The sequence below is a fragment of the Gobius niger genome, assembly GCF_951799975.1.
Source record: "Gobius niger genome assembly, chromosome: 5".
In the NCBI taxonomy this organism is placed as follows: Eukaryota; Metazoa; Chordata; class Actinopteri; order Gobiiformes; family Gobiidae; genus Gobius; species Gobius niger.
Window position 1 is genome coordinate 37,619,059 of NC_136856.1, and position 118,058 is coordinate 37,737,116.

At 44.0% G+C, this 118,058-nt stretch overlaps 4 protein-coding genes across 10 annotated transcripts; 2 read left to right on the plus strand and 2 right to left on the minus strand.

Annotated features, from left to right (window-relative positions):
• Window positions 1-1,272: 1,272 nt before the first annotated feature.
• On the minus strand, window positions 1,273-80,211 carry LOC306962736 (copine-1-like). Of its 5 annotated transcripts, none has more exons than XM_079556001.1 (15): window positions 80,155-80,211; window positions 60,255-60,383; window positions 59,588-59,767; window positions 58,135-58,209; window positions 58,001-58,072; window positions 55,348-55,431; window positions 55,017-55,106; window positions 53,894-54,067; window positions 52,306-52,365; window positions 52,015-52,148; window positions 50,966-51,020; window positions 50,837-50,891; window positions 47,650-47,783; window positions 46,698-46,931; window positions 1,273-1,543 (listed from the first exon to the last, which is right to left on the minus strand). In XM_079556001.1, the coding sequence occupies exons 2-15, from the start codon at window positions 60,381-60,383 to the stop codon at window positions 1,433-1,435; spliced, it is 1,587 nt and encodes a 528-aa protein (XP_079412127.1). In that variant the 5' UTR covers window positions 80,155-80,211; the 3' UTR covers window positions 1,273-1,432. The 5 variants fall into 5 exon arrangements, with proteins under 5 accessions (XP_079412127.1, XP_079412124.1, XP_079412126.1 ...); XM_079555998.1 differs by having other exon boundaries at window positions 46,698-46,934; XM_079556000.1 differs by lacking the exon at window positions 80,155-80,211 and adding an exon at window positions 63,587-63,668 and having other exon boundaries at window positions 46,698-46,934.
• Window positions 6,128-20,794, plus strand: LOC306963143 (RNA-binding protein 39-like). 2 transcript variants are annotated; one of them, XM_079556619.1, is made up of 12 exons: window positions 6,220-6,292; window positions 6,362-6,424; window positions 6,670-6,787; window positions 12,911-13,063; window positions 14,098-14,241; window positions 14,314-14,379; window positions 15,156-15,360; window positions 16,805-16,885; window positions 16,961-17,078; window positions 17,417-17,522; window positions 17,683-17,761; window positions 20,511-20,794. In XM_079556619.1, the coding sequence occupies exons 3-12, from the start codon at window positions 6,725-6,727 to the stop codon at window positions 20,612-20,614; spliced, it is 1,119 nt and encodes a 372-aa protein (XP_079412745.1). In that variant the 5' UTR covers window positions 6,220-6,292; window positions 6,362-6,424; window positions 6,670-6,724; the 3' UTR covers window positions 20,615-20,794. The 2 variants fall into 2 exon arrangements, with proteins under 2 accessions (XP_079412746.1, XP_079412745.1); XM_079556620.1 differs by having other exon boundaries at window positions 6,128-6,292; window positions 16,805-17,078.
• LOC306962982 (uncharacterized protein) lies at window positions 35,467-42,374 on the plus strand. 2 transcript variants are annotated; one of them, XM_079556400.1, is made up of 3 exons: window positions 35,467-35,581; window positions 37,303-40,590; window positions 42,349-42,374. In XM_079556400.1, the coding sequence occupies exons 1-2, from the start codon at window positions 35,482-35,484 to the stop codon at window positions 40,587-40,589; spliced, it is 3,387 nt and encodes a 1,128-aa protein (XP_079412526.1). In that variant the 5' UTR covers window positions 35,467-35,481; the 3' UTR covers window position 40,590; window positions 42,349-42,374. The 2 variants fall into 2 exon arrangements, with proteins under 2 accessions (XP_079412526.1, XP_079412525.1); XM_079556399.1 differs by lacking the exon at window positions 42,349-42,374 and having other exon boundaries at window positions 37,303-40,702.
• A 3,891-nt stretch (window positions 80,212-84,102) lies between the features above and the next one.
• On the minus strand, window positions 84,103-98,699 carry nfs1 (NFS1 cysteine desulfurase). Its single transcript, XM_079556589.1, has 14 exons — window positions 98,435-98,699; window positions 95,727-95,803; window positions 94,405-94,521; window positions 94,249-94,332; window positions 93,054-93,206; window positions 92,803-92,896; window positions 92,270-92,404; window positions 92,046-92,203; window positions 89,007-89,112; window positions 86,270-86,351; window positions 85,117-85,200; window positions 84,943-85,032; window positions 84,504-84,603; window positions 84,103-84,460 (listed from the first exon to the last, which is right to left on the minus strand). Exons 1-13 carry the CDS (start codon window positions 98,523-98,525, stop codon window positions 84,540-84,542), a joined length of 1,335 nt encoding a protein of 444 aa, XP_079412715.1. The 5' UTR covers window positions 98,526-98,699; the 3' UTR covers window positions 84,103-84,460; window positions 84,504-84,539.
• Between the last annotated feature and the right edge of the window lie 19,359 nt (window positions 98,700-118,058).

Below are 118,058 nucleotides of genomic sequence, written 5' to 3' on the forward strand. Positions count from 1 at the left end.
CAGTTACATTAATCATGTGCTTTTGTTTAACATGACGTCACATGGGAAAAACATGTATTAAAAGTCCTGGTCTTAGTTTTGTTTTATTGCTTCTCATAGATAATGTCCCATCAAGTGTTAAACCTCTTTGCTAAAAAGTAGCTTTGTTGCATGTGCGTAAAGTAAACAACATGGCTGCCACTGTGACACTAACACTGAAGCTGTCCAGACTAAATCTTTGTTTGGAAGATTTGCAGGACAAGGAAACATGTGCAAAAGCCATTTTTTATCTTTACTTGTTTGTTGCCAAGCTATAACTTTGGTCCCGGAGGCTAGAGGGACGAGCTCAAACTGAAGGGTGGAACGCCGTACAAAAAGAACTAAAAAGAAGTTTCCGTCTGATTGAAATAAACATAGTTCATGCGTCACACACGGCCCTTGGATCGGTTTAAGGGTTTTTTGAATCGATATCAGGCTATACAAAGGAATCGATTAATGAAACACAGCCCTAGTGATAAAGTGATCGGCCAAAATCGATATTGTAAAATGCCCAAATATCGGCTCGATATATCGGTCGACCTCTTCTAATAATCCAGCATCAGGTGGTTCATGATACAAAACAAGTACAATGTTTAAATGTGGCGTTAACATGGTACTGCTATAAAGGCACAAACACAATTAAAAAGGTCCCTTTGCTAAAGCTAGTAAAGCTAATGCTAATGCTAAGGCTAACGCTAAGGCAGCAGTGGTTTAATGTGGCATAGAGTTAAAGGCGTCTTGTGTTAAAGCTGTCAGGCGGAAAGTGCAGTTAGTGGCGAGCGCCAAAGCTAACAGAAGTGCTAACGCTGTCCTGGCGTCTGATTGGCCGCCAGACTTCAGCTGCTCTGTGATTGGTCGATATGAAAAGGTGAAGTCAAAGGAATGATTGGCATTTTTCCCACAGACAAGAGGTGTTTCAGTGTTTCTGTTGGACGTAATTAAGACTTAGATCAATGTTGTTCACTTTATATTTGTATGATTCAGATTTCATTAATATCTAATCAAGGCCCAGAGTTCTTCTTTGTGCAGTGAAAGTTCATGTTTTTAGTCCCTTTTTGACTTTTTCTTTAGTCTTTAGGAGTTGACCCAAATATGTGCAGGTTTAACTCACAGTAACAACTTTGACTTTAGTTTGAGCCTCGTTTCAGTCACAGAGACCTGACTGATTAAAATAATAAAGATAATTAAGAGTATTAGAGGAGAATAATTAGGTTTTTGAACTGGTCGTCTCTGGGACTGGATCCACCGTTATTTCTGATGTTCATAACTGGGAGGTCTGTGGGAAACTGAATGTGAAAGTGGAACAGCCAGAGCTGGAGGAGAGGAGGGAGTGGTAGTTCTTCATGTGCAGCTGTTGTCGTCTGCGTCGGGCGCCGTGTTGGACCCAACGCCACTGCAGGGGCTGATGGGAGTTTCACTTGGGGCTCGGCGGCTTCTGCGGCTCCAGGCCTCTCATCTTAAAGTAGGAGACGAGCTGTGTGGGAACTTCAGCCAGAACGGCCTGAGCCAGCGCCGCCGTGGGAGCCTGGAGGTCAGAGGTCACATGTGGGTCAGTGTTGGTTTGAGTCATTAGAACCGAGCGCCATCAGAGCTGGCGAAGGAACAGCACGACACGCTCGCCTGCCCCTAAACACACACCAACACACTCCCTCTCGACGTGCACATCACGTGCACATTCATACAGGGAGGAAAAAGTGAGTACACCTCCACACATGACGTTATGTGTTCCTCCCAAACAATCCAACTTGGGTTCGCTCCACAGCACTGGAACAATAAACTGTCAGGGCTTCAAATTGTGACCATTGTAGTCGCATATGCTCCCAAATGTATGCCTTTGTGATCTAAAAATAGAATTACTCGCAGGTTATCGACTGCCAGTGTAATGTGACCACTGGTGACGGACACTATAGCCTCACACCAGTGTGTTCCTCCTTTCGTCTGTGACAGTGTCTGTGTCGAGTGTTGATGCTGTGGTTGTGTGTTCTGCAGGAACCTGCTGAAAATCAGTTTGCACTGAGCCAGGCCCCATTTAATCCTCCCTGCCTAATACCAATACCTGCTTTGGCTGTCACTGCTTTAAAAACACTATTCACTCCAGCCTCAGTGAGTGTGGACATGCTGTATGTCATTTTGAAGCTGAGAACCTGGAGAAACAACATGCCGTGTTGAGCATTAGCATGCTAAAGGTCATGGCAGCATGCTAACACTAACGAGAACTCATCAAGGCTGGGTCAAAAACTAAGATAGAAATACCTAAATAATATCCTAATGAAACAACATAACTACTGCTCGAGTGGCCAAGTGTTTGTATTTTAGCTCATGAAGCTGATATAACATATTTGTAATGCACAAGTTTATATTAATGTAAACTAAAGACATGTCTTGTAGCCAAGGATATAAAAAGTCCAGCGATCCTTGTTAAATGTTTTCCATTAGTTTAGAAATGGATTTAACTAATAATTAGTCTGTAACACCAAAAGAAAAGATGAGACTTTATTGATATTAAAATGGAGAAATGGGGCTCCTACACTTTTTCACTCAGAGAAACCACTTTTGAGAAAGTCTCTTGGTATTGGTTAAAATTGAATATTGGCAGATACTCAAGCCCCCAGTATCGGTATCTGAAGCAAAACAGCTGGATCGCTGCATCTCTAGAAAAATGTCTTTTCTCTCTTTTTATCACTACTTTAGTGGAAATTCTGCTCTAAACATGAAGTTACAGGTGACTCTGCTGAGGCCTGTGTTCTTTCTGTGCCGTTTTAGGACTTACTAAAACTACTTTTTTTATACATAGCTATTGAAAGTACTGTTTAGGCACCGGTACTGAAAAGCAGAGTTAATATTTGAGCAAATGGATGTTGGTCCCACGGTTATCGATGTGCGGGTTTTTGACCGAAAAGCTCCGTAAGGGGGTGGAATTGACAACAAAAAAATATATACACTGCTCACAAAAACTTAGGGCACACTCAAAAAACACAATGTAACTCCAAGTCAGTCAACTTTCTGGGATATCAGACTGTCCAGTTAGGAAGCCACGCTTATTGTGAATCAGTTTCACTTGGTGTTGTGGAAATGAAACAGACACAGGTGGAAATGAGAGGCAATTAGCAAGATCACTCCAAAAGAGGAATGGTTTTGCAGGTGGTGACCACAGACCATTTCCCTGCCTTCATCCTTTGTACCGTATTTTTGGAACACTTTTGCATTTGTCCAGTGTTCTCACCACTAGAGGTATCATGAGGAGCATCTACAGCCCACAGAAGTCGCTCAGGGAGTGATGCTCATCCAAAATGGCACGTCCATTCGTGCTGTGGCAAGAAGGTTTGCTGTGTCTCCCAGTGCAGTGTCCAGAGCATGGAGGAGAAACCAGGAGACAGGCCAGTAAACCAGGAGACCTGGGGGGGGGCGACCGAGGTCAACAACCCAGCAGCAGGACCGCTATCTGCTTATTTGTGCACAGAGAAACAGGAGAAGCACTGCCCGAGCCCTACAAAATGACCTCCAGAGGACCACAAATGTGCATGTTGGTGCTCAAACGGTCAGAAACCGACTCCATGAGGGTGATATGAGGGTGGTATGAGGGCGTTGGGCCGGTGCTTACTGCCCAACACCGTGGAGCACGATTGGCATTTGCCCGAGAACACAGCGATTGGCAGATTGGCCAATGGTGCCCTGTGCTCTTCACGGATGAGCCCTCCATGTGCGAGCCAGAGGTTCCCTGACTGGCATTGGGGACCGGGATGAGATCCTCAGACCTATTGTAAGACCATATGCTGGTGCTGTGGGCCCTGGGTTACTTCTGATGCCTGATAATGCCAGGCCACATGTGGCAAGAGTGTGTCAGCAGGTCCTGCATGATGAAGGTATTGATGTTATGGACTGGCCTGCCCGTTCCCCAGACTTAAATCCAATAGATACATCTGGGACATCATGTCTCGGTCCATCCATCAACGCCACGTCGCACCACAGACTGTCCAGGAGCTGACTGATGCTCTAATCCAGGTCTGGGAGGAGATCCCTCAGGAGGACATCCGTGGTCTCATCAGGAGCTGCCCAGGCGTTGTAGGGAGTGCATTCAGGCACGTGGAGGCCACACACACGACTGAGGATGATACAGACTCGTTTGGAGGATTTTCTACAGAATCTGGATCAACCAGTGACCTGATTTGTCACTTTGATTTTGACTATAATTTTGGATCCAGACCTCCAGGGGCTGAGAATTTGTTATTTTGTTCTCAACACATTGCCCTGCACTATGAATAAAGATTTTCATCCGAAAAATCGAATTGATTGACATCGAGGATGTGTTTTTTGAGTGTGCCCTAAGTTTTTGTGAGCAGTGTATATGTAACCTCTCTAACGTGCTGTGGACAAGGGCGGGGCAACGAGCCCCCTGGTCTGCACTATGCTTGTATGTTAAGTTAGCAGAGGGTTTCCCTATGAAAATAGGCAGGTAGGTCTGGCACAAAAAATGAGCAAAGTCAGAAGTAGTACAAAATGTATATCTCTTTATTTTACAATTATTAAAAATAGGTTATTTCTTTAAAATGTATTTTCAAGCACCCACACTCAAGAAAGTAAACATGGACTAGTTTAACAGAAATAATAGAATAATAAACAAAACTGCAAATAAACCCAAACCAAAGGCAAAGCAACAAAAATGAAAAGCTAAATCCACATTCACAGCCTAAAGTGCTTGGTTTCAAAGTGCTAATGTTTACGTGGAAAAGTGCATTGCTATGTTAAGGGGCAGGGCTATGGTTAATCTCTGAGGCAACTTTGTTTCGGCGACCCGTCAGTAACCCACCCAGTAACTGACAAACTTCACGTACTCTACCAAAAAAACTGGAGAGCACCAATTGAGAGCATTAACTTGAGAGCATAAATTGAGAGCATAAATTGAGAGCATAAATTGAGAGCATAAACTTGAGAGCATAAATTGAGAGCATTAACTTGAGAGCATAAATTGAGAGCATAAATTGAGAGCATAAATTGAGAGCATTAACTTGAGAGCATAAATTGAGAGCATAAATTGAGCAACAGAGGCCAACTGTTGAAGCAACCATATGCATGTTAGTTCCACTGTGCGTTAGGAAACAAAAAAACAAACAAATCTGAACCGCATTTACCTTGCAAACACCAGACTATGGCCAAACCGGGGCTTCTGGCGCCCTTACAGGAGAGGCCAGTACCCGTAACCTCCTAAAACACCCGGGCCAGAAGTACATTGTGTTAGCGACAGTATTGATGTGCATTAATAGGCCTAAAACGCACCAAAAGCGAGCTACTTACATGCGCCACTCGAACCCACGGCCCCGAGACTGAATGCTGCACGGCGTCCACAGCTTTAATGCATTACTAATCAGGGCAAGCGGAAGTAAACACGCACCTTGGATGGTGCGTTCACTGCAGCACCCCAGTTGGACAAACGACTGCCCCATACCTTTACCCACAGTGACCCGGTCACATATATATATTTTGGTGCCTTGTTTAAAAAAACGGCTAAACCGGTTATAAACCAAGACTAAACCAGGACTGAATGTGGAACTTGAGTGATGACAAGAAGACAGGCGTGCGCACAGTAAAGGAGCAGACCTGCTGCAGCGTGTGAGGGGAAGCAAAGAGCGTCTGTGCAAAAGTGTATCAGACACCATTATAGGTTTATAGAGCTAATACACAGGTTTGAATGTTTTTTATCATGAGTTTAATTTACTTTGAAGGACATTTGTACCAAATATCAGATCAGAGACTGAGTGAGCGCTCTCTGCTCAAAACATGACATGTCACATGACACTGCTGAGGCCTGTGTTCTTTCTTTTGTGCTGTTTTCTCTTGAACCATATATTTTTATATAACTGTTTTAATTTAATTAAGATAACATGAATATCAAAAAAAGAACTTTTCAGGTCCCGGCATTGGTATAATAGTGGTATCTGTGATACGCGCCCACTGCCCAGACTCCCGTTTTCATCCACAAATACTGACATGAGGTTTTCATTCCACTTTAACATCATCTCTTTTTAGAAAACCTACATTTATGTCAGTATCTCCAGCAGACGTTTCACTCTATCACGTCCATGTTTCTCTGTTTCGCTGCACAGTCTCACCTTAACCCTCCGTTTTCCCGCAGCAGTAAGAAGCGCAGCCGCAGCAGAGAGAGGAAGAAGAGTCGCGACAGGAAGAGGAGCCGCAGTCGCAGCCGCAAACGGAAGAGCAGCCGCGAGCGACACCGCAGCAAGAGCCGCGACAAGGGCCGCTACAGAGACCACCGCCCGTGAGTACAGGCCACTGAGAGGGCAGCGCCTCCACAGAGTCTCTGTACTGATGTTTGTGACCGTTACAGGCCCAAGAAACACCGCTCCCGCAGCAAGAGTCCGCCCGTCCACAAGGAGAAGAGCCCCGTGAGGTAGGACTGGCCTCTGCGTCCGTTATTTTTCAACATCTATCTCATCGTTTCTATTCAATTCCCATATTGATCGAGATTGATATATAGTTTGAAGCCCTACTACAAATCATTCATTCACTCTATTTACAAATGGGTTCAGCTCTGTTTTGAGCTCAGTGGGCAGTGAGTTCCACAGCTTTGCACTTTTATACATAAAGGGCAGGGTGAGGACAGTTACTGACACAGTAACTGACTGTGTTCTGCAGGGCGCCCATCGATAACCTGAGCCCCGAGGAGAGAGACGCCCGCACTGTGTTCTGTATGCAGCTGGCAGCGCGCATCCGCCCCCGAGACCTGGAGGACTTCTTCTCCGCTGTGGGCAAGGTCTGTCTCTCTCTGCTCCTCTCTGCTCCTCTCTGCTCCTCTCTGCTCCTCTCTGATCCTCTCTGCTCCTCTCTGCTCCTCTCTGCCCCTCTCTGCTCCTCTCTGCTCCTCTCTGCTCCTCCCTGATCCTCTCTGATCCTCTCTGATCCTCTATGCCCCTCTCTGCTCCTCTCTGATCCTCTCTGCTCCTCTCTGATCCTCTCTGCCCCTCTCTGATCCTCTCTGATCCTTTCTGATCCTCTCTGCTCCTCTCTGCTCCTCTCTGATCCTCTCTGCTCCTCTCTGCTCCTCTCTGCCCCTCTCTGATCCTTTCTGATCCTCTCTGCTCCTCTCTGCTCCTCTCTGCCTCTCTCTGCTCCTCTCTGATCCTCTCTGATCCTCTCTGCTCCTCTCTGCTCCTCTCTGCTCCTCTCTGCTCCTCTCTGCTCCTCTCTGATCCTCTCTGCTCCTCTCTGCTCCTCTCTGATCCTCTCTGCTCCTCTCTGCTCCTCTCTGCCCCTCTCTGCCCCTCTCTGATCCTCTCTGATCCTCTCTGATCCTCTCTGATCCTCTCTGCTCCTCTCTGCCCCTCTCTGATCCTCTCTGCTCCTCTCTGCTCCTCTCTGATCCTCTCTGCTCCTCTCTGATCCTCTCTGATCCTCTCTGATCCTCTCTGATCCTCTCTGATCCTCTCTGCTCCTCTCTGCTCCTCTCTGATCCTCTCTGCTCCTCTCTGATCCTCTCTGCCCCTCTCTGCCCCTCTCTGATCCTCTCTGATCCTCTCTGATCCTCTCTGATCCTCTCTGCTCCTCTCTGCCCCTCTCTGATCCTCTCTGCCCCTCTCTGCTCCTCTCTGATCCGCTCTGATCCTCTCTGCCCCTCTCTGCCCCTCTCTGCTCCTCTCTGCTCCTCTCTGATCCTCTCTGCTCCTCTCTGATCCTCTCTGCCCCTCTCTGCTCCTCTCTGCCCCTCTCTGCTCCTCTCTGATCCTCTCTGCTCCTCTCTGATCCTCTCTGCTCCTCTCTGATCCTCTCTGATCCTCTCTGATCCTCTCTGATCCTTTCTGATCCTCTCTGATCATCTCTGATCCTCTCTGCCCCTCTCTGCTCCTCTCTGATCCTCTCTGATCCTCTCTGCCCCTCTCTGATCCTCTCTGATCCTCTCTGATCCTCTCTGATCCTCTCTGCTCCTCTCTGCTCCTCTCTGCTCCTCTCTGATCCTCTCTGATCCTCTCTGATCCTTTCTGATCCTCTCTGCTCCTCTCTGCTCCTCTCTGCCCCTCTCTGCCCCTCTCTGATCATCTCTGATCCTCTCTGCCCCTCTCTGCCCCTCTCTGCTCCTCTCTGCTCCTCTCTGATCCTTTCTGATCCTCTCTGCTCCTCTCTGCCCCTCCCTGATCCTCTCTGATCCTCTCTGATCCTTTCTGATCCTCTCTGCTCCTCTCTGCTCCTCTCTGATCCTCTCTGATCCTCTCTGATCCTTTCTGATCCTCTCTGATCCTTTCTGATCCTCTCTGATCCTCTCTGCTCCTCTCTGCTCCTCTCTGATCCTCTCTGCCCCTCTCTGATCCTCTCTGCTCCTCTCTGATCCTCTCTGATCCTCTCTGATCCTTTCTGATCCTCTCTGCTCCTCTCTGCTCCTCTCTGCTCCTCTCTGATCCTCTCTGATCCTCTCTGATCCTCTCTGATCCTCTCTGATCCTCTCTGATCCTCTCTGATCCTTTCTGATCCTCTCTGCTCCTCTCTGATCCTCTCTGCTCCTCTCTGATCCTCTCTGATCCTCTCTGATCCTTTCTGATCCTCTCTGCTCCTCTCTGATCCTCTCTGCTCCTCTCTGCCCCTCTCTGATCCTCTCTGCCCCTCTCTGCTCCTCTCTGCTCCTCTCTGATCCTCTCTGATCCTCTCTGATCCTTTCTGATCCTCTCTGCTCCTCTCTGCTCCTCTCTGCTCCTCTCTGATCCTCTCTGATCCTCTCTGATCCTTTCTGATCCTCTCTGATCCTTTCTGATCCTCTCTGATCCTCTCTGCTCCTCTCTGCTCCTCTCTGATCCTCTCTGCCCCTCTCTGCTCCTCTCTGCTCCTCTCTGATCCTCTCTGATCCTCTCTGATCCTTTCTGATCCTCTCTGCTCCTCTCTGCTCCTCTCTGCTCCTCTCTGATCCTCTCTGCTCCTCTCTGCTCCTCTCTGCTCCTCTCTGATCCTCTCTGATCCTCTCTGATCCTTTCTGATCCTCTCTGATCCTTTCTGATCCTCTCTGCCCCTCTCTGATCCTCTCTGCTCCTCTCTGCTCCTCTCTGCTCCTCTCTGATCCTCTCTGATCCTCTCTGCCCCTCTCTGCTCCTCTCTGCTCCTCTCTGATCCTCTCTGATCCTCTCTGCTCCTCTCTGCTCCTCTCTGATCCTCTCTGCTCCTCTCTGCTCCTCTCTGATCCTCTCTGATCCTCTCTGATCCTCTCTGCCCCTCTCTGCTCCTCTCTGATCCTCTCTGATCCTCTCTGATCCTCTCTGATCCTCTCTGATCCTCTCTGATCCTCTCTGCTCCTCTCTGATCCTCTCTGCTCCTCTCTGATCCTCTCTGATCCTCTCTGCCCCTCTCTGCCCCTCTCTGATCCTCTCTGCCCCTCTCTGCCCCTCTCTGATCATCTCTGATCCTCTCTGCCCCTCTCTGCTCCTCTCTGATCCTCTCTGATCCTCTCTGCCCCTCTCTGCCCCTCTCTGATCCTCTCTGCTCCTCTCTGCCCCTCTCTGCTCCTCTCTGCCCCTCTCTGCTCCTCTCTGATCCTCTCTGATCCTCTCTGATCCTCTCTGCTCCTCTCTGATCCTCTCTGCTCCTCTCTGATCCTCTCTGCCCCTCTCTGCTCCTCTCTGATCCTCTCTGCTCCTCTCTGCTCCTCTCTGCTCCTCTCTGCTCCTCTCTGATCCTCTCTGCTCCTCTCTGATCCTCTCTGATCCTCTCTGATCCTCTCTGCTCCTCTCTGATCCTCTCTGCCCCTCTCTGATCCTCTCTGCTCCTCTCTGATCCTCTCTGCTCCTCTCTGCCCCTCTCTGCTCCTCTCTGATCCTCTCTGATCCTCTCTGATCCTCTCTGCTCCTCTCTGATCCTCTCTGCTCCTCTCTGATCCTCTCTGCCCCTCTCTGCTCCTCTCTGATCCTCTCTGCTCCTCTCTGCTCCTCTCTGCTCCTCTCTGCTCCTCTCTGATCCTCTCTGCTCCTCTCTGATCCTCTCTGATCCTCTCTGATCCTCTCTGCTCCTCTCTGATCCTCTCTGCCCCTCTCTGCTCCTCTCTGATCCTCTCTGCTCCTCTCTGCTCCTCTCTGCTCCTCTCTGATCCTCTCTGATCCTCTGATCCTCTCTGCTCCTCTCTGATCCTCTCTGCTCCTCTCTGATCCTCTCTGATCCTCTCTGATCCTCTGATCCTTTCTGCTCCTCTCTGCTCCTCTCTGATCCTCTCTGCTCCTCTCTGATCCTCTCTGCTCCTCTCTGATCCTCTCTGATCCTCTCTGATCCTCTCTGCTCCTCTCTGCCTCTCTGCCCCTCTCTGATCCTCTGCTCCTCTCTGATCCTCTCTGCTCCTCTCTGATCCTCTCTGCTCCTCTCTGCACCTCTCTGCTCCTCTCTGATCCTCTCTGATCCTCTGATCCTCTCTGATCCTCTCTGATCCTCTCTGATCCTCTCTGATCCTCTCTGCCCCTCTCTGATCCTCTCTGATCCTCTGATCCTCTCTGATCCTCTCTGCTCCTCTCTGATCCTCTGATCCTCTCTGATCCTCTCTGCCCCTCTCTGATCCTCTCTGATCCTCTCTGATCCTCTCTGATCCTCTCTGATCCTCTCTGCCCCTCTCTGATCCTCTCTGATCCTCTGATCCTCTCTGATCCTCTCTGCTCCTCTCTGATCCTTTCTGATCCTCTCTGCTCCTCTCTGATCCTTTCTGCTCCTCTCTGCTCCTCTCTGATCCTCTCTGATCCTCTCTGCTCCTCTCTGATCCTCTCTGATCCTCTCTGATCCTCTCTGCTCCTCTCTGCCCCTCTCTGATCCTCTGATCCTCTTTGATCCTCTCTGATCCTTTCTGATCCTCTCTGATCCTCTCTGATCCTCTCTGCTCCTCTCTGATCCTCTCTGATCCTTTCTGATCCTCTCTGATCCTCTCTGATCCTCTCTGATCCTCTCTGATCCTCTCTGCTCCTCTCTGATCCTCTCTGCTCCTCTCTGCCTCTCTGATCCTCTCTGATCCTCTCTGATCCTCTCTGCTCCTCTCTGCCTCTCTGCCCCTCTCTGATCCTCTCTGCTCCTCTCTGATCCTCTCTGCTCCTCTCTGCCTCTCTGCCCCTCTCTGATCCTCTCTGCTCCTCTCTGATCCTCTCTGCTCCTCTCTGCCTCTCTGCCCCTCTCTGATCCTCTCTGCTCCTCTCTGCCTCTCTGCTCCTCTCTGATCCTCTCTGCTCCTCTCTGATCCTCTCTGCCTCTCTGCCCCTCTCTGATCCTCTCTGCCTCTCTGCCCCTCTCTGATCCTCTCTGATCCTCTCTGATCCTCTCTGATCCTCTCTGATCCTCTCTGATCCTCTCTGCTCCTCTCTGCCTCTCTGCCCCTCTCTGCCCCTCTCTGATCCTCTCTGCTCCTCTCTGCCTCTCTGCCCCTCTGCCCCTCTCTGCTCCTCTGATCCTCTCTGATCCTCTCTGCTCCTCTCTGCTCCTCTCTGATCCTCTCTGATCCTTTCTGATCCTCTCTGATCCTCTCTGCCCCTCTCTGATCCTCTCTGATCCTTTCTGATCCTCTCTGATCCTCTCTGCTCCTCTCTGCTCCTCTCTGATCCTCTCTGCTCCTCTCTGCTCCTCTCTGATCCTCTCTGATCCTACCTGCCCCTCTCTGCTCCTCTCTGATCCTCTCTGATCATCTCTGATCCTCTCTGATCCTCTCTGCTCCTCTCTGCCCCTCTCTGCTCCTCTCTGCTCCTCTCTGCTCCTCTCTGCTCCTCTCTGCTCCTCTCTGCCCCTCTCTGCTCCTCTCTGCTCCTCTCTGCCCCTCTCTGCTCCTCTCTGCTCCTCCCTGATCCTCTCTGCCCCTCTCTGCTCCTCTCTGCTCCTCCCTGATCCTCTCTGCTCCTCTCTGCTCCTCTCTGATCCTCTCTGATCCTCTCTGATCCTCTCTGCTCCTCTCTGCTCCTCTCTGATCCTCTCTGCTCCTCTCTGCTCCTCTCTGCTCCTCTCTGATCCTACCTGCCCCTCTCTGCCCCTCTCTGATCCTCTCTGATCATCTCTGATCCTCTCTGCCCCTCTCTGCCCCTCTCTGATCCTCTCTGATCATCTCTGATCCTCTCTGATCCTCTCTGCCCCTCTCTGCTCCTCTCTGCTCCTCCCTGATCCTCTCTGCTCCTCTCTGCTCCTCTCTGATCCTCTCTGCCCCTCTCTGCCCCTCTCTGATCCTCTCTGATCATCTCTGATCCTCTCTGATCCTCTCTGCCCCTCTCTGCTCCTCTCTGCTCCTCCCTGATCCTCTCTGCTCCTCTCTGCTCCTCTCTGATCCTCTCTGATCCTCTCTGATCCTCTCTGATCCTCTCTGCTCCTCTCTGATCCTCTCTGCTCCTCTCTGCTCCTCTCTGATCCTCTCTGCTCCTCTCTGCTCCTCTCTGCTCCTCTCTGATCCTCTCTGCTCCTCTCTGCTCCTCTCTGCCCCTCTCTGATCCTCTCTGATCCTCTCTGCCCCTCTCTGATCCTCTCTGCCCCTCTCTGATCCTCTCTGATCCTCTCTGATCCTCTCTGATCCTCTCTGCTCCTCTCTGATCCTCTCTGATCCTCTCTGATCCTCTCTGATCCTCTCTGATCCTCTCTGATCCTCTCTGCCCCTCTCTGATCCTCTCTGCCCCTCTCTGATCCTCTCTGCTCCTCTCTGATCCTCTCTGCTCCTCCCTGATCCTCTCTGATCCTCTCTGCTCCTCTCTGATCCTCTCTGATCCTCTCTGATCCTCTCTGCTCCTCTCTGCCCCTCTCTGATCCTCTCTGCTCCTCTCTGATCCTCTCTGCTCCTCTCTGCCCCTCTCTGATCCTCTCTGATCCTCTCTGCTCCTCTCTGATCCTCTCTGATCCTCTCTGATCCTCTCTGATCCTCTCTGCTCCTCTCTGATCCTCGCGATCCTCTCGTGTGTCTCAGGTGCGTGACGTGAGGATCATCTCGGACAGGAACTCGCGTCGCTCCAAAGGAATCGCTTACATCGAGTTTGTAGACACCAGTTCAGTTCCTCTGGCCATCGGTCTGACGGGACAGAGGCTGCTGGGAGTGCCCATCATCGTGCAGGCCTCACAGGTATGTACTCCGAATACAGGCCTCACAGGTCCTGCTTACTACAAATACTTCAAATACTGTGCATACTTCAAATACTCCAAATACTGTGGCGTCTTGTAGACAGAATTAGGAAGCCCCGTGGGAGAGTAATGTTGTTTCTTCTTAATCCTCATTAATATAAATATATTATAGAATGACCTCTGGGAGCCGAGTCGGTTCCTGCGCATATTACTTTATTGTACTTTTAAATGAAGTGAGTGTAACTAAATATCTCCTGTAGTAACATTGGAACCTTTGTGCAGGATCATCGTGCGTTTTCACACAGACTCTAGTTAGGTCGACCTAAAGTGTCTTGATGCGAGGTCAGTGTGAATCCAACCGCAGCACTTTAAGCCGGTCTAAACAGGCTTCACTCGCCTCTGGGTCGGAGCCAAACCTCTCTCACTCTCACGCCTCTTTTTTGCGTGAAGAAAGAATGAAAACACGTTGCATGTGGACGTCTGGATTACTGCTCTGACGAGGCAAAATGGATCAGCTGTAAACCATCAAGGGACGTCTCTTTCCCTCATGCTGCAGGGGCACTTTCCTCTCCATGTGCCGATTAAAGTGCACTTCTCCTCACTTCGTGTATATCAGTCTCGCTGTATTTCACCACGACGTGATGCAACGTTTGGTACGAGCGCGTGTGAACACGGACTGAACTAACAATTGAACATGTGTGAAAATGCCCTTAAATGCCCCAGAATTGTTGTGTTGTTGCACATGTGGCTAATGCTCTGCTCACGAGAGGCTTTTAAGGACATTGTAAGCCTGAAATAAAACCGTCCTTTCTACGCCCGAACTAGCTGGTGCATTTCTCCTTCTTTTGTTTATGGAACAGGTTTCAAAACACTTCACCTGTTTATTCTGATATTACATCATTTGAAATCGTAATTATATCAAATCTTTGCAAGAAGATAAAATACCTTTTGTAAATGGGACACGTGTTGGTCTTTTAAAGAGTTCTTAAGGTGGGTTATGTTCTAGTATTAAACATGTGTATAAATGTGTTGTAGGCGGAGAAGAACCGCGCTGCGGCGGCTGCAGCGGCATGTTCCCTCCACAGGGGGAGCGTGGGGCCCATGAGGCTGTACGTGGGCTCTCTGCACTTCAACATCACTGAGGACATGCTGCGAGGGATCTTTGAGCCCTTCGGACGGGTCAGTACTGTCGTAAACATGATTTGTACCATGGTCCTGTCTCCTGACCTTTGCTCTGCCGTCGTGTTTCAGATCGAGAGCATTCAGCTGATGATGGACAACGAGACGGGCCGCTCGCGAGGATACGGCTTCATCACCGTGAGTTCCTCACTTTTATTCATTCACACGGCTCTAACAGACGAGTGGCATTAGCATTATCTGTCACAGAGAAACAAAGACGAGTGAGACCTTTTTAGAGCCGTCAGAACAGTTAAAAAATACAATACTCTTCTTTGAGAAATAAAGCCATTTTCAAAACATACACAGCTTTCCAGTATTAACTCTCTTTACCATGTGTATTTATGACCCGCGCTTATTCATTCACAAACACTGGGCTGGGTAAAAATGAATATCTGCCAACAAACTTACATCGGTTTGTCAGTCAAGAAGAGAACAGACTACAAAAGAGTGGAAAAAACATTTCCCAACAATTTCCCCCCCATTTCTTTCCTTCATTAATCCACCGATTTGGTCCCTATTAATTCCCTCTTTATCCCTAATTTTTGCCCTATTTATTCCAATTTTTCCCATGTCTGTTCATTTTTCCCCCCCAATTATTATTTTTTTTCCCATTTTATTTTCCCCCCATTTTCCCCCCTGTTTATTCCTGATTTCTGTCTTCCTTTTCGCACAAATTGGTGCCTATTTATTAATTTATTTCTCCCAATATATTTATATTTTTTCATTTTATTTCCCCCCATTTTTCCCTATTATTTTGCAATTTTTCCCCTGATCTTTTTCTGTGTTTTTTCCGTATTTTGCCCCTAATTCTTCCCTATATTTCCATTTAAACTCAATGTTCTATCTTGCCATATGCAAGTGTTCGCAAACACACGGAGCTTCAGCTGTGATTGTGACGTGTCTGTGTGGGACAGTTCGCAGACAGCGAGTGTGCGAAGAAGGCCATGGAGCAGCTGAACGGCTTCGAGCTGGCGGGACGTCCCATGAAGGTGGGCCACGTCACGGAGAGGACCGACCCCATGCTCGCCTCGTCCTTCCTCGATAACGACGAGCTGGAGCGCACCGGCATCGACCTGGGCCCCACGGGACGCCTGCAGCTCATGGCCCGCCTGGCGGAGGGTGAGGAAACCTTAGATTCTAACGTAGGAACGTAGTCTGGTCTTCCTCCAGAGGTCTCATTTAACCTCTTAACCCCCACCTTCACCCTGCACGTTTCCTCCACTTCAGCTTCACCCAAATCTAAAAGCTTAGACTTAGAAAAAAGCAACAAAAGCGATGAAAGTGCAACAAAAAGGTGATGCAAATGAGATGATAAAGAAAGTCAAAAAAGCTTTCAAATGAGGCGTTATCCTGGCCCTTTTCACCTTATTCTAACAGGAAGGCAGCTTTGTGTAGTTTTGTTTTTATTTTTCGAACTATCAAATCCACGTCAACTCCAACAAACGAGAATGGGATTTTACTTGGATTTATATTTATGTTTTAAAGGCACCACTTTCGCCCAAATCTTAAAGAGACTAGATGCAAGTTGGTCATTTTATACTCTCTACTGCCACCTCAGGTCTTAGGTGTAACGGCAGCTTCTATATTAAAGGGGGGGTATTATGCAAAATCGACTTTTTCAAGCTTTCCATCATGTTATTATGTCATTCCCTCATTAAAAACATGGCTGAAGTGTTGCCTTGGCACATTCACGTATTTCTGAGTAATCTGTAAAAACTCTGATGGCGGCCATTTTAGGGATAGCTTTGCCTGAGTCCTCCTAGGAACGCCCCCACCTCCTGGAGACGCCTCCGAGCTTTCGTCACCAGCCGAGTAACCAACCACTGCTCCTCAGCAGAACCCCCTCCCCACTGACGCCACAGACAGCGTGTGGAGGGGGCGTGTCTAAAGGCTCAGAGGTTCTTAAAGAGACAGAGGCCTATTTCAAGACATTCACTACAGCCATTTTGAGAGAGCAATTTTATACAAGGCAGTTATTCTAATTTACTGCATTTACAGACCAACAGAAGGTTTGGTCATCATTGTAGTGTGATATAGACTGGTGCTATGGGACTGAAAAAAGCATAATACCTCCTCTTTAAAGAGACTAGATGCAAGTTGGTCATTTTATACTCGCTACTGCCACCTCAGGTCTTACGCGTAACTGCAGCTTCTATGATAAGCTTGTGCGTGATCGGACCCTTCAACTGATTCCTGACAGTGGCCTGTAGAAGCTCGTAGCAGTGCAGGACAATATTTGCGTAATAATTTTCCCTCCAATCATCAAACTCCATCCACATTCGTGATCCTCGGTCATGAACGTGGATTAGCGGTGTTTGTGTAAACCGATCGTAAGGTTTTTTATCCTTTCACTTGCAGCGTCTCGCCATAGAATGCGGCAGTACATGCATGAATGATCTGGAAGAATAGGTCCATTTACATTAGACCACTGTGGTGTGACCAGTGTGTCCTGGTGTGACCAGTGTGTCCTGGTGTGACCAGTGTGTCCTGGTGTGACCAGTGTGTCCTGGTGTGACCAGTGTGTCCTGGTGTGACCAGTGTGTCCTGTGTGCTCTGTTCTCAGGGACCGGGCTGCAGATTCCGCCGGCTGCCAAACAGGCGCTGCAGATGAGCGGCGCCATCAGCGTGGGCGCCATGGCAGCAGGTACCTCCCCCCTCACTTTGACTCCTCCCCCGCTCCTCTCCAATCGGTCACTGAACACCTGTTTCCCGGTTTCAGGGCTGACCTCGGGTTTGACTCCAGGAATGACTCCAGGACTCGCCCCCAACATCAACATCGCCGCTCCGGCCCTGGCCACCAACTGCTTCCAGCTGTCCAACATGTTCAACCCGAGAAGGTAACGCCTACGCTTGGTGATAGTGACAAAATAACTATGTTTATATTGTGGGACTTTCTCAAACACGATAATGAAGCCATATATTTCAAACATCAGAAATCTGTAATAATGAGCTTCAAACGGCTACATTTCCATGGATTTGTTGCTCAAAAAGGCAATGGAGAAAATGTGCCTGGTTCATGTGCAGGAAACAACAGGAAACTTGATCATGTTTGTTTAAATTGGAATAATGTAATGTGTTCTACCTGCTTCCTAAAGACTGATTGATATATTTGTTCTGTAGTCAGGAGACCCCTGGTGGATGCTTTTGTTAATAACAATCATATTAAATATTACAGCGAGGATAATCCGGGTTGGGAGCTGGAGATTCAGGCCGACGTTATTGAAGAATGCAACAAACACGGAGGAGTAGTTCATATCTACGTGGACCGCAACTCCACAGAGGTACTACACTACCCACAATCCCCTGCTCCTACTACATGACCCACAATCCCTCAGGACAAGCACAAGCACCAACGAACAACAACACATCCTCAAATAGCCAAGCGATGAACAGAATGAAGTCTGTGATGTGGCCTGGAGCTGATCATCTGCTGTTTTTCAGGGAAATGTTTATGTGAAGTGTCCTTCGATTCCGGCGGCGATGGCGGCCGTCGCTGCTCTGCACGGACGCTACTTCGGAGGTGAGGACTAAACGCGTGTCAGACGCGGTCGAACTTTTTATACCTTGCCTTGCGTGTGAACACACTGTAAGAGACAAACAGAAACATACAATACAAGTAGCTGCTAAATGTTAATACACTGCTGAAATATTCCGTCATAATTTTAGTCAGTTGTATTTTTACCGACTGAAACTAAATCAAACTACTAAAATGTCCAGATATTTTTTTGACTAAAATATGACTAAATAAAAATGAAAAGAGACTAAAATCATCCAAAACTTCCAGTGACAGTTTGAAAGAGCCTCGTGTCATGTAAATTCTCTGCCAAAGGAGCAGCTCTGAGCTTTGTTCATGTGGACGAAGCTCCATAAACCAGAAGACCTTGATTAAATTAGCAATGCCAGTTGAAATACAGTAGATAATATTCCCAATAGCATGTGGAGACCGAGATCAGCAAGACTGAAATACATCAAGTACTTCCAAAGTTCTAAGCATTTCAGTTTTCATCTTCGGCCACGTCTGGTGAAAACAATGGGACGTGGTCTGTACCAACTTATCCCATAAAGTGCTGCCATTTTCAGCAGCTTTGTTCTGTAAGATCATTCTCAAAATTGACTTCCAAGAAGATAGATAATCAATTCAGATATGATGTCAGAGTGTAATTGTGGGCTAAGACAATGTAACTAATTTGCATATTTTAACAAATAATGAAGGGTCAAAAAGGAAAACATTTAAAGTGGGTGATATCGATTTGAAACTTTTGCTGTATAGTACTTACAAAAACCTGAACAAAAATGTATCGCTGTATTTTTGTAATATGTTTATATATAAATATAGAGCTCATTTGTTCAAAAACTTTGCTTTATGCAAATGAGTGCGCACTAGGGCTGAACGATATGGACAAAATTTCATATCTCCATATTTATTCCAGATATTTCGATATCGATAAGATATAACTATAGCTTAGGTTAAAACCAAGCGTTTTTTAGAAAAATAAAAACATAATACAAAAGAATGCAGTTTCATTGATGAAAATCTGTATTGTTTATATCCTGCTATTTCGATTTGAATGTTTTTACTTTATTTTATTTATTTTATTAGTTTATTTGAACAGGGACAATGCACATTAATTAACATCACTGTAAATGTGCCAGTTTTAGCTCCAAAGCTAGTTTTCAACTGTCGTCCCCGGGCAAGATGTAAGTTGCCAACAGTTTTGAATGTTCATATCTCGATATCAATACAATAACGATATATCTTTCAGCCGTAGTGCGCACCGAGGAGCAGCGTCAAACACTATACAAGGGGCGTGTGCGCCGGGGCGCGTGCCGGGGCGCGTGCACAGTCAGGCCGTTTGCGCAGCAGTGAAGGGGAGCTAGCGTTAGCTACACCCTTTCCCGACGTTAGAGCGGCCGCTGGTACAGTCTGATGTTGCTGCAAGGTTTTCTCATTTCATTCACAAAGCCGCAGTCTAAAATCACAGATATATCCCGCACCAAAGCGCAAATATGGAAAAATACTGCGGTCATTTAAAAAAAAAATCCTCACTTTCGGCCACAATTGCGGAGACTTTCCTCCACCATATCTCAGGTACAGCAGCAGCTGTGAAGATGCCACTTGCACCACTGGACTCACTACTGGCATTCTGACTGACTGGGAAGTCTCACAGTGCAGTAACATGGTTTAGTGCTGCGGGAAACCAGAGCACTAAAGTGTTTTGTTCGAGCGAGGTCCAGATGATTGGAGATTTTGACGCTGCAGGTGGACTTGATTCATTCATAACTGAAAAACTTGGCCCTGGAAGAACTAAACACACCTGTGGCTTGTTGATTCAATCATGTAATGATAGAAATGTCCACCAAATATAGTTGCCATTAGATGGCGCTGAAGCAGAGGCTCATTCAGGTCATTTTTCATCACTCAGTGACGCACTTATAATAAATATTATAAATGCAAAGGTCACTAAATTCGTCTTAACTTTAGTCGACTAAATTTGAAGATCATTTTTTTACTAAAAATTAAATGACATTTTTGTCAAAAGACTCAAACTAAATGATGTCGTCAAACTGAACACGGTTTAACATTTGACCTTTTCCTCTTTATGTTTTTATCAATGTTCCATGAATTGCTTTACATTATTACCTTTTTAACCTCTTACCCTCGCCTTAACCGTGCACGTTTTCTCCAGTTCAGTTTTACCCACATCTAAAACTTTACAGGCTCTAGGCCAAAGTAGCGCCTCATTTGAAAGCTAAGACCTACAAAACTAATGGTGACTTTTGGTCGCGTTATGTTTGTGTCATATTTTAAGCGTTTTTGTCTTGCTTTTGTTTTTTTTTGGTCATGTTTCTGTGCAATTCTTCATTGCTTTTTCCCCGGCGTTGTCGTCTTGCTTTTGATTATATTGTTGCTTTTCTGTCACATTTTTGTGCCTCTTTTTTGCCTTTTCATCACTTTTTATTTGTTATTTGTGTGTTCGTTTTCGTCACTGTTTTGAGGCTTTGATCAAGAAGTTTTAGATTTGGTTAAAGTCGCAGTGGAGAAAATGTGTGTAATGTTTTCTCTGTAAATAGGAAAAATCCATTTAAAAAATAATAGAGAGAGACTGAAATGACCCCGTACATTTGTGTACATCTAAACATTTGCCAATTTCAAAAATATTAAGAAAAATCCTTTTTAAAAAGCTTTGTTTGTGGGCGGGGTTTTTGGAGCTGAGCTGGAGCAGCAGACAGAAAGTCCAGAGAATAATAATGTTTTGTCTTTGTTTCAGGTAAAATGATCAGCGCGGCGTTCGTGCCGCTGCCGACCTATCACGGCCTGTTCCCAGACTCAGTGTCCGCCTCCACGCTGCTGCCCCCGCCCATCCGCCGCTGACCCGCCCACACAGCACTCTGATTGGACAATAGACTCTGTACTGGGCTCTGATTGGACGCGGAGGTCTGCGCTGCGCTCTGATTGGTTGGTTTAAGTTGATGACGGTCCAATGGTTGAGCTCCATGAGCTGTTTTTTCTAATTCTTCATTTTGTACAAGTTTCAATTAAATTTTATTTTCAAACCTCTGTTTGCCTCAGTCTGTCACATGACCCCGTCACGACCCCACATGACCCCGTCACGACCCCACATGACCCCGTCACGACCCCACATGACCCCGTCACGACCCCACATGACCCGTCACGACCCCACATGACCCGTCACGACCCCACGTGACCCCGTCACGACCCCACATGACCCCGTCACGACCCCACATGACCCCGTCACGACCCCACGTGACCCGTCATGATCCTGTACAGACCGACTTATGACGAACCTCTTACCCTCGTGTGAACCTCAATAACGTAACATTGAGGAGAAAACAAGCTCAGCTTCACATAAAATGAAAGTTGTTACTGATCTTTGGAACTGATCACATTTTCTCCAGTTTGGCTTTAACCAAATCTAAAAACAAGACTTGAAAGCGACAAAAACGCAATGCGAGGAAAAAGATTTGTTTAGACTCATTTTGTAGGTCTTAGCTTTCAAATGAGGTGCTACTCTGGCCTATAGGCTGTAAGCTCCATTTGAGCTTAGATTTGGGGAAAGCCGAACTGGAGAAAATGCACTCGGTTAAAGTAAGAGGTTAAAATGTAAATCAGTTTCTGCCAAAGCTCCCTTTTTATATGGAAAACAAGCTATTTTGTGAGGGCTTTTTTCTTCTTTAAATTGGCTCAAAAATACCTTCATACTTTGATAAAGTACTATATACTTATATACTTATATACTTATACTATAAGTGGTTTTATTGCGGAACAGAAGTGGATCAACAATTATGTGATATGTTTTTAAAATGTTCATCTATGAGATTTTAACAGCCGTGAAAAAGTGACACAAACGGAACATAACTGTTTATGGCTCAGGTCTGTCATGACGGAACCGTCCACAGGAAACAAAAACTGTCACAAAGTTAATCATCTTTGTTTTGTTGAACTTGTGCTGCACAAGAGCCACTGCCAGGGCCCGGTGAAGAGGAGCGGCGTCGGGGAGAGTGGGGAAGTTGAACCACCCTTATATTTTATGTGAGATTATGGATTTGATCTTTACATGATTTGATTTTACAGACAAAAAATGTCTAAAATAACCCACTTTTATGAAAAAGGTGTTTTTCACGACTCAAAGTGAATTTTTGGCCTGAAACAAAAACAAATACAATCAATGTCTATGTTTTTTATGTTGGTTTGTCATTTTGTTTGGTATAAAATTATACTTCTTCTTAAATGTATGTTGGTATTTTCCAAGAAGAAAAATGGGGTAAATTGACTCGGGGCAAATGAAGCCTCTGGTTCATAAGAAACAACGAATAACAAACTGAAACTGTAAACGTACAATTCTTAAGTGTTTGCTTTGGTGGTTCTGGGTCTAGTAGAGACCAGCAAATCTAAATGTGATATAGTATTACATTCATTTGAGGGTTTTAGAGACAAAATGTCATAATCTGCAGAAGGAGCTTATGAAAAGAAACTCTTTTTTTTGCGTAAAATTGCTAATGGGAAACACTGAAATGTAAAAAATAAGACTTCATGTTTAATGCAAATCCCCGACTCTGGGGGTAAAATGAGACCAATGTCTTTAAAACCATATTTTCCAGACTTTTGAAAATGCAAACTAGAAAACTAAATAGTAAAATGTTGTATCTACTTTACAGTGACAGAAAGTAACAAAGTAAACAGTACAAGTAAAAAGTACAAATTATAGGTACTTTTACTTGATGATGAATGGTTTTTACTTTTACTTCATTATATTTTAGAGCATGTGTCTGTACTTTCTGCTCCACTACATTTTTAAATTGGGTTAAATACTTCTACTTTTTACTCATGAGGGACAGTTTACAATGCATACCTTTATACTTTTACTTAAAGGGACTATACAGAGTTTAAAAATGCAAATATTCTGTATTTTCCTCCCCCACATGTTCCTCCATGTCCTAATGTGTAGAATGAGCTCAGACCTGTTCACCACAACTGCCTCTAAAATCCTGCACTGTCACTCAGAAAGGTGCTACTTCATCATGCACAAGCTTAATATAGAAGCTGCAGTTACGCGTAAGACCTGAGGTGGCGGTAGTGAGTATAAAATGGACAACTTGCATCTAGTCTCTTTAAGTAAAAATGTATCATCTTTACTGTTGATCTCGGTGGTCTTTACAACGCTGCAGGATCAGTTGTTTTGTAGGTTTTCTGGTGTGTGGGTCCGTCTGGAGTGAAAACCTTCATAAAAAGTTGCATAATACACCTTTAAGTTAGAATATTGAGTAGCCTACTTCTTCCACCAGTGCTACTTTCTTGTGTTTTTACACAACCACCACCAAAGCAAAAAGCGTTTTATATTAGGCCACCCCACTCTAATCTGAATAGAAATGATTTACAGGAAAACCCCCCTCTGCACTCAAGTCAAACTGAAAGAGAAACGGTTTTTGTTTTCTCTCTGATAACGATCTCAGTCCAACCGTTCAGTTTCACTTTCCATTTCCAGTAAATGGTGCGTCTGACAAGAAGGGCCCATTTTCACCCCTCCTTCCTCCGGACAAGCCTCCTCTCTGTCCCTGATGGACCTGGATGTAACTCATCATCATAAATCATAAATGAATTGGGTTTTTCTTTTTCATACGACAAAACGAAACAATCTAACGTTTCTCTGAATAAAACAAAGGGCCGTCGTTGGTTTGTCGGTGTAAAGGTCAGAGGTCAGAGGTGAACTCTCCAGGTCACGGACAAACACAGCGGTGTGAATGAACGCCGTGACGTCAGGAAGTGCAGGCGTGCTCAGTGCAACAAAAAGGAAATCAAATCAAAACTTTTAAAAATCTGTTCAACCGACTGTGGGCACGCGGATAATAGTCGCAAGTCATGAGAGTGAAACGTCATACATATATCAACTAATCAGCTTAAGCCTGACCCTGTGGGCGGGCACCCCTGAATGTCCACCCTCATCCTGGCCCAGCTCGGAGGGGAGTGACGGGGCGAGGAGGGAGCGGTGCCTGTCGGTCTGAGGGCGGGTCTTCATCACATCACGTACAGTCTCTGCTCCGTCTGCAGCAGAGGACCACAGGACCAGAGGACCACAGGACCAGAGGACCAGAGGACCACAGGACCACAGGACCACAGGACCACAGGACCACAGGACCACAGGACCACAGGACCTGCTCATCTGCGGTGAGTAAACTCTTTGTTTTGGACGTGCACAATTTTAATTTCATGATGCAAAGCTTTAGAGAGTGAAAATACAGATGTGAAATGAGCTCTGGGGATTGTTCGGGTCTAAAGTTTAAAATGTCCTTGTTTGTGGGAGAAAAGCACTGTTTTTGTTTTAATGAGGATAACATTAAATTGATCCGAAATGCAGTGAGGACATTGTTCATGTGGTAAATGCTCCAGCGAGAAAAGGTGGGTGGACAGAGGCACATTTCCAGCAGCCATCACTCTTCTATTGATGGTCAGAAAACTCTCATGCAATTACATTAGCATAGCTGAGAACTGTTATACTGAACAGAGAAGTTAAAAACTCTCCTTCCTTTAAGCTAGTCGAGCATCTAGAGCAGAAGTGTTTGTGAGTTTGAATATACTCTCAAAATGGCACTGAAACTTGACTTTAATTCTTGCTCTGAGAAATGAAGGCTCGTACATACAAGAATTCATGGATCACATAAAATTGTGTGGGTGACCCCAAACTTTTGAACGGTAGTGCACATACAGTGAGAACCAGATGTTTACAGACACTTCATAACAAGACACATTTGCATTTGGTCCTCCTAATTGTCAATCATTCTGGTGATATGCCTACGTAAGGCCATCGTGCGCGCTCGCCCCTTGTTCATTTCTGTGCATGCGCACTTTCAAGCCTATGTGACTTACGCTGTTAGCCATTCATTTTTTTTAATTTTTTTTTTATTATTTTTTATTTACAAAAAACTCTTGTTGGGAAATAAAAGTGCAGAACATATACAATTTAAATAAAACAACATTTCTATAAGAAAATAGAAAACAATTATTAAAATAAATAAAATAAATTAAGCGAAGGCACTTCAGACCATTAGGCAGGTCAAGGCAATTCACACACATATATTATTCTCTTGTAAGACAGAGTCACATGGAAGCCCCACAAATTAGAACGACAAATATTCAGAGACATCTTCACATAGAGAGTAAATGTTATCGCTTGAGTCTTTCAGATGATTCAAAGAAGCAAAGAACTCCCTCAATTCAATTTTAAAAATCAATAGGGATGGATTCTTGTTTTGCCATTTACTTTTATGTATGTGGTATAAGTTCCTTCGGCAGGTCGTCATTCCCAGAAAGAATTTGTTCTAACTTTAATTGTGTGATTTTCTTCATTTTTGTTTTCAGCCAATTCATGACGTCTTGCCAGAAACTGTTTATGACTGGACAAAAGAAAAACAAATGTTCAATAGTTTCATCTTCCTGGGAGCAGAACACACATGGCTCCACCTCAAAACCAAACCTCTTTTTCAGCATTGCAGCTGCTGGATAACATCCATTTATCATTTTGAATTGCATTTCTTTGGTTTTAGGAGGAGTTTTTGGCCATTTCATGAATTTGATGTATTTATTTGTTGTTTTGTCGTCATAGTGCCTTATTTTTGCATTTTGCTCAAAATCATGAAATAGTTTGCATTTGAATATTTTACTAATAAAATTATTGTTACACTTTTTGCTATTTAAAGGAGTCTGGTTTATTTGCAATTTAGGCAAATTTATTTGACTTTTAGAATAATGTAAATAGTTTTGTATCATATTTAATAAGGCTATTGGTATTGCTTTACACACCTTATTAAACTCTCCTATTGAACTTTGTATATTGAATTTTGTTTTAAAATCCTTAAATCTAAAAAAAAATCCTTGTTCATCTAATATAATCCTTTATTATACGAACCGGACCCCTCCGCTTCGCGTCGGGGTCCGGTTTGCCCTGTCGGTGCTTATTTTCCCGATAATGACCAGCGTTCTATACATTATCCCTTACTTACAAGTTGTGATTTTTTTAGTAATACGTTTTATTGCGCCATATGAATTGGTAAATTATAGTATTTGCTTTTCTTATGTTTTGTGGACTAATATAAAGAGAGTAACTTGGATAAATCAATTTAGAAATCCCTTCTGATTTTGACAAGAGGTTAGTCAACCAGTGATTTAGGTTTCTTTTTATTTCTTCAAATCTCCCTTTGATATTTTCGGACTCGGAAGTTTTTAGATAGATGAATGCCCAAGTATTTCACATAATTTTTTACTGGAATCATCACCAAAATCTCAGTGCAATTATACAACGGTAATATTTCACATTTTTTTAGATTGAGGCAAAGGCCTGATGCCCTGGAAAAAACAGAAATTACATTTAAAGCTTTCTGAAGAATTGATTTGTCTTTTAGAAATATCACTGTATCGTCAGCAAATTGGCTTATTTTCAATTCTATGTCACAAACTTTTATTCCTTCAAGGTCTTTATTATTTACTACAAAATAGGCCAAAAGCTGCGTACAAAGAATGAATAATTTAGGTGAAATTGGGCACCCTTGTCTTATTCCACAAGAGACATTGATTCTTGGAGTGATGCCTGATTGAAGTGAAATATAACTGTATATTTGGTCAAAAACAAAAGTTACAAAAGTTGTTGCCAAACCCAAAAAGTTGTAGTGATTTCAATAAAAAGTCATGTTCGACAGAGTCAAATGCCTTAATAAATCAATAAACAGTATTAGGCTTTCTGTGTTAATAAGGCTCTGATAATCTAAGATGTCCATAATTAGTCTCACATTGTTATGAATATGTCTACCTTTAATAAAGGCTGACTGAAATTCGTCTATTAACTTAATCAAGACATTTTTTACTATATACTATATACCAAAGCCAGTAATTTATAATCATTACAAAGTAGAGTTGTAGGTCTCCAATTATCTAATAGTAATGTCTTTATTGGGTTTGGGCAACAAGGTTATCAGACCAGTTTTCATTGTTGGGGATAATTGACCATTTTTTATGCAATCGAGATAAGCGTTAAATAATAAATTCTTTATATCTGTTCAAAAGTCTTCTATCTAAATTCTATCGATAAACCGTCAATGCCTGGTGATTTACCGTTTTTCATTTGTTTTAAAGCTGTTTCAATTTCTATTAAAGTTACATCTCTTTCTAGTAGTAATTTATCTTCATCTGAAAGTATTTTGACATTTTTGTCTATATTTTTCATAAAAGCATCACAACTGTCACTCTGAAACTTTTTCTTGTATAGATTGCTGTAGAATTGACATACTTCTTCTGTTATTTGATTTGTATCCTGAATTATATTTCCATTTTGGTTCAATTTCTGGTGGCCGGGTCTCTGCCCACGGGGCCCGGCCGGGCACAGCCCGAAGGGACGACGTGGGCCCGCCCTCCTGTGGACCCACCACCCGCAGAGGGATCCGTAGGGGTCGGGTGCGAAGAGGACTGGGTGGCAGTCAGAGGCAGGTGCCTCGACGACCTGGTCCACGTGCACAGCTTCTGGCGTTCGGGACATGGAACGTCACCTCGCTGGGGGGGAAGGAGCCTGAGCTTGTGCGGGAGGTTGAGAGATACCGACTAGATATAGTCGGGCTCACCTCCACGCACAGCTTGGGTTCCGGATCCCAACTCCTGGAGAGAGGCTGGACTCTCCATTTTTCTGGAGTTGCCCGCGGGGAGAGGCGGCGGGCTGGGGTGGGTTTGCTCGTGTCCCCCCAGCTCAGCCGTCACGTGTTGGAGTTCACCCCGGTGGACGAGAGGGTCGCGTCCCTACGCCTTCGGGTCGGGGACAGGTCTCTCACCGTTGTTTCGGCCTACGGGCCCAACATCGGTGCAGAGTACCCGGCCTTCTTGGAGTCCCTGGGAGGGGTACTAGATAGTGCTCCGACTGGGGACTCCATTGTTCTGCTGGGGGACTTCAACGCCCACGTGGGTAACGACAGTGAGACCTGGGAGGGGGTGATTGGGAGGAACGGCCTCCCCGATCTGAACCCGAGTGGTGTTCTGTTATTGGACTTCTGTGCTAGTCGCAGTTTGTCCATAACGAACACCATGTTCGAGCACAAGGGTGTCCATAAGTGCACGTGGCACCAGGACACCCTAGGCAGGAGGTCGATGATCGACTTTGTAGTTGTGTCGTCTGACCTCCGGCCGCGTGTCTCGGACACTCGGGTAAAGAGAGGGGCTGAGCTGTCAACCGATCACCACCTGGTGGTGAGCTGGATCCGCTGGCAGGGGAGGAAGCCGGTCAGACCTGGCAGGCCCAAGCGTGTTGTGAGGGTCTGCTGGGAACGTCTGGCGGATCCTTCTGTCAGTGGGGTCTTCAACTCCCACCTCCGGAAGAGCTTCACCCAGATTTCGGGGGAGGCGGGGGACATGGAGTCAGAGTGGACTCTGTTCTCCTCCTCCATTGTCGATGCGGCTGCTCGTAGTTGTGGCCGTAAGGTCTCTGGTGCCTGTCGCGGCGGCAATCCCCGAACCCGGTGGTGGCGCCCGGAAGTAAGGGATGCCGTCAAGCTGAAGAAGGAGTCCTACCTGGCCTTGTTGGCATGTGGGACTCCTGAGGCAGCTGAGAGGTACCGGCAGGCCAAGCGTGCTGCAGCTCGAGCGGTCGCAGAGGCAAAAACTCGTGTCTGGGAGGAGTTCGGGGAGGCCATGGAGGAAGACTATCGGTCGGCCTCGAAGAAATTCTGGCAAACCATCCGGCGCCTCAGGAGGGGGAAGCAGTGCTTCACCAACACTGTTTACAGTGCGGGTGGGGGGCTGCTGACCTCGACTGGGGATGTCGTCGGTCGGTGGAAGGAGTACTTCGAGGACCTCCTCAATCCCGTCGTCACGTCTTCCAATGAGGAAGCAGAGGCTGGGGACTCGGAGGTGGGCTCGCCCATTACCGTGGCTGAAGTCACCGAGGTGGTGAGAAAGCTCCTCGGTGGCAAGGCTCCGGGGGTGGATGAGATTCGCCCTGAGTACCTTAAGTCTCTGGATGTTGTAGGACTGTCTTGGCTGACACGTCTCTGCAACATCGCGTGGCGGTCGGGGACAGTGCCCCTGGATTGGCAGACCGGGGTGGTGGTCCCTCTCTTTAAGAAGGGGGATCGGAGGGTGTGTTCCAATTACAGAGGAATCACCCTCCTTAGCCTCCCCGGTAAGGTCTACTCCAGGGTGCTGGAGAGGAGGATCCGGCCGATAGTTGAACCTCAGACCCAGGAGGAACAATGCGGTTTTCGTCCTGGTCGTGGCACACTGGACCAGCTCTATACCCTCCGTCGGGTACTCGAGGGTTCGTGGGAGTTCGCCCAACCAGTCCACATGTGTTTTGTGGATCTGGAGAAGGCGTTCGACCGCGTCCCTCGTGGTGCCCTGTGGGGGGTGCTCCGGGAGTATGGGGTCCGGGGCCCTCTGCTAAGGGCTGTCCGTTCCCTGTATGACCGCAGCAGGAGCTTGGTTCGCATTGCCGGCAGTAAGTCAGACCTGTTCCCGGTGCGTGTTGGTCTCCGCCAGGGCTGCCCTTTGTCACCGGTTCTGTTCATTACCTTTATGGACAGAATTTCTAGGCGCAGCCAGGGGCCGGAGGGTGTCCGGTTTGGGAGCCTCAGGATCTCATCTCTGCTGTTTGCGGACGATGTTGTTCTGATGGCTCCAACGAACCAGGACCTTCAGCACGCACTGGGGCGGTTTGCAGCCGAGTGTGTAGCGGCCGGGATGAGGATCAGCACCTCCAAATCCGAGGCCATGGTTCTCCACCGGAAAAAGGTGGCTTCCCCTCTACAGGTCGGTGGTGAGTCCTTGCCTCAAGTGGAGGAGTTCAAGTATCTCGGGGTCTTGTTCACGAGTGAGGGACGGATGGAGCGTGAGATCGACAGACGGATCTGAGGTGTCAGCAGTGATGCGGTCGCTGTATCGGTCTGTCGTGGTGAAGAGGGAGCTGAGTCGGAGGGCAAAGCTCTCGATTTACCGATCGATCTACGTTCCCACCCTCACCTATGGTCATGAGATTTGGGTCATGACCGAAAGGACAAGATCGCGAATACAAGCGGCCGAAATGAGTTTCCTTCGCAGGGTGGCTGGGCGCACCCTTCGAGATCGGGTGAGGAGCTCAGTTACCCGGGAGGAGCTCGGAGTAGAGTCGCTGCTCCTCCACGTCGAAAGGAGCCAGCTGAGGTGGCTCGGGCATCTGTTCCGGATGCCTCCTGGTCGCCTCCCGCGGGAGGTGTTCCAGGCATGTCCTAGTGGGACAAGGCCTCGTGGAAGGCCCAGGACACGGTGGTGGGACTATGTCTCCGAGCTGGCCTGGTGTCGCCTCGGGGTCCCCCCAGAACAGCTGGAGGAGGTGTGTGTGGATCGGGAAGTTTGGGCATCTCTGCTGAGACTGCTGCCCCCGCGACCCGGCCCCGGATAAAGCGGAAGAAAATGGATGGATGGATGGATGGATGGATGGTTCAATTTTGTTATACATTTTTTAGTCTGTCTCCGTTTTTCAAAGGCTGTAAAAATATGATGAGTTTTTTCCCCCTGCTCAATCCACTTAGCTTTTGATCTTACAAAGGCTCCTTTTGCCTTCTCCAGGTAAATATCATCTAATCGTTTCTGGAGCATGTGTAACTCTTCTACCGTTGTATTAGGTTTACCACATAATAAACTTAGCTTTTCGACTATTTCCTTTTGTTTAAACTTACGATTGTTGGCTATTTTCTTGCCAGTTTCAATGGCTTGTTGCTTTACTCGAAATTTAAACCACTCCCATTTACTTATATCTGCCAAATCCATGTCATGGGTTTCTAGACATATTGTTCTAGTCTGTCTACAGAATTCTTCATTCAGCAATAAAGGATTGTTAAATGTCCAGATACTGTATGATTTCTGTTTTTGTTTGATTATTGAGAGTGACAGGCCAATAAGACAATGATGAGTCGTGAGAGGAGATGATTGAATATCACATTTTGGAGAAAGATTAGTAATATTTGGAGACAATAGCCAATAATCTAACCTTGAGCATAGATTAGAATCTGCTGGGCTTATCCATGTAAATTGCATTGTGTTAGGGTTTGTCACTCTCCAATAATCTACCAAGTTATTGGATAAACAAAAATTGTTAAACATGCCATTATATTCTGGTTGTAAGCCCTTGGGAGGTTTTCTGTCGAGCCAGGAATTAGGTGCTATGTTAAAATCACCTCCTGTTATTATGTTATCCGTGCCATAAATTGCACTCCATTCCCTATAGCTTGGGTTAATTTTGCCATCATATTTCAATTGAGAGACCTGTTGTTGTACCCGTAAACATTAATCAAAATCATTTTAAAATCAAATATCTCCACCACAACCATTAGCCAGTTACCCGCTTCATCGCTTTTAAAATCAATAATTTTCCCTGTAAACCTAAAAAATAAAATCATCCATCAAGTTCGATGCGAATACAAAATATTGTCTCCCCATTGTTGCTTCCAGAATTTTTCATCGTCCTTGTTTGAATGTGTCTCTTGTAACAAAATGAGGTTGGCTTTGACTTGCTTACAAAATAAAAAAAATGGCCTTACGCTCAATGTTATTTTTTAAACCTCGAACATTTAAAGAACTAAAAACAATAGACATGAAACAAAATACACGCTCTTAAATGCGCTTACGAAATAGGATTTTGGGCAGGAATGAACAATCTGTCCTGGATTGCAACTTTGATATCAACAGTAACAGTCCCCTTAATCAAAATAACTGTATCAAGGAAATGAACAGATACATGACATTACTTAACCTGTGTAAGGTGCCTCTACTCTTTTACCGTCTATAATAGCATACCCTTCCTTCAAGTAAGCTTTCTTCCCGTTGCGTCTGGCCTCCTGCACCGTCGGATACAGCTTTGCCCGGGCTTCACGATCTTCTTTTGACCAGTCCTGTCTGAATTGGATGTGCAGCTCCTTGCAGACTCTGGCCTCCCTCGATCTCCTCCAGATCTCGTCCCTCGTCGTCCGCATGCCAAACTGCATGATGATCGCTCACGGTCTCATGTTGAAGGCGGGATCATCCTTCTTGCCCAGACGATGGACAGTATCAACCTTGTCTCGAATTTTTTCCACTGACATCGGAATCGCTCTTGTGAGAACACCGATCACCGTTTCTCTTGTATCTTCGTCTTCCTTCTCCGGCACAGTCCAATCAATTTAAGATTCCACCGTCTTCCGTAGCGCTCGATTTCCCGGCGTCTTTCCTTCAGCTCCTTGTTCTCTTTTGCCAGCCTATTCACTTGCGCTTTGATTTGAATTATTTCATTTTTATTTTCTGTCACCTCTTTTTCGTTTTTTCTGAATGCGCTGCTCAAAGTTTTCAAACTTTCTTTCGAGCCCATCCAGTCTTTCCTCAAATCTTTGTGACAGAGAGTGAATAGCGTCGTATAAACTTTCCATGCTCACTCCTCCTGAGTCATCTCTCCTCTTCAGTTTCTTTGGATTTGGACTCTGTAACGGAGTGTGGTCGTTCAGAGGTTTTGCCATCCGCATCTCTTCTTCAACATAATCGTCAAAACATGCCTCACGTATTCCGTCCACGCTGTAGTCATGTTCATTTAGGCTAGCTTGATCCTGGTTGTTAGCCATTTTTTCCGAGTGTATCACTTTAGCGCTCCTTTCTCAAAGAAAATGTCTCACAATAGTCTCTTAAGAGTGTTATCAACCTCACCGTGGCTTTTGGGGCGACTGTTCTTCAAAATTGACTGTTTCGGATGTCAAAATAACTTTTGCAATAACTTGTGCAATAATCTCTGTACCAGCTGCACTTTATTAACTCTGAGTGATCTTCTTGAACGCCGACTGTAACAAGTGAATTTCTCCTTTGTGAGATCAATAAAAAAAGGATTATCTTATCTTATCTTATTCTTTCGGCCCTGCTACACTTGCGACTGTTCACTCCGCCATCTTGCTCCTCCCACCCTGTTAGCCATTCATTGCTGCTCGCAGAACGCACCGAGTCGTTTGAAAATGGCAGAGGGTCGCAAGAGAAAAAGTGTCTTTGAAGTGTATGAGACGAAGAGAAAGGCTTCAGAAGAGAGAAACAAGACCAGAGTGTTTTTGGGAGATTCTTCCTCCTCGGAGGCAGGTAGAGCGTTGCGCATGCGCATTTTTTTTTAAAAGTTGAGAAGGCGATTCTTTCCTAAAATTCGTGAAAATCCTCCTGTATACCTTTAAAATGTAAAATATATACAGTGGGGAAAAAAAGTATTTGGTCAGTTTCACATAGACATTCTATTGGATTTTGGCCAAATACTTTTTTTCCCCACTGTATATATTTGTCAAAATCGAGAAGAATGAGATAGAATTTTCTACTCTTTTTGACAAAACCAAACGTTTACATACATTTCATTCATATTTGGTAGCTTTGCCTTTGTTTTGGATTTCCTTCCACAAGCTTCTCACAATAGTTGGATGAGTTTTGGTTCATTCGTCCAAGCAGAACTGGTGTAACTGAGACACTTTTGTAGCCTCCTTGTGCACTTGCCTTTTCAGCTCTGCCCATACATTTTCAACTGGACTGAGATCAGGACTTTGTAATGACCACTTCAAAACATGGACTTTGTTTTCCCTAAGCCACTTTGTAACCAGCATTGGCCATAGGCTTGGGGAACTGTCCGTTTGGAAAACCCATGTGCCCCAAGCTTTAACTTCCTGGCTGATGTCTTGAGATGTTACTCCAATATGTCCACATAGTGTTCTTTCTTCATGATGTCGTCTGTTTTGTGAAGTGCACCAGTCCCTCCCACAGCAAAACAACCCCACAGCATGATGCTGCCCCCCGGATTTCACAGTTGGGATGATGTTCTCAGGCTTTTTCCTCCAAACGTGACGATGGTCATTATGGACCAAAAAAATATTCTTTTTTTCCGTCAGACCACAGGATATGTCTCCAAATATTGAAGTCAAACTGTTTTTTGATGTTTCTTTTGGAGTCAGAGCTTCTTCCTGGCAGAGTTCCCTCTCAGCTCATGTCGGTACAGGACTTGTTTCACTCTGGATAATGACAAACTCTGACCAGGTTCAGCATCTTCACCAGGTCTTTTGCATTTGTTCTTATTCACATTTCAGACACAGCACGTTCATCTCTGGGACACAGAACCCGCCTTCTTTTCCATTTCCATCTAATACTTCATACTTACTTCCATCAATCATCTTTAATACTTGTGTATAATTGTTTGAACCAAAGTGTCTTGAAATTGCAGCCAAGGATGAACCAGACTTGTGCTTCCAAGGTCATGACATCGTCATCTGGGCTTTCCCAAATTGTTCAAAGGTATCTTAGTGTATGTAAACTTTTGGTTTTGTAAAAAGTCATTTAAAAAAAAAATGTGTAGAACATTCTCTCTCATTCTTCTGGCATTTGACTAAAATAAATTATTTTAAAGTTCTAATTGACCTAAGAAAAATAGAAGTTCATTCTGGTTTCATGTCAGACTGTGAGACAAAAATGCAAATGTCTCTTTTTATGAAGTGTTTGTAAATGTGTTTCTCACTGAATATGTTTCCTTTGGGAGGTGGTGGAAGTCTTTCACACATCGAGTGCCTTGTAGGACGGCCCGAGTCTGCCATTGTTCCAACTGCATTTACTCCAAAGTTCAATCAGCCAAGTAACAATGATCAGGCATCGCTTATCAACCTGTCAATGCGCCAACACGCACGTACGTACGTGCACGTGTTACATGGTCACTCCTCTCCCTCGTGGTTAAGTAAAATGAGGCCTCTTTCAGACTGAAGGCCTCGCGGCGAGAGGTGTTTAGTCACAGCGACAGATGATGTGTTTTTATCAGTCTGTTTTCACTTGTCGCAGCCAATGGCCGCTGGCTGCTCTGCTTTTTGGCCACAACACCAGAGTCCACCATTGCTCTGTGCCATTGCTGTAGTACCTCCATATCGCCGCTGGTCCCCATTGAAAAGCATTGGACTTTAGACACGTTAAAAAAATTTTAAAGCCTGGTCCCAATATATTGGAACTTTCTGAGATAACGCTGGGTTAGTCACAATTAAAGAAACCAGGCTGGTTTTCGTACAAAGAATTTTCAAAATCTCGTCAGACTGTTAGCGTTGGAGCAGCACGAGCTACACGTCACGCAAGGGCCGAGTCTACGGTGAAGATCCCGCCCTTATGCCCTTTTTAGGAACATGCTTCGTCAGAGCTGGGGAGGAGGAGTCTGTAAACCCGCCATGACTTCCCCCATGAGCGTGGTCATTATGGTAAACGGGGAGGAGTGAGGAGAAGCTGTTCATTTATATATACAGTCTATGGTCATTTGCATCGTACCATGACGGTGGCCCAGACAGTAAAGCGGGTCGTTTTATGACCCGAAAGGTTGCCGGTTCTAATCCCTGCCACTGTGTCCTTTGGCAAGGCACTCCCCCCTCACCTGTGTGTGAAGGTGGAGCATGTGAGAGTGATTGGTCGGTGGTTGGTCCAAGCGGCTGATGGGACTAACAGGAAGTTCCTCCTGTTTCTGAGACTTTGCCCTTTGCCAACCAAAACACAGTTTGGTTCAATGGTAAGAGGATAGTGATGAAAAACAACTATATTTCTGCTACAGATGACGATTGTAGCCACAGCTGCCCTGGGTAGGCTGCTAAATTGTGCCATTGGCCTCTCACCCACTCATGCCCCACATTCACACGTAATTTAATGATAAAATTGTTCATAAATCTTATTGAGACAAATGTACCAGCATAATGTTTCTGTTTGTGCAGATGGAAGGTGTGGGGAGTGAAACCTTGGAGATGCCGGCTCTCGGCCGTCCCTTTAACCTGGGGATGTTGTACGACTGCAGAGCGGACAAACTGGTGCCCGGTAAGAACCTGTCCCTGCACTCCCTGATCCATTTTTCTTTGGCGTTGTCCAGGGCCGGTTGCAGAGACAGCAGTGTTTCTGATGTCAAAAAAGTCAATCTCACCCATGCCATATTTTACACAGTGTTGCCGTAGCGATGACCTCAGTAAGGTTCATATAAATTAACAAACTGCAATGTATAAGGTCAATTAAAACTGGGCGCAGAGAAATTGTCAAAAAACACTTTACATTTTGTCAGGTTCAGAGAGGGCATGTGAGCGTGAAAGTCCTTGAAACGGTTGAAATCCTTGAGTTTAATTTAGTTTATTGGTTTATTTGACAGGGACAGAGCATGTTAATGAACAAGCCACACCGGATTGTAGCCTTGGGCTAATCATCCATCGTCCCCCATGCACACTCTCAAAGACACGGGGAGAACATGCAAACTGTTGCAATCCTTGAAACTGATGATGTCCTTTAAACTGGGCTAAAATACAATTGTAAAACAGCGATGGCACTTCATTTCTATACAAATACTCTGAAGGTTAACTGACAATATAACAGTATAGCTGAAGAAATTGTGTGATGGTAAGCGCATACAAGACAGGATTTACTACGGCACTGAAACTGCTGAAGTCCTTGAAAAGGCTGAAATCCTTGAAGTCCTTGAAAAGGCTGAAATCCTTGAAGTCCTTGAAAAGGCTGAAATCCTTGAAGTCCTTGAACCTGGAAATCCTTGAAATTGTTGATAACCTTGAAAAGGCTGAAATCTTTGAAACTGTTGAAGTCCTTGAACCTGGTGAAGTCCTTGAAAATTATAAATTCCTTGAAATGGCTGTAGTCCTTGAAAATGATGGAATCCTTGAAACTGCTGAAGTCTGAAACTGCTGAAATTGCAGAAGCTGCAGAAATGGCTGAAAGACCTGAATGTACCTGGAGTCCTATTAAAATGAATGGGCAGAATTCCCAATCCAGTAGAAAAAAGCTGGAAAACTGCTGATTTTTTCTGATCATGCACAAATTGCATTGAAACTGTAAATTTGCAGAAGCCCCATTGTAAGTAAATGGGAAAAATTAGGGGAATACCGGCCAATTACAGAAAAAACGAAATTGCAGAATTCCCAAAAGTTATAGCAGGATTCTCCCTTTTTGAAGTATAACTTGCAGTAATCGCTGAAACTATGAAGGCTGTGAAACGCGCAGAAAATCCGGAAAAACATGTTATAAAGAACATTAAAACCAATAGTTGACTGTGGAATCAGTAATAGTGTAATCCAAGATTGAGGGCGACAAAGGGCGTGACACCACCCCCTTGCTTTGGGCAGGGCAGTTGGAGGACCAATAATCGCCGCTTTGTGGCTACATTTGTCCAATAGTTATGGATAATAGTCAAAACCATCCATCTTCTTTCACTTGTTCGTTGTCGGGTCGTGGGGGCAGCCCACTATAGCGCCTCCTGCAGGTGGTTGATGAAGGACGGCCTCACGATTCTAACCGGGCCTGTTGTCTCTCATAATGAACCGCTCTTTGTCTGACCTCGGTCTCTGGGAAGCCCCTACAGGAGAACGAAGCCCCCGACAACAGAGCTCCCAGGATCAAACCCCCTCACCATGTTAAGGCGACGGTTTGAGGAGGGGAATAGTCAATAGATTTGTAAATTTACCATCATCAAGTTTATATGCAAATTTTAAAAATGTGACTGTTGGGACTAATGTTAATATTTATGATCCTTTCTCTTTCAGGGTTAACGCTTTGGGATTATGAGGCGCTGGAGAAGGACATGACAGAGAGGCCTAAACCCAACAGTGAATTTGAGATCGTTGCATCTGAATCCATCTCTAATAAGTTCTCGTCACTGGGAGTGGAAGCTTCTCTTAAAGCTAGTTTCTGTAGTGGACTCATCTCTGTCGATGGCTCGGCAAAATACCTGAATGATGAGAAGACTTCGAAAAACCAGGCCAGGGTCACTCTGCAGTACAAAACCACAACCAAGTTCAAAGAACTTACAATGAATCAACTCGGGAGAGGAAACATCAAGCATCCGTACGTCTTTGAGAAAGGCTTAGCCACACACGTGGTGACGGCCGTCCTCTACGGAGCTCAGGCCTTCTTCGTCTTTGACCAACAAGTGTCTGATACTGAAAACCTCCTGGACATTCAGGGAAACATCCATGCAGTGATCAATAAGATTCCCACTATATCCATCGAGGGAAAAGGAGATCTGAAAATGGAAGATAAGGATAAAGAAAAAGTCAACAAATTCTCCTGTAAATTTCATGGAGATTTCAATCTGAGCCAGAGCCCGGTGACGTTTGAAGATGCAGTGAAAGTTTATAAAGACCTGCCCTCACTCCTGGGCCCCAACGGAGAGAAGGCCGTCCCAGTGAAAGTGTGGCTGCTGCCGCTCACGTCTCTGGACTCTGCGGCCGCTAAACTGGTGAGACAGATCAGTGTAGGCCTCGTGTTTGAGGTGGAGAGAACTCTGGAACTTTTTGGAGACCTACAAATGAGATGTCACGATGTGATGAAAAGCACTACTGTGCGTCAGTTTCCCCAAATCGCCACAAAGATCACAACATTTATGCAATTCTGCTCCGAGTTCAAGCTGGGATTCCAAAGAATATTGGCCAGAAAGCTTCCGTCGATCCGTGGAGGAGGAGAGGAGGAGGCAGAACTTGCAGAGATACTGAAGAAACGAGCTGCATCTCCATTCAGTAACGACTGTCTGAACCAGTGGCTCAGCTGTAAAGTCAAAGAGGCCAACTTTATCAAATCGTTCACAAATATGATGAAAAAAGCTGAAATCATCTCTTCACAAACAGAACTGGATGAAAGGTCATGTGACATCAAGAATGCCGTTTGTTTTGTCTTCACCTCTCTGGAAAATGAAGAGCCATATTTCGCTGCTTTAGACAAGTATCTAAAAGGCGGCGAATCAAGTGAGCCGAGTCCACGAGCCAAGGACATCGAGAAAGAGCAGTGGTACAGTTCCAAATCCATCCGAGAGGCAGTCGCACAGAGAGCTAGGCTGTTTGGGGATTTCGCCGAAGCCAACCAGGACAATGAGGAGGTGAAGTTCTTCATTGTTGGTTTTAAAGATGAAACCTATGAAGGTTCAACCATCTGCCATTACGAAGATGGATGTGAAACCACGGACAACTTTGAACCCCCAACAAAGCCAGAGGAAGTGAAGGTGGCAGAAGTTACACACAACAGCGTGATCCTGAGTTTCTATGCCCCCAGACGTGGAGCACAGGCAGTCACTGGCTACAGGCTGGAGTACTGTGAGAGTGGAGGACAGTGGAAGCAGCAGACTGATGCTAAGGCCGGGACGGTCGTAGTAACTGGACTGACTCCAGACACAGAGTACAGCTTCAGAGTGAGCGCTGTCACTGATGTGGGGCTGGGACCTCTTGCCGAAGTCAAGTCTAAAACTTGCCCTGAACCCGAGGGGCCCATGCGCCTCGCGGAAGAGCTCCAGAAAAAGTGCAAAGTAATAGAAACCAAAGGATCTCTGGAGATCTTAAAGGTGCCACTGAAGAAAGACAAGCTGGATATCAAAGGCTGTGCCAGGTTAATCTACGGGAAAGACTCAGTCAAGAAGAACCGTACCATCATGGTGATGGGAGCCACCGGCGCGGGAAAGTCCACTCTCATCAATGGGATGATCAACTACATCCTGGGCGTCCAGTGGACCGACCCATACCGCTTTAAACTGGTGGTTGAGAAAGCCAAATCTCAGGCAGAGAGTCAGACGTCTGAGGTGACCGTGTACAAAGTCAACTTTGATGATGGATTCATGATCGACTACTCTCTCACCATCATCGACACGCCAGGCTTTGGGGACACCAGAGGCATCAAGAGAGACCAAGAGATCACCGAGCAAATCCGGAACCTCTTCTCCAATAACTTTGGGGTCAATGACATCCACGCCGTCTGCTTTGTGGTCCAGTCTGCTCTCGCTCGTCTGAGCGCAACACAGCGCTATGTGTTTGACTCGGTTCTCTCCATTTTTGGTAGCGACGTGGCAGAGAACATCAGGATTCTGGTGACTTTCGCAGATGGTGAGATTCCTCCCGTTCTAGAAGCGATAACAAAGGCAGAGGTCCCATGTCCCAAAACCAAAGATGGCCTGCCGGCTCATTATAAGTTCAACAACTCGGCAGTGTTTGCTGAAAACCAAACCTCTGGGGGCTTTAATGAGATGTTCTGGAACATGGGCAAAGCAAGTATGAGGAGTTTCTTTGACGCTTTAGAAAAGATCGAGCCCAAGAGTCTGACTTTGACAAAAGAGGTGCTCCAAGAAAGAAAGCGGCTCGAGGAATCTGTGGATGATTTAGAAAGGAAAGTAAAGGAAGGATTGGCCAAGCTTGATGAGATAGAGCAGACAGAAGATCAGATCAAGAAGCACGAGGCAGAGATTGAGAGAAATAAGGACTTTGTGATCACTCTCAAGGTCACCAAGCCTTTTCAGGAGGACATTTCTGGAACGGGGAACTACATCACCAACTGCCAGGTCTGTCATTACACCTGCCATTATCCGTGCCTCATAGCAGACGATGCGGCTAAAGCAGGGTGCTGGGCAATAGGTCCAGATGGAAACTGCAGAAAGTGCAAAGACAAATGTCACTGGAGTAAACACTACAACCAGAAATACAGATTTGAGTACAAAGAAGTCACGGAGGAGAAGACAGTTGACGAGTTAAAGAAGAACTATCTTAAAGGGGCCGAAGAGAAGAAAACAACTGAGAATTTAGTGTCAAAACTGAAGAAAGACTACCAGTGGTTTAAGGACAAAGTCAGCGCGATGGTGCGTGAGGCCATGGGCTTCATAAATCGACTGAATGCGATCGCCCTGAAGCCAAACCCCCTCTCAGCTCCAGAGTACATCGACATGCTCATCGAGACAGAGAGGAACAAGCATGACGCTGGATGGCAAAAACGAGTGGAGTATCTTGAAGAAGAGAGGAAGAAGGCGGAATTACTGGCAAAAGTTGGCAAAGGAGGGGAAATTCTGTTCACTCGCTGAAGTAAGTCTAAGTGTTTACTAAAGCATTGTGGGAAATAAGCAATAAATGTGAAATTAATTGGGATCATGGGCTTGAAACTAGAGATGCACCGATCCAGTTTTTTGCTTCCGATGCCGATACTGGGGGTTTGAGTATCTGCCGATATCCGATGCCAAGAGACGTTTCTTAAAGTGACAGCTGTGAGGGAAAAAGTCTTGTCTTTTCTTTCAAACAAAATGTTACAGATCCATTACCAAATATAGCTATCAACAAATCACTGGACTTTTCTGCACTAAATGTCTTCGGCTACATGACTGTAATGAAAAGTTTTTTTTATGTAGTGAGTTTATATGAATGTAACTTAACAATCATTACAATTATATCCGTTATTCTCTAACAGCGTTTCATAAACTAAAATACAGACATGTGTTCACTCCAGCAGAGGATAATATTATTTTGTTATTTTAAATAGTTTTGTTTTAATTTGTTTTTTAAGTTTAAGTTGCATTAATCAACTTTTTATGTGGAAAGAGTATATATTATATATACATTTGTGCGTATTTGACCATGTAGTGATCCAGCGGCTGTATGAGTGGTCAGCATGGCGCCTTTACTTTCCATCACAGAGGTCTCCAGGACGCTCCAGGACCAACTGTTTGGGAGGTTTTCACTGCGGACCAGAAAACCTACAAAACAAATGATCGTGGAGAGTTGTAGAGGCCACCATGATGGAAAGTAAAGACACCATGACAAAGCAGACAGTTCAGTTCAGTATTTAAAATCGATCACTGATATCGTATTTTTCAAGATCAGCTCTGATGTTTGATACCAGGACCTGATCTCCCTACTGAGTAACAGCCACTGTTTCTAGTTTCAAAGTATTTGCCCGAGCAAAGATTTACAGTGTTACATAGAAGTTGAGACGCCTCAGATTAAAGGAACAGGCCACCGTTTTTCACAGCAAAAAGGAAATATCTAGCATTGTCTTAAATGACTTGAATTGAGGAAATATTTCTTGTTTTAAGCGTTTTTCGCTAATTTAGACATTTTTCCTGATCGGACCAAGTTTACTTTGCTTGTTTGAGGACGTTTAGACTGGCTCGAAGGTAAATCTCGCTTGAAATAAGAAAGTAAAATTGCCAATGAGATAAGACTGTTTTTCCTACCCCATTGGCAAAGAAAATGACCTGAAATAAGAACGAAATGTATCGAAACGAGTCAGAAACATCTCAGAACAAGTGAAATAATCTAGGAAAAATGCCCAAGAACAACTTACCTAGTCAAAACAACTAAAATTTGGATTATTATGCTCAAATTGAGATGTTTATACTAATCTAGTTAATGACTTTTTGCAGTGTTCCATACTAAGATATGTTCTTACCTGAGCTTTGCCGAGTCAGTCACGCAAAACGACCAAAGATGTTGTTAGTATTTAACCTCTCCTCCTCTCCTCTATGGGGCCAAACGGGGGTGACGTTAGAAGCGACCAAGCTCTTCCACGTTTCCCCTATTTAAATACGGTTACGTGAGTAGTTAAAGTGAAGATATTACTGCGTAGACATCAAAGTGCTCCTAAGGTGTCATTACGCATTACAATATAGTACCTCTTTTTATCCACTTAGAAAATCGACATGTTTAGTTTTGTGTAACTATATTTGAATCATGTGAACGCAACCGTATTAAGATTGGTGGCTTCTAACTCCACCCCCGTTTTGCCCCATAGAGGACATTCATTTTCTTTTTCACTTGTCTCTAAACCTGTTCTTTTATCCGTTGCAGTGCAGTCACTGAAAGTGGAAGAAATGCATGGACTGAAGAGCAACGGAGAGAAACTGCATTTTTAATACTATATAAACCTGAAGGCGCATTGAGTTGCCTTGTGTACGAAATGCGCGGTATAAGTAAACTTGCCTTGCCTTGATCTGCATCAGTGTATTGTATGTATCTAGACTCATGGTGGGACTCGAATAAAATGTTTCACCGTGTAGTGCTAATTATAGCCTTTGTAATTAATCAATCACAGTTAAGCATGATTTATCTCGGGGCTGAGGTCCGTCTCCTTTTCTTGTTAAATCCACTGGAAATACGTCCCACTAATTCTACACATTGGGACATTGCCAGAACAAGTAGGGGGTAGAAAATACGTAATTTGAACATTTTGTCTAGTCCCTTTAAGGCTAGGCCCAATTGCCGGTGCTATTGGTGCTACAGTGCCCTCTGGTGAAAAATTACAAGTAGCAAAAGCATCCCCAACAGAAATATGTTTCCATGGCAATGAGCTATTTTGTAGTAGATGGTCTCCTTAAAGGTATTCTACGGCTCCACTATTACCATTGGACGTCAAAACACAACAAATGATCATCCCGTTAGTTTATTGGATTCATATTTTTTTCATAACATTGCATCCTTTGATTCAGTTTGGCATTTACTCCTATTTTTGTTGTTCAGATCTGTCTTCTGAGCTTTAAAAAAAAAATGTTACTGTAATTTGTTTTTTAAGTGTAGAACTTTCTTTTCCATAGTGTGCCTTTCGTTTAATTTGTTATTGTATCTATGCCCCAAATTGATAGTCAGGCTTATGCAGTTCATGTACATAGTTACAGGTAACAACTTTTGTAACTTTGAAGGCTGTGGAGTTGCTCTTCTTCTTCCTCCTATCGGCTCGTACCGTCTGTCATAGTCTCAGTAGTTAATACAAAGTTTTTTATTGTCTCTCATACTTAAACTTAATATTCTATTCAAGTATCTCTGCTATGTTGGTTTATACTTTGTTGTGGCTATGCATAATATTCTTGTCAACCAGTGATCAGTGGATAAAGAATCATTATGAATGTATTTACCTGTACTGAAATAATAAAGAAGTGAATTAAAAGAAAAAAAGTTTCATTTAACAAGGTACAGCACCATAAGTTTACACACACTTTATAAAAGACACATTCACATTTTTTCTCACTGTCTGACATGAAACCAGAATGAACTTTTACTTCTTTTGTTTTTAAGTCAAGTGGAATTTTTAAAATTATTTCTTTTTGCTAAATTCCAGAAGAAAGAGATGAATTTTGAAGCAAACAGCTGAGGAGGAAGAGGCGGTTACTGTCAGTGCCATGATCTGAGGTCACACACAGCGGGAGTCTTTGTGAGAAATGTCTTTATCCACAGGTGAACAGCAGCATAGAAGTGACTCAGACTGATCAATAGCAGTAATGTAGTGCCTCCTAGTGGTCAGACACCCAAACTACAGTAGATGTCACTATAGTAAAAATACTACACTAAAATAACAAGTAATATAACTAAGTTACTTTTTAAAGGGGTAATCAGTAGTCTGATTACTTTTCGAGTAATATGTGGCAACACTGCTGACGACGAGGGGAATAAACCGAGCAGAAACATTGGTGAAACTGTAAAGGCAACTGTATAAACACATGAATAAAAAGACATTACTTTGCATAAATATGACACGACAGGCTTCAGTTTCATTTCAGTTTTATTTATTTCCTGCTTTAGAAACAGCTCAAATATAAAAATAAACAAAGTGCAACGTCTTGGACTCACATCAAACTCCTCGGTCCCGAGTGCGGCTTTTGGCAAAAGTTTAGAAGCAGCAAAAACAGCAAGAATCCAGAATAATTAGGTCGACCGATATCAGTTTCTCTAAAGACGCCGTGGACATTTTTGGCAGATTTTGTATGAAGCTTCTAAAGTGTAAACTGTGACAGCAGGGGGCGCTGTATTAGAGGCATAGGCTGATTTATTAAAAACATTCTTCTACAGTCGATACTAGAGATGCACCGATCAGGTTTTCTGCTTCCGATACAGATACTGGGGCTTCAGTATCTGCACATACTGACCCACAGAGAGTCTTTCTCTGGGTGATAATTAGGGCTGGGATCCATTTGATTCTCTTCGCAACGGCCCGATTGGATTCACGATTCAATGTGATTGATTTTGGATTCAGTTAAGGACATCACACAGATCCAATTTGACTTGGATACGGACATATTCTCAGAAGAACTAATGCTGCAAATAGAAACTAACTTGGTAAATGAGTAAAAATATGAACCCAGTGCAGTAACATTAATCATGTGCTTTTGTTGAACATGACGTCACATGGGAAAAACATGTATTAAAAGTCCTGGTCTTATTTTTGTTTTATTGCTTCTCATTGATAATGTCCCATCAAGTGTTAAACCTCTTTGCTAAAAAGTAGCTTTGTTGCATGTGCGTAAAGTAAACAACATGGCTGCCACTGTGACACTAACACTGAAGCTGTCCAGACTAAACCTTTGTTTGGAAGATTTGCAGGACAAGGAAACATGTGCAAAAGCCGTTTTTTATCTTTACTTGTTTGTTGCCAAGCTATAACTTTGGTCCCGGAGGCTAGAGGGACGAGCTCAAACTGAACGGTGGAAGAAGTTTCTGTCTCATTTAGCTCCAAAGTTCTTGTCGATTGAAATAAACATAGTTCATGCGTCACACACGGCCCTTGGATCGGTTTAGGGTTTTTTTGAATCGATATCAGGCTATACAAAGGAATCGATTAATGAAACCCAGCCCTTGTAATAAAGTGATCGGCCAAAATCGATATTGTAAAATGCCCAAATATCGGCTCGATATATCGGTCGACCTCTACTAATAATCCAGCATCAGGTGGTTCATGATACAAAACAAGTACAATGTTTAAATGTGGCGTTAACATGGTACAGTTATAAAGGCACAAACACAATAAAAAAGGTCCCTTTGCTAAAGCTAGTAAAGCTAATGCTAATGCTAAGGCTAACGCTAAGGCAGCAGTGGTTTAATGTGGCATAGAGTTAAAGGCGTCTTGTGTTAAAGCTGTCAGGCGGAAAGTGCAGTTAGTGGCGAGCGCCAAAGCTAACAGAAGTGCCAACGCTGTCCTGGCGTCTGATTGGCCGCCAGACTTCAGCTGCTCTGTGATTGGTCGATATGAAAAGGTGAAGTCAAAGGAATGATTGGCATTTTTCCCACAGACAGAGGTGTTTCAGTGTTTCTGTTGGACGTAATTAAGACTTAGATCACTCTTTAGTTTCAGAATCAATGTTGTTTACTTTATATTTGTATGATTCAGATTTCATTAATATCTAATCAAGGCCCAGAGTTCTTCTTTGTGCAGTGAAAGTCCATGTTTTTAGTCCCTTTTTGACTTTTTCTTTAGTCTTTAGGAGTTGACCCAAATATGTGCAGGTTTAACTCTCAGTAACAACTTTGACTTTAGTTTGAGCCTCGTTTCAGTCACAGAAACATGACTGACTAAAATAATAAAGATAATTAAGAGTATTAGTTAAGAATAATTAGGTTTTTGAACTGGTCGTCTCTGGGACTGGATCCACCGTTATTTCTGATGTTCATAACTGGGAGGTCTGTGGGAAACTGAATGTGAAAGTGGAACAGCCAGAGCTGGAGGAGAGGAGGGAGTGGTAGTTCTTCACGTGCAGCTGTTGTCGTCTGCGTCGGGCGCCGTGTTGGACCCAACGCCACTGCAGGGGCTGATGGGAGTTTCACTTGGGGCTCGGCGGCTTCTGCGGCTCCAGGCCTCTCATCTTAAAGTAGGAGACGAGCTGTGTGGGAACTTCAGCCAGAACGGCCTGAGCCAGTGCTGCTGTGGGAGCCTGGAGGTCAGAGGTCACATGTGGGTCAGTGTTGGTTTGAGTCATTAGAACCGAGCGCCATCAGAGCTGGCGAAGGAACAGCACGACACGCTCGCCTGCCCCTAAACACACACCAACACACTCCCTCTCGCCGTGCACGTCACGTGCACATTCATACAGAGGGAGGAAAGAGTGAGTACACCTCCACACATGACGTTATGTGTTCCTCCCAAACAATTCAACTTGGGTTCGCTCCACAGCACTGGAACAATAAACTGTCAGGGCTTCAAACTGTGACCATTTTAGTCGCATATGCTCCCAGATGTATGCCTTTGTGATCTAAAAATAGAATGACTTGCAGGTTATCGATACCCTGGGGGTCTCGGTTTGCTAACTGAGACCCCCAAAAAACATTAAGGCAGTAACAATAATACTGTAATCCAAGATGGAGGGGCCGATAATCGCTGCTTTGTTTATATTTTACTATTGTTTCCCAATTTCCAGTAAGATAAACCTCCTCACCTCCTTGTACTCCCTGAAAGGCACGAACTGCACGATGTCCCTCTGGACTCGGTCTCCGGTCGTGGAGCGCAGGACGCCGTCGTCTCCGTCCAATAGCGTCATGGCGGCGAAGTCCGCAGGCCCCACCCCCACGATGATGATTGACAGCGGCAGAGACGACGCCCGGACGATCGAGTCCCGCGTCTGGTCCAGGTCCGTGATCTCTCCGTCCGTGAGGATCAGGAGGACAAAGTACTGCTGTGAGGACAAAGTACTGCTGTGAGGACAAAGTACTGCTGTGAGGACAAAGTACTGCAGTGAGGACAAAGTACTGCAGTAAGGAAAAAGTACTGCAGTAAAGTCAAAGTACTGCAGTAAAGTCAAAGTACTGCATAGGACAAAGTACTGCAGTAAGGAAAAAGTACTGCAGTAAAGTCAAAGTACTGCAGTAAAGTCAAAATACTGCTGTAAGTAGTGAAAAAAAATGCCCAAAAAATAGATTTAAAAAAAGATAGATTTGAAAAAATATATACATTTTGAAATAAAAAAGGGGGAAAAAAGTGAAAAACAATGAACAAAATGGAAAAAGTAAAGGAATTATAGAAAATGTGATTTAAAAAAAAAAAATGTAAGTGCATTGAAAAATGCAATAAAACTACAAAAACAAACCATCTTTTTTCATTTTTGTTGTTAACGCAAAAAGGACAGAAGTCAAAGTACTGCTGTGAGAGAAAAACATCTTTTTCATGGGAACCCTCGTATTTGTAGTACTCACAGATGCAATAGTATTTGTAGTATTAGAAGTAGTTTAGTTTAGTTTATTTGTTTATTTGAGCAGTTGGAATTTTGCTCAAAAGGAGTGGGCCGAAGCAAAAGCTTATAAACGCCCCCCCACGAAATCAGTATTTGGAGTATTTGCAGTATTTGTAGCACACACAGATGCAGCAGTATTAGCAGTATTTGCAGTACTCACAGACGGGCTGTTGCTGGAGGCGGCGCTGGCGGCGAGAGACGACACGTGGTTAATGATGGGACTGAAGTTGGTGGGTCCCGACAGTCTGATCGTCGGCAGGACACGGCGGTACGCCTCTACAATCCCCTCGATACCTACAAGTACACACAATACTCTTATTACAAGTACACACAATACTCTCATTACTACTGCCTCTACAATCCCCTCGATACCTACAAGTACACACAATACTCTTACTACTACTGCCTCTACAATCCCCTCGATACAAGTACACACAATACTCTTATTACTACTGCCTCTACAATCCCCTCGATACCTACAAGTACACACAATACTCTTATTACTACTGCCTCTACAATCCCCTCGATACCTACAAGTACACACAATACTCTTACTACTACTGCCTCTACAATCCCCTCGATACCTACAAGTACACACAATACTCTTACTACTACTGCCTCTACAATCCCCTCGATACCTACAAGTACACACAATACTCTTATTACTACTGCCTCTACAATCCCCTCGATACCTACAAGTACACACAATACTCTTACTACTACTGCCTCTACAATCCCCTCGATACCTACAAGTACACACAATACTCTTATTACTACTGCCTCTACAATCCCCTCGATACCTACAAGTACACACAATACTCTCATTACTACTGCCTCTACAATCCCCTCGATACCTACAAGTACACACAATACTCTTATTACTACTGCCTCTACAATCCCCTCGATACCTACAAGTACACACAATACTCTTATTACTACTGCCTCTACAATCCCCTCGATACCTACAAGTACACACAATACTCTTACTACTACTGCCTCTACAATCCCCTCGATACCTACAAGTACACACAATACTCTTACTACTACTGCCTCTACAATCCCCTCGATACCTACAAGTACACACAATACTCTTATTACTACTGCCTCTACAATCCCCTCGATACCTACAAGTACACACAATACTCTCATTACTACTGCCTCTACAATCCCCTCGATACCTACAAGTACACACAATACTCTTATTACTACTGCCTCTACAATCCCCTCGATACCTACAAGTACACACAATACTCTTATTACTACTGCCTCTACAATCCCCTCGATACCTACAAGTACACACAATACTCTTATTACTACTGCCTCTACAATCCCCTCGATACCTACAAGTACACACAATACTCTTATTACTACTGCCTCTACAATCCCCTCGATACCTACAAGTACACACAATACTCTCATTACTACTGCCTCTACAATCCCCTCGATACCTACAAGTACACACAATACTCTTATTACTACTGCCTCTACAATCCCCTCGATACCTACAAGTACACACAATACTCTTACTACTACTGCCTCTACAATCCCCTCGATACCTACAAGTACACACAATACTCTTATTACTACTGCCTCTACAATCCCCTCGACACCTACAAGTACACACAATACTCTTACTACTACTGCCTCTACAATCCCCTCGATACCTACAAGTACACACAATACTCTTATTACTACTGCCTCTACAATCCCCTTGATACAAGTACACACAATACTCTTACTACTACTGCCTCTACAATCCCCTCGATACCTACAAGTACACACAATACTCTTATTACTACTGCCTCTACAATCCCCTCGATACAAGTACACACAATACTCTTACTACTACTGCCTCTACAATCCCCTCGATACCTACAAGTACACACAATACTCTTACTACTACTGCCTCTACAATCCCCTCGATACCTACAAGTACACACAATACTCTTACTACTACTGCCTCTACAATCCCCTCGATACCTACAAGTACACACAATACTCTTATTACTACTGCCTCTACAATCCCCTCGATACCTACAAGTACACACAATACTCTTACTACTACTGCCTCTACAATCCCCTCGATACCTACAAGTACACACAATACTCTTACTACTACTGCCTCTACAATCCCCTCGATACCTACAAGTACACACAATACTCTTATTACTACTGCCTCTACAATCCCCTCGATACCTACAAGTACACACAATACTCTTACTACTACTGCCTCTACAATCCCCTCGATACCTACAAGTACACACAATACTCTCATAACTACTGCCTCTACAATCCCCTCGATACCTACAAGTACACACAATACTCTTACTACTACTGCCTCTACAATCCCCTCGATACCTACTGCCTCTACAATCCCCTCGATACCTACAAGTACACACAATACTCTTACTACTACTGCCTCTACAATCCCCTCGATAAAAGTACACACAATACTCTCATTACTACTGCCTCTACAATCCCCTCGATAAAAGTACACACAATACTCTTACTACTACTGCCTCTACAATCCCCTCGATACCTACAAGTACACACAATACTCTCATTACTACTGCCTCTACAATCCCCTCGATACCTACAAGTACACACAATACTCTTACTACTACTGCCTCTACAATCCCCTCGATACAAGTACACACAATACTCTCATTACTACTGCCTCTACAATCCCCTCGATACCTACAAGTACACACAATACTCTTATTACTACTGCCTCTACAATCCCCTCGATACCTACAAGTACACACAATACTCTCATTACTACTGCCTCTACAATCCCCTCGATACCTACAAGTACACACAATACTCTTATTACTACTGCCTCTACAATCCCCTCGATACCTACAAGTACACACAATACTCTTATTACTACTGCCTCTACAATCCCCTCGATACCTACAAGTACACACAATACTCTTACTACTACTGCCTCTACAATCCCCTCGATACCTACAAGTACACACAATACTCTTAATACTACTGCCTCTACAATCCCCTCGATACCTACAAGTACACACAATACTCTTATTACTACTGCCTCTACAATCCCCTCGATACCTACAAGTACACACAATACTATCATTACTACTGCCTCTACAATCCCCTCGATACCTACAAGTACACACAATACTCTTATTACTACTGCCTCTACAATCCCCTCGATACCTACAAGTACACACAATACTCTTAATACTACTGCCTCTACAATCCCCTCGATACCTACAAGTACACACAATACTCTTAATACTACTGCCTCTACAATCCCCTCGATACCTACAAGTACACACAATACTCATAGTACTACTGCCAGATGACAGATGAATATAAACCTTGGCAGAACGGGTTGGTCGGGTTGAAGTTCAGGGCGAAGTCGTGATGCGCCGCCTGGAAAACAAAAAACAAGAGTCAGACCGAGATCAGATCAGTCCAGTCCAATCCGGGTCCGGTCCGGGTTTTACCTGAAAGTCCGGGGGAAGTTTGGCTCCGAATCCAAATGCCGGGAACAGTTTGTCGCTGAAACAGGAGACGGGAAAATCCTCCGTCAGAGTTATGTGATTTGCAAACGTTCCATCAAACTGAGGAACGAGCGACATTTTGTTATTCAAAAGCAAATTTGAAACAACGGGAACTTTGGAGTTAAATATTGTGTTCAGTTTCAGCAAAAACAAGTGCTTTAGACCATTTTTTAAAGAGATGTTTTTCTCGATTTAATCTTTTTTGTTGCAACTTAAAGGGATATTTCAGGATTTTTGACATGGGGCCTCATTTCCTAGTTATCCAGAGTGTTGCTGATTTCTGGAGATGTTTTTTTGTGTGTGATTCATGCGGTTCTTATATTTTAAGAGTGTCGTGGCGCTAGACTAGTGCTAGGCTAGTGCATTTCTATGGTATCAGCTAGCCTGCATTAAAAACAGTCTGACCCGCTCCACAGAGCACCTGAGGCAATTCACTTATAACGCCAGACTAACCATATAAATGTCTGTGTCGATAGAATAATTTTAACCATATAAAATACCTTATATTTGAGCAGAAAATATATATATTTTACTAGAAAATAGCCTCTCAAAATGCGATCATTCATGTGATGCAAGGTCAGTTATATTCCAAAAATTGCACTGTGGAGCGGGTCAGACTGTTTTTAATGCAGGCTAGCTGATACCATAGAAATGCGCTAGCCTAGCGCCACGAAACTCTTCAAATATAAGAACTGCATGAATTACAAAAAAAAAAATCTCACAAAATCAGCAACACTCTGGATAACTAGGAAATGAGGCCCTATGTCAAAAATCCTGAAATATCCCTTTAATGTGACAAAAATGCCACCTGCCACAATGTGATGAAAATGTGACGGTGACACGGCGAAAATGTGACGGAAATGTGATCAAAACGCTGAACTGGAGAAAATGCCCTCGGTTAATGCAAAGAGTAAGAGGCCAAGACACTTTTTTTTAGTCCAATTAAATGCTTGTTCATTTCTGCAGATTGATTTTGATCAAAGTTTCCTGACCTGTCGTAGTGCTGCACCACCTGACCCACGGACCACAGGGCGGACAGATACTGGTTCAGGCCGTCGGGGGAGAGATAGTGCAGGGACTGGGGCGAGCGAGGGTCTCCGTTGGAGCCGGTGAAGTCGATGCCCACCTGAGGTCAGAGGTCACAGGGTCAGGACCAACACAGGCAAACATTTAGCGATTCTTATTCATACTATCACTGTTAAATTGTCTTAAACTCTTTTAAAAATACCATGGCTTTACTACAGTAGCAATAAAAGCTTTCACTCGTTCATCCACAGGCTCACCGTGAAGTTGATCTGGCAGCCGCCCATCACATAATCCAGGAAGGAGAACTGAGTGGAGATCTGCAGCGACAGAGAGTTTATTACAGATGGTTTCACACCACACAGAGCTCCACAAGGTTCATTAGTAATCATTCATCACAGGAATTAGGGAAAAGAACATATTCAAAAGTAAATGGGACACAATGGAAAGTAGGGATGGCCGATATTGTTCTCCAGAACAATACAGATCCTTTGAACACATTGAGTGCCAAAAACGTGAAAACAACGCTTTTTTCTTTTTTTAATTATTACGAAACGATTTTGGTAACTCTGTGATGAACAGAAGTGAAATAAATGACCATCAAAAACTTGTGAAAAGTCACATCTGGACATTTCATATATTATTGCTTCTATCGATTATTCAATTCAATTTAAGTAATTGTAAAACATACTTTCAGAAAGCTTGAGTATGTAATATATTATTTTTAGATTGACGGACATCATTATTCAACTTTCCCATGGGTGTTTGAATTTTCCTCATATTCATGTTTAATATTTATCAGTGAGTTCCAAAGTTTACGATCTAATCAGACATGTGTTCATCAGTCTGTGTTCAGTATAAAACAAGAGGAGCCAAAATCAGCATTTAAAGTTAAGTTCACTGGACTTTCACCAAAATCAGAGTTCTCTTCAGTGTTCATTTTATTGTCCTCTAATCGCACTGGTTAGACTTACTGGTGCAGTGGTCTCTGCCCCTGTTCCTCCCATCTTTTCTGACGTAGCCTCAAATAAACACGACTGCATGGCATGTGTCACTGAGCGCAGTGTAGTAGGCGTAGTAGCTCAGAAAACAAAAGACGTAATGGATTATCAAAACGGATTTGGTAAAGACCCTCGTTTAAACGATTGGTGATTCGCGCTGCATAATGAAAGGAGATCGTCCTGTCAGGGTGGGGGGGTGCTGATGGCGCCTGCTCTGCGCTGCAAAAATAATGCTGGGGGAAACACTGGGTGCAAACATAGACTATAAAAAATAATGGACGTCTTCTGCTCACTCCTCCCCGTTTACCATAATGACCACGGTCGTGGGGGAATTCATGGCGGATTCTCCCTGCCCAGCTCTGACGAAGCATGTTCCTAAAAAGGACATAAGGGCGGGACCTTCACCGTAGACTCGGCCCTTGCGTGACGTGTAGCTCGCGCTGCTCCAATGCTAACAGTCCGGCCCTCTTTAAGTACGAGATTTCTATAATTGTTCTTACGAAAACCAGCCTGGTTTCTTAAATTGTGACTAACCCAGTGTTATCTCAGGAGGAATATCTAGCCTAGTCTAGTGTTGAAAAAATTGAAACCAGGCGTTAAAGTTGTTTTTAAGGTGTCTAAACTCCAATGCTTTTCAATGGGGGCCTATTGGCGATATGGAGGTACTACAGCAATGGCGGAGCAATGGCGGCCCCCAGTGTCGTGGTCATAAAGCAGAGCAGCCATTGGGTGCAAACTTCCATTATCGTACCTCACTAACAGAAAGGTTTGGATCAAAAAAGTGTGTAGAAGTATATCCCAGACTTTATTTCTGATGAACTTGTGCAGGAAAATAAAGGCGCAGTACCTTACAGCGCTTCACGAGGACGCTGCCTGAGTTCTTGTAGCTTTTCTTCTTCTTCTGCTTGTCGGGGTGGACGCAGTCGAAGCTGGCGCCGCTCTTCTGCAGCGCCGCCACCGAGCAGCTGAACGAGCCAATCAGGTCGTGAGAGCCGTCGCTGTCGTGGTCCGAGCAGCTCACCTGCCAATCAGAGCGCAGACAGACAGTCAGACAGACAGACAAAAAAAATATGTTTTTAAAAAAAACAACAAATTTTTGTGAAAAGTGCAGCAAAAGAGCGACAAAAAACATGCAGGAGAAGCAACTATAACAGCAAAAAAGCGTCAAAAACATGACTAAAGAGCGATGAAAACACCGACAAAGAAGTGACAAAAATGCGACAAAAAAACTACAGAAACACAACAAATACGCTCAACAAATGTGACAAAAAAGTTACTATCAGTTTAGTAGGTCTTAGCTTTCAAATGAGGCGTTACACTGACCTATAGGCTGTAAGCTCCGGTCGAGAAGCTTTTAGATTTTGGTAAAACAGAACTGGAGAAAATGTGCTTGGTTACGGTCGTTGTTTAAGTTTCCTCTGTGGAGACGTTGCTTTAGCTTCATGGGGGAAATGTTTGTAAAAATACTATTTAAGGCGACTCGCCGATGGTCAGTCACAGCCTTAGTACTTTAGTACTTTGTTATTGATGACACAGCCTCAGTACTTTAGTACTTTGTTATTAATGACACAACCTTAGTACTTTAGTACTTTGTTATTAATGACACAGCCTCAGTACTTTAGTACTTTGTTATTGATGACACAGCCTCAGTACTTTAGTACTTTGTTATTGATGACACAGCCTCAGTACTTTAGTACTTTGTTATTAATGACACAGCCTCAGTACTTTAGTACTTTGTTATTGATGACACAGCCTCAGTACTTTAGTACTTTGTTATTGATGACACAGCCTCAGTACTTTAGTACTTTGTTATTAATGACACAGCCTCAGTACTTTAGTACTTTGTTATTGATGACACAGCCTCAGTACTTTAGTACTTTGTTATTGATGACACAGCCTCAGTACTTTAGTACTTTGTTATTGATGACACAGCCTCAGTACTTTAGTACTTTGTTATTGATGACACTAACCTTCAGTGGTCGCTCCAAGTCGCTGCTGCAGAACGTCTGCAGAGGAACGGAGAACTTCTTCCAAACCGGGTTCAGGTTGTTCTTCACCACCTGCAGAGACAGAAGCCGAGATAAATCTAAACCAGGGCTAAACCAGGGTGAAACCAGGCTTAAACCAGACTTAAACCAGACTTAAACCAGACTTAAACCAGGCTTAAACCAGGCTTAAACCAGGGCTAAACCACGGTGAAACCAGGCTTAAACCAGGGATAAACCAGGGCTAAACCAGGGTTAAACCAGGGATAAAACAGGGCTGAAGGCAGGTATGACACGGGTCTGGAGCAGGTCTCACCTCGGTGCGATGGACCAGGACCCACTTTCCGTCGTCTCCCTGTTTGAAGAACTCTAGGAACGGGTCGGACTTTCCAAACGTGTCCTAAGAAACACAAGAAGAGTGTGAGAGGAACGTAAGAGGAGCGTGAAGAGCATGAGACGAGGGAGAGGAACATGAAGAGCATGAGACGAGGGAGAGGAACATGAAGAGCATGAGACGAGGGAGAGGAACATGAAGAGCATGAGACGAGGGAGAGGAACGTGAAGAGCATGAGACGAGGGAGAGGAACATGAAGAGCATGAGAGGAGGGAGAGGAACATGAAGAGCATGAGAGGAGGGAGAGGAACATGAAGAGCATGAGAGGAGGGAGAGGAACATGAAGAGCATGAGAGGAGGGAGAGGAACATGAAGAGCATGAGACGAGGGAGAGGAACATGAAGAGCATGAGAGGAGGGAGAGGAACATGAAGAGCATGAGAGGAGGGAGAGGAACATGAAGAGCATGAGACGAGGGAGAGGAACATGAAGAGCATGAGAGGAGGGAGAGGAACATGAAGAGCATGAGACGAGCGAGAGAAACGTGAAGAGCATGAGACGAGGGAGAGGAACGTGAAGAGCATGAGACGAGCGAGAGGAACATGAAGAGCATGAGAGGAGCGAGAGGAACGTGAAGAGCATGAGACGAGGGAGAGGAACATGAAGAGCATGAGACGAGGGAGAGGAACGTGAAGAGCATGAGAGGAGGGAGAGGAACATGAAGAGCATGAGACGAGGGAGAGGAACATGAAGAGCATGAGAGGAGGGAGAGGAACATGAAGAGCATGAGAGGAGCGAGAGGGACGTGAAGAGCATGAGACGAGGGAGAGGAACATGAAGAGCATGAGAGGAGCGAGAGGAACGTGAAGAGCATGAGACGAGGGAGAGGAACATGAAGAGCATGAGAGGAGCGAGAGGAACGTGAAGAGCATGAGACGAGGGAGAGGAACATGAAGAGCATGAGAGGAGGGAGAGGAACATGAAGAGCATGAGAGGAGGGAGAGGAACATGAAGAGCATGAGACGAGGGAGAGGAACATGAAGAGCATGAGAGGAGGGAGAGGAACATGAAGAGCATGAGAGGAGCGAGAGGGACGTGAAGAGCATGAGACGAGGGAGAGGAACATGAAGAGCATGAGAGGAGCGAGAGGAACATGAAGAGCATGAGACGAGGGAGAGGAACATGAAGAGCATGAGAGGAGCGAGAGGAACATGAAGAGCATGAGACGAGGGAGAGGAACATGAAGAGCATGAGAGGAGCGAGAGGAACATGAAGAGCATGAGACGAGGGAGAGGAACGTGAAGAGCATGAGACGAGGGAGAGGAACATGAAGAGCATGAGACGAGGGAGAGGAACGTGAAGAGCATGAGACGAGGGAGAGGAACATGAAGAGCATGAGACGAGGGAGAGGAACATGAAGAGCATGAGACGAGCGAGAGGAACATGAAGAGCATGAGAGGAGGGAGAGGAACATGAAGAGCATGAGACGAGCGAGAGGAACGTGAAGAGCATGAGACGAGGGAGAGGAACATGAAGAGCATGAGACGAGCGAGAGAAACGTGAAGAGCATGAGACGAGCGAGAGGAACATGAAGAGCATGAGACGAGTGAGAGAAATGTGAAGAGCATGAGACGAGGGAGAGGAACGTGAAGAGCATGAGACGAGGGAGAGGAACATGAAGAGCATGAGACGAGGGAGAGGAACGTGAAGAGCATGAGACGAGGGAGAGGAACGTGAAGAGCATGAGACGAGGAAGAGGAACGTGAAGAGCATGAGATGAGGAAGAGGAACATGAAGAGCATGAGACGAGGGAGAGGAACGTGAAGAGCATGAGATGAGGGAGAGGAACGTGAAGAGCATGAGACGAGTGAGAGGAACATGAAGAGCATGAGACGAGGGAGAGGAACGTGAAGAGCATGAGATGAGGGAGAGGAACGTGAAGAGCATGAGATGAGGAAGAGGAACATGAAGAGCATGAGACGAGGGAGAGGAACATGAAGAGCATGAGACGAGGGAGAGGAACGTGAAGAGCATGAGATGAGGGAGAGGAACGTGAAGAGCATGAGACGAGGGAGAGGAACGTGAAGAGCATGAGATGAGGGAGAGGAACATGAAGAGCATGAGAGGAGCGAGAGGAACATGAAGAGCATGAGACGAGGGAGAGGAACGTGAAGAGCATGAGATGAGGGAGAGGAACATGAAGAGCATGAGACGAGGGAGAGGAACGTGAAGAGCATGAGATGAGGGAGAGGAACATGAAGAGCATGAGACGAGTGAGAGGAACATGAAGAGCATGAGACGAGGGAGAGAGGAGCGAGAGGAACGTGAAGAGCATGAGACGAGCGAGAGAGGAGCGAGAGGAACGTGAAGAGCATGAGACGAGTGAGAGAGGAGCGAGAGGAACGTGAAGAGCATGAGACGAGTGAGAGAGGAGCGAGAGGAACGTGAAGAGCATGAGACGAGCGAGAGAGGAGCGAGAGGAACGTGAAGAGCATGAGACGAGCGAGAGAGGAGCGAGAGGAACGTGAAGAGCATGAGACGAGTGAGAGAGGAGCGAGAGGAACGTGAAGAGCATGAGAGGAGCGTGAGGAACATAAGAGGAGCGACAAGAGTCTGCAGACTGAAAGCTTTCATACCTTCTTGTCCAGGTTCTTGGCCTCCAGCTCCAGGTCGATGGCCCTGTTGTCTTTGACCTCCTCCGCTGTCACCTGGGAACAGCACAGTTACTACAGGAACAGCAGCAGCAGAAGATCATGCAGCGCAGACTCACGGTGATGGAGCCTTTTCCCGCAGGTTTGTCCTTCTTCAGTTGCAGAGGACGGGTCACACTTTTACTGGACACGACCTGGAACAAACACATGAATTGGGAAAAAATGTAAAAATAAATAAATAAATGTGTTACTCTATACAGGGCAATATACAAAAAATTTATACCGTGTGGCAGCCAGTCCTCTGAATTATCAAAGAAATGGACTTTGATGTCAAGACTCCAAAATTCTCGAGGTCGGACATCCTGGACTTTTACTCCCATAATGCACTGCACGCGTGTAGCAACGGGGCGAAAGGGTAAAACAAACACGCGCCCGCCATTAAACAACACGAAGCGGAAGACAAACGAGCGCTGAGCTCTTTTCCCTTGGTCACAAACTGTTGTGACTTGTCCTTTTACATGAGAAAACTGAGCCAGAAAGGAGAGAGAAATGGCTCCAGGCGATTGGAAGAGGTGCACACAGCACAAAGCTATGGCTACAGACTGATAAGGCATTCTGTAATCGAAGAAGATTACAGTGTTTTATTACATTCACTCCATACATGGTGGAAGAGAAGCGCAGCTGCACAGTGTGCACACACATTTGTCACCAACAGACCTTCTCACCACCAACATACATTTGCATACACAGATATCATTCATCATTAATATAAAGTAATTCGTTAGTATCCATAACTGACATAATCCACAGCAAAACATCTGTGAATAGATAATTTTGTCTTGGGTTTGTTTTACCCTTCAAACATGGCGGCGGCTTGTTGCTACGCAGGTCACATGATTTGCCTGTACCTGGATCAACAGCATCAAAACTTGGATTTAAAGACATTTTTTCGGGGTGTTTTCAATCCAGCGCATGTGAACGCACTCAGCGAGATTCATTAATGATGAATAAAAACCGCTCAGTTTCTCAGTCTGTGGACCTGTGTGGACCTGTGTGGACCTGTGTGGACCTGTGTGGACCTGTGTGGACCTGTGTGGACCTGTGTGGACCTGTGTGGACCTGTGTGGACCTGTGTGGACCTGTGTGGACCTGTGTGGACCTGTGTGGACCTGTGTGGACCTGTGTGGACCTGTGTGGACCTGTGTGGACTTGTGTGGACTTGTGTGGACTTGTGTGGACTTGTGTGCTCGTAGAACGTTTTCATAAAAAAAAAAGTGACCAAAACGTGTGAAAAAAGCAACAAAAACATGATGAAAACACAACCATATGGGACGAGAAATGTGACCATAACGACGAAAACGCTTAGATGAGTTCTGTAGGATCAGTTCTCCCTCTCACCCGTCCCGGCATTAGCTCCTACCCCTCACCTGTCCCGGTGTTAGCCCCACCCCCTCACCTGTCCCGGTGTTAGCCCCACCCCCTCACCTGTCCCGGTGTTAGCCCCTCCCTCTCACCTGTCCCGGTGTTAGCCCCTCCCTCTCACCTGTCCCGGTGTTAGCCCCTCCCTCTCACCTGCCCCAGCGTTAGCTCTGCTCCTCCCAGAAAGTCGTCATCGCTCAGGTCTTTGCTGCTATTGTCGATGTCGTAGACGTTGAGCTTCAGGTTCTGCACCGACTCAAAGTGATACTGGATGCGGAGCCGCGTGCTGAAGGCGGGGCTGGAGGAGTTCTGCACATGCTCAGTACGAGCCACCTGCCAAAACAAGGACAGCACACACAGAGTCAGATCCTCTTAACTCCCCTCCTGAACTGAGCACATTTTCTCCAGTTTGGCTCAAATCTCGAAGCTTCTTGAACAAAATGTCTAAGTAGCAATAAAAAAAGGATGAAAACGCATCAAAAAAATGACAAAAGAGGTACGAAAACACGACAGGAAGCAACAAAATAGGTGAGAAATGTGACAAAAATGTAACAGAAAAGCCACGGGAAAAAGCCACACGATGACAAAAAAGCAAAGGAAATGAACAATGAAAAAGCAACAAAAATGTGAGAAAAATGTGAGAAAAAAAATGGAAAAATAATACATTTAGATTTAATGCCAGTTTGAATCTAGTATAATACTATTTACTGACATTTGATTTTGACTAAATTCAATTCATGCTGTGATTCTGATTCATGTCTTTATTTAAGTGTATTTGTGGCGCTGAGCTGATGTGTGTTGCGTAGTTTCGCTCTCTGACCTCGCTCCACTTCCCATCCGGACTCTTCTGCAGCAGCACACACAGCGGGTCGGACTTGGAGCCGACGTCTTTGTCCAGGAGGTTTGAGCAGGAGACGGAGAGCTCCACCAGCGACACGCAGTCCGCCATCTGAGGAATATACGACAGAAATAACATTAAAATAACTAAATAATACACATGCAGTCCACCATAATATGCAGCCAAAACAACCTTTCTACAAGAAAAACACCAAATAATTTGTCATCTGAGAAACAAATACAAATCACTGATCCAGCTTATGAAAAAGTGAAAGCTCCTCAGTGTGTATTTATTAGTGCTGAGACTATCCACTGTCATCACGATCCAATACTTATTGTGATACAGTAAGTATTTAAGGTAACTAATATGCATACTGCCATTTGACATTTATTGGAAGTGTTATGATCACGAAATGTAAGTGCTGTAACTGTTACTGCATTATGAAAATGCCTCCGAATCAATGGCCGCTGGCTGCTCTGCTTTTTGACAACGACACTAGGGGCCGCCATTGCTCCGCCGTTGCTGTAGTACCTCCATATAGCCGCTAGTCCCCCATTGGAAAGCATTGTACTTTAGACGCATTACAAATAGCTTTAAAGCCTGGTCCCAATTATTTTGGAACTATCTAAAGTTAGATAAGTCAATTAAGGGAACCAGGCTGGTTTTCTTAAGAATTTTTTTTTTTAAATCTCGTACTAATGAGGGTCGGACTGTTAGCATTGGAGCTGCGCAAACTACACGTCACGCAAGGGCCGAGTCTACAGTGAAGATCCCGCCCGTATGCCCTTTTTAGGCTTCGTCAGAGCTGGGGAGCCTGTAAACCTGCCATGATTTCCCCCTCGAGCGTGGTCATTATGGTAAACGGGGAGGAGTGAGCAGGAGACGTCCATTCTTTTTAACGGCCTGTGCTCCAAACACAAGTACTGACAGTATTAAAGGAACAGGCCACCGTTTTTCCACACTGAGATATGTTCTTACCTGAGCTTAGACGAGATGCGTACCTGTTTGACCTTTGAGCGTGCGCTCAGTCACGTGAAACGACAAAAGATGTTGCTAGTATTTGGCCTCTCCCTATGTATTCCTATAGCTCCAAACAGGGGTGAAGTTGGAAGCGACCACACTCTTCCCTGGGCACGCACAAAAACAGACAGGTACGTATCAACTCGTCTAAACTCGGGTAAGAACATATCTTAGTACGGAAAAACGGTGGCCTGTTCCTTTAATTGTTGATACTTGGTATTGCAGCACAAAGTATTGTGATCTGATCCGATCCCAAGTCCCAACCATAGCTTTAATAAACTGTCATGTTAAAAATCCATCAAGGATCACTGGACTTTATCCTCGGCTACATGAGGATATTATAAAATAGCAATTTCGGTGCGATCCTGTAGACGATATATTGACCAGCAAGAATCCATTTCTAATAGTCGTACAAATGATGTGTCCTCTGCAGCTTTTGTTTTTTGTTTCTGCGGTGAACTAAAGTCCTTCAGTTTCCTTCAGCTGCAGTTTAATAAACTTATAGATGTTTCACGCCAGAGAGATTTTACCCCGAGTTTGGACAAACCGAACACATTTACTTTCTTAACCTCTGGCTAATTGGAGAAAATGCGTTCGGTTCAGGTGGGAGTTAAGAGGTTAACCTGTTAAGGACCACCTATTTTGATGAACTCTCGCCTGGCTAAATTAAACAGTAACCTCTCCATATTAAAATGACTGTTAAAACAACATACTTTGTCCAAATTGCTTATGTGAACCATCATAGGAATCAGGACAAGAAGTAGCTTCTTTGTACATTTAGAAGGACATTGTGACAAAAACATGTAAAAAGGTTCTTTAGTTATAAAATTTATAAAAATATAGCTTTTTTATATATCGAAAATTACACATAAACTGAAATGTCTTTCCTGAAAATATACTTCATAGCACACACTCCAAATTTAGTACAGTTGTAACCTGGTACTCAGCATGTGTGCAAAATTTCAGAAGTCTAGGTCCAAGTATGTTGGATTTGTAAACTTTTAAATTTTTTGGTGCTATATCTCATTAGCATTGTGCACAAACCTCTCCAAAGTGCCAAATGTTATAAAAGCAAAAATATTTTCTCAAATGTGTCAAACAAAGTGCAGCAGCAACAACTAACTTCCCAAAAATGGACTAAATCAAAGCAAAATGAAGTGGGTAATTTCTTTTCCATATTTATCTCAGTGCACAAAGGTGCGTCGGTCACACCTTCCCCCGAAACAAAATGGCCGCCTTCTTTACTCAGAAAAGCGCCCCTTACACGTCTTCATTCACTGTTGATATGGACTATGGCATATTGTTGGACAGAGACAATGGACCCCTACTCGGATTCATTGTCACCTGTGAAATCAATGGCCCTGTGGACATTTTAGACAAGTTTGTGCCTAAATGCTAATGTGGCTAACATGTGGCTAACATGTGCTTCTGGCACCCACTGAGCACTGCCAGCTCAAATATCAGTGGATTTCTTTGGGAAATGGCTCATTTTGAAGAGAATAGTCATTAGGATTAAGGGAACAGAACTGGAATTGCAAAAAAGTTTGTTTACAAGAAGATTTTCTTATTTGTGGAGTATTTTGAGGTAATTTCTGACCGTGCAAATTGAAAATAATGAGCCAAATTTTCCAAAAAGAGTATTTTGTTGAAATTTTTGTTGAATTATATTTTTACTTGAGTATTTTGGACCAAAAAAATCCAGTCAACCTATGATTGGACCATAAATAATTTAATATGGATAAGAAATGCTTAATTTTAATGCTCGATTTTCAGGTTTTTTTTATTTTTCTGTCCTTAATTAATGTTCTGACGTATGTGATGGTGTTCCATGACTGAAATAGATGTTTTGGGGAGAATTGTCTGTTTAAAAATCTGTGCCACATGTCTGTATTGGTCGAAATATAAGTTGCCTAAATACTGTATGCAAGTCAATGGAACTGGAATCAGTCCCTGATCAGGCACGCGGTCCTGAACAGGTTAAGGGGAGAACTTTTTTTTTTTTTTTTTTAGAAGATTATGCAGCACTTTGGTAAACTATCATTTTTGGCCAATGTGCCGTAAATAAAGTGGATTTGGAAACTACAGCTGAGGCGAAAGGATAAAGTAAATACGAGACAGATTTAAGCTCCGTTACAAATAAATATTATTATAACCGCATTAAACAGCGTTTCCTTCCGGATTATTTACCGACAGAAATAAACCCACACGAGGAGCAGGTGGTTAAACCAGTCCCGGCTCGTGTCCAGTAAAATTATCTGAAACATTTGAATTAAAAAAAGAAGACGTTTTTTCACCTTTTTCTCGCCTTTTTCTCTGGTTTTGTTCGGAATGAGCTGAAGTCGCTTCTGCACGAACCCGGTAGTGTCCAAGCATTGACGCTCGTGATTGGACAGCGTGCGTGAGGGCGCGGGCTCTGATTGGCTGTTCCTCATAAACGTGATCGTATCTGAGGCGTTTTAAGTCCACTTTATTTGAATTTGACAGCGTTTCCATCTGATTTCCGCCGCTGTAACGGATAATAAAACACAGCCAGGGCTTGCCTTGAACTACTCCGTAGTCACCAGCGATTTTGTTCAACCACAGCAGCACGAAATATGACTTTATTCAACCAGGAAGTGCCAGAGCTAATGGAAAAAAACACAGACGCTTATCTCTTTTTCGGTTCGTTTAGTTTGAATGTCTAAACTTTATGTGACAAACTTTCTGCTGACACACAGAAATACCTGATCTACACAGTAATCCGTTTATTACTTCACTAAATCCACTTCTACCCATGGATTTATATGGACTTTACCTTAAATCTCTTAACCACCGCCTGAACCGAGCAAATTTTCTTGAAAATCATAACTTAGATGAGTTTTGTAGATCGTAGCTTTTACATTTGGGTAAAGCTGAACTGGAGAAACAGTGCATTAAGAGGTTAAAACACTCTGGGACATCATCTGCAGACTCCACATTTGACAGCCTGACATGCAACAACATTTAGAAGGTTTTTACTGAACTACTTTCCAACCTCTAAAGAACTCCGGCCTGATTTATTGACCTTTGAACCCAAAAAAACAAGGTGGAATTGGAATTTCCCCACATTTTTCCACTTATAACGAGTTTACTCACAAACGAGAGGATCCCAAATCCCTAATATATTCACTTTATTCCGCCCCGCCCACGGAGAACGAGGGTAAATGTAAATGATATATACAGTGTTCTGAAATGTTTATAGAATAAAATCAGACCACAGCGCCCCCTACTGACCACAACGAGGGCAAAAATGACAAAAAACGATAACGACGGTAAAGCCATACATTTGCAAACATCACAAATCTGTACAAATGTGCCGCCAACATCTACATTTACATCAATTTGTCGCTCACAAAAGATAATTGTACTGACTTTCCAATGTTTATACCCTATTTTTCTCCATTCAAATTTTTCTTCTTACCATTTCCTCCCTTTTTCAATCAAAGCCGATACAAAGCAGTATTTCAGTGGTTCGTAGACAACATTAACTTATTTGTTTATAGTGTATTGGTGTGTTTTTCCCAAATATCTCACTTTGCTCTCACAACACAAAAGCACTTGAACACAATGCACTCATAATTTCTTCTTCACAACCGGAAAGGATCATCTTTACCGGTGCACGTGAAGGCAGCATTAGCCCTGAGCAGCATGTTTTCGGAGGTTGGGGAAACTCCTCTGAAACGGTGCAGTGCCTCCTGGGTTTGTCCCCGTTTCAGAGCGTGGTGTCCTGCACTGGTCATCTCCTTCCTCTACCTTAGCTCCCTCCGCCTCCTCTCGCTTCTTCTGATCTTTGTCCGTCTTCTCCCCTGGCTCTGACGCCGTTCTTCACCTGAGGGTCGCCATCTTCTCCTCGTTTGTCCATTTTTTTTTTGGTTTCCTGTAGCTCCTCTTGTGCCGTCTCGACTGCTGCAGGTGCGGGGGCTCTCGGTGCCTCTTCAGTGTTTCAGAAGAAGCTGTTTATTTTAAATGCCGTTTCCTTCAGGGCTAGTACGAACTCTCTGCAGTAAAAAGTCCGCTGAATGTCACAAAAACACGACAAAGATATACAAAAGCATCCAGCAAAACAATGTGGAACAGAAACTTCAAATGCAGTTCACAGAAAAAGCAAAACACACAGCTGTACAGAGAGGGAGGGGGAGGTTGCTGCTTGTTTACACGTCGCCACGACTTAGAAATACTTACACAGGACCAAAACATTGCCTAAAACCGATTAAAAAAAATATATATAAAAAACATCATTACCAAAAACATCAATGTGCATATCTTTCAAACAGCACTTTCGATATGATCTTGTGGGCGATATATTGCCTCTCACCAGAGTTTCAGACAGTTCATCAGAGAAAGTCCACTAACGTCTCCAGCTCAAGAAAAAAAGGTTTCACCGCTGAACATGACACAGATTAATGTGAAACACACTCTCAAACACCAGCCCTGCTCACAGCTCCACATTACAGTCACAAAAGTCGGAATCAGAACAAAAAGTCCGTCTGGATTTAGTCAAAGAGAAAGAGGCTCATACTTACAAACCCTTTTCGAAGAACTTCTTTGAGGAGCTTTAGTTCATTTAACTTCCATTTGAGTCATTTTGTAACGTAGTCCTCTTACTTAGGGCTGGGTAGCGTGACATTTTTTTCTATACCAGTATTTGGCTTTTGATATCGGTACTAAAATATTTGTCGTCTGGAATCTGTGCAGACACAATATCAGATATACAATATCAGGTTCATCTGCAATGTCAGGAAATGTGTGAAAAATAGGAAATAATATGGGTGAAATTGTGGGGGGAAAATTGGGTAAAATAGGTAAACTAATTGTAATAAACAATTGGAAAAACAAGAAAAAATTGGGGTAAAATAAGGAAAAAAAAAAGTAAAATGGGGCAAACATTTGGGGGTAAAGAACTCATTTATTTGAGCTGAACTTAAGTCACTTCCTTTAATTCCGTCACTGGACCAAAACTTTGATCTAAAAAGCTTCTGCTTTCAGTTTCTCGTTATTAGAACCTCTTTTTCCGATACCAGATGGTATTGTTTAAAGGAGGGGTATTATGCAAAAGCGACTTTTTCAAGCTTTACATCATGTTATGCCATTCCCTCATTAAAAACATGGCTGAAGTGTTGCCTTGGCACATTCACGTATTTTTGAGTAATCTGTAAAAACTCTGATGGCGGCCATTTTAGGGATAGGTTTGCCTGAGTCCTCCTAGGAACGCCCCCACCTCCTGGAGACGCCTCCGACCTTTCGTCACCAGCCGAGTAACCAACCACTGCTCCTCAGCAGAACCCCCTCCCCACTGATGCCACAGACAGCGTGTGGAGGGGGCGTGTCTGAAAGGCTCAGAGGTTCTTAAAGAGACAGAGGCCTATTTCAAGACATTCACTACAGCCATTTTGAGGGAGCCATTTTATACAAGGCAGTTATTCTAATTTACTGCATTTACAGACCAACAGAAGGTTTTGTCATCATTGTAGTGTGATATAGACTGGTGCTATGTGATTAAAAAAAAGCAGAATACCCCCTCTTTAACGGTACACAGCCCTGCACTGACTGTAGTGTAACATTTGGTGAATAACACTAATTGACTTTCCCAGCAATTTCCAACCTCCAGAGCGCCGCGGTCTCATTATCGAAGTGCAGATCTTCAGGGGCCCCCAATGAAAGTAAAAGGTTCACGCTCAACACTTCAGCGTTGTCATAGTCGCAGGTGAAGGGCAAAGTCCAATCAACTCAACAGGAGAAACACTGTTCTGGAAAGAAAACCAGGACCTGAGGTTAGGTACAAACCTGTCGTTTCATCTTCTGGCTGAAAACCAAATTCAAGCCAATGTTTTTGAATATTGCCACCACATTTGAACACCAAATATGAGAAAAGTAATGTGGATTAGTCATATTTCTGACAGAGATGATGTTGAACTTTATGCCAACAAACAAATGCAGAACTGTAGAAACATTCAGTCTAAAAGCATCTGAATTTATCATAAAAATCATGAGATTTATGGCCGTACAGCATGATATGATAATATGATGATAAGATGATTAACAGGGGCTTTTGGCCGTTCACACTTGTTTAACCAAACACGTATTTCACAAATGAGGAATTGACAGCATTCGTTTTATAATCGTGTGATATGTTAAACAGTCAGAAACAGCATTGAGTGTGGAATAAATACTGATTTGAAGCAGAATAGTTCACAGACATACATTTCCCTTCATACGTTTTTTTTTTCCTTTTCAATAAACATGCCTTTATTTTGGCACGTTTCATTTATAAACCGCATCATAAGTGTCCTGTAGTTTGGACCAAAAACCCTGAAACTCAGACGAAGCTCCGGGATCAGCTTTACAATCAAAGCTTCGTTTTCGGCGTCACCTGAACAAAAGCAGGAGATCTTTTACATCCGGGACCAACGACAAACGACAGAAAACATTCAGCCTAGTCAGAAACAAGATCCGCCATTTTGTGTCAAAGCCGTGATTTACTGAGAAACGTCAGAAACAGAAGCAGAGACAGAATTCATTTGGAATAAAGCCACACAGACGTCAGCGCTGCGTTAAAACACTTCATCATCATGATCATCACAATAATATCATGAATAAAAAACAATAACGGGCTCAAAGTGAGAATAATAAACGTATAATGAACAGAGCTGTGGAAACGAGCTTCAAACCCAACAAAAAGCAAAGACATAAAAGAGACCCAACACTGCGCCCGCCAGAACATCACATGACCTAAGGGTTATTAACATGAGCTAAGGGTTATTAACATGATCTAATAGTTATTAACATGATCTAATAGTTATTAACATGATCTAATAGTTATTAACATGATCAGAGCGGGAAAAAAATCAAAACAGTAGTAAAACGAGACTCAGCATTTCACCGAAAACAGCCCAAACATGTACAACAGCCACATTAAAGCCCCGCCCACAGTCCTATCAACCCGCCCACAGTCATGTGACCCGCTCGGTCTCCATGACTACAGCGGCTCGCAGCATCAAAGCCTTCACTTTGAGACACAAAACCATAAAGGACAGAATCAGGACAGAGGACATGCACATGTGATCACCCCGGCGTTAGGAACCGAGTGGTGGTTCTGAAATGACCTCATCTGCAAACCCCTGACAGCGTGATAGTCAGGGCTGAAGTTATGAAGAGCCAAGTAACGTCATGTGTAGAGGTCAACTGACATATCGGGCCGATATTTGGGGATTTTACAATATCGGCTCTATTTCGGCCGATAGCCAATATCTCCAGGACTGAAAGTGACAGAGACTTTCCGTTTTTACATTGGAAAGAGCCAAGTCGGAGCTTTAAAACGAGTTAGTTTTAACCTCAACGATTGTATTTTTGATCCCTGCGCAAAATGACGCGGCTTGCAAGAGTTTGCTCATGCTAACGGCAGCTAAATGGGGACAGAAACTAGGACTGAATCATGTGAAGTAATAAAGTAAAATCATCCTCTGCTGGACCAAGTATTTACATTTTTACAGGATTATAGACCAGACATTTGGAAAAATCAGTCAAAAACATCGGCATCAGCCAATAAAAATCCCCAAACATGGCATCAGCCTTAGAAAAACCCATATCAGTCGACCTCTAGTCAAGTGCATACCCTAACAGCGTGCTGGTCTGAGTTTGGCGGTGTCGCTCGTCTTAAGAGTTGGGGCTCGTGGTTCTGTCTTTATAAACGGCCTCAGTGACGTCACTCCCACGCCCTTCACTGGCCCAGGCTCATCTTGACCTTCCTGGCGCCGATGGGCCGGTCGTTGAGGTCGGCAACGGCAGCAGCGGCCTCCTCGGCGCTCTGGAAGGCCACGAGCGCCTCGCCGTTGGGCAGGCCTTTGTCGTTGAGCTGCAGCATCACAGAGGCGGGGACTACAGCGTATCCGTAGAGGAAGTCCATGATCTCATCGGCGCTCACAGTGAAGGGCATGTTCTGCAGCTTCACCACCGTGGGCCCGCCGCCATTAGCGCCAGCCGCCAGGGGAGGTGCTCCGCGGAGGACGGGGTCAGGCGGGAAGGCGGGCGGGGGCGTGCCTCCCAGAGGCCGTGCGGCACCGTTACGGTTTGGTGTTTTACGCTCGAACGGGACCATCCCTCGGAGGTCGTGTCCAAATGGAGGCCCCGCCCCCCCAGGCCTGAAGGACTGGTCCAGCACCGGCGCCGCCCCCATCCCGGGCACAAGGGGCGGGGGCATGCCCAGTTCCGCCCCTAGGCCCAGGGGTGGGATCGGGGGCGGGGCCAGGCCATTGCCGGGAGCGGAGAAGGGCGGAGCGAAGGGGGAGGCGTTCCGCATGAAGCCGAAGTCGTCACTCATTGGAGCGAAGTGTGCGGGGGGCGGGGCCATATGCGCTGGAGGCGGAGCCATATGTGCAGGGGGTGGGGCCTGTCTCTGTCCGCGTTTGGTGACGCTCGGTGGCGGGTTACGCTCCACCTCCTTCATGAAGTCGTAGGTCACGAGGTGCACGAAGGCATCGCGGCCGTTCAGCTTCTGACGGTGCAGACGCTCCGCCTTCCGGGCGTCGTCCTCAGAGCGCAGCTGCACCACAGCCTGACCCACGCCGCGGCCCTCGCCATCCGTCAGCACACTCAAAGAGTCCTCATACAGTGCCAGCCCGTCCAGGAACGCCCGCACATCCTTGCGACTCACGTTGTAGGGGATGTTAGTTATGTGGAGGCAGGTGCGTGGGATGCGGTGGGCGGAGTCCGGGGCGTCGCCATCGCGTTTACGGATCTGCTCGATCTTCTCCATCATACCTTTGCGGCTGATAGGGTGTACCTGGATGAAGCGTGCGCCCATGTACTGCATGTGCGCCGCCAGCGCTGCCTTGTGGTCGACCTCGCTCTTGAACTCCACGAAGCCTTCGCCCGTAGCTTTGCCATTGGCGCCGTACGCAATGTAGAGAGAGTCCTCGTCCAGCGCCAGGTTCTTGAAGAAGTCTTTGACCTGCGCCTTGTCAGCTTCGTACGGTAAACCTTTGAGGTAAACGCACAGGTCGCCGTGTCTGTGCGGCGAGCGAGAGCGCGCCCTCTGCTCTGAGGCGCCGCTGTGACGGCCGCGCTCAGGCTCTGCTTCCTTCTCTCCCAGACTGTTCCACTGCCGCTCGGAGGCGGGGCTGAGCTCCACGTAGCGCTGGCCCACAGCGCCGCCGCCACGCTTCAGCGCCTCGTAGCTGTCCTGCGGTGAGAAGAAGCGCACCAGGGCGCGGCCCGTGCGGCGGCCCTGACCGTCACGTACGAAGCGCACGCTCTCCACGCTTAGGCCGCGCAGGAAGTCGCGCACGTCAGCATCGGAGGCGGCGTATGGCAGGTTCTGCAGCGCCAGCACCAGGTCGTCCGGGTTCATGGCGGACACAGGGGGCGGAGCCGCCTTCATGTGCTGGAGGCCGAGCGGCGTCAGCGGTGTCAGCGCGTTGAATAGCAGCGGGTTGGGCGTGGCCAGAGGCGGCGGCAGCGAAGGGTTAAAGGGCGGCATTGCCATGTGCTGCAGGTGGGACATGGGCGGGACCGGCGGCACGGCAGGCGGCGGCAGTGAGGGCATAGGGGGCAGCGCTGCCATGTTGGAGAGCGCGGCGAGGGGCGGGGTCAGTGAGGCCAGCGCCGTGGTCATTGTGGGGGCGGAGCTGTAGCTGGGGGCAGCGCTGTAGCTGGGGAAGGAGGGGGCCATGTGGGGCGGGGCTTTGGTGTCGGTGACAGAGGCTTGTGTGGGAAATTGCGCAACAGCGGCGGGCACGTTGAACTGGGCGGAGCGCTGGGGGGCGGAGGGAACGGCGCTGGGCGGGGCTGTGGCCGTAGGTCGTGCGGCGGAGGGCGGAGTCTCCGGTGGCGCCTCGAAGCGGCGGCGGCTCAGTTCGATCATGTTCTGCATCTCCGTTTTGCTGCTCAGCAGCAGCGACACTTTAGAGCCTTTGATGGCGCCGCCCGTGCGCATCATCCCAAGACGCGCGTCTTCGTCGGTGCCGAACACTATGAAGGCCTCGCCGTGGTCTCCGCCCACAATGTGCACACCACCGTCCGGGATGGTGAGGCCTGAGAAGAAGTGGCGGATGTCCATGGTGCCCGCCACGATGGGCAGGCCCTGCAGACGAATGACCACAGCCATTCAGTCTACACCTGCGGAGAGGCACAGGGGTTAGGCAAAGCACATTTGCAGAGAGGACAGAGGGGTCACCTGGGGTCAGTGACGAATGACAAAGCCTGTCCGTCAGGAAACGCGCTAGAAGCCCAGGGAGTTTCTGGGGCACCACTCTAATCCAGGGTTAATCGTGTCTACTAAAATAGTGCTGTAAAACTGGGTGTTTTAAGATAGTTTAGAGGAACTGACCGTCTTTATCAAAGTAGCCACATATTTGATCTGATTGGTTGCCGACCTACACCAACATTTCCCTATGGCAGAATCAGACGACACTTCTGTATGAAAACTGCATTTGGTAAAACACAGCACTTCAGTATGTTACATTTACTCCAGTACATGTGTCAGAGTAACTATTCTGTACTTCTGAGGAGTTTAAACATACAGTACTTATAGTAGATAGTTATATTTTTCGATACTGATACCTTAACACCGAAACCATGCCGACACTTTCGAAAACCCAACACTTTAACGATACCGGATCTTAAACGATATCGATACCTGAACGATATTGACGCTTTAGCAATAGCGATACCTTAACGATACTGACACTTTAGCGAAATCGATACCTTAACGATACTGACACTTTAGTGATATCGATACCTTAACGATACTGACACTTTAGCGAAATCGATACCTTAACGATACTGACACTTTAGTGATATCGATACCTTAACGATATTGACACTTTAGCGATAGCGATACCTTAATGATACCGATGCTTCAGCGATACGACACCATAGCGATACCGATACTCTAGCGTTACCGATATTTTAACGATACTGACACTGACAATACTGGCACCTGTAGTACCTAAACTTTTTCTCCTGATACTATACTAGAAACATTTAACACTGCCCAGACATTAAATCAAATTCTATCAAAGCAACGTGACTCTGACTTGAGTGAAGCTTTGGCTGCTCTTTTAAATATTTTAATGAGAATAAGAATTTCAAACATTCAATTTGGATATTTAAGCAAAATGGACACAACAAGCAACTTTTTAGCAAGAAATTGTGGACAATTTCTGCCAAAAACTGCAGCTGAATGAGTTTGAGAAAAACGTTTCGATTTTCTACGAACCTATGCAATAATAGTTGAGCAACGCCATTATTAAAAGTAGCCGTTTATAAATAGATCTCAGATCACGTCTGGCATCATGGGAAGTAATGCACTTGAGAATAGATTAAAATGTGAAAAAAACTTTATCTTCACACTGATGAACTCCAAAAGTTGTAACGTCACTGACCCAGGCACAGGGAGGCACAGGTGATGATGACACAACAGGAAGCTGCAGCAATCATTTTAGTGAGAAACAATAAGAGCACGATTTAACACCAGCCTTTCAACATGTGCACAATTACTTTAAAGATCTGAAACATTTTATTGGGGCCTAGAACTTGTTGTCTTTATCAGATATTTTGAAAAACATTTCTAGCATTAAGTGAACATGAACAGAAAGATTGTCCAAGCGTCGCTGTGCGCGGAGTGAGTTTGTAAAATGTGTTTATGATCAGGTGCGTGTTTCGTGTCTGAGGCGTCGCTGTGGTTGGTGGTTTGTGATGTGTCGAGGCTAAAACTGGCTCCACCTGAAAACCCTCAGCCCTGACCTAAAACAACACGCAATACCACCTAAAACACCACGTAGAGATATCATTTTTTAATGTTTGCTGTAGATTACAATAAATGCATTGCAAGAAATCGCGTTGCAGGACATTGTATACAAAATTACCAAAATTGTTGATGTTTTCCACGATGAAATCTAAAAATGGACAGAGCCGTGTTTAAATGTGTGGTTTTATTCTGTAACATATTAGTCCCAAAGATTTGCTCAGAGGGATTTTGGGTCTTGTTTAATTTTTCAATAAACAACTTATTAGTGAAAAATAAAATCTCCTATTTTTTTTATTGTCAACCTCAAAATCCTTGTATGTAAAATTTTCACAAAGGAAATTACCATATTTGGGTTACTGCGTCATCTCGGTCACAGCCTTTTGTGCTACACATGGATACCGAACATGTCAGTACTGGAGAATGAATAAGCGTGTTGAATCATTGATTAATGTTTTCACCTGCAGCGTCTCGCCTTAAACACCTGGGGACCAACCTCCAAATCTAAGCCAGGTTTGGTTAGACGTACAATTATCCGGTTCTTGCTTTGAAGTCGGACACTAAACTGCTGAAATACAACAACAAATCCAACCACTTTCTGTATTAACCAAACTTTCACAGCCAACTCCAAATGCACCTGCAGAAAAAGACTCCATTTATACATTTATATTTCAAATCAGCCAAAAGCAGGGAAAGGAATCAACCGAACGACGACACAGGGAAACAGTCTGACCAAATCTACGACAGTCAGAACTTTAATGAGAACCAGACACTGCAGAACCAACTTTAGTAAGAACCAGACACTGCAGAACCAACTTTAGTAAGAACCAGACACTGCAGAACCAACTTTAGTAAGAACCAGACACTGCAGAACCAACTTTAGTAAGAACCAGACACTGCAGGACCAACTTTAGTAAGAACCAGACACTGCAGAACCGACTTTAGTAAGAACCAGGCGCTGCAGAACCAACTTTAGTAAGAACCAGACACTGCAGGACCAACTTTAGTAAGAACCAGACACTGCAGAACCGACTTTAGTAAGAACCAGGCGCTGCAGGACCAACTTTAACAAGAGTCACACACTGCAGGACTAACTTTAACAAGAACCGGAAACCGCAGAACCAACTTTAGTAAGAACCAGAAACTGCAGAACCAACTTTAGTAAGAACCAGGCACTGCAGAACCAACTTTAGTAAGAACCAGGCGCTGCAGAACCAACTTTAGTAAGAACCAGACACTGCAGAACCACCTTTAACAAGAACCAGGCGCTGCAGAACCAACTTTAGTAAGAACCAGACACTGCAGAACCAACTTTAGTAAGAACCAGGCGCTGCAGAACCAACTTTAGTAAGAACCAGACACTGCAGAACCAACTTTAGTAAGAACCAGGCGCTGCAGAACCAACTTTAGTAAGAACCAGACACTGCAGAACCAACTTTAGTAAGAACCAGGCGCTGCAGAACCAACTTTAGTAAGAACAAGGCACTGCAGAACCAACTTTAGTAAGAACAAGGCACTGCAGAACCAACTTTAGTAAGAACCAGACACTGCAGAACCAACTTTAGTAAGAACAAGGCACTGCAGAACCAACTTTAGTAAGAACCAGACACTGCAGAACCACCTTTAACAAGAACCAGGCGCTGCAGAACCAACTTTAGTAAGAACCAGACACTGCAGAACCAACTTTAGTAAGAACCAGACACTGCAGAACCGACTTTAGTAAGAACCAGGCGCTGCAGGACCAACTTTAGTAAGAACCAGACACTGCAGGACCAACTTTAGTAAGAACCAGACACTGCAGGACCAACTTTAGTAAGAACCAGGCGCTGCAGGACCAACTTTAGTAAGAACCAGGCGCTGCAGAACCAACTTTAGTAAGAACCAGGCGCTGCAGAACCAACTTTAGTAAGAACCAGACACTGCAGAACCAACTTTAGTAAGAACCAGGCGCTGCAGAACCAACTTTAGTAAGAACCAGGCGCTGCAGAACCAACTTTAGTAAGAACCAGAAACCGCAGAACCAACTTTAATAAGAACCAGAAACCGCAGAACCAACTTTAATAAGAACCAGGTGCAGCAGAACCAACTTTAATAAGAACCAGGTGCAGCAGAACCAACTTTCATAAGAACCAGGTGCAGCAGAACCAACTTTAGTAAGAACCAGACACTGCAGAACCAACTTTCATAAGAACAAGGCACTGCAGAACCAACTTTAGTAAGAACCAGACACTGCAGGACCAACTTTAGTAAGAACCAGACACTGCAGAACCAACTTTCATAAGAACAAGGCACTGCAGAACCAACTTTAGTAAGAACCAGACACTGCAGGACCAACTTTAGTAAGAACCAGACACTGCAGGACCAACTTTAGTAAGAACCAGACACTGCAGGACCAACTTTAGTAAGAACCAGACACTGCAGGACCAACTTTAGTAAGAACCAGGGGCTGCAGAACCAACTTTAGTAAGAACCAGGCGCTGCAGAACCAACTTTAACAAGAATCACACATTGCAGGACTAACTTTAATAAGAACCAGAAACCGCAGAACCAACTTTAATAAGAACCAGACACTGCAGAACCAACTTTAATAAGAACCAGGTGCAGCAGAACCAACTTTCATAAGAACCAGATGTTGCAGAACCACCTTTAACAAGAACCAGAAACCGCAGAACCACCTTTAACAAGAACCAGAAACCGCAGAACCACCTTTAATAAGAACCAGACACTGCAGAACCAACTTGAATAAGAACCAGACATTGCAAAACAACTTTGATAGGAACCAGGCGCTGCAGAACCAACTTTCATAAGAACCAAATGTTGCAGAACCAACTTTAATAAGAACCAGATGTTGCAGAACAACTTTGATAGGAACCAGGCGCTGCAAAACTAACTTGAATAAGAACCAGACACTGTAGAACCAACTTTAGTAAGAACCAGAAACCGCAGAACCAACTTTAATAAGAACCAGGCACTGCAGAACCAACTTTCATAAGAACCAGACATTGCAAAACAACTTTGATAGGAACCCGACACTGCAGAACCAACTTGAAGAACAACCAGATGTTGCAGAACCAACTTTAATAAGAACCAGACACTGCATTAGTAAGAAACAGATGCTCCAGAACCAACTTTCATAAGAATAAGAACCAGACATTGTAGAACCAACTCTGATATGAGAAAACACAGGAGACAAACCTAACAACATCGCTCAACTCGTAACCAAACATTTACCAAAAAATGTCATCGAGTAGAAGAAAAAACTCAAGAGGCCACCTGCTCTGCTCGATTATGACACAATACGCCACAAACTCCAACAGAACCTGAAAATGTTTACTTTTTTTAAACAATCTTCAATAAGAACCAAACACTGGACTTACCTAACTTAATTAATGGACAATATAAGCAATAAAAAGGCAAGGAATTGGCTTCAAATTAAATTCCCAAACAACATTAGAACAAAATGTAGGAACTACAAGGAAGGAAGGAAGGAAGGGAGAAAGGAAGGAAATTCAGCCATCCATTGTCAAAAATATAATACAATACAACCACGTACAATACAATAAACTAAATAGTAATAAGTCTTGAATTTTATAGAAAAACCAAAGCCAAGAAACACTTGACATACAGGTTTCTCCAAAGGCTGTCTTTACTACAGGATCAGAGGACACTGGAATGACATTTATGAACTAACTTTAGGACCCAACCAGAACTGACCTGAAAAACATCATCCAATTCCAGACGACCTCCACCTCCCCCTTAACTGAGCGCATTTTCTTTACTTCGGCTGGAGAGTTCACAGACTCCAGGCCAGAGTAATGCCTCATTTGAAGGCTAAGACGTACAAAACTGATCTAATGAGCCGACCACAGGCAGCAGCAGAAGGACAGGCATTAGCTTCAAGCACCAAGAGCAAAACCATCGCAGCGTTAGCTTAACCGCAGCCAAATCATCAGCCAAACATGAGCAAATCTACAAAGCACCAGCATTTCCTCAACCAGATCATCTTCATCCACAACAGCTTTAACCACAGCAGCTGCGGAATGACATGCCCAAAAATCTGCCATTTTCTACAAACTACGAGCCAGACACAGCAGCTTCAGACCAGAACAATCGCACATCATCATGGACAGACAAACCAACCAGCAGCTTTAAACGCTATAGAAGCAGAGATACAAATGCACAAAAACATCAGCAAAAGCTACAGACACATCAGAACCCACCACTTCATGGAAACACAGCACAAAAAACTACAGCAACGTTCACTAAACAACATCTCCATCGTTTCCAAGCAGCGGCCAAACCACAGCGATGTTGACATGAGCAACGTCAAAACCACAAGAGCAGCTTCAAACAAACAGCATTGCATTATCGAACAGAACTAAACTAAAAGCCAGAGTCGGAACAAGCAGAAATTCACAGGAGTTTTCCACAAACTTCTCCCCAAACAGCCACAACACTGCAAACGGTTTACGACAGAAGTGTTGAAGACTTTCCCTGTCATCAAAATGTGAAATTTATTTGTCTGTAAATGTTATACTTTGAATCTTTTTAACATTGAAATAATATGTTTGATTTTTTTGTCCCCAAATTTCAGTCACTGAAAATGTATTACACATGTTTTAACCTCTTACCCCCAGCGCCTTAACCCTGCTCAGTTAAGGCGGAGGTCAGAGGTTAAAGGTGAATTTTTCATTTTGAAATGAGTAATGAATATTCAGTGTCTGAAATTCGAAGACAAAAATATTCAGTGTTAAAAAAAGGAAAGCGGAAAATTCACAGAGTGATGTTTCACATTCTTTTAGAACAGGGATTAGGAACAACAGGTTTCACAGGTGCCTCCAGAAATGACACCTAAATATACAACCCAGAAGCACCTGCAGCTCCTCAAAGAAGCTCAGCAAAATTGCCACTTTCAGGCGCCGAGAAGTCGACAAAGCTGCACTGGCCACAATCCTCAGGCAACGACTTCACTTAAGTCAACCCACAAACACCAGGACGCGGCCATCGTAAACCGCACACACCTGGAGAGAAGAGACACACAGAAGAAACGTCAAATACAACCAGCCCGAAGGAAGATGCCACACCAATCAATAGAGAAACATCAAGAACCTGCTCCAATCGTCCGAATCAATGTTCAAACCTGCTCCGGTCCCCAGCTTTGGACCAGCTCCGTCACGCCACAATCAAGAATTTCGCCACCGTGGACGGAAAACAAGCACCAGTACAAGTTAGGGATTACGTCAGCATTAACACATAACGACATTTGCAAGGTGCAAAAGACCAACACCAACAAATACCAACTAGGGCTGGTATCGAAGAAAACATGTATGTACAACAGGTATCGACAAAATGAAAGTATCGAAAGAATCTTCTATCTTTAGAAACAAGTTTTTTGAATTTCCCAACTTCTCCCCATTTTTTTCCTGCCAATTTTCATCACAAATAGTTTCCCTATTCCCCACCCGCCCTACTAGTAACGTTTTGTACTGAAAAAACAAGAGCTACCAAACTTCTCGGTCTGCAGTCACTGCTCAGACCTTGTCCAGCAGCACAAACATAACCTTTATTTTATTCTAATTTTAACCCACAATCACTGAGTAAACAGCTACAATTGACCATTTTTATCACACTGCAAACAGTAACCTTGAAATAAATGAAATGTTCTTGATTTCATAAACTCATTTCAAGAACAAAAATAAGGAAAACATTTGTAAAAAAAAATGGAAAAGAAATTGGGCAAAACATTTGGAAAAAGTAGGGGAAGAAATAAGTAAAAATGGGGGGGAACATATTGGGGACAAAATCATTTCTTTTTATCTGGAGCTGAAACAACACAGCACCAACAACATCAAAACTAACCGAAAGATGGGTCAAAGTTGCTTTCTGCTATCAATACTTTTTTCAATACCATCCATCCATTTTCTTCCGCTTTATCCGGGCTTTAGCCGGGTCACGGGGGCAGCAGTCTCAGTCTTTTTCATTGCGTTGTTGCCGTGTTGTCATCACCTTCACATCCAATTTTTGCCACTATTTTGTTTTTGTCACTTTTGTTGCTGCACTTTTATTGCTTTTTTTGTCACCTTTATATTCCATTTGGTTGATCTTGTTATATTTTTGGTTGCGCTTTAGATGTTTTGGGTGGCTTTTTAACTGTGACTTTGCCACTATTTTTTTTTTATATTTGCTACGATTTCGTCTCCATTTTGATTCGTTCCAGAAGCTTTTAGATTTGGGTAAAGCCAAACTGGAGAAAATATGCTCAGTAGGGGATTATGCGGTTAAACCGTGGGGGCGCAAATGGTACAAGACCGTAACTTTTTTTGTTGAGTTGTCGTCAGTTATGTCACATTTGGGAAGCGTTAATTCTTTTTTTGTGTGTTTTCGGAGTATCTTTTGTCGCGTTTGTGTCGTTTTTTGTTGTTGTTGCTTCTTATCGCTTTTTTACATTGCCGCTCTGATGCTTTTTCGTCACTTTTTTTGCTCCGTTTATGTCGCTTTTTTTTTTTTTTTTTTTTTTTTATCATGTTACCGTTGCTTTTCATTTTTGTTACTTTTTTGTTGCATTTGTGTCACTTGTTTATTGCGTTATTGTTGCTTTTCCGACACGTTTTTGTCGTTCTGTTGTCACATTTTTGATCCTCCGTTTTCATCCTCGGATGCTTTTTCCATGAAGCTTTGGGTAAAGCCAAAAACTGAAGAAAATGTTATGGGTTCAGGTGGGGTTTACCCTGACATTAGCTCGTAGAGTTATGCGAGTATGAATGGGGCGGTGCCTTTGTATTCAGTCTTTACATACAACAAATCGACAGTTTCTTAAGAAAATCAAAAAACATTTAAGGCCAGTGTTGAGGAACACAATATTAAGTCATGTCCGGTTGTTATTTTTACGCTGAAATCTGCCAAATCCTGCCGCCTTTCTCTGCAACTCGCTTTGTTTGTTAGCATTAGCCACATTTGCTCACGTTAGCTCTGGGCGCCGCACACTTCCTGCCTTTTAACTGTGTGTTTTTGACGCAAGTTCATGGATAAACGTGAATAGTCCTCGGGCGGTGGCTCCTGTCGCAGCACACCGCCGATACCGGGCCTCAGAGAGGGTCTTACCGATAAAAGTGCGCGGAGTCCTGGGTTAGCTCTGGGTGTTAGCTTATGCTGCAGCGGCTCCACCAACAAAATGTCGGCGACGTGAGGAGGGACGTCACCACGCAGCGGAAGCGTTTCAAAATATAAAAACAATGAAATAAAATTAATATTCATGCATTTAATCAAGCAAGTGGATATAAAACATAGTAGTATGCAATATCCTTTGAATATAAATATAAATGTTACCTTTGTTAAAACTTAACACAAATAATCCCATTATTTAGTATGTAGTTTTTTTTTTTAGGAGTATTATGGTGTCAAAAGCTTTCTGGAGGGCTATGAATATACCCAAAGAATACAATTTATCATCAATTGGTGACCTCTTCGGTTAGATTTATTAATGCATGTACAGTTGACCTGTTGTTTCTGAACCCATAGTGACAGTGGCTGTTTCTCAATTGCGAGGATCCGTCCTCCGTTTGGCCACTTCGTTGACGTCCTCGGTGGTGGCTCCTCCAAAACGGAGCGGAGTGTCCTCTCTCCGCCGCCTTTGAGCTCAAATGGAACGGCCTCCGGAGCGAGCGGCCGCGTCAGGTCACGTGTCAATCTATGCTCATTAAAACAACTGTTTTATGAATAACAGAGGCCAGGAAACTGTTTATGTGGAACAAAACTATTTTAAAGTGAGTTCAAACTAATAAAGTTTTGCGAGAAAAGAAAAAAGAAACTATGCTGCAGTGCATCATGGGTAATTTCAGCTCTCCGAGGCAGCGGAGGATCCACAGGTGTATCCTTCGTAAATGAGCCAAACGGAGGAGTCGAGCTGCGAGGGGGCGAGTGGTCCAGGTGAAATGGAACACCACTTGGCGGCGCCGTGATGACGCGAATGACGTCCGAAGTGGTCGAGACGCCGAGGATCCTGGCAATGGGCTATATGCACAGTGACCCCACGTGATTTCCGCCTGGACAGTCAGCCAGAGGCTGTCCTTCCGGTCTGTCATCTCTTCCCATTAAAAATTAGCAGGTCCCACAGAAATGAAGCAATAGCTTAAGATTTGGTAAAGGACAGCGAGTAAAAGTTCGGATGTGGCTGGAGCAGGTTAAAAAATATTACGTGAGACGTAACGACGTCACTGGAGGAAACTCCGTGTTCATAACGCTGGATGTTTTTGTCTTGAAGCTAACGCGGTTAACAAAATAAAAAATAAAACTAGCGCAAAGTTTTGAACGAGCCAGCGCAAAAAAGAATCGTCCTGTTAGTAGTTTAAATAATATTTACTTGTTTACATGTTATATTATCATTTTTCAACACTAGCCTTTAGCTCTAAGATAAAAGCTCCTACCTTACGACAGCTGGCGTTTCCTTTGGGTGCTGGATTCACAGCGAACATGATGTTTGTAATACGTTGCTGTGACTGTCCATCAGTAACTCGTTGTCCTTAACCAGATCCTGAGCTATCGCTATTTTTGTGTGAGAACCTGCTAATTGTGAACGTAAACGACCAGCGACAGGAAGTGCTGCGTCTGGCTGACTGTCCAGGAAGACGTCACGTGGGGAAACTGTGCATATAGCCCATTGGGAAACAGCCAATCACTCACAAGCATAGTAAAAAATAATAACAGCACACCGGTGTGCAATTAATTCTCTATGCCCTGACGAAGATCCAGCTGTGGGATCGAAACGCACAGTAGTCCCTCTTCAATAAAGGACTTTTAATTTATCTTCGGAGTGTCTCGGATTTTTGCCCATTTTTACACAACTCGAGTAAGGGCTTCTTATCTTTATTTGATCACTGAATAAATTATGTTTATTCATGAAGCTGTCCAGGCAGGCAGCAAAAAGTTTTTCCAGAATCTTGGATAGTTGAGAAAGTATAAATGATATAAGTATATTAATCTTCTTGAGTATATAATAATAATAAGAAGAAAGTTTAGTGACCGAAGACCGCTTCGTACACTGTTGTCCAATTACAGAACATTTTTTCCAACATATGTGACAAAAGGAGTGCGTTGGTGAGTGTGTAAAGCAGAACTAAGTAACTCATGCCCCTAGAGGCCATAAGCGCCACTGCAGGTGTCATAATGTTACCTTTTTTACTCATTAATTGTCTGTGAGAGTAAATGCTACGCCTACAGAAAAGACAAAGGGACAGAGGGATATTGTACATCCAATTACACAATGGAGATAATTACTTTCACTCAAACTTGGCTGTAAATACTGTTTAAGTGGCGCTAGACCGCAGTTAGCTTTGCCGTTATTTATTTATTGGTTTATTTGGTCGGGACAGTGCAAGTTAATGAATAGCCACACCGGATTGTAGCCTTGAGCTCATTTCCATCAGTCGTCCCCCATGTGCACTCTCAAACACACTCTCATACATCCTGACCTATTGTACATGTATTTAGGGCAAATACGGCCCACGGGCCACATCCGGCCCGCGAGATGATTCAGTCCGGCCCACGACTTGAAGGGCATAAATTCATAAGAATGTCCAAAAAAAGGAAGTTTCTAGCCCATTCCTGTGCGGAGTTATGTTTTTTTTTAAAGATATTACCAGAATGCTCACGCCAGCCACTAGGGGGCAGCTTAAATAAAAATAAAAGGAAAGAATTCCACAGGTGTCCAGCAGAGGGCACTGACGTAATGAAAGATCAGGATTTAAACCACACATTATAGTCAAGTGGAGTGTGGAGTGAATGAATATTGACTACAGTTTAGCAGAGACTTGTGACACAGGCTTGTAAAGTGCAAGTAGTTTTTATGAGGCTACAGTTCTGTCAGGCTCATTATTATTCATTTATTGAAAAAAGGTTTCCTTTGTATTTTCCCAATCAAAACATTTTTTTTATTTTGGAGCTTTTGTTTATGGACTCTGGTGATACACCCCCATATATTTTGGACCCAGGGAAATGTGCTTGGAGACCCTGCTATTCACCTTATTCCGGGAGTTCGCGTGAGCCCGCCCATTTTCTCCTATCTTTTAACATGGGGCTGGAGAAGTCCACATTAAATCAGTCACGAAAACAAAGCCGTTTTTCGGCCGTGCAGAGAAACGCTGCAGTGTTGACATGTTGGTGCAAATGAACATTGGACCTTTTACACAAATCAATCTGTTAAACATCAGATTTGAGCGGAGAATATTTTCCCTCTTTCCCCGTTTAAATGAACGGGCTTTGCGCTCGACCGGAAGTGTCAGGACAACGGAAGTGCCGAGACAAAGCAAAAAGTTGCAAAAGTGGGCGGGGCGGAATAAGGTGAATAGAGCATCGCTTAATTTCCAACAAACTCAGTTTGAAGGAAGCAGAGAGGAGCTTTCAGTGCAATGGTCTAAGTTAACGAGGATAAAAGTTGAATAACCTAAATAATGATGCACACTCATGGCTTGACAAAGCTAAATATTTATAGAAAATAATACTCCTAAATAATGGTAGGTATCAGCTATTCAACATACACAAAGCTGAGCAGAATAAGTTTGAGTTATTGTTGGTGCGGCCCTCACACTCAATTCAGGCTTCTCATGTGGCTCCTTATGAAAATTAATTGCCCACCCCTGTTTTAGTAGTAGAGGAAACCGGAGTATCCAGAGGAAACCTACATAAACACGGGGAGAACATTCAAACTGTGAACACTAGCTGTGAGGCACGAACACGAACCGCTGTGCTACTGTGCCGCCTGTTAGCTTCTTCTTCGTGATTCCATTAGTGCGTATTGGTGACTCCGACCCGGTGGCAGCGAAGTTGCAATTGTGGTTTCTGGCCAGATATACCAGGGGGAGATGAAAGACCCCCCAATCATCCAATCAACACTCCCCCAGAGGGACGAAGACAACAATGTATTAAGGTTAACAAGTTACTCAGTATTGCTTTAAGGGGAGGGCAGCCCCTTCAGCCCTGATGGCACTCGGGCCTAAATCATTTACCGAGAGAATTCAGCACTTTTACAAAAACACGAGCACTGGCGTTTGTAGGAGAGATATTTATTAGCATCGAAATAAATCCAAGATGAAGCAAAGAAATAAAATAAAATAACATTATACATATAACAAACATCTGCCTCTGTTTTGCTTGATAATAATAAAATAATAATAAATGAAGAATAAAGAAGACTCTGTGAGGCATAAGTAGAAGATTCCGTCAGAGCGGCGTCAGGTTTGTGCGTGTTTATTTGGGACAGAGCGCCACCAGGCCTCACACAGAGGTACTGCAGGGTCAGAAACGTCGCTGCAGCTTTTGCTTTGAAGCTGCTGTTTTTAGCCTCATTTAAAGGGCCCAGCAGGGGGCGCAACAACAGTTTGAGCCTCATTCACTTTTACAGAGGAGGTGGGCGGGGTTTACCGAAGAGGTGGGTGGGGTTTACATGACAGGTGGGCGGGTTTACAGAAGAAGTGGGCGGGATCAGAGAGGGTCTAGTGCTGGGACCACTTGATGCTCTTGATGTCGATTCCCTCCTGAACCATCTCCCACAGCGGGCTGCGAAGAGAGAAAAAGAACATTTACAGCGCCAGAGTCCAGACATCAGCCGATCTGATCGTGAGTGTGAGGGGTTGGAGAACTAGGCTTTATTCATTTAGCAGCAAGTTTTCAATTTGCTTTCAATCGCACTGCCTCATTTATTTCCAACAATAATCCATTCAAGCTTAAATGACATTTACTACACAGTTTGGTTTATAATCTATGTCATTGTCTGTGATACATTTAATATTCTTATTAATATGTGACGGGCAAATTGAAGGGTCTTCATAATGTTTTCAGCGCATATAATTGGCCAGTAAACCCACTAGAAAATTGAAGACTGTAAAAATGCTGTACCTCATCTCCCGCAGCCTCTGAACCTGATGGACGCACTTGTGCGCCGTGTAGTCCACCTCCTCCTCCGTCGTGAAGCGGCCGATACCAAACCTGCACAAACTCAGTTAGTACGAAGAGTAGTGGTAGTAGTAGTGGTGGTAGTGGTAGTAGCAGTATTTGCACAAGTTCCAGTACCTGATGGAGGAGTGGGCCAGGTCCTCGTCGGCTCCAATCGCCCTGAGAACATACGAAGGCTCCAGAGACGCTGAGGTGCAGGCGCTGGACAAGGACACAAACATCAGAGACACATTTTGTCAACCAAAGGAATCCCGGACCCTTTTCTCTTCCCATACAAATGAAAAGGAAAGTCGGGGCAATAGTAAAGTTGGGCTATTCATGATTTTAATAAAGGTCGATCTCAGTAATCGAGTGGTGCGTTTTAATCGACAGGAGTATTGGCCAGTCCTGTCACATTCTGAAAAACATAAATAAATCGGCTGCTGTGATGCTGCTGCACCTTTCAGGTCAAGCCCAGGGAATCACTCTGAATAACAAACAGGAAGTCACACGCAACAGAGAACGGGAGCTGGTGAATTTAAGTGTAAAATCAGTAACAAACTTGCGCTAACTCGTCTAATGGGCAAAACAGAAACACTCGAGGAGCCGTCAGAGGAAAACTATCGCTGTATTTGGACCATGGAGAAAATGCGCTGTTTACGAGTAAACTCCATGAAGTCTTGTCCTTCTGAGGCTCCGCACTGAACACAACCGCTAACTCTCATTGTCGGTGAATTTCTCCATTGTGATATCGATAAAGGCTCATCTTATCTTATGACATTCTTCAAATACTCCACTTTTTTGCGTCTCTGCTGCAGATGTTTGTGTGTTTAGATGTTCTGTACGGTGAGGCTGAAAGTGTGGAGCTCATCTCATCTCAGCCTCTGTTTACTTGTTAGTCCAGGAAAAAACACATTTATTGTTTTTATCATAAAAAAATGCTAATGCTAACGTACTGTGAAAAGTCTCCTGGACTTGACTACAACCGGAGGCTGTTTAAGAACTAACACGCAGGTGATTGTGTCTCCAAACTAAAGTCCAGTGCGCTCCAGAACGCTGCGTCACAGCGGATTTAAGGCTTTGGCTGCGTTCCATTTGTCCTCGGAGAGCAGAGCTGGAAGAGCCTTTTTCCCTCGAGTCGGAAAGTTTAATGACAGTGAAACCAATACAACTGATTTAAGCTACACAGCTGCAAAAAACAGACCAAATATGGCCCTAATGAGAAGATTTTAATACCCGGACAGTAGTAGTAGTAGTTAAAGTAATAATAGTAGTAGTGTTGAGGCGGTACCTTCCTGACGACAGAGCCACGTCCTTCAGTGCCATCAGCAGAGACTCTCCCTCCACGTAGGCGAAGGACAGGTTCACGCAACCTGAAACAAACACATCGGCAACCTCATTTCATTCTTCATTTATTTATTTATTTGAATTAGGACAGTACATATTAATCAATGTGTCGGCCGACAGCTTCCACATAAATGCGCTGGAATTAGCACAAAAGCTAAATTGCACCCATTGTCCTAAGGCAGGTAGAAAAAAAACAAACGCACACAACAAGACAACATTAGTTAAGCAATAACATAACGGGAATAAAGAAAAAGTCCAGGGAAAAGCATAAGTTCATTAATGGGAGCATGACTGACCAATTTATATGGACCCCTTTAAATGTTAGAAAGGTCCCACAGTTTCATATGTGCTCCGGCAAAGTATCATATACCTTTGAATGAGAGAAAAAAAACCCGCAAAACTCTTGAACCAAGCACTTTGTCTCCAGTTTGGCTTCACCCGAATCTAAAAGCTTCTTCAAAAACACAAAATCGCACGTTCTTTCTCTCATGTCGTTTTGTGCTTTGGCCTAATAGATGTAAATGATGTTTTAAAGGTCTGAATATACTCATTCATTTATCAGGACGTACAGGACTGAACTAGCAGTAATAGTAGGAGCAGTAGGTTAGAAATTTTACGGCCCAACAACTCCTGTTCTGAAAACTGTCCAAAGCATAGTCTCGTCTCACCTACATTACCGCCCGATAGTGTGGACCAATGCAACACAAAGGCATTTTCAGAAACTTGAGTTGTGCTCCACTGTCCTTTTCAAACTAACGTCCGTGAGATGCCCGAGGCTGAGGCCAAACTACAGGCAAGGCAACTTTATTTATATCGCGCATTTCGTACACAAGGCAACTCAATGTGCCTCACAAAAGAAGATCTGCAAAATTACAATCAGGTGACGTTAAGGCAAAGCACATAGATAGAAACATCAGGACATGGAAACAAACACATTACATGAGGTCACGGGCGGAATTTTTTCTTGGGGACAGGAAGGACGATTGACCGGGGGGCGGAGCTGAGGAAAGGTGTTGAGGCAGACGCAGAGCGACGGGGGCGTGGTTAGGGAGGGGTATGTGTGTGCTGTTGTTTACAATCTGAAAGTCAGTGTTATGCAAAATATGAGCCCAGAGCTCAGTCCTTATCTGGTTTAGCCCCGTGGCTTGGCCTTGAAGGGAAGTGTTGGCTGCAAGGGAGAGATAAGAGGTCCAGCTGCTTCAAACCTCAAATCAGGAGGAAGAGAATTATTCCAGTAATAGTTCATGAATTTATAATGAATGAGCTTTTTACTTGGTTTCAGCATGAGTTCAGATCTGCAGAGCAGGTAGTTCCTTCACAGTTCATCCCATTTCCTCCCAGATAGATACTCTACTCGGTCACTCCCTGCTCCAAAGTGCTCGTTCATTTCAACAGACAGCAGCGCGGTCAAATTGCAAACTGCTGTCCTCCCAATTTACATATCTTTGATGTCTCTGACCGACAGGACCGCGAGGCAAACAACAATCCACATCGCAAACCGAGCTGTGACGATCCAGTCAGGGCAGACGACCTCCTCCGGGGCCTCACTTTGTGAAAAAAAACTTTCAACTGAGATTCCAGTTCATCAATTCCATAGTTTAGTGGTTCAGGAGTCCAAGAGGAAAAGTCAGACAAGACACTCGCAGAGGCAGGAACAAAGCACGAAAGCCAAGAGCGGTGAGAAGACACGTCTGCACTCGACGGAGACAGGAAGAGACGGCAAGTTTCCACATGTCCATACACAAGGTTCTGATGGATAAAGAGCCCAGCTTTTTTTGTTTAACAAACTCTTATTCAGTGGGTTCTTTGGTTGTTCCCAGACTCAATTGTAACTCAATGAAAAAACTACATTTCAAACTGAAAGTAAAAGTTCAATTAGCTCAGTACATGTGAGCAATAGTAACTGTCATATGCTTCCTCTGGTTGTATGATACAGTTGTGCCAATAAGTTCACTCAACCTGGTGGATTTGTTTATTTTTTGGGCATTTCTCAAAGAATATGCTTGAAGACGTTTTCCCTCATGGTCAGTGAGGTTGTGAAGCCATATATTGTGAAAAAAAAGGTGTGAACTCCTTTCAAATCACCATAACAAAATAAAATACCAACACGACCCTGTTGAAAAGTTTACACACCCCAGTTCCTAATACCGTGTATTGCCCCCGTCAATGACAATGACAGCTGGAGAAAAGTGCCCCATACCGACTGTGAAATATGGAGGTGTTTCACTGATGTGGCTCCAGCAGAATAAAGTGAAGATCCTGTTAGTCTCATCTCAGTCTCCTGACCTCAAAATCATTGAGCTCAAACGTTCATGCAAGAATGGGCCGTTTTACCATCAGATTATAAACAGAACCTTCTCCACAATGACTGCGAGCTGTCACTGATGCTAAAGGGGGAATACACAGTGTAAACAGGGTCATTTTGTTATGGTGATTTGAAAGGAGTTCACACATGTTTTTCACAATAAATGGCTTCACAACATCACTGACCATGAGTGAAAAACAGTTTGTGTTTCCATACATTTTGAAAAGAAAATCAAAAAATCTTATTGGCAGAACTGTATATATGAAAAGTGTCCATTTGAACTGTTTTGTAGATATATATTATGTCAGGACCCTTTATTAAGAAATAAAGAATAAAGTAGTGGTAGTGGTAGTGGTAATACTAGTAGTGTTGGTACCTGGGTATCTCTGCTCTGCGTCTCCGTTCAGAATAACATCAGGGATTTCTGAGGTGATATTCTGGATCAGTCTCTGAGCCAGCGCCGAGATCTTCCTGTGGTCGTACTGTACAAGTACACACAGTACACAGAGTACATAAAACAGTTCACAACAGAATACAGACAGTAGAGTTTAGTTTGAAGTTTTATTTCGAGGTTTCATCCACTTTCTCACAGAAACACGAGCTCTTTTATCTTCGTTCATTAAACTTTATCATTTCTGGCTGAACTCATTATTCTGCAAAACAATGGGCAAAAATAGGGAAAAAATTGGGGAAAATTGTGGGAAAAATAAGGAGAAATGTGTAAAACGAAAAATGGGAAAAATGGGTCAAACATTGGGCAGAAAAAGATTTGAAACAATAGAGGGAAAAATTATAAAAATTGGGCAGAAACAACAAAGTCCTTTCCTTTATCCTGTCCCTGGATCTAAACTTGAATAAAGAAGTTTTTTCTTTGGTTCTTCCTTTCCATACGTTCATTTTTTCAATACCAGACTGGTTTTGTTTAACAAAACATCTGCCACTGGAACACCCCGGTCTGGATGACACCTCCTGCTCAGATGTGTGTTCAAACCCTGGTCCGGGGCCCATTTGTGGCCCTGAGTCACAGGGTTACGTTTTCTCTGTGGGTTCAAGCGCAGGTCACTTCCTTTTCCAAACATTTGTGACAAAGAGATGCTTTATCAGGAAAACACCGAGACATACCACTACTTTAATGATACTTGGTTTCAGATACGGAAACTAAAATATATGTCGTCTCGAATCAGAAAACAGAACAATAATGTGTGAAAGATCTACACATTTACAGTATCGGGTTCATCTTTAACGTTAAGAAATGTGGGAAAAGTTTGGGGGGAAAAAGGGGGAAATGGAAAAAGATTAGAGATAAAGAATGACCAATTTGGGAAAACTAACTTTTTAGATGAGTTTTGTAGGTCTTAGCTTTCAAATAAGGAGTTACTCTGTGGTAAAACTGAGAAAACAGCGAGTCACAGAGCTATGTTTCCTCAGGGGGTTCAGACGCAGGTCACTTCCTTTTCAAACATTTGTGTCACCACAGACACAAAACTGGGACTAAAAGAAAAATGCAGAGTCACAGTGAGACGGCAGAGCCAGACTCCAGGATCACTTCTGCTTCAGGCATTTTCCACGTTCCTGAGCCGTTTGTTGGAGCTGCAGCGTTTCTAGATCTGAAGCGTTTTAACCTCTTCCCTCCATCTTAAACCAAGCACATTGTCTCCAGTTCAGCTTTACCCAAATCTAAAAGCTTCTCGACTGGAGAGCAACAGTGTAACGCCTCATTTGAAAGCCAAGACCTACAAAACTGATGCTAACTTTTTGTTGTTGCTGTGTTTATGTCACATTTTAGAATCATTTTTCATCACTTTTTTGTTGCGTTTTCATCCTCGGTTTTGTTTTGCTGTAGAAAATGTGCTCGGTTCACATTTAAAGGAACCGAGATATGTTCTCACCTTAGCTTTGACGAGTTCTTTAGGACCTGTCTGATCTTCCCCCGTGCCTTCAATCACGTAAACACAGCGCAGACGGCGTTAGCATTTAGCCTCTCCCTCTCTCCTCTATAGCTCCAAAACAGGTCAAGATAGAAGCTGCCAAGCTCTTCCACGTTTTCCCTATTTAAATATGGTTACGTAAAGTGTTCCACTACAAAGTATAATTACACAAAATTAAACAATGTGGATTTTCTAAGCGGATAAAAGGGGGGACTATATTGTAAGGCGTAATAATACCAGGAGTAGTTTGGCATCCGCGCAGTAAAGTGAAGATTACTGCGCGGATTTCGAACTTCACGTAACCATATTTAAACAGGGAAAACGTGGAAGAGCTTGGTAGCTTCTATCTTGACCTGTTTTGGAGCTATAGAGGAGAGAGGGAGAGGCTAAATGCTAACGCCGTCTGCGCTGTGTTTACGTGACTGAAGGCACGGGGGAAGATCAGACAGGTCCTAAAGAACTCGTCAAAGCTCAGGTAAGAACATATCTCAGTATGTACAAACGGTGGCCTATTCCTTTAAGAGATTAACGCACAGATCCTGTGTTTGCCACAAACCTAAAAATCTGAGTTGGTTTCATTTAATAATGATAGATGCAAGTTAGTCATTTTATACTCACTACTGCCACCTCAGGTCTTATGTGTAACTGCAGCTTCTATATTAAGCTCGTGCATGACGGCACTTCGGGCCGGAATTAACACCTTTGTGAGTGACAGTGCAGAATTTTAGAGGCAGTTGTGGTGAACAGGCCAGGACATGGCTGGAACATGTAGGGGGATGAAAATACTTGGTTTTAACATTTTAAAACTCCGTATAGTCCCTTTAAGGCGAGAGGTTGCCGGTGAAACAAGGAAACTTTTTAAATGTAGAGACTGACATAAACATGAGGGGAAAATGAGTTTTGTCACTTTATGTTTTCACATAAAATAAGGCATTTTCTGCCTAAAAATGACATTTTCGATTATTTTGTAACAAATTAGGTACAAAGACTTTTTCAGATGGATTTTGGAAGTTGTTTCGTTTTATTAGGGGTAAAATCTGCAAATGTTTTAATCTCGCCTTTTTTTTCTAAAATGCAGTCTGTCTCGTTAAAAGACATTCAATATGTACTTGAAGCTAAATTATGATTAATACAGAGCGACTAATCTAGAACTGCTGTTACTATTGCTTTATTATTTATTTTTTGTATTTTTTTTCTTTTATTATATTATTTTTTATATATCATTTTAATTTATTTAAGGGGTGGGTGATCCATGTTCTGCACTTTTTCCCCCCAATTTATATATTTCTTTTTTCTGTTTCTTGCAATAAACCAGGTTAGGGATTAGATATTAAAAATGTTTTTGAAGGGATGGAATGAAAACCTCATTTGGAGAAAACGGACTTTGAATTTCTGAATTAAATGTCAGAAGAAACTGACTGTGTTTCCAGGTTGAAAGAGAACACTGTCCCAAACCAAACCGTCTGAATCTGAGAGGTCTTTCTCACCTCCATCTCTGCCTGTGCGACGGCGCAGGCGGCTCCCAGCCCCACAGCGAGCGGTGTGGGCACGGTGCCCGAGCGCAGCCCTCGCTCCTGCCCCCCGCCGCTCTGCAGAGGCTCCAGACGCACACGAGGACGGCGCCGCACGAAGAGCGCGCCCACGCCTGAGGAGAGACTCTGGGGTCACACCTCGGCCCGTGTAGAAGGTACTTTAAATACTGCAGTCTGACCTTTGGGGCCGTAGATCTTGTGGCCGCTGATGGACATGAGGTCGATGTTGAGCTCAGTGACGCTCAGAGGGATCTTTCCCACGGCCTGAGCGGCGTCCGTGTGGAAGAACACGCCTCGAGAGCGACACAGGCGCCCTGCGGGAAACAGACGAGAAAAAACATTCATTAAAGGGAAATGTTCTGCTTTCTCTGTCGTTCTGTGATTCATCTGCTCCACAAGATCATAACACTTTACACACAACCCTTTAAACACTTAAAACAGGAGAAGAAGTCGTACTAAAATGACTTAACGTCTTAACCCCCGCTTTAAACCGAACACATTCTCTACAGTTTGGCTTTACCCAAATCTAAAAGCTTCTTACTGTCCAACGACTTATTTGAAAGCTAAGACCTACAAAACTCATTTAAACTGATCTTTTTCCTCGCGTTGTAGCCGCATTGTAGTTACTTGTTTCACATTTCTTTTTAATGCTTTTTTGTCATGTTTTTGTAGCTCTTTGGTTATATTTTCAGATTGGAGCGTTTAAACTCACCGATGTCTCCGATTGGCTGCTTGACTCCGATCTCGTTGTTGATTGTCATGATGGAGACCAGAGATGTGTCGGGACGAATCGACTTCTCCAGGAGCTGAAAACAAACGCTACTTGGTTTTCGATACCGATACTTGAACGATACTTCATATTGTACAGCAGCAGTAGTAGTAGCAGCAGTAGTAGTAGTAGCAGCAGTAGTAGTAGTAGCAGCAGTAGTAGTAGTAGCAGCAGTAGTAGTGTAGTAGCAGTACCTCCATGTCCACCAGGCCGTTGCTCTGCACGGGTAAGTACGTGACGGAAAATCCCTCTGACTCCAGGATCCGACAGGAGTCCAACACGCACTTATGCTCCGTCTGCGTGGTGATCACATGACGCTTCTTCTGCCCATAGAACCGCCCCACGCCCTGGAAAAGATGCCAAACGGGCAGGAAAAATTACTTTAAAGGATCTGTATCATGCTATAGTAGCAATATTTTATATGGTATATTGTACCTCTAACACGATGGAGTACTATTTTTTTGTGAGAAATATAAGTATTTTCTGGAGGTATTTTGCAAACCCCCTCTCTCCGAGATAATCCCCCATGCTTTACTTTATAATGCAGTTATAAGGAGTTGACATCTGCAGCTTCATAAATGGCTAACACACATGCTAACACACACGCTAACACACATGCTAACACACTTTTTCATTGAGTCACCGCTCTGTCCTGGCCGCTCCATCGAGTGTTTACATTAGGGGACTCGCGTTATAAATGGATTATAAATATAAATATACATATGGTTATAAAAGTGAATCCACTGATTCTGGTGAAGGTTCACCAAACATCCATCAGAGACAGTCACAGAAAACGCTATTTTGGCTGAAAGTCGCTGAATCCCGGAAAAAAAATTCCAACTTCTGGCGATTGGCCTCTTCTTTAGGAAGGTTGAATTAAAGTTCCGTACCTCTAGCAGCCAAACGCGCTTTTCTCTGTGATATTATCGTTAAAACAGGCGTCCAGAGTAGGTTAGAAAGAGCTCCTTCTTCACAACTTTTGGTGGAAACATGACATCTGTTCAGACACTGTTCGGGCACTTTTCATTATTTCTTTCTTACAACAGAAATAATGAAAAAAAAACTGTTTTATAAATTAAAATCAGGCCGTAAGACATTACAGACATCGGGCACTTCCTGTGAAAAAAATCACATCAAAACAGCGACAAATCCCAGAAGAAAACAAAGGATGAAAACACAAAACGAAAGTGACAGAAAACGATGAAAAAGTGACAACAATGTGAAGAAAACGTAATATTAAAAAGCCACAAAAAAGCTTTATGTAACAACAGAGCAACAAAATTGTGACAAAAAATGCAACAAAAAAGTGGCAAAAAAACAGAATACTGTAAATCCGGGTTTACGGCATATGTGTACCGTAAACCCGGGTGAAGCGCGGTTAAATGGTACCTTGACGGCCATGTTGTTGGACTCGGTGGCGCCGCTGGTGAAGATGATCTCTCTGGGGTCGGCGCCGATGAGGTCCGCCACCTGCTGCTCGGGAACGACACACAGGCGTCAGCGTTTTACACTCACAGCACAAAGTGTTTCCTCGGGGCGCAGTACCTTACGCGCCGTCTCCATGGCGCTCTCGCTCTCCCAGCCGTACGCGTGGGTCCTGGAGTGAGGGTTCCCGTAGAAGTTCACCTGGTACGGCAGCATGGCGTCCAGCACCCGCGGGTCCTGCGGGAAAAAACATGGGGAAAACCGCGGATTAGACGTGATTAGACGGGAAGATTTTAAACCATTAATGAGCGAGAGACGAGAGTTTGAACACCAGGTTCATTTGAGGACATTTTGTTGCTCTCTCAAAATGGCTGTAGTGAATGTCTTGAAATAGGCCTCTGTCTCTTTAAGAACCTCTGAGCCTTTCAGACACGCCCCCTCCACACGCTGTCTGTGGCATCAGTGGGGAGGGGGTTCTGCTGAGGAGCAGTGGTCGGTTACTCGGCAGGTGACCAAAGCTCGGAGGCGTCTCCAGGAGGTGGAGGCGTTCCTAGGAGGACTCAGGCAAACCTATCCCTAAGATGGCCGCCATCAGAGTTTTTACAGATTACTCAAAAATACTTTAAGGAAAAATACGGCAACTGACACTTGAACAAGTTTTGGTTAATGGTGGTTCTCGTAGTATGATCATGGTGGAGGAGGAGGACCAAGGAAGCAGACAGGTATTAGACCTAAAACAGCCGCTGATAAACATGCTAAAAATGCTAAGTTGCTAGCCCCGAGCCCGCATCCGGACATGGCGTCCGGCGGCACTTTTCATCACAGCGCACACGAGAGAGAAGCTTCTCTGTCATGTGAGAGAAGAACATGAGAGAGAGTGCTTCTGTTTTATAGATGGAAACCACTGTTCAGATGTTTGAGGTGTCACCAGTATTTTGGGTGATTTCACCCATTTTCTTCGGACGATAACTAAAGAATGGAAAAACAAACTTTTTTTTTAGATGAAAGAAGAGAGTCTAATCTTTCTTTTGGTGGGTTTGGTGTCGACATAGACCTAGAACTCAGTTTTCTTCGGGTCTTGAAAAAACAGTCAAAATCCTGAAAACCCTCTGGCAGTGGGAAGCTCTCTGATTTGAAAATGGCTGGCAGTCAATGAGTTAATGAAGTCGAGGAGACGCGAACTGAGTGAATTCCTCCTTAACCGGGCCGGAGATTTATCCAGGTTTTCATTCCACTCTTTAACAACATGTGCACTTTTGTTGCTCCATAAGATTTTACCGGCTCCACTCAAGCACATTTAGAAGGTTTTCCACACAAGGTTTTTACAGACCTGATTCATGGCAGATTTAATGAGCTTTGAACCAAAACACAAGAAGGAGAGGAGATATAATAGTAGTAGTAGTAGTAGTAGTAGTAGTAGTAGCAGTAGTAGAAGTACTGACCATGGGGGTTGTGGCCTGGAAGTCCAGATAAAGCGGCCGCGGCTCATCTTTCCCGAGCTCCTGCTTCTGGATCTGCTCTGTAGATGACACACAAACACCAACATCACTGGACATCATCTGCATACCCCCAGTGTCACCCACAGTCAGACCCTACAATTTGCTGCGTCTCCTTTGCAGATGTTTGTGTGTTGTTGTGAGGGGATGTGACGCTAGAAGTGTACACCTCGTTTTTGCTGCTGAGTTAGCTGCAGTTTTCAGGTTGGGGAAAATAATCAAGATTATTCTTTTGTCCATAATCGCCCCCCGCCCTAACAAATCAATAATCTGGACATCTTTTTTTTTTCTCATCCATTGTCATGTTGCTTGTCTAAATGCACTAAATAACATCTGGTTGGTCGAAAATCTCCTGAACTAAGACCCCCCATAACCCCCCACTAAAAGATTTATATGAACCGCACTCTTTATTAAATGCAGCACTGCCACAAACACTCATCACCACAATATCTTTGGTAAAATGCTGTGGTGCCATACACACAGCTATACAGGGGAATGGCTTTTCTAAATGAGATGTAAATGAGCCCTATTGTCACTCCAACAGCAGAGAGAGGCGAGAACTGCCCTTAACTTTAGAGGCCGTTTTCTCACCTTTGAGATATTTTGAGTTTCCGCTTTCAAATTGCCACATCTTCTCCAAATATGGTCAGATTTTCATGTGTTATACATCATAGGAGGGTCAGTCCATCTCAGTTCACCCGATGAGTTAAACCCCACCCTCTCCAACGTTTGTGAAATTTGGTATATATGTAATTCATGGCCAGAAAACCGAATTTTTTTTAACTAATCGGACTAATCGAGATATTGCATTCTAAATGTTTCACTTTTTTCGCGAAAAAGGCTGTGGCCGCCTACTTTCAAATTGCTGTAACTCAGCAACCACTGGTCCGATTTTCAAAAAACAGGTATGTCTGTAAAGGGGAGCGCACGAGGAATCTAAATGTGACATTTTTTGTGTATTTTGGTATTTTTTAGGTGGATGACCTTTGTACCTATATTTTGACCTTGAAATTGACCCTGTGGGACACGCCCAACCTCTCCGACGCCAATGGGAAAAATGTAGCCCTATGTGTCAACTACAACATAAAAACTGGAGGGGTTTTCTTTTTCATTTTCATGCAATACCAGGTAGAAAATGAGAAAAAGTGACCAGGAGGCTGAGACACCTGTGAAATTTTCATTGACTTTTTGTTTGTGATTGACATTATATCTTGGAATAAATCAATCTGAGGCACTGTGTATATAAATTAATGGAATTGTACATAACGGACAGTGAATGGCTGTCTGGAGGAGTGGGTATGTCAACTTCTACCTGGTATTGCATGAAAATGAAAAAGAAAACCCCTCCAGTTTTTTTATATGTTGTAGTTGACACATATGGCTACATTTTGCCTATTTGCGTCGGAGAGGTTGGGCGTGTCCGACAGGGTCAATTTCAAGGTAAAAAAATATAGGTACAAAGGTCATCCACCTAAAAAACACCAAAATACACGAAAAAATGTCACATTTTGATTCCTCGTGTGCTCCCCTTTACAGACATACCTGTTTTTTGAAAATCGGACCAGTGGTTGCTGAGTTACAGCAGTTAGAAAGTAGGCGGCCATGCCCTTTTTAACGAAAAAGTGAAAAAATGAATACGCAATATCTCGAAAACCATTGTTCCGATTAGTTTAAAATTTGAAATTCTGGCTTTTCTGGCCATGGATTACATATATACCAAATTTCAAAATGCTATTTTTTGGGGTGATCTGAGATGGACTGACCTAGGAAAGCTGGGAGACTACACTTTCACTGTGTCCCCCATTCTCGAGATCAGTCACATTTAAACAGACTCTACTCAAAACATCGACATAAAAAAAAAAGTTCAATGCAGTAAATTATAAGTTTAGAAGGAAAACCAGCTGATCTTTTCATGGCTATTTGAAAGCAAAGGAACCAAACCCAAGGCTTAGGTCGTGTCACAGTTGCATCGAATGAATGGACTTTGCTGCCCGGTAAAGTCTCCGTCATCTTTACCGTAAAGATGACAAACTGTGAGAAAGATTCTTACTGACGTTTAATCTCACACCAGAGTATTTATTATACAGCAGAGGGACCAGCGGTGCTCGTCTGATGCATTTACACTGGGAAAAAAAACGGTTTGAAACAATGCTGAGTTTCAGTATAGGTTCGGACTGTCTTGAAATAAGAGAAAAAGTGTTGAAAACGCAGCAAAGAGACAGAAGAGTGACAAGAAGTGATGAAATGTGATGGAAACCCAACAAAAAAGCGATGGAAAAATTAAGTAAAAAAGTGACGACAACGCGAGGAGACTTAGATTACTCTCGTAGGTCTTACATTGGCCTGTAGGCTTGGACCTTATGGATTTGGGTAAAGCTGAACTGGTGAAACTGCGCTCGGTTCAGGTGGGATTAAGATTGCGTCTGAAACCCTCACTTTAAAAAGAGAAAGTGAAAGAGTCGAATATCAGCGCAACAATCCCAATTTAGTGCATTTTAATGGTGTTTTCGGTTTAAGGATTGAGTGCTGCTGATCACTAATGAATCGGAGGTTTTCGATCACACACAAACACCACAAACACCACACTCAGACCCGCGGCGCTCCCTCCTGGGGTCAGGGGTCAGGGGCGGCGGGTGTGAGTGTGAGCTCCGTACCTCTGGCTCTGGACGCGCCGCTGGCCCGGTAGCCCCGGGTCAGGGACCGGAGCCACGAGGAGGTCTGCAGCAGCCTGCGGGAGGACAGCATCCCGGGAGCAGGCCTGAGAGTCCGGGTCTGTGAGGGTCCGTGAGAGCCTGTGAAGGTCTGTGAAGGTCTGTGAGAGTCCGCGAGAGTCCGTGAAGGTCTGGAGGTGCCGCAGCTTCTGTTTCAGTCCGCGCGGAGTCCGGACTGTCCCGTGTTTCCGATTCTGTGGCGGAAGAAAACAAAGAGCTCTGTGGAGACTTTCACAATAAGAGCCCGAGCGTGACGCAGACAGAGCAATATATGTTTTAAGTGGGAGTTCATAAAGTGTTGAACCGACCGAGTATGTTTTGTAAATAAAACATTTATAGATTTGATCTTTACATGATTTGAGGTTAAAAGAAGAAAAATTGAATAAATTGGCAAACACAAAGTGAATTTCTGGCCCGATCACAAAAACATGTTACAACCAAACGAACACATTGGTCAGTTTTGTCCTGATGTCATTTTGTTCGGAAGAAAACCTGCAGTTTCGGCAAATTTCCTCTTCAATAATATTTCTCTTTTCAAAGAAGAGAATTTGGGTAATTCAAACCATCTCTGATCCAGAACAAATATTGTAATTCACAATTCTATAGTTTTTGCTCTGTTTTTGGTGGGTCAAAACGAGCAAAGACATTTACATAGCCTACATTAAATGTATGTAAATACATTTATTATACACATTCATTATTCTGGGCCGTATTTTAATGTCGTCATCATCATTAAAAGTACAATTTATATGACAAATGTTTTACATTGTAAAAGGTTTGTCCGTGGACCTTTATTCTGAAGGCGCACACTTTGGAGTTTCCGTCTGACGCACACTGACGCTATCACTCTGCAGAGTGTTGCACAAACAGAGGGGACACGTCCTTTCCGCGTGCGTACATAACAGCTCTTACCTAAAACATGAATAACAGCAGCTCTTACCTAAAACATGAATAACAGCAGCTCTTACCTAAAACATGAATAAGAAGCATTAGTAAAGACACAACCCCGTGTTTTAGGGATTATGTTCCACTTAAAGTCTAAACTTCACTTTGACAAAGAAATGTTGAATCAGGAACTTTCCTTTTGTTTAAAAGCCTTATACCTGATGTTTTTGTTTCAAAAATCAGTCCTCCTTCAGTAAATCGTAAACTTAGCTGATGGGCTGTCCAGGTGGAAACCACCTCAGTCACTGTGCATGTTGTAGAAAAATCTATTGATAAAGCATTGGTGTCCACATATACCCAATATGTGTGATGTCATATCCTCTATATATTCAAAATGGCCACCGGAACTATGTGTGATGTCATTGGAAATGGATGTTACATGACCTTTTTTTTTTTTTTTTTTTTTTTTAATTATTATTGTATACATACAATTTAGAAAAAAAGAACATAGCCAGGGGTATACAAGACAAAACAAAATATGGTACCGAAACAAGAAACAGAAACAGCAGAATAACACACAACACTTTGTTACATGTTTTTTTCTTCTTCTTTTGAATACACATCTAGATCAGCAGCAGCACTATTTACTTAATGTCAAACTTTTTGCACACAGTTTTAGTTTTGATCGCCTTCAAATGTTCTATTGGGGCCAGAGAATGTAAGTATGTGGTCAGATTCTTTTGATACACGGTGAATACAGGTTTACTGCCAGAAAATGTGGATTTGTGAATATGAAATTTTGCGAGCAGTAATAAAAGATTTACTAGAAATTCTTTGTCTTTATCTTGTATTCTATTGAAGCATCCAAAGATGATATGTTCATACAATAGATTTTGTTGTATATGAATTTTGATACATCTTTCCAAAAGGTTTTGGTGTAGTGACAATAGGCAAAGGGAGCAGGACGTATCAATGTCTTTTTTTTAACTTTGTCATGAAATGCTTAGCGGGGTAGATTTTATGTAAGACTTTGAACGAAATCTCTCTGACCTTGTTGGTAAGTTTGTATTTATGAGGCAAGAGCCAGACCTGTGTCCAAGCAATATCGTTTTTGAACTGAGCCCAGTAGTTCGTTACGTAAGGTTTTGTTGCGATCTCGTTCTGGAACAAGTGACGAATTGCTCGATTGTTTCTGCGCGGCCCAAAACAGACTTTGCCACATAATGTTTCTTGTGGTTTGATAACAGATACAGACACACCAGACAACTGAAACTCATTTCCACACAGATTTACAAAACCAACCCGGAATGGCATTCATAACTTGATAAAACTCTTGAGGGGAAACAGAAAAATTATACGTATGTACAAACTCATCAGAGCTCATTGGACGACCATCTGTTTTAAACAACTGAATAACTAAATGTATATTTCTGTCCACCCAGTTTGTTAAAAACATGCTCCTTCTTTTATGCAATAGTTCACCATTGTTCCAAATGTAGTATCTTTGGGGTGAAAAGTTGTGCTTGTAAATCATTTTCCATGCCAGCAAAACATGTTTATGAAAACATGACAGTTTTATGGGTATCTTATTTATCTCATAATTACACACTAGCAAATACGGGAGACCACCTATTTGGTTAAATACAAATTTGGGGATGAAGTTCCATAATGAGGAGTCATTTTTTAAGGAAATACTTTAACCAATTAATCTTAAATACATTGTTTAAGGAAGAGAAGTCCAAAAAGTCAAGACCTCCGTTCTTACAGGTGTTCATTACCACAGATTTTCTAATATAATGAGTTTTTTTTTAACAGCAATCGGTCAATTTTTTTAATTGTGAGACCATCCAGAGCCAGAGATGAGGCAGCATAAATAAGCCTGGAGATCCCCTCTGCTTTGGACAGGAGCACACGTCCCCTCAATGACAGGTCTCTCTGTAACCACTGGTTGAATCTGTTCTCTGCCTTTTTTATTATTTTTTATTATTTATTATAGCATCTCTCCTGCTGATCTTTAGTGATGGTAATACCCAAGTAATTTACACTACTCTTGACAGTGATGTCATCAATGGAAGTTACATCACTATACTTTAAAGCCAATAATTCACATTTACCAAGATTTAAGAATAAACCAGATGCTTTGGAGAAAACAGAAATGGCATGAATGGCAGGTTTCACTTGAAGAGCATTTTTAAGAAATAGTGCAGTATCATCTGCTAACTGACTAATTCATATATTTTGACCAGCAATAGAGATACCCTCCAGGTCACATGATTTTTTTTAACAAGCCCAGGTTCAACTCTAAAGCAATGGAACGAACTGTTACAGTGACAGGAATCAGTTTATGGAATAAACTCCAGAAAGAAGTGAAAAAGTCAGAAACTCTCCTGGAGTTTAAAAAACACATAAAAGCCACAATGTTAAAAAAGTATGAAGTACTTGGACATGAATAATGTGGGATATTTGATTTGAACAAGCATGAATACGACGGTTTGTTTCTTTTTGACCATTTGTAAACATTCAAGAATACGAAGGTTCCGTATTTTTTACATTGAAAAACTGAATATAGAATATAAAAACATCTGTTAATACTGTAAACATACATATGTATATACATAAGACTGTAAATATATGTATGTAGACATACCACAACAGTGTGAAGTGTAAAGTGTGAAGTAACAAAAGGGGCAGATATTATAAGACTTGTTCTTCTCCTCTGCTCCGTTTCATTCATACTGTGTTGGCTTGGCGGTTTTTTGTGATTGTGAACATCACTTTTGAATGAAATAAATAAATAAAATGAAATAAAAAATAAAAAAATGAAATGATTTCATATACAGACAAAAAAACCTGAGCCACTACTAAAAATAGGTAAACTGAAACAGGACATCCCTGCCTTATACCTCTCTCCTGGTAGAATCTTTGAGTGGCACCATCGCTCAGCTTAATCGAGCCGTTACCATTTGTATGAAGAGTTTTTATAGCATTGCAAAAGTAGTCCCCAAAACCAAATTGTTCAAGACAATAAAAAAGAAACGGGTGCTCTACTGTGTCGAAAGCCTTTTGAAAATCGGGGAACAGAATGAAACTGTCTTCTTCAATCAGATGTGAATAGTCTATGAGATCCAACACAAGTCTTATATTATTGAAAATATGCCTTTTACTCATAAAACCTGATTGGTTCTCGTCAATTATAGTGTCCAAGACCCTTTTAAATCGCTTTGCAAAAATGAAAGCCAACAGTTTATAGTCATTGTTAAGGAGCGTTATGGGCCTCCAGTTATCAATAGAAAGTGGATCTTTTTTCGGCTTCGGTATGAGGTTGAAGAGCCCCTGTGACATGGTAGCAGGGAGTTCTTCATCTGCAATGCTTTCTGTAAAAACCCTGAACAGAAATGGCTCTAACTGTTGAGAGAATTCTTTGTAAAATTCAGCAGTAATGCCATCATTCCCTGGTGATCTGTTCTTTTTTAGCCATGTTATTGCACCTCCTGCTGGGTAATTGGAGAATCACACAACAGCATATCAGTCTGACTAATTGTTTTAATAGAATCGATGTAGCTGAAAAAGGACAACATAGCATTACGATTAAATTTTGATTTGTATAGAGTAGAAAAATAGCGATAACAGAAGTCAGATATTGTTTTCTTATCATTGGTAACGGCTCCATCAACGTTGAGCTCGAGTAAAGAATTGTGTTTGGCCCGTGATCTCTCCAATTTGAAAAAATATGACGTCATTTGTTCTCCTTCTTCCACCCATTTTTGCCTAGACCTGACGTAGGCACCCTCAGCTTTACGTTTATAGATATCATCAAGTTTATTTTGAAGGTCCATCACTTGTGCCCGATCATCGACAGACATTGACTCAGGTGAGGAAAGAGACAGAAGGGAAATCTCAGAAATAATATTTTCTTCTTCTTTACGCCTAGACTTGGCTAATTTGGTACCATATTTTCTAATATATTTTCCAGTTTCATATTTCAAAAGTTCCCAGTTTTTTTACGTGCATGTTCTCACTCTGCGCTCTGTCCCAATAACTCTTAATTAGCCTGGTTAATTCCAAATTGACACATTTGTGGTTTAACAATGAACTATTTAACTTCCAGTAGATGAAGTTTGGGGAAATTGCATTATCTGGGCAAAGATTAATTTGAATAGAGACTGCCTTATGATCTGTCAAAGGCGTAGGCAGAATATTGACTGTAATGGCACTGTTATCCAGAGATTTTGAGATGAGCCAATAGTCTAATCTGGACTGTCTGGAGGCATCTTTGTTGCTCCAAGTGCATACTCGGTCCCTCCACACATCTTTGAGTTCATATTTACTTATTAACATTTTCAAAGCAGAGTTTGCCAGTGTGGGTCTACCAGGAGGCCATCTGTCCTGAGTCTCATTCATAACAACATTAAAGTCTCCTCCGACTATCACGTATGCATCAGGATATTTTAGTGATAAAGAAGTTAGTTTAGAATCTAAAGTTTCAAGGAGATTATCGTTATCTGCCCTGGCATTGTAGCCATAGAGGTTGACCAATATGAAGATTTTACCATTGAGGTTGCAAACCATACAGACAAAGTGACCCAGCATGTCACATATAGTGTGTAAAATGTCTCCCCTAAAATTATATTTCAAATTAGACACTCCTGCAGAACGCTCTGAACCGTGTGCAAACCAAATGTCGTTGCCCCATTGTGTTTTCCAAAAGTTGGAATCTTTTGTAATAGAGTGCGTTTCTTGTAAAAAAGCAAAATCAGCTTTTAGCTGTTTAATAAATAAAAATAAAGCTTTGCGCCCCTGGCATTTAATGAAACAATAGACAAGGACATGAAAACATAGCCTGGCATCCAGACTAATCTCCGATGTTTATTAATTAATAAACAGGAGACTAGTCTGGCGACCCTGTCGTAGAAAAGCTACTGCTTGAGGCGGGACTAATGTGGGACAACCGAAGCGCAGCAGCCAATGAGAACATAGCGGATGTGAGTTGTCGTCATTCGGACGTTAACAATGGCGCTCCTGCCACACGGAGTTCAGTAAATGACTTCTGTTGTTTATGTCAGAAAGACTTAAGAATACAAGCAAACCGGAGCATTACGTGAAGTGGTCGCTTGTGTTGAAAAACTACAAAACAAAGGCGCAACAACGTGACGCCCGTTCAGGGAGCTGCTCTGATTGGTCCGTAGGCTCCATATCGCTGCGTCACTTCCTTTGAAAGCGCGCAATGGAGTGTTGCCAGACCCTCTTCTGTAAAGAAGCGGAGTCTGGTTGGCGAGACTAATGAAAACAAGAAAAAAACATAAAAAAATTAAAATAGAGATAACCTATTTAAAGTGCTACAAAACTGAAGAACTAAGAACAGCAGGTCTAAGACGCCTGCACCACCAACGCAGTTCTGTTGGACTCTTTCAAAAGATAGAACCGGTGAGTGAATCGAATGATGACGCCTCTCGGACGGGAGTCCCCCGCAGTCCGCCTCCTGGCACCCAGTTGGTGGGCGACGTCGATGTAGCCGTCCATCTTGTCCCTCAGGTCGGGTAGTAGCTCCTGACAGATGGTGACCACTTTGCTGCGGACGTTCTCCTGTTCCGTCTCAGGTACTCCCATCAGTCTGAGATTAACTCTTCTGCTGTGAGTCTCCAGCTCGTCGATCTTTCTCTGCAATTGTTGCACAAGCTCTTCCTCATTCGTCACTCTCTGCTCCAAGTGAGCAACTTTAGTAGATACCACTCTCAAATCTGCAGAGGTTCGCTGAAATCTTTCTTCTAAGGCAATAATTTTGCCATTGATTGAGTCACATCTATTGTTGATCAAAGCCTTGAGTTCAGCGAACTGTGCGTACATTTCCGTGCTCGCCATGCTCACCATCGTGACACCTGCCCTTTTCTTCAGACCAGGGGATTTGGATGGTGTCACTGGTAGGCTTGGAAAGTCCTCTTCGAGACTTGTAAGCTCCCCTCGTAACTGTAGCTTGAGCCGGTGTAATCGTGTCCACCTGCCTCCAAGGCCTGGTGGGAGCTGGATTGCTGTGCTGTGAAAATGTCCCGTTTGCTACCAGCTTTTGCAGCATAACTCTGTCTCTGGGCTCGGCGCGACATTGTAGTGAGGTGCGTTTAAGAAAGTTTGTGTAGAGTCCTTTTGAAAGTTTTTTTACCAAACTTTGTTGCACGGCGTCTTCACGCGTGGGAGCTTAAACCATCAGGTGTCTTATCACAGTATCTAAAGCAGGGGTGTCAAACTCATCTTGGGTCACGGGCCGAAATTAACCTCCCACGGCGGCCGCATTTAATAGAATGATTTGACTGTAGCTTCATTAATAACAACGGCTTACACTTGTATTGCACTTTACAAGCCTGTGTCACAAGTTCCTCAAAGTACTACATAGTCGTCCTGGGGCAGACTGTCCATTTACCACGTGGCTACAGTATATAATGTGTTGTTCATATCCTGAGCTCTTATTATGTCAGTGCCCTCTGCTGGACACGTGTGGAACTCTTTCCTTTTTTTAATTTTTTTATATAATGCCCCCTAGTGGCGAGAATGACTCATAATAACATATTCTGGAATTTATGCTCTACAAGGCAGGGGCCGGATTAAATCATGGGCTGTATGTTTGACACCCCTGATGTAGTCAAATCTTACATTAGAAAAAGTTGTACTTTTTAATATGCTTATATATGCTGTGATTTATATTTTTGCTAAAATAGCTATTTTTGCTTTTGTTAAATGTACACAAGATGCCAATGTTATTATTTTTTGTTCCACTCAAAAGCAACAATAAAAACAAGCCTGAATGAAAAGGAGCAGAAAAGAGGATCAGTCTTATGAATCGGTTTCTTTACAGTCCCTTTACATCTGTCCGTTATTTCGTTCATGTCCAACTTTCTAAATATTTTACAGATATTGTGTGCCTTTTATGTACAGTGTTTACAATATACAATATACAATTTTCTTTTCTTTGTTGGATGTTCAATGACAATATTCTATTATTGGCTTTTGATGAAACATGATGATTAGTATAATCAACTAGAACTAGAGCTTCAGCAGCATTTTGAACAATCCGTCCGTCCTTAAACAGGGGAAAGGGAAGTGACATCACCAACAGCTGTTTTTCTTCTTCTTTAAACTTATTGGTGGAGTGCAGGCCAAACAAAAGTGCATGTCACCCCCTACTGTACAGTGTCCAACAACAACAACATAGTGTCCAAACAAAGACATTTAAGGAGAAAAAAAATCCAAACGTGCCATACATTTCCCTTTCCCTTGGCGCTGTGGCTTATGGGATGACACATAGCTCCTAATCACCGGTTAGTTGGCACCAGAGGTCCCTATGCTAAAGTAGCTATGATAGTTAGCATCGAGGCTCCTTTCTCTAACTCCTTCCTAACTGACAGCCCAATTCGGAAGCATCTTGTCATGGCGGACGCTGACGCACATCCGGTTTGGCGCAAGAGCTCTTAACAATCTGCTCGTTTCGGACGCAGCACATGTTTGTCTGTCCTGTTTGTTGCTGCTGTGGGCGTGGCATTGGCTTCTTCCCTGGTGGGCGTGGCTGCTCCTGCTCCCTGGCTGGCTAATTGGCACACCTGTATCCAGTCAACTCATCACATGCAGTATGAAAGCTCGGGCTTTCCTTCATTTCTTTGCCAGATCGTCAGTCTACTTCAATCCTCGTGCCAGTTTGCCTCCAACCTGCCAGATACTCACCTGCTCCACTCTGGATACCAGCCAGCCCCAGCCCCAGCCCTTACCTACCTGCTCCACTCCGGATACCAGCCTCGTCCAGCCGCAGCCCTTTCCTTCCTGCTCCACTCCAACTTCCACCATCTTGCCTGCTCTGAACAACCACAACCTCAGTTCCGCCCAACCAGCCATCAACCAGCTTTCTATTATTTGTTATAATAAATCTTATAATAAATCTTGTATTTACCTTCTCTCCGTCTACTATTTGGGTCCGCCAAGCTTAGGTTGTAACAGATTCTGCTGATTATTTACAAAGCACTTTTTGTGGATTTGTTGGGGTCAAAGTATGTACATATATACATACAGTGCCTCTCAAAAGTATTCATACACCTTGAACTTTTGCACATTTTGTCATGTTTACAACCCTACACATAAAGATTTTATTTTTTTACTGAACGTTCACACACACGTTCACATGGAATGGTTCAATAAAAACATATTAATGTGTTAGAATGGCCCAGTCAAAGTCCTGACCTAAATCCTATTGAAAATCTGTGGAATAATCTGAAAACTGCTGTTCACAAACGCTCTCCTTCTAATGTGACAGAGCTTGAGTTGTTTTGTAAAGATGAATGGGCTAAAATGTCAGTCTCTACATGTGCAAATCTTGTAGAGTCAAACCCCAAAAGACTTGTGCTGTTATTGCAGCAAAAGGGGGTTCCACAAAGTATTCATTCATGCTGTATGAATACTTATGCACGCCCCACTTTTCACTTTTCTATTTTTTGAAAAATAACGGAATCATGTATCATTTTGCTTTCACTTCACAGTTGTCGGTTACTTGTGTGTGAACGTTCAGTAAAAGAATAAAAATAAAATCTTTATGTTTAGGGTTGTAAACATGACAAAATGTGCAAAAGTTCAAGGTGTATACTTTCGAGATGCACTGTATATACATACATACATACATAGGCTACATACACATAAACATATTGCGGTCTCTCAGCTATTCCTACTTTCTGTTTTAAATGATTACTCATTGTACAATAGTTTGGCAAATAGGCCTCCCAAACAACATACAACGATAGCAGAAAGCTACTGATGGCCCTGAAGAAATACAAAACAATAATTATTTTTAATGCTATAATGCCATGTCTGAACACAGTAAACCCTGATGATTCAGCGGAAATGTAAAACTTGATGCAATCTGTAAAGACCAACACAGTAATTTTGCATTATGGGTAATGGAATTTATTTTGACCACCAAACAATATCGATAGCTAGCGTAAAGCAACAAAGAAAGCTCTGATTTGGACCGTTTAACGTTTTATTTCTATGGTTTTAACCGCTGGAAAGCTGATGATTTAAAGCGTTTTTGTCGTCACCGTGGAGCTTGTTACAATATTAGCATAAAGTCTATTTTTACAACCAGGGCTGCGTACGGAAATAGACAGAAACGGAAAGAACTGAACAACCGTTCATATGTAGAGATGCTTCAAAAGTGACGACTAGCCTAGTCCTTGTTCACATAGTTTGAATATCTATGTGAGAAACTGAATTTAAACTGAATGAGAAGTAAAAACATAGAATCCTTGTTTTGTTTTGTCAATAACGAGGTGGACAGTAAACGAAATCTTTGTTTTAATTGTGACAGAGATCCACGTACACATATAGGCTATGCCAAATGTACTTTATTTGTATATTATTTTATGAGTGATCTGATGGTGAACAACATAGCTAATCGATCGCTAATTTGACAGACAGACATTTACCCACGATATTTAACATCAACACCGTTTTGAAACTTTCCCCTGTGATTTCAAGACAAATTTAAATGATTTAAAAAGTGGCGGCACAGACAGACGGTGTCTGTGTCAGGCTGATCCCAGGTCCTGTCCACTATGGTCCGCTCCTGCCTACGGAGCCGCCGTCCTGACTTTTCCCTCGCTTTCAAGATATTGACAACAGCCTTATGGGTCACGGTTATGGCTCACTATACTTCAGTGTTCACGCTCCGCTACCTGGACTCGCTGACACATTTCAATGGCGGAGTGGTTTGTTTGGGCCGAAATTAGGAGCCTGATTGACCCACGCATGCGCAGTCGAGATGGGCATTCGGCTTATAACTACGGTATCGAGGTTTTATTTTGGTAACTATAGAAACCGGAAGCGTAACAACGGAAGCTAGCTTGAACAGAGAAAAAAGACGAAAGAAAAAGTCTAAAGGGTTCACAGAAAAAACTACGGAAAAAAACTGTTAAAAAATACATGTTTAGCGTCAGTCAATAGGTAGCGTTCACGATTTAGAATGTGATGATGTCATAATGTCAGATGGAGGGCAGAGCCAATGCAATTCTATGGGAGAAATAGAGTTTTTGGAAGAAATCTCCAAAACGAAAAATGACAAATGTTTTTCCTCTTCAGTGTTTGATCGTGATTGGATTCACAAACCTGTGAGATTATCTTTATGTCTGAAAGTCCGTTCTTTTGGACAGCATCACACTCATGTTTTCGCACATTGTCACCACCTTTTGATGTTTTTTAGAGCTAATAATTGGACCGATGAGCCCATATGTGCCGACAGAGGAGACGATGAACTTTGTGACAGTTTGTGTTTCATGTGGATTCCTCCAGTAATGACTGAGATATGAGCCAAAAAACAAAGGCATAAATACATGCATTTTGTCAGTTACCACAGTTACCATAGTTACCGTCAGTTGCCCTCCCCCTCAATGTTAAACTATAGGCTCTTTAGAATGTTGTGATGTCACGTGAACGCTACCTATTGGGGAACAAGGTATGTAAATTTAATGGATAATATATTTGAGTAACTTGAAATGTTTATTGTATTTTTTGAAAATGGAAATGGAAAGAAACTAATGTAGCGAGCTGTAATAGTAACGTATGGTTTTATTTGTTTTACATAACTCTTACGTTGGTTGATGACAACAAGGACGGAAAATAAAAGTCATTTCACCACCAGTTCTGGCCTTCTTAAATTGACTGGATGCTACACAATCGTTTACCACAGAACTTACATTTTACAATATAAATTTATTAGAAGTTTTATCTTAGTAAAACATGCATAGTTTCATATTATCTTACTTATCATATCATTTGATTCAAAAGTAATTCAAATGTTAGTAAGTTTATAAAGATCAAGTGGCCGCGTACATCTCTGTAGTCCTGTTAGTGCTCAGTGCAAGTGCTAATGCTAACGTAGCTAATGCCTGTAGCTTCCACGCGACCCCGGTGCGGTGTGCGTACGGAAAGCCTACGTTAAGTGCCAGAAATGCCGTGCTCTGGTAGGTTGTTCACGCCTGTCTAGTCCGTGTTTTTAAGTAGCCCAAATCTTCTTTTAATTTAAGTTCTATACTGCAGGCTCCTGTCGGGCCAGCCTCTCCTCTCCATGACCCGTCTGTTGTGCGCCCATGAATTGTCCCCTGGGCCTGTACATTTGGACTGTGAATACCCCAAGCATTCGAACAGTAGTCGGTCCTGCGGACGAAGTGGACGTGGCGTCAAGCAACCATTTCAAGTGAGCAGTAGGATACTGTCGTTTGTAACATGGGAGAACGGACTAAATAGTTTTCTTGTTTTGGGGACTTTTTAAGTTGCTCGGTGAGACCTGCATGACATGGACAGTCTTAGACTCATGTGAAACCCGACTATGTGGCGTGCGATTAATGGATCTCAGCATGTGGAACTCAGCATTTACTACAAAATAAGAAGATACTGAAGTAATAAATTTGATAAATAAGAACTGTGTATTGGTCTCTGTCCTCCCAGCTTTAGAATCTGTGTGGGGGGAAATGTAACTTGGTTCCCTTGGACCGTAAATCAAGGGTGGCGTTGTCAATTAAGTTAATACCAGCCAAACTCCCTTAGTTGGCACCTATCTTGCCACACCAGCACATTGACCAATGTTAATTCTTCTTCCTTTTTGTGTTCTGTAAATGTGACTGATACTGTCTTTTCAGTGATGGCCGTTTTCTTGGTGGTTTCAGGTAAATGCATTTTCTCACAGACACTGGTGTAGTTTTGTGTTTGTCTGTAAGCACACTGTGGGCTCTTTATGCTATGAATGGGTCTGAATCATTAGAACAGTTCTACAGCTGCTTTTAAATGACAGCAGAGTTTTTGGGCTCCTGGGGGCCTCAGTGACACTGTCAGTGTCAACAACCACTTGATGAGAATTGTAGTGAGGCTAAATCGTCGAGAGTTTTAGTAGTTATTCTCTGAAATGCATGATTTCCTCCTTTGACTTGAGTGAATCCATGTTGTTGGGCCTCATGGGATCTTCCTCTCTACAGAATAAGGAGAAAGCCACACTCCAGACTTTGGGGAACGGCTGCTCTGCCTTTTTTTGTTCATTTTAGTCAAAGGTGTTGAAGTAAGTCATTGCAAGTGTGTTTGTTTCTTGTTTGAGCAGTTCAGGCGGCTCCCAAGACTGACCCTGAGCCAGAGGCACTCGCTTCTGGACCAGAGCCTGAGCTACAACCGGAGGCACTCGCTTCTGGACCAGAGCCTGAGCCACAACCGGAGGCACTCGCTTCTGGACCAGAGCCTGAGCTACAACCGGAGGCACTCGCTTCTGGACCAGAGCCTGAGCTACAACCGGAGGCACTCGCTTCTGGACCATAGCCTGAGCTACAACCGGAGGCACTCGCTTCTGGACCAGAGCCTGAGCTACAACCGGAGGCACTCGCTTCTGGACCATAGCCTGAGCTACAACCGGAGGCACTCGCTTCTGGACCATAGCCTGAGCTACAACCGGAGGCACTCGCTTCTGGACCAGAGCCTGACCCTATTATTGGGTAAGTTTAATAATTAAAACATTTCACATCAAGGAAGCATTCACTTTTTTCTCATGTTCAGACTTTAAAGCAGACATGATGTTTCTTCTTACAAACATTGTTTTTGTTTTGTTTCATATGTGAAGTAACTTCCTTAATGCATTGAAGGGTATTTTTGGATAAACTGTGGACGTCGCTGGGTGTAGTCCCACTGATGTATTCAACCGTCTTCTAAACGACTCCTCCTCCTATTCCAATAAAAAGAGTTAATGAGCTTAAACATGAGTTCTGTTTTTCATTATAAGAGAAATTATATTCTTTAATGATTTAATATTTGATCTTTAGAAGAGTGAGAATCCCTTTGATGACTAGGACTTGCACGTGGCCCTTAAGTACAGCATGAGTGCACAATAGCAGTTTGGGAAGGTTTATGTTAACTATATTCTGATGACATGCGTCGGTCGCCTAACAGATGAACATATTCTAAGGCAACTTTTTATTTGAAATGACAATATATTTAACAGAATCAAAAAAAGAAAGACAGCAATTATAAAGAATCTTTTAAATACATAATCAATAAACTCTTGCGTTTCCTCATAAAAATGCATCAAAATGATGCACTTCTGCCATAGAGCACCCCTAACCCCAGGTGTGAGACATAGAATGGGGACAGCACCTGATCCTCACTGCTTATTTTTGTTACATGTGAATGTCCAGGAGCTCTGGGGGAAAGAGGTGGACTGCCCTTGTTCACTAACAGTCACTCGACCAATCAGTCCCTCTAGGATTTCATGATGATGATGATGATGATGATGATGATCACAACTATTAAAAAAAAAATCAAGCAAACTCCACTATCCTTCAGGTAAGGGCTGAGGTAAGGTTAGTTTTAGTTTGTAAACTCTACTATCCTTCAGGTTAGAGCTAAGGTAAGGTTAGCTTTAGTTTGTAAACTCCACTATCCTTCAGGTTAGGGCTAAGGTAAGGTTAGCTTTAGTTTGTAAACTCTACTATCCTTCAGGTTAGAGCTAAGGTAAGGTTAGCTTTAGTTTGTAAACTCCACTATCCTTCAGGTTAGGGCTAAGGTAAGGTTAGCTTTAGTTTGTAAACTCCACTATCCTTCAGGTTAGGGCTAAGGTAAGGTTAGCTTTAGTTTGTAAACTCCACGATCCTTCAGGTTAGAGCAAACAAGGAGGTATCCTCACAGCTAAACCACACAGTGAAAGACAGTTGTGTTTTTGTATTCACTGAGACTAGGCTCAATGGTAATACGGTGGTGTCCAGCTTGAGGGGCTATCTTGCTGCAGAGCGGACAGAAAAATCTCAGAGGGAGGTAAGGCGCATGGAGGTGGTCATCAAAAACAGGAAAGAGGCACTGAATGAACTGTTCCAGAGTCTCAGCGACCAGCAGACAGCCCACCCAGATGCCTTTCTCATCTTTGCTGGGGATTTCAACCACACAGACCCAAAGAGCGTTTTCCCCAAAGTCTATCAACACATTGACTTTCCAACAAGGGGAAACAACATCCTGGATCTGGTTTACACCACCAAAAAAGGAGCATACAAGGCACTCCCTCTCCCCCATCTTGGTGCCTCGGACCACATCACTGTTCTGTTACTGTAAGGACAAACAGGCCTCTGGTTAAAGTCACTAGACCAGTTCGGAAACAGACTCAAGTGTGGCGTAAAGACTCTTTAGAGGAACTCAAGGACTGCTTCCACACAACGGATTGGGATATGTTCAAGCAGGCTGCCACTCACAACAATATGACTGATCTCCAGGAGTAACAGAGACTGTCACTGCCTACATCACCAAGCGCACTGAGGATGTTACAGACTCTAAGACCATCATTATCAGGTCCAACCAGAAACCTTGGATTACAGGTGAAGTCCTCAGGCTCATGAGGGTCCAGGATGCTGCCTTCAAATCTGGTGACAAGGAGTAAACCGCGATCAGCTAGGGCCAACCTGTCCCGTGGCATCAAAAAAGCCAAGAAGCAGTACTCCAAAAAGATAATGGATCACTTCAGAGACAGCAGAGACACTCAGAGTCTGTGGGAGGGCATAAACTCCATCACAGAGTACAGGGCTCCCCCACACACCTGTGACAGTGACACCTCTCTGTTGAACGCTGTAAATGAATTCTTTGCTCACTACGAGGCACTCAACAGAACCCCGGCACAAAAGTCAACACCCCCTTCAGAAGACCAGGTGCTGAAGCTATCTCCAGAGAGTGTGCGAAGATCTCTGAGGAAGAGCAACGTACGCAAAGCACCGGGTCCAGACAACACACCAGGTCGTGTGCTGAAAGGTTGTGCTGATGAACTCACTGAAGTCTTCACAGACATTTTTAACGTATCTCTGCAGCAGCTGTGGCCCCAACATGCCTCAAAGCAACGACCATCATTCTGGTGCCAAAGAAGTCACCACCCTCCTGCTTTAACGACTACCGCCCAGTGGCACTCACTCCAATTCTTATGAAGTGCTTTGAGCGGCTCGTCATGGACCACACATCACTGTGCAACACGGGGGCTCCCCAAGGCTGTGTGCTGAGCCCCCTCCTGTTCACTCTGCTGACCCATGACTGCACTCCAAAGTATGACTCAAACCTCTTCATCAAGTTTGCAGACGACACAACAGTGGTGGGCTTCATCAACAACAGAGACCATGGACCATGTACATACATCACTGGTCAAGAAAAGTAATCAGCGTCTTTACTTTCTCCACAAGTTGAGAGCAGCGGAGAAGATCTGTGGAGCCCCTCTCCCCTCTATTAAGGAGATGTACTCCACCCATCTCACCCACAAAGGTGACCCAACACACAGTCTCTTCAAGGTAATACTTTCAGGGAGGAGACTGCGGAATCCACGGGTCAGTTCCAGTCGACTGAAGAACAGTTTTATACACAAGGCCATCGAGAAGCTGAACTCCCATGTTTTTGGTCGACCAAGAAAATCCTGGTCATTAACAGCCCTAAAAAATATAATTTAACATGTAAATACTAAATAGCTAAATATAATTAAAACTACTTACAGGCCAATGTTTTTTTTTGCGCAGGCTCGTTCAAAACTTTGCATTAGTTTTAGTTTTTATTGTGTTATCCGCGTTACCCTCAAGGCAAAAACATCCACGTTATAAACACGGAGGTTTCCTCCAGTGAAACAGTACATCTCACTTTAGCCTAATGTTTTTTAATCTGCTTCAATCACATCTGAACTTTTACTCACTGTCCCTTACGAAATCTTGAGCTATTGCTTCATTTCTGTGGAACCCTGCTAATTTTACATTTTTAATAGGAAGAGATAGCGGACAGGAAGGACTGCGCCGGGTTTGCTGTCCATGCGGAAATCACATGGGGTCACTGTGCATATTGTTGAAAAATCTATTGATAAAGCATTGGTGTCCACATATACCCGTGTGATGTCATAACCATGTCCTCTATATAAACTTAAGTGATTCTGAAGGAACTTGTCGGTTGCTCTCATTCAGATAATAAATAAACTACTCATACAATTAACAATGTGTTTTAGTGTATTACAATACAAAACAAAACAACACATTAAAAAAGACAATACAGCGATTGGAATCGAATCTCTAAGTGAGAGTTATTATGCAGTCTGGACTTCCACTGTCTGTCTGTGAAACAACGCTGGGACAGCTTCTCCTCTCAAAGCCTCGTGCAGAGGGTGTGAGGCAGTGTCCATGATGGCCCTGAGTCTGGACAGAGTCCTCTCCACAGGGACCGGCTGATGACCCTCAGTCTGGACAGAGTCCTCTCCACAGGGACCGGCTGATGACCCTCAGTCTGGACAGAGTCCTCTCCACAGGGACCGGCTGATGACCCTCAGTCTGGACAGAGTCCTCTCCACAGGGACCAGCTGATGACCCTCAGTCTGGACAGAGTCCTCTCCACAGGGACCAGCTGATGACCCTCAGTCTGGACAGAGTCCTCTCCACAGGGACCGGCTGATGACCCTCAGTCTGGACAGAGTCCTCTCCACAGGGACGCGCTGATGACCCTCAGTCTGGACAGAGTCCTATCCACAGGGACCAGCTGATGACCCTCAGTCTGGACAGAGTCCTCTCCACAGGGACCAGCTGATGACCCTCAGTCTGGACAGAGTCCTCTCCACAGGGACCAGCTGATGACCCTCAGTCTGGACAGAGTCCTCTCCACAGGGACCAGCTGATGACCCTCAGTCTGGACAGAGTCCTCTCCACAGGGACCAGCTGATGACCCTCAGTCTGGACAGAGTCCTCTCCACAGGGACGCGCTGATGACCCTCAGTCTGGACAGAGTCCTCTCCACAGGGACCGGCTGATGACCCTCAGTCTGGACAGAGTCCTCTCCACAGGGACCGGCTGATGACCCTCAGTCTGGACAGAGTCCTCTCCACAGGGACCGGCTGATGACCCTCAGTCTGGACAGAGTCCTCTCCACAGGGACGCGCTGATGACCCTCAGTCTGGACAGAGTCCTATCCACAGGGACCAGCTTTAGCCACCCACCACACAGCAGCATAGGAGGGCACTTGCTACCACTGACTGATAAAACAGATAAAGCCGTTTGGAGAGAAAAAAACGATAATTTCACACATTCTCACGGGAGAAACAAATAGCAAAGCCATAGAAAATCCTCCAAAAATTCTGGATCAAAAGCCTTGGTCGTATCGTCACTGCGTTATGTTATGTTGTCTTGTTTACAAATCCCCGCCCATACTCTAACTACATTAAACCTAAACCAGTGAGGGGTCTCCAGAGCGCCCCCTGGAGGAGATGTGGAGACCCCACACAGATCAACAACATTTGGATAAACTGTGCTGTTCATCAGAGGAACAGTGTTGCAGTGAGGAACAGTGTTGCAGTTCCTCACTGAGGAACTGCCTCTGGTGACTCTGTTGCTGTTCTGTCTCTGTATAAATTAACTGAGGCTCAGGTGCAGATTATTGAGACATTTGAGAAAACATAAAACTCTAATTGATGGATTGGCTTCTTGTAATCATTGTTCAAGAAGATAACAATAAAAACACGACCACAGAGAGTGCACGTTGATGTGAAGAAACCAGTGAGTCAGTGTTTAAGCTGCTCAAGACGCTAGCATGCTACTGGTTAGCATTTAGTTTCAACAGCTCAGCTCTGACCTCTCCAAGAGAAAGCCCTGAACCACAATCCAAACCTTGGCAACAACATGTGACAATGGTCAGAGCTGTTACTGTAGTATTTCCTCAGTGTTCATAGATGTGAGCCACATATGCATTTATTGTGTTGAAGCCACGGACAGCTGATGTAATCAACTGTCAATGGCTGAAGCTAAATGCTAACTGGTAGCATGCCAACTGGTAGAATGCTAGCCGGTTGCCTGCTAGCCGGTAGCATACTAACCGGTAGCATACTAACCGGTAGCATGCTAACGTCTTGAGTAGCTTAAACATTGAATCAGACTGAGACTCTGTTGACATGACAAACTGTAAAAATCACAGAGAAAGGTTTTCTGTTACCTCTTTGATGTGTTCATTTAGTCTTCAGAGTGAAGCAGATCTTTAGTAAATCCTGCTGTATCTCCACAGATAGAGCTGCAACGTCTTTGCCACATTTGCTGGTCACATAAACGTGCGTCTCTGGGGCCATGTTTGTACTGTTTTCTTCTGGAGCAATGATTTCGAGTACAGACGGCACAGCAGCGCAGCGGTTAGCGCCTCTGCTTCACAGCTAGAAGGTCCCGGGTTCGATTCCCACCAGGACGGGCCTTTCTGTGTGGAGTTTGCATGTTCTCTCTGTGTCTGCGTAGGTTTCCTCCGGGTACTCCGGTTTCCCCTACCACGAAAAACATGTGCAATAGGTGAATCCTCCAGCCACGTGATTCTGACCATCAGCCTGGCTCCACATCATGGAGACGGGTCCCAGGGCGTGGCACTGCTCCTTACGGGTCGCCCCAGCGGCATCGAAGGATGGGTTAAATGCAGAGGACAAATTTCCTTACGGGGACAATAAAGTATACAAAAAAAATAAAAATGCCGATCAGTTGTCTTTCATTTTCCTCCTGAGTAGAGATGTCACATGTTGTAGTTGTAATTCTACATTGGTATTCAAAATGGCCGCTGGAACTGTGTGTGATGTCATTGGAAATGGATGTTATACATGAGCTGATATGTTCAGTGTAGAGGGAGCGGCCCAGGCCCATACTGTCATGCAGAATGATAAGGA

What these genes read in the sequence shown, in the direction of transcription:
- LOC306963143 (XM_079556620.1), top strand. Translation starts at nt 6,725, where the DNA reads ATGCAGCTGGCAGCGCGCATCCGCCCCCGAGACCTGGAGGACTTCTTC. An exon ending in AACATGTTCAACCCGAGAAG is followed by an intron (nt 17,079 to 17,416) that starts GTAACGCCTACG and finishes TAAATATTACAG; the next exon opens with CGAGGATAATCCGGGTTGGG. An exon ending in GCACGGACGCTACTTCGGAG is followed by an intron (nt 17,762 to 20,510) that starts GTGAGGACTAAA and finishes TCTTTGTTTCAG; the next exon opens with GTAAAATGATCAGCGCGGCG.
- LOC306962982 (XM_079556400.1), top strand. Translation starts at nt 35,482, where the DNA reads ATGGAAGGTGTGGGGAGTGAAACCTTGGAGATGCCGGCTCTCGGCCGT. An exon ending in AGCGGACAAACTGGTGCCCG is followed by an intron (nt 35,582 to 37,302) that starts GTAAGAACCTGT and finishes TTTCTCTTTCAG; the next exon opens with GGTTAACGCTTTGGGATTAT.
- nfs1 (XM_079556589.1), bottom strand. Translation starts at nt 98,525, where the DNA reads ATGCTGTCCTCCCGCAGGCTGCTGCAGACCTCCTCGTGGCTCCGGTCC. An exon ending in CGCAGAGCAGAGATACCCAG is followed by an intron (nt 86,352 to 89,006) that starts GTACCAACACTA and finishes TGTTTGTTTCAG; the next exon opens with GTTGCGTGAACCTGTCCTTC. An exon ending in CTGGCCCACTCCTCCATCAG is followed by an intron (nt 85,033 to 85,116) that starts GTACTGGAACTT and finishes GAGTTTGTGCAG; the next exon opens with GTTTGGTATCGGCCGCTTCA.
- LOC306962736 (XM_079555997.1), bottom strand. Translation starts at nt 71,412, where the DNA reads ATGGCTGTGGTCATTCGTCTGCAGGGCCTGCCCATCGTGGCGGGCACC.